This window comes from Schistocerca serialis, chromosome 1 (genome assembly GCF_023864345.2).
Source record: "Schistocerca serialis cubense isolate TAMUIC-IGC-003099 chromosome 1, iqSchSeri2.2, whole genome shotgun sequence".
NCBI classification, from domain to species: Eukaryota; Metazoa; Arthropoda; class Insecta; order Orthoptera; family Acrididae; genus Schistocerca; species Schistocerca serialis.
Genome location: NC_064638.1, coordinates 931,823,229 through 931,955,322, shown reverse-complemented (window position 1 = coordinate 931,955,322; position 132,094 = coordinate 931,823,229). Strand labels below are relative to the sequence as shown.

General features: G+C 39.7%; 2 protein-coding genes across 2 annotated transcripts; one reads left to right on the top strand and one right to left on the bottom strand.

The window, feature by feature from the left end:
- Positions 1 to 28,892: 28,892 nt before the first annotated feature.
- On the top strand, positions 28,893 to 29,408 carry LOC126449829 (tigger transposable element-derived protein 6-like). Its single transcript, XM_050091023.1, has one exon. The coding sequence runs from the start codon at positions 28,893 to 28,895 to the stop codon at positions 29,406 to 29,408; it is 516 nt and encodes a 171-aa protein (XP_049946980.1).
- Positions 29,409 to 46,087: 16,679 nt separating this feature from the next.
- Positions 46,088 to 131,545, bottom strand: LOC126449663 (mitochondrial sodium/calcium exchanger protein-like). The gene is made up of 4 exons (XM_050091022.1): positions 131,449 to 131,545; positions 95,295 to 95,427; positions 91,152 to 91,273; positions 46,088 to 46,270 (listed from the first exon to the last, which is right to left on the bottom strand). Exons 1-4 carry the CDS (start codon positions 131,461 to 131,463, stop codon positions 46,088 to 46,090), a joined length of 453 nt encoding a protein of 150 aa, XP_049946979.1. The 5' UTR covers positions 131,464 to 131,545.
- Between the last annotated feature and the right edge of the window lie 549 nt (positions 131,546 to 132,094).

Below are 132,094 nucleotides of genomic sequence, written 5' to 3'. Positions count from 1 at the left end.
AGAGTATCTTGCCATATCGTTACTATGTAAAATTTCATTGTCTACTATGTTATTCCAATAATTACACACTTTTTTGATGAAAGAATGCAATATTTAAGGACCATCGACAGCAGTTGAAACTAGAAATGCTATGGGTTTTGGAACAGCATAAATGGAGACATTACAATTTCTTTTGTACCAAGTATACTATACTTTTACTCAGTATCTCACTTAATATACAACTGTTTCAGAATTCTCTTCCAATTGTGTCTGTACAACAAGTTAGTGAGGAGAGACTTCATAGACTCTAGTGTGTGGTGCCCATGAAATCGACACCAACATCAATGCATCCATCTTTGAACTAAGCTAAGATTATCTTTGCTCTGTTCCACCATGTCCAGTTCTTTGTGAGCCTTGCTTGTGTTTTGGTGAATAAATGAACTACTGTGAAATGGGGGTTGTTTGGTGTAACTAACCCGAAGATCTCCCTCACTGGTGACCCCTAGTTGTAACGTCTTCCGTTTTCGCCATTTTACTGTGTCTGCGACCTCCATGTCGGTTATTTTCACATCTATTACATCGACACAGCATTCAAACAATGACTTCGACCCAGCACCTAACGTTGGATTTTGTAATCGACATGCATCGTGTTGCGGGCGATGTACACCCACCAGGACTGCAACACGATTATGCCGTTTTCGAGCCTGCAACAATAAGTGAGGTTAGGAGTGTGCATGACTCCGGCTATCAAACACCTTTGTTCCCACCACATGCACCCTCCCTCATCGGCTGTGCAGTTACCTCTTACGGATCTCCGTGCAGTGCGGGACGAATGCCGATTTCTGCAAATACTTCGTTGGACAACCTACCACCACCAGGACAATGATTTGCCATGCCGCAATCTGTGCACTACCACGCAGATACCTGCTATGTGGCCGGAACTGTTTTGTTCACAGGTCAACCTCCTCAGCATCTGACCACGCCCGTGCCTGCCTCAGTTCAGCATCAACACATGCCTTCCTGCTTCGATACCTCGGCCTGCAACAGGAACAATAACTTGTTAGCTGTGCCTGACCTCCACCTCCATCCCACTGCTACGCCTCAGTGTTTTGTGCCACGACATTCACCTTATCCACACGCTGGAGTGGAGTAACTATGAACAGTGAACATTCACACATTCCGTCCCACATTCGACATCATTTCCCACATTGTGCTTCTGGACAGCCCACACCACAGCAGCCTCCTTGCAAAACAAGTAGCCCCGGCTCTGATCATACATTGAGCTTTCCGTGGACTAACATGCGTTCTCAAACTTTGAACTTTCTCTCACCTGTCATCCCCGTGCCAGCTCCAGTCGAGCTTCTGCTACCATTCTCGGCACATCTCAGTGCCTCATCCGTGTCAGTCTTCCGCGACACGTCAATCTGAACACACACGCAATGTGTTGAACTTCCGCAACCGCAATTGACAAATTACAATGTCTCACATGCGTCGGCCTTCCGCATCGCAATGGATCGCACTTAACCACAATGTGTCACCTTCATGCTGCCATCCGAACAGCTGCCGTTGCCACATCCCCTGGAGGTACACTCTCCTGGAATACTACAGCAACAACAGCTCGTTTCAGGCAGTGCCCCGACGAACTCAACTCAACCTGTTCTTCCGTACTGACGCTGCCGCCGTTTAATCCCGACAGAGCTACAACCTGGTTCAAAATTGCGGACAAATGTTCGACCATTACAAACTTGACGAGTCAACGAGGTTTCTGTGCCTCATCACCCACCTGCACGACCAGGAGGACTTGATTGCTGACCTGGTTGATGCCCCGGACTCATCTACCCGTTACACTCTAACCAAAAAGACAGTTCTACGTCAGCCTGCATGCTCAACTGAGGCAGCAATACGGCAAGTGCTCCACGTCAAGCAACTAGGCAACGACAAACCTTTCCAGCTCTGGAGATGGCTACGTACCCTGGTTAGTGCCAATCTACTCTCTGACACAGCTCTCCTCGCCATCTGCTCAGATAAACTATCTCCTCACATCCGTTTTGCTCTGGCTCAGAGGTCTCCCGAACCTGTCGAGCATAAAATGACAATTGCTGACAACCTACACGATGTATCACTGCTCTATTTTGCCAGCCACTGCCTACCTGACAAGTCTCAGGTTCAGGATCATCGTCCTGCGGCCGGACATGGCCAGGGCCACACTGTGCCGACCGTTCCGCTCGCTCTGGGAAGCAGTAAACAAGCTACTGGGACGTCACCGGCTCCGTACATGGTCACGCCCCCTTCTGCAACTGAGCCTGCTGTGGCCACCAAACCTTGGCCACCGCCACTGGCAACAAACATTCCACAGGAAATGCAACCAGACTACCCGTACTGTTACTTCCACACAGTTTGGTGAGGCGGCATGGAACTGCAGACCACCCTGCTACTTCCCAAACGCCAATCGCAGATGGGTCCGGATGCCACCTCCTGCACACAACATGACAGGCAGCCCCCAGTGCTCCATTCTGTCTGGGAACGACCGGGTAATTGTGGACGACTTTACATTAAAGACATTTCATCGGGATACCTTTCCGTAGTGGACACAGGCGCCGATGTTTCACTGCTGCCTATGTCCTTAGTGTCGTCAAACATCCGCCCTCATCATACTTCACTACAGGCCGTGAATTCACCTAAATTACACTGCTCGGGTTCAACTTCCCACGTTGTTTCACTCTCCACAAACTGAAAACTCGAGTGGAATTTTTTAGTGTGCGAAATTGACGAACCTATACCAGGCACTGACTTCTTGCGACACCACAAACTTACTTTCACCAGACCTAGTGCGAAACACCGTGTTTCATCACCCGTCCAAGACTCTCTTCCTCTGTGCTTCCCCCCATGACACATTGGTCTGGCTCGTCTCATCTGTAAATGCTTGTCTCTGTTGATGACGTTACAAGAAACAACTCACAAGTCCCTTGTTGAGCTAGAAAACGTCGCTCGCCTACGCAAGGAAAACTTCGAGCTCTCCCTCCAGCTCCATGAAACACAGCTCCAGCTCTTCGATGCAGCAAAGGAATTACAGACACTACAGCAAGGACAGAGCAAGGTCAGTAAGTGCACCGAATCTGCTTGCAGTCCCAGCAATCGAGCCTCCGTGTGTTTACCTCCCGCTACCCCTTGCAACTGTGCTATCAAGACTGCCATAACATGTACTGACAGCTCCGCAGTGCCCCACCCTCCTAACAAGGCAGCGTTTGACATTCGGCAGGACACAAGAGCACATGCGCGATGAGCGTCACGTGTTCCCGAACTGACACCTGCTACCCCACCCCTCGCGGACAGCACCTCAAACTATGCAACTTCGGCTCCTGTCCGCCGCAGTGTGACCGCCACTGATAACACAAACAGTGCCAAGCATTTCGCCAGCGACCATGCTGCCACAGGCCTTGCCCTACGACAATGGACTCACTAACGGCTCACGAGTTCTACCGAGCTCACCTGACTATGGTGCCACTGCTTCGGGCTGGCGGCCATCTTGTCGTGTTCACTCCTGGGTCACTTTGCTACCTCGGCTCCCATCAGATCTGCCAAGTGGCTCCAAACAACACGACCACGCCTCACCTGCCCCGCCCACCACACATTGTAAACAAACCGCCTCAGGTGCCGCCGGCAACATTTCCATCGTCACCAATGGCACGGTTCACAAGCTTCACCTCTCGGCAGGTCCCCTGATCTCCAGTAAACCACGTCGACTTTGTCCTGAGCGCCTCTCCGACCTAAAAAATCAGATTTCTGAACTACTAAGCTCCGGCGTCATTGAACCCTCTGCCAGTAGCTGGTCTACGTCCATACATATGACACCCAAGAAAGACGGGTCCTGGCGCATGTGCGGAGACTACCGTCGACTAAACGCATGAACAATTATGGGCACCTACCCCATACCATGATTGCTGACTTTACCAGTTCCCTCACGGGTGCGACCACGTTCTCTGTCATTGATTGCCAACGGGCCTACCATCAAATCTCCATGGCACCTGAAGACATCGAGAAGACAGCAATCACCACCCCGATTGGGATATTTCAGTTTCGGTTCATGCCCTTCGGTCTGAAAAACGCAATGCAGACCTGGCAATGTTTCATCAACAAAGTGCTATTCGACCTTAAATTTTGCTTTGCATATCTTGATGACATTCTTATGTTCAGCTCCTCCGTCGAGGATAACATTCGACATGTGCAAACTGTTATGAACACTCTCACTGCAGCAGGAATCGAGACCAACCAGGACAAATTGCAGCTACATCAACCCGGTGTCACTTTTCTTGGTTTTTGGGTCTCTGCTGATGGCATTTCACCACGCCCTGAGAAAGTACAAACAATACTAAACCTACCCAGACCTTCGTCATTCAAAGAGTTCCGGTGCTTTCTGGGGACGGTTAATTATTATCGCCAACATCTACCATGGGCTGCGGAGATTCAGGCTCCACTGACGGATGCCTTGGCAGGCACCAACACTTCTGGATCTCAGCCCATTCCATGGACCCCTGCTATGACTGACTCTTTTACTGTCCTTAAAAATCTTCTTGCCGAGGCCTGCACCATCGCACATCCTTATCCCAATGCTCAGCTTTTCATCACCACAGACGCTAGCTATACTGCTATCGGCGCTGTCCTTAGCCAGACAATCAATGGCCAAACTTCGCCTCTGCAGTTCTTCTCACGCAAGCTCACCAATGGACAGTGGAAATATTCCGCATTTGACAGGGAGTTGCTCGTGGTCTACGAAGCGATCAAGCACTTTAAGACTGACGTTGAGGGACGCCCTTTCTATGTTTCATCAGACCACAAACCCCTGGCTGCAGCCATTACAAACCCGCCAGCTGACCTGCCTCCTCACTGCTTCAGATACATGGAATTCATATCTCAGTTCACCACCGATGTCAGACACATAAAGGGTGCTGACAATATAGTTGCTGATTTCCTTTCATGAGTCGACGCTGTCCATTCACTGTTAGACCTCTCTGAACTGCCTAACCTCCAACCCATCAATGAGGAAACACAAAACCTGATTTCAGACTCTACCTCTTCACTACACTTCGTCCGCACCACCTTCCCTGGCATTTATGGTGAGATCTGGTGCGACAACAGCACGGGCTCGTCACGCCCCCTCATCCCAACCATGCTCCGTCGAGCTGTCTTCAATGCACTGCATAATTTAGCCCACCCCGGTGTTCATGCATCCGCCCGCCCGTAGTGGAGCGCTTTGTGTGGAGAAATGTCAACAATGGGCATGCTCCTGCATCACGTGCCAACGCTGCAAAGTACACAAGCACACTTCATCCTCCCTTGGCGCCTCTTCGATCCCTCCTGGGAGTTTCCAGCATAATCATATTGACATTGCTGGCCCTCTCCCACCCCCCCTCTAACAGCTTTTGTTATATTCTCTCATCTACCGACCGAACAACTCACTGGGTCAAGGCTGTCCCCCTGCCCAATATTACGGCAGAAACTGTTGCTCGAGCTTTCGTTGAGTCATGGGTATAGCATTTCGGATGGCCAGCTATCATCAAGACTGACCAGGGCAGACAATTTGAGTCAGCCCTGTTCAACGAGATTTGTAACATTTGCGGCATCCGGCACATCCATACCACAGCATATCACCCACAAAGTGACAGGCTAGTTGAGCACTGGCACCGCACTTTGAAGGTGGCTCTTCAATGCCACGACTCTCTATGGATGGAGGCCATTTCCCTTGTGCTACTCGGCATTCATGCGATCTACAAGGAAGACCTCAAAGGCACAATAGCGGAGTTCGTATACGGCTAGAACATTGTTCTCCCTGGCAAACTTGTGAGCCCTTCTGCTTCTCTCCCTCAGTCTGACTTACCTTCCTTTGTAGACTGCATCAGAGACTTCATCAACCTCCATATCCCTCTGCCCACCAGCCACTCTCGCCCTAAGGTTCACATCCCGAAATCTCTGAACAATTGCGAGTATGTCATGCTCCGAGATGACACTGTCCGTGCTCCCCTCCAAACTCTATATACCGACCCGTACCGAGTTCTCCGGCGCTCAGCCAACACCTATGACATCCGGATGAAAGATTCAGCTGTTATGGTCTCTCTCAACAGACTTAGGCCTGCTCATGTCGAGCCTTCTTCTACCCCCCTGCAGGCCACAACCACGCCACTCACTGTCGTGTCTCACGACGCTCCGACCACTCCCTCCACGTTGGACTTACACACTCGGTTGAATAACTTCCAGCTCCAATCGTCAAGCTCTCCTCTGACTACGCCCTCTACTCTGGTCTCACACACTCCATCGAGTGACCACATGCTCCTTGCATCGAGCTTACCTACGATCATGCCCTCGCCGCCGGGCCCTTCACCGATCCCTTCGACCTCTCCACCATTGCCTGCCTCGCCCTGTCGAGGTTTCTCACACACCCCCCCCATCTTGAATGTGCCCTCACTTGAGGTGTTTGTGCCTGTCCCCTCAGACATAATCCATGACATCTCAATAATACTGCATGATTATACACTGTTCATCATGTGTTTCTCTTCATATTGTGCTCATGACACAACCTCTGACATTCCCTGCCACCTGGTGAAATGTGTATCCCTCCCACCCGACTTCGACCTGGACATGCTTCGTGTGTTCAGCATGCCCACCACAGACATCGTCATCATTGCTCCGTTCCACCAGCAAACCACCGGCCTACCTGTTGCCGCACGACAAGCACGCCCAGTACGGTGCCCGGCTTGCTTCAGCATCTTCCAGGTTCGGTGGCCGAACCTTCCTTCACGACATCTACCCACACAGCTCCCTGACAACGCTGTCGAGCTGACCATGGTCCGGCTCCCACAGACCACTCCTCACTCCTGCCGATGCCATAGTCACCCCCCCTCCCCCCGGTCTCTCAAGTGTACTTCGTACTGTGGGGGGGGGGGACCCTATGTGGTGCCGTTCTTTGTGAGTCTTGCTTGTGTTTGGGTGATACTGCGACATGGTGGCTGTTTGGTGTAACAAACCCGAACATTTCCCTCAAGTGTGTTGTGGCAAAAGAAGCAAATTCTAACATGATAACCAGACAAATATGTTGGTTTTACTAAAAATTCACCACTCATGATGCTTCTATAAAAGTTACAAATGGTTAACAAGCCAGGCGAAAATAAATCACTGCATTTTTGGCAGAATTCTTTTTAGAGACTAACCAAAGCAGAGGTGATAACAGATCTTCACCATGCAAGGGTGAGCGTGGTGGGGCCACACTTAATATTTACAAAAAATGTGGGTGTAGCTTTGAGTTTAGAATGACATTTCCCCTCCAGTGCTCAGCATTTCTCATACAATGCTTGCCCATAACCCCTACCACTATCACTCTCCCCATGCGTGGCCGGCTGTCTACGCATCTACTGGCCATGGCATCCTGTGCAGACTATGCTGCCATGTTATAGCTGCCAGGTTCATAGTGCTCATTTTATGTACTTTGTAACTGTGAATTATTTTTAGTGTTTTCCTGACACTAACAATCCCTCTTTTTTATTTATACTGCTTGACAATTATTAAGGAACAGAGACATTGCTGTACTGGAATAATCACAGGCAATGATGGAATTCATGAAACACAGTACATCTGTAATAGTGGCGGAGTGGTATATTTATAACAAAGAATGGTAAAGAGTTCACCACATGGGAAAGCAGGGTAACAGACATAAGTAATGTTCATGTTTGACACAGATTAGACTCCCAACATAAAGGTTGATATCAGACTCTCGATAAGAGTATGTGCACCTTGGACAATAATGTAAATTTTGCACCTCCTGTTCATGCTGTCTACTAAATTGCAGAGGAGTCCATGGGGGGATATTACCCACTCCTTTCTCAAGATGGTTTTCAGTACTTGCACAGTTTGGAGACAGGGTACTGATTGAAAAACATGTCTACCAAGAGCATCCCAGGCACACTCTGTAGGCGTTAGGTCTGGGGAACACACAGGCAATTCCATATGTTCAATATCTTCACTTTCCAGTGTGCCCAGTACCTCAGTGAGCCTGTGTGGGCAGGCGCTGTCATCCATAAACAGAAAGTTGGGACCTACTGCACTCCAAAATAGATGGATGTGATTGAGAATAATCTCTCTGCAATACCTCTGAGCTACAGCAGTCTCTCACACACAGATATGAAGCAATGTGTGGCTAATGTGCATAATGACTGCCCACACCAAAACGTTTAGGCCATACCAATGATGTTCAGGAACATGCTACAGTGAGTAATTTGTTTCACTCTCTCTGCACATTAACTGGTGGCCAGAATCACTTGCCATAATGAAGCAGGATTTGTCGGAGAACATCACTCTGGACACTTGTTGCTGACACTGACCAATGTGCTTCCTACACCAACAAACTGTCTTGACAATGGTGTGATTGAAGTGGGATGCATTTAATAGGCTTCCAAGCATACAAACCAGCCAATTGAATTGGGATGAAATGGTTCTGGCAGTGACAAATGTACTGGTAATGGTTGTAAGGCCTGATGTGATCTGCCTGGGAGTGAGATGTCTGTTCCTCTTGCAGTATTGTGGTTCACCTACAAGCAGTAACATGGTTTCACAAAGCATTTCCCTCCTCAGCTGCCTTTTTTTTGAGAGATGATACTTTTGGACGCACTTATTACTGTGGCAGCAGGCACGACACTTTGACCAGGTTTGAGCTGTCCAACTGCTTGTCCACATTTGTAAGCACTCAAATGCTGTCTTACAGACATTTCGCTGTATCCCATGGAATGTTGCAATAATCAATTCCACAAAAACTGTACTGCATGAAGTGTCGAATGGATACAGATAGTTTGTGTGCAGGCTTCACTGAATTTGACACCCCCCCCCCCCCCCCCCAATCTACTTTTCCTTTCACTGTCATTGGTTGGGTGTTCTGTAGCAACTGTCAAGCAGTGTATTTTCAGTTGTGTAATTACTAAGTCAGACAGTTTCTCAGGTTCATACTTTGTGTTAATTATTTACAAGTCAGCTACATCATTATATCCAACATTTTGTATGAAACATTCTAGTTATTTCTTTCATTTCATTACTATGAATTCACAATAAGATTACCATCCACAAATTACAAATCACAAATACATCAGACTTACAGCACCCAATTTAGTAATTCATCAACATAAAATAAAAGTTATTGGTGCAACTGGTAAGCTATTAAAGAGTGTGAGACAAGAAGTACTATTAACTGTGGAAGTGGCAGGACAGCAGTTGGAGTGCAATTTCTTGGTAATTCAAAATCTCAGCATTGATGTAATATTTGGGACTGATTCCTTGTGCAATTAGCAAGTAGGGGGTTCAACATTCTGTGTTGGATTCACTATGTGGCAATAATGCTTACCCCAGCTGTCTGTCTCATTTTTCATGTTTCCTGGGGCAGTCAGACTCTTCTCCTATTCTATATGTAGTTTGCACGTCAATCAGAGACATTCTGTTTTCAACTTCCTTGTCATTTGGTACAATGGTATTCTTTAGTATAGAAATATTTGTTAGTTATAAGTAATGGAGTCATAAAAGGATGGAAGAAAGTAAAGTGGTGCCATGGTTAAAGAGTTTCAAACAAAGAGATAAGGTAAACAGAAAATAAAAGGTATCAGCATATGTGGAGTTTAATTAATATGTGAAATTAGCATAATTTGGTGCATCAGCAGAAACAATGTGCAGTATAAACCATCTTAAATATTAGGTCTTAATATTAATTGTGGTATAATAGAAGTGTTTGTGTTCAGTGTCATCAGTATTTTGAGATAACTATCTGCCCATATAAGTGTGTCATGGTACAGCCTTTTCTAACTTTAAGGAATTACAACTTCAAATGTAATTGCCTGGATTAATGTGTGTGGAAAGAATAAGCAAGATTTGTATGTATAGCACCCTTCAGGATATAATCTTAAGCAGTTTAATGGAATGTCAAGCAAATAATAGTTTTTCTGAGTGATAATTTTGTCTGATCACTAAAGAGAGTTAAGTTTGCCTTAGCATAAGGATCTGTCACTGTGGAGTGTTTTTCTGTAGAATAAATATCGTGTTAGGTAAACAGAGCAGGTGTTTCTTTATTAGTTAATGAAGCAATAATGAAATAATAAAATAATGAATAGTGTTAGAGTCTTAATGGCTAGGGAGCCTGTCTCTGCAGTAGGGATAATTTTGGAGAATGCACTCCACTAGTTAACCAAGAGAGAAAAGTAAGTAAAACAATGGAGCTCACAGACACAATTCAGTAATGAAAAAGATAACTGTATACAGACAAATGTGGTGTAATTGTATTGATGACTTCATTGTGAACTAAGCAACACTGGGTATTGCGTACATTGTGCAATTATGACACTGCAGCTGGGAATGAGAGCTTAACAGAAAGAGCAATATTTACAAGTCATATAATGCTACATCATTGGATCTATATGTTATCCGAAAAACTTCTATTTGTGTTCTGAGGAATTAAAAGCTTGAGGTGGTAATACTGGAATGAAGAACAATAACTTTGCTGATTAACTGATAACTGTGGTGCTAGGCTGATGTGAATATTCTGACAGGTCAACTACTTGGTAACATTTTGTGGGGATCTAATTTTCTGGTCGAATGAGAGTAGTGCTCAGAAAAGAGTAGAGAAGTGGGGCAATGATGTGGTACAACTTCCATCCCCCTACTTTTGATCTAAGTAGTAATTAAGCTATGTAATGGTGACTCTGTTCTTTTTTCATAATGTAATGATTAGTAAATCTATGCTACTGCATATCTTTAGTTTTTACTAGAGGTAATGTACATATTTTAGACACTAAGGTCATATTTTGCAAATGGTAATGAAACAAAAATCTTTCAAGTTTAACCAGTTTCAGACAGTTATGTCTTAGAGTAATGTATTGTAGTGTAATGTGCACTTGACATTAAATTTTTACTAGTCCACACCCTTCGTGCTATAGTCAGTTTTAGTGCTAATTATTGTAATTTTATGAGATCTATGTAATGCATTTATTTATGAAATAATGACTAAATTAATTGTTTTTTTCTTAGACTTACTTAGAAGTAAAAGTAAGTGTACTAAAGTAGGGTATTTTGTTTGATTTTTGGTGGAGGAGAACCACCTCCAAGGCAACTGACAGCAGCACATGGCCTTGCTAACTGGCACTTGGACCTGTTGAAGGCATGGACAGCTTAGTGAGAAAGTGTATTAAAGACCATTAAAAGTGTGAAAGTGTTTGTGGAAAATTCTAAACACTGAGCAAGTGAAATTTTCTGTCTATTGCAGCCCATGAGGGTTTATTATTTTAAGCAAGACAGGACATGTGTAAAATGATATGCATCTTTAAATGTAATCTTAACTTACACAAAAAGGAGATCACTTATGATGAAAATGCAAAGTTTTGTTAAAAGTACAAGTTTTGGATATTTTGTGGCATTGTACAATGCACTGTATGTAAATATTTTGTGCAGGGATTTTCATATGGCCAGTTCATGTAAGTATAAATTTGAAAAGACATATGTACTGTAGTTTTGACAAGATTTCTTATGTAATATTTGTTTGTGTGTATATTTCAAATCCAATTTATGGGGTCACTTGTGGTCATTGAATTGCTCAGTTAGCTGTTTGCCATATCTGTCTGGTCAATTCAATAAGGGGGTGACATGACGAAGCAAGCTGGGATATTTTTACTTCTCCTCTTGTTTTGCCATCTGCCTCCCTAAATTCATTTTTTCGATTTTAACTGATTACCATTAACATGAATTTTCATAAAAGGGGAAAATTGGCCGTTAGTTTTAAAGAATGTAACACCAGATCTAATTCTGTGCTTAGTTTTATGTATGTAACTGATTTTCTAATAAATTTTGACTATTACTAGTTAGTATAGTAATAGACAAATAATAGTTTCATAACTTAAATTCTATTTTTGACATGTAAACAAATATAAATTCTGTACTAATTATTAACTTTTGGAGGAACAACTAATAGTAATCTTAAAGTATCTATTTGGCTCTCTTCGAAAACATGTTAGCAAAACCAGCCCTTAATTAATTCCAAAGTAATTAACAGTTTTGTCCAAAGTATTGTTTGCATACTTATATTTGTTAATTTCATGATGTAAACAAATAATTTCGACTAACTCTTGTAGTAGAACAAAGTATTAAAAAGATGGAACCTTTCGATGTATTCACTTAATTTAATGAGTTAAGTTTTAATTGTAGTTTCGGTAGATTTAACTTTGAACAATGTGTAGCTTCAGCACCTATTATTGTGAGGATATATAAGGGTCCAATTTTTGTTCCCGAGACAGTCAGTCCACGGCCGAGTTCCAGCTGAGGAATCTGTGTTGGTTAGAATGACAACAATGCATCAACTTAACAGTGTAATAAGTGTTACACAATTAGGCCATATATTAAAACAGTGACAGTGTCTGCTCCATACATTCCTTTCTATTCTTCAAGAACTGTGAACTTTGTGGTTAGGCTTTTACTGCTCATAGAGGTTCAACAGTAAACTGTTGTAGCTGTGTGGATTTTCGCCTGCTAACTATTAATGAGGCTTATGAAAAGTTAGAACAGTAGTGCACTGGCCATATATAACTGTTTATTATTGAGAGGTTGTGAAAAGTGAAAGTAAAAGACTGTGAAACACAACTGTGCATCTGTCAGCTACATCATTTACAGTAGATAGTACTGCACGTCACCTCCTATTTTTTCAGCCAGTACATCGGCACTGAGGACAACAAATGAAGAAATAAAACCAGGTGAGAAGCATTACACACTTTCTGCCACCAGGTGAAACTATGGTCCTGTAAACAGTCAGAATGCCAAATGCTCCCTGTTTTGATGTCAGTATGCTGTTTGTCACTTGACAACGCATGTTGATTTATTTTGTGTGTGTGTGTGTGTGTGTGTGTGTGTGTGTGTGTGTGTGGTTTGAGGTTTTTGGGCGCTAAACAGTGTGGTCATCAGCGCCCAAACGCATAGAAACAGGAACACATGCGGTGAAGGGATGAAGACGGACAGTGAACAAGGAGAACAGCTAAAAGACACAGGCCTGACGCAGTTCCAAATCCTCACATAGAGAGGCAAAACAAGAGGAGAAGAAACACTCTAAAAAAGGAAAGGAAACACAAGGAAAAGAGAACAGAAATCGAAGTGAAACAAGTAGGTAATTGTGACTGGCAGACCTCTTGCCTAAAACCTGGGTGAGCCAGTCACCCAGCAGCACATTAAAATCTTATCCCTAAAATCTGAGGCAACAAATTGGACAGGACACAAAACCATAAGACCTTAAACACAGTCGTTGTGTCGTCTTGCAAAATAGAGGGCAAATCCGGTGGCAAGGAAACCACCGCCCTCTGGTCAGAGAATAAAGGACAGTCAAGTAAAATGTGGCGGACAGTAATCTGGACGCCACAAGCACTGCAGATTGGGGGCTCCTCCCACCGGAGCAAAAAACCATGTGTTAAGGGACTGTGCCCGATGCGGAGGTGAGTGAGGAGAACCTCATCCTGCCTACATGACTGGTAGTGCGTACGCCATGGCCACGTGGTGGCCTTGATCAAACGCAGCTTATTTTCACCGACTGCTTGCCACTCCTCTTCCCATTGACGCATAACACGAAAACGCAAAAGGGAGGTAACAGCATGGAGGGGGACGGCACATTCAACAATGTGAGAGAGGGAACAGGCATCTTTGGCAGCCACATCTGCCAGTTCGTTTCCCCTAATACCCACGTGCCCCGGCACCCAGCAGAAAAAACCTCCTTCCCCTGCCGTTGCAGGTGGACTAGGGCATCATGGATGTTCCGGACGACCGTTTCCACTGGGTACAAGTGTTGCATGGTCTGAAGGGCAGTCAGGGAGTCAGAACAGATGAGAAACTTAAGACTGGGAACACATCTCATCTTGCTCCAATGCCCGCAAGATCGCAAACAAGTCGGCATCAAAGATGGTAAACGCCGCAGGAAACCATAACTTGACGACTCGATCAGGGAAAACAACAGCACAACCAACAGAGTCCCCCTGTTTAGAGCCATCCATAAATACTGGTACATGGTCGGGATGCTGGTTTAAAATATCGTAAAATAAGGAGGTAAAAACAAATGCAGGAGTGCAGCTCCTCCGGTACTCTGACAAGCCTAAAAGGACACTGGGCCTCTGGAGCAACCAGGGAGGCAGGTGGGTAAAACCCTGGAGTTGGGGTGCCACACGCTCCACACCAAGGGACTCAAGCAAATGCTTAGCACGAATCCCAAATGGTCTCGTTGCCCTGGGACGACTGGAAAAGATATGTTCCATAGGCGGTCGGGCAACAGTAGGGTACGCAGGGGAGGTAGGACAGGCAAGGAATTGACACACCCGTTGCACATGAGGAGTTTCTGCCGGATGGCGAGCAGCGGTTCCCCTGCCTCAGCACACAGGCTGGGGATGGGACTGGTACGGAAGGCACCAGTGGCCAGCCTGATACCCTCATGGTGTACTGCATCAAGAATCTTCAGATATGAAGGCCTCACTGACCCATACACGGTGCATCCATAGTCAAGACGCGACCGGACGAAAGCCCTATAAAACTGCAGCAGACGCGCCCGATCTGCTCCCTAGGACCGATGGCTCAGACACTTCAAAATATTCAGTGCCTTCAGGGCCCGCACCTTGAGGTCTTTAAGGTGAGGCAACCACAACAACTTGGAATCAAAAGTGAGGCCCAGGAACCTCACAGTGTCTCTAAAAGGAAGAATGGTGTCCCTCAGACGCAATTCAGGGGAGGTAAAAGTACATCGAGAACGATTAAAATGAACACACACACATTTGTCTGCGGAAAAGGTAAAACCCGTCTTCGCAGTCCATGCCTCTAATCGCTTTATCGTAAGCTGCAGCTGCCAACTAGCAGTGACAAGACTGGAGGAAGAACAGAAAACAGCAAAATCGTCCACAAACAAGGAGCACTGGGCAGGACTCCAGATAGTGGACGTGATACTGTTAATGGCAACGGCAAAGAGGGTGACACTTAAAACGCTTCCCTGAGGAACACTATTCTCCTGCACGTACAAATCAGATAGCACATTACCAACTCGAAATCGAAAGAGGCGGCGGGAAAGAAAGGACCGAATGAAGATGGGAAGATGGCCACGAAAGCCCCACTGATGGAGTTGATTGAGGATAAGGCGGTGCCAAGTAGTGTCATACGCCTTATTAATGTCAAAGAATACACCTAGAAAATGCTGGTTACATAGGAGGGCCTGCTGGATGGCCGCCTCAAGCAGGGTCAAGTTGTCTATAGTTGAACGACATCTCCAAAAGCCACACTGAGAGTGGCTAAGGAGCTGCCTGGTCTCGAGCAGCCAAACCAGGCGACGGTTGGCCATGCATTCCAATGTCTCCCTGACACAGCTCATCAAAGCAATACTCCGATAACTACTGGGATGCATTCCGTCCTTTCCCGGTTTGAGGAGGAGAATCAAAATCGCATCCCTCCATGAGTCAGGGAACGTGCCGGATGACCATATCATATTAAAACAATTCAGGAGAACTTCCTTGGATGGCAGCAACAAGTGCTGCAGCATGCTGTACAGGATTTGATCATCACCTGGCGCAGTATCATGAGCCACAGACAGCACCGAATCCCGTTCCCACATTGTGAAGGGGCAGTTGTAGGGTTCAGAATTAGGAGACCGGAAGTCCAAGTGATCCCTCTCATTGGCAGTGTGGTAGCGGCAGAAATCTGGATCACAGTTAATAGTGGCAGTAGATTCCGCAAAATGCATGGCCATTGTCTGGGTAATGTCTCTCGGCGCCGTGAGTAGACAACCTGGATGCAGCAATGCCGTGACAGGTAGTTGGCTGCATTTCCCGGAAATCCTCCTGATGGCTTCCCATACTTTCGTAGAACTAGTGGAGCAGGAGATGGAGTTCAAGAACGATTGCCATGACCATAGTTTGCTCTCTTTAATCACTTGCCGCGCCTTGGCCCTTGCCACCCGAAAGGCCGCAAGATTGTCAGCTGAGGGACGGCACTTGAAGCAGCGCAGAACTGCACGGCGGGTTCGGATGGCTGAGCGGCACTCAGTGGTCCACCAAGGGACAGGACGCCTCTTTGGATGACTTGAGGACTGTGGGATCGACGATTCAGCAGCATGGGAGATCACGGCTGTAACATGGTCGACCCATTTCCAAAACAGCTAAATGGCTGAAAAGTGTCCAGTCAGCTCTGCATAGGTGCCACCTGGGCGGCACTGGTAATGCCACAGCCTCATCCAGGAGGCGAATCCAAAGGGGGAAGTGGTCACTAGAATGGAGGTCAGCGGTAACCTCCCACAGAGCAGAATCCATGAGTGCTGGAGAGCAAAAGGAAAGGTCAATAGCTGACGATGACCCAGAAGCAGTACAGAAATGAGTGGGAGCACCAGAGTTGAGGATGCACAGTTCTTCAGACGCCATGAGGTTTTCCAGAATGCGACCCCTGGGGCAAGTAGTCGTAGAGCCCTATAAGACATTATGAGCATTGAAATCCCCCAGAAGGAGAAATGGGCGGGGGAGTTGGCTAATAAGGTCTGTGAGAGCCTCAGAGTCTATTGCATCCTGAGGTGGTAAGTAAACGGAACAGATTGTGAGCTTCCGCCCCACAAGAAGGTCAACTGCAACTGCTTGCAAGTCCGTAACGAGAGGGAGCTCAGATGAGTGGTGCATCTCACGGACAAAAACCACAACACCACCCTTTGCCCTTTCCCCCATCACATCATCTTTTCGATACACGGTATAGCCCTGTAAAGAAGGAGCATCAGTGGCCTGAAAATGTGTCTCTTGGAGACATAAGCACAAGGGGCGCTCTCGTACAAGGAGTTGTAATTCGGCCACATGCATCCAGAACCCATTGAGGTTCCACTGTAATATGGGAGCCAGTGATCCGGGTGTCTGAATTTTCACCCTGCCTCTGTGCTTTGGAGGAGAGCCCGTACTGGCCGGAGATTTATTCCTGGGGCGAGAATATCTCCCCTGGTCGACATCGATGTCCATCAGCTCCGATGGCGACCCAAGGGAGATGTCAGACAGTACGATGGCATCGTCATTGGACTGACACTGACTAGTCTCCTCAGGTGGCAAAACCTTCACCTTCGGCGTCTTCGTCTTGGGGGGCTTAGAATGCAGAACCTTGTCAACAGTTGGAGCTTTACTCGCCTGGGCAGAAGGCGCCATATGGGGAGGGGCAGGAAGTACCCCAATGTCAGCAACCACGGCCTTGTCCGACGTTGTGGGGAGAGCTGCAGGTTGCAAAACAACTTCAGCAGCACAAGTGCACTGGCAAACGCAGGTATTAGTGCTGACACTAGCAACCTCCGTTTGTGTAGCAACAGTGGCCAACTGTACTGGTTTCTGCAGAGTGGAAGCGAAATATGTTGTAAACACAGGAGGCTGCATGGCCTTAAAGAGCTTCTTGGCCTCACCGTAGGGGATGCACTTAGATGTTTTGATCTCCTGTATCTTCCGTTCCTCGAGATAGATGGGGCAGACCCGGCTCCAGACAGGGTGACTCCCAGAGCAATTCACGCACTTCATAGGTGATGAACAATCGGCTCCTTCATGGGCAGGCTGATCACATTTACCACAAGTGGCTATCCCATTGCACCCCAACGTAGTATGCTCAAAGCGCTGACATTTGAAACAGCGCATTGGGTTGGGAAAATATGGCCGTACTGGCAAACGTAAGAAACCCGCTTTAACATGCTCTGGGAGTCTCGGGCAATTGAATGCGAGAATAAACGAGTCGGATTTGACTAGGTCCCCATCGACTCATTTCATAATATACTGCACGTCGACAATACCTTCATCAGCCCACTCAGATTTCAACTCGTCCTTGGGGATATCCACCAAGTCCCTACATGTCACAACACCCTTACTATAGTTCAAAGTGGAGTGGAGCTCGGTCTCGATAGCGTACTCTCTGAGACAGGTTGCTTTCCGAAGAGAAGTGACTTGATGGGAACTAGAAGTGTCAACTAACAGAGTCCCATTGCGCAGTCGCTTCACAGATTTCAGTGTTCCTGCAATTCCCTCAAGACCCTTGTGGATGTAAAAGGGAGAAACCCACTCAAAACTACCTTCCTTCCGTTTGACAATCAAAAACACATTCTGGTTATCAGCATGTGCTCTGTTACAACAGTCTGATAAATCTCTAGTAATACCAGGCACTGGAGGACTCGCAGCACGAAGTCGCTTTTTCGATGGGGTGTGTTTTCCTACCAGTGGCCCACCCAATCCACTGGTAGGGGGAAATGTAGAGGTCGAAGGGTCCATTATGGTCCCACGAGCAGCTAGGGAAATAAAGGTCCGCTCAGACAGAGTCCCACGTGCCTGAGTAAGCCTTATACAACTGGGGTGCGGCAGGTGCCCCAGAGGTTGCCTGCTTGCGACTGTTCCACCCCAACAGCCATGCATCTTATAGGCGCGCAGCACACCGTAAGATTGAGGGGTTTTTATAGAGGTTTATCTTCCTCACAATCCAGGCGGTCAAGCCAAGATTACCATTCCCTGCAGCACACAACATTCCACCGCCGTGCCATGCGGTGGTCGCTGAACCATGTCCGGGGGTTACGGTGACAGGAGACTGGCGGCGCTGACCAGTCCCCAGCTCAGGACCCCGAGGTCACCAAGCCCGTACTCAGCAAATGAATGCTGAGCCCCTGGGGGGGATTTATTTTGTGAAATGACTATTGGTGCAAGGAACTAAGAAGGCTCAAGTTTTCCATATGAAACGCAAAGGCTGTTGAGAAGAAAGAGCATTGACTTTGCTTTGTCAGAACAGCAGCAACAGCTGCACTCATTGCGGAATATCACCAACAGAGACAACCATGAAAAGACCCCATGTCAATAAATGGGTTACAGAACATGATCAAGAAATTTGAAAAACAGGTAAATTAGGTGGTCAGCAGGGAAAGGGAGGCAGCCCATTCCCATAGCAGTTGTTAATGAAGTTGCTGTAGCTATAGTCAATGGTCCAGCACATGCCTTGAATTCAGCAGCCAGTGTTTAAGCTGTGTCATGGAAACTACCTCTCTTCTGGTCAACAGTTCAAAAGATTTTGCAGTGCATTGTACACTGGTATTCCTACAATGTTCAGAATGTGCACCAAATGAAGCCCCAAGATAGACTACAGTGCTGTGATTTCACTGTTCACTTTTAGGCATGCACGGTAATGGATGACATGTAACCAGAGACACATTTTACTCTGTGTGCTGCTGTGAATGCACAGACCTGTCGCATATGGGATTCCACTCCGACACATGTTGTGCAGTAACGCCCACTGCACTCACCTTATGTGACTGTGTGGTGTGGTTTCTCAGGTTCCTTCATTTTCAGTCCTTGATGACACCTCATGGGTCTGTTAGGTTTATAATGATGTCTGCATTTTATAAGAGCTCCTTGTGCAAGACATGATTCCAGCTTTGGAAGAACAAAACTTTGCCCACATCAATATTTTCATGCAACATGGGATGACACCACATGTCACTTTCCAGGTGAAAGGTTTGCTTTGAGAAACATTTGGTAATGACTGGATCATCCATAGGCAACTTTAAAATGTGTGGCCCTCCAGATCCTCCAACCTAAATCTATGTGACTTCACCTAAATCTATGTGACTTCTGTCTGATGTGCATATCAGGGATGTATCTGAACTCTTCCTGATCTGAAGGATAGTATACAACAAGATAGCACTCTGATGAACTGGAAATGCTGTGAACAACTGTTGACCATGCCATATTATGGATTCAGCATGTTTTCAATTTGGGAGAAGATACTGAACACATGTTCAAACTTGTTATCATATCCTTAAAAATGTGTTAGAATCACTGTTATCATTGGTTTGACCATTCCTCCCATTTCCCTGCATTCACACCACATTCTGACTCCTTACAGTGCCCTATTTTCACCTGATGGCAGAAAGTGGAACTATCATTTTTTCAGCACACCCAGCAAGCAGTCTGATAAATGAACATACCTAGGATGTTTCAGCACAGCAGCTGACTGTCATTGCAATATGACAGTAAAAATTATTTTCAGCCTGACTTCCCATTCCCACAATGTCAATGTTCCATGTCCATGCAAAATTTTCTGTTTCAAGACAGCAAATATATTAAATCTTTGTTTTAGTAGTACCGTTTAAAAGTAAATCCTGTTTCAAAAAAAGCATAAAAATTCTTCCACTAAAATTTGTCCACATATATTCCACAAACTTCTGACAGTAAAAATTCAAAATACAGTAAATGTTCTTGTATTGTCAAAAGATTTCCCATCACCAACAGTAATAACTGTTACTTCTTTCAATATCTCAGAAAAGTTTTTGGTTTCAGCATATGTATTTCAAAATAATGTGGTGATCTTCAATTGCCAGTGACTCTGGAACAAGGAGTGCTTCATCTTCTGACTCAGTGAGCTTTGGGAAACATTTTGACTTTTATTGTTTCTGCTGTGTGATTTCTCATGTGATCATGTGTAAATGATGTGTGTTCAGCTGTAAGTGTTGGTTATTTCTGTCCATGGAATTCATCGCATCGATAGAAAACTCACACTGGTGACCCCGAGTTGCATGAATATGTTTTGATTTGTACGTTTCTTATTACCGGTTTCACACCTGCTCAAACAATGCCTCAGCCTCCAACTTTCCTGACAGTTCAGGAAGTCAATACTGCAGAATCAATTTTCAGTTGCGAAGTGCAACATTTTTCCATGGGTGCTACCAACACAATGAGAATGCTCATTCCTCCAGTGTTTACTCAGCCAGAACAGACAACTGTAACCTTATTTGTCATACCACACCAGGTGCAGCACACACCTGCGTTGACACCTGCTACTGGATTCTCTGTTCACCAGGAAATTTCTTCCACACAACATTCTCGTTCCCTCTCTCCAAAGTTTATACTTCACTGTACTACAGACCAGCTGGCTGTACAGTTTTGAGGTCTACATGCATGGCTTCCCTTTCCCCAGTGTAGTCCACCATTACACATGTCACACACCTTCTCACTGATCGCATCCGGCAATGCCCATTTCTGCACCAACCAATGGGGAACTTGAGTCAATCATGCCAGGATATACTTGCATCTACTTGACCTACCACACTGTACAGCCCTCGGGCAATGTACCAGCCGAGGTTATGCCCGCCACTTGGCTTGCAATCGCTATTTCACGCATTGCTTTGGGAATCCATCTGCATTGGTTCTCAATGCTCCCACTTCAGATTTCACTCATGATCATGTGCTGCTCCTTCCTACACAGACCACAGATGACAGATCTCTGGCAGCCCACCTCTGGCACTGCTGCTTTCATTTCACCCTTCTTGCTTCACGATTTTTCCACGTCAGCCATGCTGTATTCATAATGTGGCCACATAGGCCCTTTCTCCAAATGGCTTGTGAGTGCTCGGCATCATATTGTACTACAGAAGTGCACAGCCTTCATCAGAACATCATACCTGTCACAACTGCACAGTCAACAACAGTGGATGCTACTTCTCTGAACCCTTGCACGGTCTGAGCCCTTCTGACTCTGCTGCAGGCTCTGCATCCAGATCATTTTCCAAAGCTGCCACTAATACAAATGGAAAACCCCATACTATGGTTTACCTTGGTGGACAACTTGTTGGATGTACACAGTATCATAGATGACAGCACTGGTTTTGTTTGCATGATTACCCTGATCTTATTAGTGACTTGTTGCTAATCCCACTCAAATGCAAGAAATACACTTTTTACCATTCACTCCTCCTCGAACGTCTTTCATGTACACCAGCAGATGCAATCCATGGGACATTATAATGGGAGGTTAGGTGACAGAACCCCTTCACATCTGTGGCAATGCCTACATTTTCAGGTCACAACAGAGGTCATGCCAGATTTAATGCTCTGGTCATTGTGCTTAGTTAAACTGCTCCAGGAACTACAATTACAATTGCTTCCTCATACCTCACCATCACGCAATGATAAACTACGATTGGCTGACCAGTTGTATGCTATTATTTTACATTGCTACCTACTTCCCTCACACAGGTAGAGGTCAGTCATGGGCTCACCTTGGGCAGTGCAATGAACCACAGTCACCTAGCGGCCAGCAACAGGAACCACCAGCTGCTTATAACTGAACTTCACCAACTAGAGCTGAGCTAGTGCAGGCCCTCCCTCCACTCCCCTCTTCCACTGCTGCAGTAAGCATAGCAGTCCCAGCTGCTCCCCACACAGTCCCTACCCAGTATATCCTCTATGCTGGCTCCACGTAACTTTTGGGGACACTGCCCGCAACTGCCAACCACCTGCACATTCCCAAATGCTTCAGGTGGGCCACAGTAGGTGCCATGGCCCACAAGGGTGGTGAAGGGCACCTACAGACGTTGCATTCTCTTCAATCCTCTATTCCATGAGGCCATCTGTATGCCTTGAACTTATGCTCACATTGTCATTTCCTTGTCCACTCTGGAACGGACATTAGTGTTGTCATACACTCATTCATTGTAGTGGATGTGACACTAACCAAACTTTTCTTTCAAGCAGCAAATAAATCAACACTTTGCATTGATGGCATGGTTGTGTTACCTATTGAACTCATCCCTGGTGACCCTTTCACGTGGTCCTTTCTAGTGGCCAACATCAAAGATCCAATACTTGGAATTGATTTCCTGATTCATTTTGGCCTGTTGTATGCTTTATTGTATGTTTAGTCACTCCCTCAGCTCCTCCCTCTCACACAGCCTTCTGCCAAGACTGATGCAGCTCTCATTGAGTGCTCTTCTCTGGCGAACTGCCTCACCTCTTCCATCGCTCAACTCCAGTCCAAGGCTTCTGCGGTCGACAACCTATGCTCTCACAACACAGTACTGAACTGCACCATCTCAATGGCTAAGCAGACCCTCACTGATACATGATGCCTCACTTACCAACTGTCTACACCACTGTATCTTGACACCAGTGACGCACCTCTAAGGACTCTGGTGCCCCCGCACCAACAGCATCTCAGGTTGTGTGCTCCTAACTCCTGCTCATGACATCCCCTTGTCGTGTTCATCAGTTCAAATGAATACTACTACGAATGGGATGACACATAACATTGTCACAATAGACAGTCCTCCAGTGCATCATAAAAGACACCACCTCACTCCACACGAACTATGCCTTGCTAAGACTGCGGTTAATGAACTTCTGCGGACAAGTATTGTTTGCTCATTAGACAGTAATTGGTCATCCCTTGTACACTTAGTCCCCAAGAAGCATGGCACAGAGTGCCTCTGTGGTGACTATCAATGTCTCAATGTGCATACTGTAATAGACACTTATCCTGACCCACACAAAATGAAGACTTCACTTTAACTACTTAGCAGAACATATGTTTTCACTGTTTTGGACTGCTGCAAGGCATATTTACAAATACCTATGGAAAAGAATTATATACCAAAACCAGCTTTGATTGCCCCCTTTGGCATTTACAAATTTTGTTACATGCCTTGCAGCCTCAAAAACGTGGCTCAAACTTGGCAACGTTTCATAGACTCACTTCTCTTTAACTGATCTTACTGTTATGCATACCTAGATGACATTGCCATTTTCTGCTCCTCGGACAAAGAACATGAGCTTCACCTGGTCATGGTACAGGGCTTTTTGGCATGTAATGAAGTTGAGATTAATCATGATAAATCTTAACTTTGACACATTCTGTTACCTTTCATGGTGCACCATCTCCTGTGAGTATATACATCCTCCAGAAGATCAGGTCGACTGCATTCGTGATCTACCACTCCCACTGACTTCATGAACAGTGCTGATTTTTGCAGTCCATCAAGTTTTAGAGATGTAATCTGCCAATGGCAGCTGCTATTCATTCCCATCTTACTGATACATTAGCTGGCAAACAGATTTTCAGTATTCCTAGGTACAGTGGTCTCGCAATACGATGAAAGGTTTTGAGAATCTCAAAACAGCTTCAGAACATGCCATCACTCTCACACACATCTTCCCAGATGCTTGCATCTCTATTGTGGCAGATGGAAGTGATTTCGCAATAAGTGCAGTTCTTCAACAGCACATTGGTGACATAACTCAGCCACTCAGTTTTTTTTTCTGCTTTTTCTTTTCAAAAAGCTACCTACAGCTCAATATAAGTGGTTGTCTTTAGACCAGGAATTTCTTGTTGTGTATGAGGCTGTCAAACATTTCCACACAGACATTGAAGAAAGGTACATGACAATTTTCACGGATCATCATCCCCTTGTGGACACTATTTGCAATCCTGTCATTGATCTTCCACCACACAGACTTTGGCTGATGGCTCTTGTTTGTCAGTACATGATAGACATCCAATATTTCTGTGTCTCGGAAAATGAGGTAGCTGATTATCTGTCCCATGTCAATGCTGTTACATCTCCTATTGATTTCGATGAACTGCCCTGCTTACAGGACAATGGTATCAAACTCCAGAACCTCGTCAGATATCTTCCACTTCCCTACAGATAGTTTCTTGCAACCTACTGGGCTCAGTCAGACATTATGGTGTGATATAGGTATCGCTTGGCTTATTGTTGCAGCTGTGTTACGTTGCCATATTTTTGCTGCTTTGCATAATCTTTCACAGCCTGACACTAAGGCTGCTGTGCATTTCATCACACAATATTTTGTGTGGCCAACCTTGAAGATGGACTGCCATGTATTGGCTCCCGCACATGTGCAGTGTCAGCACTGAAAAGTCGGCATGAGTGATGGTCATTGATTAAGGGTGCTGTGAAAGCTCTGGGCGGTGGTGGTACACCAGTCAATGAGGGATCAATCATGTAAAACAATCTGCCTGCTAAAATTGCTGCTGTGTCATTGTTTGTGTGATCAAGTGTGGTCAGGGCTGTCCAGATTGCAGCAGGCAAGCACTGAGCCAGTTCAGGAATAACAGCTGTTCATGCATTATGTTGGGCTTGGCAACGGTGCGGAGATGTTGGAAAAGCTGTGAGGGCTGCATGTCAATGTATTCCTCAGACAAAAACAGTGTGCTCATATGCTATATGTGCATCTCAGATGATGCTAATCATGATATCAAATGGTCTTTCAGTGAGAAAAAACTCTTGGGCTGTGGTTTGATATGGTTTCACATGCCTCTGCAAAGACTGTGGGCTCAAGTTGCATGACCATCAATGCAAACTTTGCAGCAGAGTCACTGGTAATGGAGGAACCCATAAATATTGCTTCAAGAGGCATCGGACAGTGAAGGGGGGCGAGGGGGGGGGGGGCGCTAGCCTGGCCTGTCTGGTGTACTGAGGAGCGGCCCGCATCTAAGCTTGGTGCTCCCTACGAGTTCTGCATGGTGACTGATAAAAGCTTGAAACCCAGCAGTTTATATTTGCAGTTCAGGGGTCCGAGGGGGGTGGGGGGTATAGGGGGTGGGGAGGGGTTGACCAGCTGGAGAGATAATCAAAGGATGCAGCATGTCAATATTGTTGGCGTTTCACTGTGGCATCACATCTGTAACAACTCCTCTGGGTATAGAAGTGCTGGAGCGCAGGCCACACTATGCACTTGAGTCAATGCAGCAGAGCACTGGCTTGTGCTTAACGTCAGCAGTGGCATGATGCAGATTAGGGGGGGACATGAGGGAGAAAGGAGGAATGGTGATGGGCTGCAGTGCACAGCCTGGGCTGGGGTGCTTTATGGGAACAGAAACTTTGTTTGCACTGGCTAACAGTACACCACATGCATCAGCTAGCAAGGAACAGTGGAGGCTGCATGAATCGTGCCAGTAGGGGGCTAGGTTACATTAGGTTAGGTTAGGTTTTTCACTGAATTCAGAAGGGCCTGCAATCCTTGCTAATGTTAATGTGGCAGTGATCAAGAAGCAATATCCAGAATCCAGAATAACAGTCTTGAAAGAGGGGCTGCAGATGACCGGTTACAACTAAGAAGGGTAGGCTCACTGGTTTAGCCTGCAATGCTCATGCTGTGTAGTCTTTCAAGGCTGACTTACTGGTATTTAGTGTTCTGCCCTCTGATCCACCTATCTACTTTGTGACAGGCCATGAAGTTTTCTGTCATGTGATTAAACATTACATGTCACAAAGTGGCTGCATTCAGAATCACTTGCTCAGCGTCCATGGGAAGAGTGTTAGCCATGGAGAAAAGCTTCTGCTTACAGTTTTTGTGTGGTAAAACCCACCTACCACAAGGAGGCAGCCAGTGATCAACTATGCTGTCACGTTGCTCACTATGAATGTAATGGTTGGTGAATGCCCACGCATCTTACTGATGCATTTGTATCACCTACCAGGGGAAAAAAAGTGACAGGCACAAATGTTAAGGGGAGCATCACCAATCTCTAATACATTTCCAGCAGTAGACGTGGTCACTGACAAAAATTTATTGGTCATGAACTAAATTGAATAAACTGCAGAAAGGTAGAAAATTAAAGATTGAAACCTGAATAAACTGAAAGACCCAGAAGCTGTTGAGCAGAAAAGAATATACCAGAAAATGGATGGGTAGCTTTGAGATGTGAAATAATGATGGCAGCAAAGGATCAACTAGGTAGAAATGCAAGACCCAGTAGAATCCCTGAATAACACATGAGATACTGATTTTCACTGACAAAAGGAGAAAATATAAAAGTACAGCAATTGAAGCAAGCAGAAGGGAAAACAGACATCTAAAAAAAAGAGTCTGACAGTAAGTGAAAAATGAGTCAGAAGGAATGGTTGGAGAACAAATGCTAGGCTGCAAAATCCTTTAATGACTGGGTGAAAGATAGGTGCCACCTTTAGGAAAATAAGGGGACCTTCAGAGAAAAAAAGAGGTATCATATTAAGGGAAAGCTTAAAGGTGAAAGGAACATAAAAAAGAACTATACAAGATTATTTACTTGATATATTATTCTGAAATACCTGGTACGCCAAGATTACTTACATATCTTTTTATTGATTAATGGCTTCAACAGATCTGTACTGTAATCATCTGATCTGAAGGTTTAATAAACAAACATTCCAAGTCAAGGTGGCTAATACATGTATGATGTCATTTAAACACTGTATACATTACTGAAACATAAGATCATACCCCGAAACACATTAGCAGAGGTTTTTATAAACTTAAAGGTCAAATAGTGATGTGTCATTTTACAGCAAAAGGTAGCAAGGAACATCAGTGCTTCAAACATAAAATACCACAAATATAATACATACATCATGTTGTGCTGATGCCCTAGCACACTCGTTCAGTTAACAATATGATGGCAGCTGGCTAGTACAATATTTGCACAGTTAAATCTGTCCACAGTCATTTACATTGTTGTACTCAACAATCAATATATATTTACATAAGTATAAGGGGAGTGTTTGTGTTGTTGCCCAGGATGAGATTACAGGAATATTTTGTCAGGATTTGTAAGTGGTGGGTCCTTGAGGTATGGCAATACGCGAACACCGAGAAGTAAGTTTAAACAGTTTTATTAACAAAGGCGGATTATAAAACATGCATGCTATGCACACCCATCATCACTGTGTCTGACATCCCAATTACAGTCGTATCGAAAGGCTCGATGGTGAGCTAAGAAAAGAGACATGTTCGCGCCTGAGGCTGTGCTAGTTAATACTGCGCACTGCGGATAGTGGCCAGTGGCGTAATCCTGCATCGCAGTACAGCCAGATGTGCGTCTACTGACCAAGCAAATTGTCAGCATTCTAGATAGGCCAGCTGGTGAGCGCATGTTACATACCGTATGGGTGCGTGCATCCCATAGACCCTTACATAAGTCTCGAACTACATGTGCCACAAAACTAATTCCTTTTTCACTCCAGTCTCATTAAAATTACTTCTGAAGGAATTAGTTAACATTTTTAAAATTAAAAACTTACAATATATTACATTTTGAAAATATTCAGTGTCCTCTTTTATAATGTAGATTTATGATAAAATATAGTTCAGATTACTTACCTACACACCACGTATGCATTGACAGTGACTGAAAGAAACAGATTACCATACAAATTTACTGTAAAAGAATATAACAAATGTTTTTTATCTACACACTGTATATGTATCAGTGGCAAATGACATGAATAGATCATCGTGGTAACTGTATACAAAACAATATAGATCAGTCATTGGATCAGACTGAATTCAAGATATTGTGGAGGCATGTTAAGTCACAGACAGGCATGACCAAAAGATACTTACACAAAGCTTTTGGCTGCAGCCTTCATTAGTAAAAGAGAAACAGAGAGACACACACACACTATTCATACACACAAGCAAGTACACCTCATACACACATTACTGCCAAATCTGACAGCTCAGGCTTGAGGGCTTGCTTGTGCATATACAGTGAAACCTTTTTATAATGTTCCTCTATATAATGTTTTCCTCTATGTTACACCCGTTTTTTTTGGTCCTGACTGAAAGCCCATATAAACAATGTTAAATTTTCCTCTTTACTGCATTTCCTCTACATTACAATTTCCTCCATGTAACACTCATATTTTTGGAACCCTGGTCAATTATTTACCTCTTTATAATGTTTAAGTGACTGGATGTAGATGCATCATTTTCCATTGTGTGGATTCACAGTTTGCACCGGCTCGGAAAGCCCATGAGCAGCGTGTTTCATATGTCAGCGGCAGAACCCGGTCATGTGACATATGACAGACATTCTGCTTGCGATCTTTTTGGCATAATTTCAGTCGATGCTTTGTATTCGTAGCATGTTGTGTGAGCTGAGCAGCAAACAGTTCGTGTGTCTAGAGAAAGTGTGTCTTTGGTATAATGTTTTTTTAAGCTTTCATTAGTGGACATGAGCGAAAAGCGGAAGAACATTTCTCTGGAAGAGAAGGTTTCCACTATTAAAAAAGTGGAGACATTGCCTGGTGTGGCCCCCTCAACACTATTATGAAAAACAGATCATCGATAATGGAAGGGTTTGAGGATTGTGGAAATTCGAAATGTATGCATTTGAAACCATTGACTTACGACGAAATGGAGGAAGTTTTATTAACTTGGTTTCAGCAAGCACATCTCAGAGAATTTGATGCCAAAATGGGGAGTGCTGCAAGAAAAGTGCTGCTGTTTGTGGATATATGTGCGGCACATCCACCAGACGTATCCTTTCTGAGAAATGTGAAAGTAATTTTCCTGCCACCCAACTGCACCAGCCATCTGAAACCTTTGGACTTGGGAATAATACACGCCCTTAAGGTTAAATATAGGACAGCCCTTGTAAAAGAGGCCTTGATTTTGATGGACCAAAGAAAACCGGGAAGCCAGCCGAGCTCACAACTGAAGCTGAATATTTTACAGGCAATGAATTTAATTATGCACTCGTGGAGGGAAGTCAGTGCTGAAAATATTGAAAACTGTTTCACAAAAGCGGGATTCTGTGAGAATGAGGTGGCAGCTCCTGTGGAAGATGTTGCAAGTGATTTGTAACAGTTTCAGGAATTAATGGGCGGTGATTCTGTCACTTTTGAGGACTTTGTGTCTGTGGATGACAGCGTGGCAACCACAGGAGTACAAAGTATTGAGGAGCTGACTGCAGAGAGAAGCTTGGAGAGTAAGAGTGGTAGAGAAAGTGACAGTGACAAGGAAGATAACCCTGCGCCCTCATATACTAAGGCAGCTGAAGCCTTTGAAACATTCAGGAGACATATGATGGCCCATAGACTTGAGGACAGAACAGTAGTTCAACTTGCTCATTTGGAGCAAGAAATGATTGCTGTAGAGTCTAGGAGAAATGGAAAACAAACATGCTTGCTTGAATATTTAAAAAAATCAAAGGTATGTGATTTTCAGATTGCATAGGTTCCTAAGGTTTTGCGTAAATTTAAGTTCCATTTCATAATTTAATTATTAAAGTAATTTTTTGTAACTAATTCTTTTTTAATCTGTACCATTTACTGTGTTTTTATGTAATATGTTCAGTATATCATAAACAAAATTTGGGTCATATTCTATAATTGGGTCAACTGAAGAAGGGGATACCACCTGTCAGCTTTGGACAATGATGTCATATCTTAAGAATCTGTTATAACTTTTTACAGTACAAACTGATTTTTTTACTTTCACCCATTCACCTACCAGGCCCTATGTTTTAATTACAAAACACTAATCATTTGATACATTGATCATTTGCAATGAATATCACATTACAGTGTTGTGAAAATTTAAAACCCACAATTCAACAAGAACTGACATTTTAATCAGACAGAATGGGCATGTTATAAGCGAGACGGAACAGTTCAAGTTCCTAGGTGTACGGATAGATAGTAAGCTGTTGTGGAAAGCCCATGTTCAGGATCTTGTTCAGAAACTAAATGCCGCTTTATTTACCATTAGAACAGTATCTGAAATAAGTGACATTTCAACACGAAAAGTATTATACTTCGCATATTTTCATACGCTTATGTCATATGGCATTATTTTTTGGGGTAATTCTTCTGATTAAAAAAGGGTATTTTTGGCTCAAAAACGGGCTGTTCGAGCTATGTATGGTGTAAGTTCGAAAACCTCTTGTCGACCCCTATTCAATAGTCTGGGAATTTTGACATTGCCCTCGCAGTATGTATTTTCTTTAATGTCGTTTGTTGTTAGCAATATTAGCTTATTCCCAAGAGTTAGCAGCTTTCACTCAGTTAATACTAAGCAGAAATCAAATCTGCATGTGGAATGCACTTCCTTGACTCTTGTGCAGATAGGAGTGCAGTATTCTGCTGCATCCATTTTCAATAAGCTACCACAAGAACTCAAAAATCTTAGCAGTAGCCCAAACACTTTTAAGTCTAAACTGAAGAGTTTCCTCATGGCTCACTCCTTCTATTCTGTCGAGGAGCTCCTGGAAGAGCTAAAAAATTAAGCAAATTCCAGTGTTACATTCTTGATTTTCTTTATTTAAACTAACGACTTGTCACCTGAATATCTTTCTTATATTTCATTTTATCTGTTTCTACAATCGTGTTATAATTTCATGTATTGACTCGTTCCATGACCATGGAGACTTCTCCTAAATGTGGTCCCACGGAACAATAAATAAATAAAAAAAAAATAATAATAAATAAAATGTCATCTATGGCACCACTTGTCAAAGCTGATTAGTGGTATCCCGATCTTCAGTAATGCCCTATAATTATTATTTGGAAGCCTTCCTCTTTATAGTGTTTTCCTCTATACAGTGTTCAGAATTTGTGGACCCTTGAAAAACGTTATATAGAGGTTTCACTGTAAATGGTGTGTCTGTCTCTGAGTTTCTCTTTTACTGATGACAGCTGTGGCTGAAAGCCTTGTGTAAGTGTCTTTAGTGTGTCTGTATGCAACTTAATGTGTCTTCTTTATGGTGCAGAGAGGTCTAACTTTTCCTACATTGTTAATATTCACACGTGTCTTTTTTTCTTTGTTTTTTCTTTTTTTTTCTTTTTTTAGATATTGTGGAACTCAGGGCATAAATTTGGTATGGCTCCTGATGTTCAATCAAGATTACATCCATAACCAGAATCCATGAAAGAAATGTACAATACGACAATGAACACGACCCTTCTTACATAATCATTCTATGACAAACTGTTAGGTATACATAAAAGAAATCGTCACAACACATAAAAAAAAAAAAGATACATGCAAATGATATGGCATTCAAGGTCTATGCACGAGCTCGCCATTTATGAAATATTGATTAAGTCAGAATAATGTAGCGTACAAGCCACCAGGATGACATAACAACAACCGTAATACATTTGTGTTCTGTACATCCACACAGTCAATAAAAAAATTAATAAAATCTTGTACAGTTCAAAGTTAAAATGTGATTTGGTGCTCAAGGTTTACGTTTGATACAGGTGTTGTGGTTTAGCTAATAACAGGCCCAACAGTAGACACATCAAGAAGTCAGGCAAGAAATAGTACTGAATTACAAATATTCCTTAAGAATACATAAATAAACTAAGAAATGCAAATGATACAGTGTTTGATGTTTACATAAGAGCACAATCATCCACATCAAGAAGTCAAACTTGCTATACTGATGAATTACAGTGTTTACATTATTACTTTATAATACACGACATAAAATGACTTTTAAAAGTGGTATATGCAGATGCTGCAGTGATTGACGTCTAATGAGCATGTGCCACCATGAAGATATTGATAAGGTTAGAACAATGCAGTGCATAAGGTGCAAGGCTTACATAAAGTGTTTGTCATAATTTTTTGTGTAGTACATGCTCATTCATGAAAAGATTGGCATGTACTGTGGAACCTGAGGTTTAAGTACACTATAGAGCTCAAAGTTTATGTTAATTATAGTATTCCAGTTTTAATTTAAGTAGGCACAAGGTACATCCAAAAATCAGATGTGGTAACAAATTACAATATTGCTTATATAATAACTTCTTGATACATGATTGAAAAGAGCTATATGTAAATGATGTGGTACTTGATGTTTATGATTATTATGCTACCCAGATTATAGTTCAAAGCAGACCCAATATTAGATAAATCATGGTAGACAGACATGTTTTAGTAAAGAATTTAAAAAAATTATGTAACTTCATTCACAACACATAAAATGAAATAGAAATACTACGGGAAAGTGATGTGGTGCTTGGAGTCTTCATAAGAGCATGACCACTCAAGAGCATCCCAACAAAGTCAAAATAATTCAGTGCATGACTGATAGTCCCACATAACAGCAAACATAATCCATTCATGTATAGTACATGCTCTCATTCTACGAAAAGACTGAAAAGATTTAATGTAGGTGATGTGGTGCTAATGTTCATGCTAATTACGGGACTCGATGAGATGCAGTTCAGTGTAGATCTAACAGTAAACACATCACAGTGGACAAATGTGCTATTTTAAGGAATTAAATGATTTTTTATGTAATTAAATTCACAACATATAAAACGAAATAGCAATCATAGTAAATGTTGCAGTGCTTGGGGTCTACACAAGAGGATCTCAACGGAGTCAAATTAATTTGGTGCATGAGGTGCTAGGCCCACATAAGAGCAAACACAATCTATTTGTGTATAGTACATGCTCTCATTCCATGAACAGACTAACAAGTGTTGTAATGCTCAAAGTTACAAAATGATTTTGTGCTTGAGGTGTATATTTGTTAAAGTACTCAAGCTTTAAGCCAAACAGCCAAACAATCAATACATCAAGAAGTCAGGTGTGATATGGTAATAAATTAAAATATTCCTAAACAATACATGAAATAAACTAAAAAGGTCCCATATGTAAATGATGCAGTGCTTGAGATCTACATAAAAGTATGCCTATCCACATCAAGAAGTAACTTGTTATATATTAATGAATAAAATAATGCTTATAAAACCATTTCCATATCATATAAAACAAAATAAAACAGTAATTAATCAAATAATGCTTATATAATTGCTTCCATATTGTATAAAATAAAATATAATAGGCCTCAAATACTGCATCATTTGCACACATGTTTTTTTTTTTTTTAAGTTTATTTTGTATGCTGTGATGATTTCTTTTATGTAAACCTAATAGTCTGTCAGAGAATGATTATGTAAGAAGGTCTTGTTCATTGTCATATCATACATATATGTCATGGATTTTGTTTACGAGTGTAATGAGTAGACATCAAACACTGTATGGAATTTAAACCATGAGCTCCACAATCTCTTGTATTCAGTCTGATCCAATAACTGTGGTCTATAATGTTTTGTATACAGTTACCATTGTTATCTATCTCTGTCAACTGATGTCAACACATATACTGTGCATAGATAAATAATCTGTACTATATCTTTTTATTGTTAATTTCTATAGTGATCTATTTTTGTCAGTTGCTGTCAATGCATGTACAATGTATAGATAAATAATCTGAATTATATTTTTATCAAAAATTTACATTTCAAAAAATGACACTGAATATTTTCAAACATAATTTATATATTGTAAATTTTTAATTTTAAAAATGGTAGCTAATTCGGACAGAAGTAATTTTAATGAGACTGAAGCGAAGAAAGAATCAGTATTGTGGCACATATAGTTTGAGATTTATGCAAGTACATATTGATTGTCGAATACCACACTTATCTGTGCAAATATCATATTAGCCCAGTCACCATTGTGGTGTTAAGAGAATAAGTGCACTAGGATGACAAAATAACATGATCCTTTATATATATATATATATTTTTGTGATATTTTATGATTGACATGCCAATGATACTTTCTATTACAAAATGACACAACCTCACTACATGACTTTCAAGTTTGTAAATACTATGAACTTTTGATGTCTTACAAGGTATGTTCTAATGCTTCAGTAACATATACAGTTTCTAAATAAGATCACATATGTATTAGTCACTTTGACTTGGAATGTTTGTTTATTAAACTTTTAGAGCAAAAAGTGACAGCACAGTTCTGTTGAAACTGGTAACCAATAAAAAGAATTAAAAGCAGTCTTGGTGTATTACAGAATAATATAACAATTCAGATTGCCCAAAGCAGTTGACACAATGTCAAAAATATATATAATTTACTTGAATACAATATTATAAAAGGAGAAGAGGAAGTAAATGAAAATGAAATGGGATATATGATAATGCAGAAGAATTTGGCAGATCATTGAAAGAACTAAGCTGAAACAAGTCCATTTTTGCAGATGACATTCCCTGACAAGTATTGATGTCCTTGGGAGAGACAGTCGCAACAAAACTGTTCTACATGGTGAGCAAGACATACACAGTCCAGTTGCATTAATGTGACCACCTTTCAAAAGTTTGAATAACCACCTTTTGCAGCACAGACCACTGTGAGATGTGCATGGAGAGAGTCAGAGAGGTTCTGGAAGGTACTGAGAGGGGTGTGGAGATGTACCAACTCCAATGCTGTGGATAGCTATGCTAGGTTTCTCAGTTGTGGATCTGTGATGCTAACAGCCCTATCGAGGTGGTCCCACACATTTTTGATTGGGTTTAAATCCAGAGAGTGTGATGGCCAGGGGGAATACAGTAAACTTTTGTCGGTGCTCTTCAAACCGTGTACTTACACTGCGAGCTGTGTGTAATGTCTGATTGCCCTGCTGGTAGATGCCATCGTGCCAAGGAAAAACAAACTACATGTAGAGGTGGACATAGCCCCCAAAGATACACTCCTGGAAATGGAAAAAAGAACACATTGACACCGGTGTGTCAGACCCACCATACTTGCTCCGGACACTGCGAGAGGGCTGTACAAGCAATGATCACACGCACGGCACAGCGGACACACCAGGAACCGCGGTGTTGGCCGTCGAATGGCACTAGTTGCGCAGCATTTGTGCACCGCTGCCGTCAGTGTCAGCCAGTTTGCCGTGGCATACGGAGCTCCATCGCAGTCTTTAACACTGGTAGCATGCCGCGACAGTGTGGACGTGAACCGTATGTGCAGTTGACGGACTTTGAGCGAGGGCGTATAGTGGGCATGCGGGAGGCCGGGTGGACGTACCGCCGAATTGCTCAACACGTGGGGCGTGAGGTCTCCACAGTACATCGATGTTGTCGCCAGTGGTCGGCGGAAGGTGCACGTGCCCGTCGACCTGGGACCGGACCGCAGCGACGCACGGATGCACGCCAAGACCGTAGGATCCTACGCAGTGCTGTAGGGGACCGCACCGCCACTTCCCAGCAAATTAGGGACACTGTTGCTCCTGGGGTATCGGCGAGGACCATTCGCAACCGTCTCCATGAAGCTGGGCTACGGTCCCGCACACCGTTAGGCCGTCTTCCGCTCACGCCCCAACATCGTGCAGCCCGCCTCAAGTGGTGTCGCGACAGGCGTGAATGGAGGGACGAATGGAGACGTGTCGTCTTCAGCGATGAGAGTCGCTTCTGCCTTGGTGCCAATGATGGTTGTATGCGTGTTTGGCGCCGTGCAGGTGAGCGCCACAATCAGGACTGCATACGACCGAGGCACACAGGGCCAACACCCGGCATCATGGAGTGGGGAGCGATCTCCTACACTGGCCGTACACCACTGGTGATCGTCGAGGGGACACTGAATAGTGCACGGTACATCCAAACCGTCATCGAACCCATCGTTCTACCATTCCTAGACCGGCAAGGGAACTTGCTGTTCCAACAGGACAATGCACGTCCGCATGTATCCCGTGCCACCCAACGTGCTCTAGAAGGTGTAAGTCAACTACCCTGGCCAGCAAGATCTCCGGATCTGTCCCCCATTGAGCATGTTTGGGACTGGATGAAGCGTCGTCTCACGCGGTCTGCACGTCCAGCACGAACGCTGTTCCAACTGAGGCGCCAGATGGAAATGGCATGGCAATCCGTTCCACAGGACTACATCCAGCATCTCTACGATCGTCTCCATGGGAGAATAGCAGCCTGCATTGCTGCGAAAGGTGTATATACACTGTACTAGTGCCGACATTGTGCATGCTCTGTTGCCTGTGTCTATGTGCCTGTGGTTCTGTCAGTGTGATCATGTGATGTATCTGACCCCAGGAATGTGTCAATAAAGTTTCCCCTTCCTGGGACAATGAATTCGCGGTGTTCTTATTTCAATTTCCAGGAGTGTAGATGCATACTTGTGTTCATCAATTGTGCCTCCCACAATGCCACAAAAACATTCCCCAGACCATAATGGTCCTTCCTCCGGCCTGGATGCTTCTGACAATTGTAGGTAGGACGTTTGCTTTCAGACATTTCCCACTGATGGAGCATAAAAAGTGATTCACCTGAAAAGACCACCTGTTGCCACTCAGTGGACATCCAGTTGTGGTATTGGCATGCAAATTCCAGCCTTTGTTGCCTAGGAACAGCAGTCAGCATGGGTGCATGAGGCAGGTGCCTGCTGCAAAGACCCATATGCAGCAATGTTCGCTGAACAGTCATTGAGGAGACAATGTCTGTAGCCCCTTGGTTGATCTGGGCACTCAATTGCTCAACAGTTGCCCATCTATTTGCCCGTACACATCCCCATAGGTGTTTTTCACCCCTGTCATCTATGGACCTTTGTGCTAGTTTAGAATAGTACAATTTTGCCATCCATGCTATACTTTTGTAGCACACAAACATTTTACAAAATTAACCACTTCAGAAATGCTTCCACCCTTGACCTGAAAGCTAATGATCATGCCCTTTTGGACATCAGATAAATCTCTCCATTTCTGCATTGCAACAAAGACTGCGCTCTATTTCATGCCCCACTTACATGCTTTATATACCCTCCATTACCAGTGCTGCCATCTGCCATTTGTGAGTGGTTATCACATGCTGATGTCAAACGTAGTTGGTGGTAACATAAATGAAACTGGACCATGTATGATATAGACAAAATAGTCTCAGATTTCCAGAAGAAGAACAGTTTCAGTTCCAAGACAGGCAGATACTGACGGGTGTGAACATTCCTGAACTATCAGTTTAATAACTCATATTGCAAAATATTTTATGAATTATTTATAGACAAATAGGAAAACTGACAGAGGTTGACCTCAGAGAAAATCACTTTGGGTTTCAGATAAACATTGGAACATGTGAGGCAATACTGATCCTATGACTTCTAGCAGAAGATACATAAAATAAAGGCAAAATTTTGCTTGTAGCATTTGCAGATTTAGAGAATACTTTTGACAATGTTGACTGGACAACACACTTTGAAATTCTGAAGGCACCGGGAATTACATGAAGTGAAAGGTTATTCAAAAAATTTTATGGAAAGAGTCTATGGTTGTAATAGGGAAGCAGTAGCTGGGAAGAGAGTGAACAGAGTTGCAGCTTATCCTCGACATTATTCAGTATACACTGAACAAGCTGTAAAGACATTGACTTCAAATAGCAAGAAAATCGTTTCTGAAAATGATAAATTTGTTAATATTTAACATAAATTTAGTGTTAGGAAGTCTTGTCTTAAGGTATTTTTCTCAATTGCAGCCTCATAACGAAAGTGAAAGACAAGAAAAGAATAGAAGTGTTTGAACTGAGGTCCTATAAAGAAGTGCTAAAGATTAGATGGGTAGATCAAGCAATTAATGAAGAGATACTGAAATGAATTGAAGAAAAAATAAATTTATGGCACAACTGTCAAAAAGAAGGGATCAGTTGACAGGGAACATCCTGAGGCTCCCAGGAATTATCAGTTTGGTAACAAAGAAAGTGAGAGGGATACAAGTTGTAGAAGACGACCAAGGCTCTAATACAGTAGGCAACGTTCATTTCTGAGGAAGAGGATGTGGAACAAAAATGGAAAAAAATTCAGAAACATCGTCCAGTACGCCTTAGATAAGTTCGTACCGACTAAGGTCCAAAGCGAGGGGAAAGATCCACCGTGGTATAACAATCATGTACGAAAGGTACTACGGAAACAAAGAAAGCTTCATCATAGGTTTAAGAGTAGTCGAATCATAGCTGATAAGGAAAAGCTGAACGAAGCGAAAAAGAGCGTAAAGAGAGCAATGAGAGAAGCATTCAACGAATTCGAACATAAAACATTGGCAAACAATCTAAACAAGAACCCTAAAAAGTTTTGGTCATATGTAAAATCGGTAAGCGGATCTAAATCCCCTATTCAGTCACTCGTTGACCACGATGGCACCGAAACAGAGGACGACCGAAGAAAGGCAGAAATACTGAATTCAGTGTTCCGAAACTGTTTCACTGCGGAAAATCGTAACACGGTCCCTGACTTCAGCCGTCGCACGGACGCCAAAATGGAAAATATTGAAATAAACGATATCGGAATTGAAAAACAACTGCTATCACTTAGTAGCGGAAAAGCATCCGGACCAGACGAGATACCCTTAAGATTCTACAGTGATTATGCTAAAGAACTTGCCCCCTTTCTATCAGCAATTTATCGTAGATCGCTGGAAGAACGTAAAGTACCTAGCGACTGGAAGAAAGCGCAGGTCATTCCCATTTTCAAGAAGGGTCATAAATCAGATGCGAATAATTATAGGCCTATTTCGCTTACGTCAATCTGTTGTAGAATAATGGAACATGTTTTGTGTTCTCGTATTATGACGTTCTTAGATAATACAAATCTCCTTCATCATAACCAACATGGATTCCGCAAACAGAGATCATGTGAAACTCAGCTCGCCCTATTTGCCCAAGAAATTCACAGTGCCGTAGACACTGGCGAGCAGATTGATGCCGTATTCCTGGACTTCAGGAAGGCATTTGATACGGTTCCGCACTTACGTTTAGTGAAAAAAATACGAGCTTACGGAATATCGGACCAGGTTTGTGATTGGATTCAGGATTTCCTAGAAGAAAGAACACAACATGTCATTCTTAACGGTTCAAAATCTGCAGATGTAGAGGTAATTTCGGGAGTACCGCAGGGAAGCGTGATAGGACCTTTATTGTTTACAATATACATAAATGACTTAGTTGACAACATCGGTAGCTCCGTGAGGCTATTTGCAGATGACACGGTTGTCTACAAGAAAGTAGCAACATCAGAAGACTCGTACGTACTCCAGGAGGACCTGCAGAGGATTAATGCATGGTGCGACAGCTGGCAGCTTTCCCTAAACGTAGATAAATGTAATATAATGCGCATACATAGGGGCAGAAATCCATTCCAGTACGATTATGCCATAGGTGGTAAATCATTGGAAGTGGTAACGACCGTAAAATACTTAGGAGTTACTATCCAGAGTGATCTGAAGTGGAATGATCACATAAAACAAATAGTGGGAAAAGCAGGCGCCAGGTTGAGATTCATAGGAAGAATTCTAAGAAAATGTGACTCATCGACGAAAGAAGTAGCTTACAAAACGCTTGTTCGTCCGATTCTTGAGTATTGCTCATCAGTATGGGACCCTTACCAGGTAGGATTAATAGAAGAGATAGACATGATCCAGCGAAAAGCAGCGCGATTCGTCATGGGGACATTTAGTCAGCGCGAGAGCGTTACGGAGATGCTGAACAAGCTCCAGTGGCGGACACTTCAAGAAAGGCGTTACGCAATACGGAGAGGTTTATTATCGAAATTACGAGAGAGCACATTCCGGGAAGAGATGGGCAACATATTACTACCGCCCACATATATCTCGCGTAATGATCACAACGAAAAGATCCGAGAAATTAGAGCAAATACGGAGACTTACAAGCAGTCGTTCTTCCCACGCACAATTCGTGAATGGAACAGGGAAGGGGGGATCAGATAGTGGTACAATAAGTACCCTCCGCCACACACCGTAAGGTGGCTCGCGGAGTATAGATGTAGATGTAGATGTAGATGTAGGCAGATTCAAATGGATGTAGGTTGTAGTAGTTATGCAGAGGTGAAGACATTTCACAAAATAAATGGGTATGGAGAGCAGCATCAAACCAATTTTCAGGCTGAAGACCAGAACAATAACAACAGACAAAAAATGTCCAATGACACTCTCAGTAAAGATAATGAATTGCAGCTGAATGCAGCATGGAAGCTGTTCATTTTGAGTTTAAAGTAGGTGTTGTGGCAGATGTGGGACAAAAGTACTTCTGTATACGGTGCAAAGTCAGTACCAAAGCTATATAAGCATGAGATCAGCTGCCACGGGACGCTCAGTTACCACTTGATGGTGTCCAATAGCACTCAACCAAATGTTCATGGATTTATAATTACTTGATGTAGCTGAAAGCCTGAGATGATGTTATTCATTCACATCTTCCAAAGATCAAGTGTCCATACATAATGAAAGTTGTGCTGGACAAAATTATTGTTCAACTGAATTTTTAATTTCGATTATTTCTCATCAAACTGTGATCCTAAGCAAGTAGGACAAATAGATAAGTTAGAGGATATTCATAGAAGAGTAGCTCATTTGGTTATGGATGCAATTAGTAAATACATAGTTTGGCAGTGTTTCTCAACAAACTCTAATGGTATACACTACAAGACAAGTGTTATGTATTGTGCACATGTGTGTTGCTAAAGTTCAAACAACATATATACTGAAAAAACTCAGGGAACACATTACTTTCTTCCACATATATCTCAAAAAATGAAAAGGATGCTATCAAATAAAGCAGTGCCTATGAATCTGGGAGTGTATCTTTAGATGAAAACCTAGCTCTTACATGTTTTTCCATGTAGTACTGTAGCAGATCAAGCCTATAGAGACAACTGTTTTTTCTATGTACCATGTACGACAGCTAGGAATTGATAGCAGCACACAAAAAAACTTTCATCATATGCAGCTGGTGGGAAAGACCTGTAGGTGTATGTGCAAGAAATTATTATTTCATATCAAATTCTTGTCGGGTTTCCAGCCAGATCAAACTGTCATCTGAGAACAATATTTCAGAAGTCCACCTGGCCGCCATCATCAGGTGAGAAAAGCTACGCTGCTCTCACCGGTAACTTATTCCACTTGCAAATGACTGCACCTTTATATGCATCGGAAGTACAACAGCGCATGTGCTAGATGAAGTGCGCACGTGCTCCATCATTCCTGCTGTCCCCTGGTGCAAAGAGAGTTGCCGTGCCTCTGGTGGTGAATACTGCTGAAAACAATATATCATTACAAGTGATTATTCATAGCCAGCTAATTCAGATACCATTGTTTCTTCATGTCTGATAAAACAGGATTCCACATTTTACTTAGCGGGTATTCATTATCGCGATTAATGATGTTATCTGCTAGTCTGATTTCAACAGATTCTTTTAAAATACAATCCCAGTACCGAGGAGCATTTGCAACTACTTGCACCTCATTGTATAGCATCCTGTGTCCTTCTGTAAGGCAATGCTCAGCCACCACAGATTTATCTGGTTATAATAATCATGTATGGCAATAATGTTCAATACACCTGTGATTGACAGTATGAATAGTTTGGCCAATGTAAATTTTTCTGTATTCACACAGTATTTTATAAACACCAGACTTCCTCAAACCTAAATCATCTTTGACAGTGCCAAGAAGTGCTCGAATCGTAGCTGGCAGATGAAAAACACATCTGATCTCATATTTCTTCAAAAGTCTACCTATCTTGGCAGACACATTCCCAGCATACAGAAGAAAAGCCACAGACTTTTGAAGAAATATGAGTTCAGATGTATTTTTCATCCACCAGCAAAGATTTGAGCACTTCTTGGCTCTGTCAAAGATGATTTAGGTTTGAGGAAGTCTGGCATTTACAAAATACCATATGAGTGCGGGAAAATTTACATTGGGCAAACTATTTGTACCGTCAATGACAGATGTATTGAACATCATCGACATACGCGATTATTATGACCAGATAAATCTGCGGTGGCTGAGCATTGCCCAACAGAGGGACACAGAATGCTATACAATGAGGCACAAGTAGTTACAAATGCTTCTCAGTAGTGGGATTGTGTTTTAAAAGAATCTGTTGAAATCAGACTAGTGGATAATATCATTAATCGTGATAATGGATACCCAGTAAGTAAAACATGGAATCCTGTTTTATCAGATATAAAGAAACAACAGCGTCTGAATCGGCCAGCTATGAATAATCATTTGTAATTATATATCGTTTTCAACAGTATCACCAACTCTCTTTGCACCAGGAGGCAGCAGGAATGATTGAGTGTGTGCACACTTTATCTAGCGCATGCGCTGTTGTACTTCCGATGCATATAAAGGTGCAGTCATTTGCGAGTGGAATAAGTTACCGGTGAGAGCAGCATAGCTTTTCTCACCTGATGATGGCGGCAGGTGGATGGCTGAAATACTGTGCTCAGATGACAGTTTGATCTGGCTGGAAACCTGACAAGAATCTGATATACTAATATGCTTCAAAAGTCTACATAGTCACAATGATTATTTCAGTTTACAAAAGACAATGTGCTGACTTCAAAGACTTTGGTACATGGGTGAAAATCTTCACTGGCAAACAGTGTGGTTAATGGAGAAGATAAGAGCAGTTGTGCAAGAAGTATGGCATTCATTTTCAATGGAAAGTGCTTTTAGTGGCAGAATGACTTTGCAGGAGGAACAGAATTCACTCACTGTGGAAACAGATATGTGGACATATGATAGAACCACACATTAATTCTCATGTATAACACATACAGAACAGCTTACAAATTTGAGATGAGTCACAGTGATGAGAAGCATGAAATAATCTAGAACTCTTAAGTCAAAGAGTAACTAGGATAAGAGATTGGAACTGCAGTTATATGGAATGTTCATGTATGACTGTATACTCATGCTTGCAGGGGCAGAATGAGACACTACATGAATAACCCCCCCCCCCCCCCCAAATCCCTCCCCCTCTTGCCTCAGTGCTGATGGTATAACAGGCAACAGATTAAACTTCACATGTCGTCCAGCAGGTGTCATGTTACTGGAGTCAGTGTTTCCAGTTGGGTGTGAGGTACCAATCTTTGGTGTTGTTTTCTTCATCAAGGCACCTGGTGTCCATTGTGTGTCATGGTGACTGTGGTGTACTTGAACATTTCCCTGTACTTGTTCTAATTTTTTGCTTCTATGAATCCTCCAGTGTCCAGTTCATCAACAAATGCAAGCTTGAGCCAATCCTGTGTTACAGTCACAGACAGGCCATTAATCCTGATTCAGAAAGTGTTGATGTCTCTCATAATCACTGGATTCATATCATCATATGGTGACTGTAATGGCTTGCATACTGTGTCATTACATATGAGATTGTATGTGCAGTTGTCAAGATTTGTGAACACAAATACGTGTCTTCCAAATTGACTTCTGGGCACTTGTTGGTTTATGTTGATGTATGTGCTCCCATAATGTGGTAGCAAAGTCTGATGCATGACTGAATCATCCATCTGCCATGCTGCCACACTGTATTATCTGCTGTGCTGTGCAAGATAAGGCATCAACAGTAAGCTCAAATGGAGCCTGTGCCACTGGGTGTGTCTAATGTGCAGCCTCTGCAGTTGCTGCTTTTGTCCACCTTGCTTGTCCAATGCACCCTGTCATTTGGCTTTGGTGCATTCTCAAGAAATTTGATCAGGAGAGCAGTTCCAATGCAGGATTGCATATGAATCATTGATAAAAATTTACAACACCTAGAAAACAGTGTAGATCTCTGATTGTAACCAGGTGAAGGTACTTGCTAATGGATTCTACTTTACCCTATAGCAGTTGAATATCATGTGTGTCTACCATGTAACCAAGAAATGGCACCTCCCTCACTCTGAAAGTACACTTTGAAGGATTAATTACCAAAGCTTATGCACGTAAATGATTAAATAACTGTGCCAGATGCTGTAAATGTTCTTCTTTACACATAGACATCACCAGTATGTTGTCTATGAAGAAATAAATAATGTGGCAATTTCATCCTTAAAACATTGGAAGGATTGCACAGGCCAAAGGGCACCCTACAGAACTCGAATAGGCTTAACTGTGTTGTAACCATTGTTTTAGGAATATCGTCCATAGCAACAGGGATCTGATAGTACACCTGGACTAGATCAATGGTGGGAAACATAGTCTTACCATGAATGTTGGAAGAGAAGTCTTCTATGTGTGGCACCAGGTACTGATCTAGGACAGTACTTGCGTTGAGTTGATGGTAATCATCACATGGACATGGTAATCATCACATGGACATGGTAATCATCACATGGACACTGTCCATTCTTCTTATTAGGTGCCACATGGATTGGGGCTGCCCAGCTGTTATTAAAAACTTTTCAAGTGCCTTTTGACAGCATGCTGCAGAAGTTCTGCTTCACAACTTTGACTTCTCTGGCATCTATTGTTTAGGTTAAGCATGCATTAGTGGGCCCAGTGTGGTCAAAATGTGTACACCAATGCGTGTTCAAGCTGTGGGAGATTAGATGACTCCTGCATGATTTCAGGAAATTCTTTCAGCAGTCATGTGTTTGGCGTACTTCCTGTGACCAAATGTACCTTCATGATGCTAGTGTCATTGCAAGCACATTCTCTTGTTGCAGCGTCAGTGTTGATATGTTTGTCGCAAGATGCATCTGTCCTCTGTCTGCACCTTGCAGACCATCAGAATGTTTTGAGTGTCCAAGGTTAATCAGGACAACTAAATATTGTGCAGTACATCATCACTCACAGTGTTCACCAATGTGCACGAATGGCATAAAAGTAATGACAGGATGTGATTACTGAGCTCCTCAGTCTGCAAAAACTTCTCTAGTCACTTTGCCTCTGATTTTGAGAGGCACGTCACCCGCATATTCTTGATTGACATGTACTGTTTGGAGTCCATTTTGTCTCATCTGCTGTTATCTGTGCAAGGATGAACTGACTTTCAAGCTGCACAAACCACAACACAGGGTTGCACTGCCAGAATGGCAGTGACTTAACCCTATCAACTGTGCTGCTCACAACTGGTTTTATAGTAACTGGTGAATTGCCCATTTTCTTGTGAGATAAATGCAGCATGGGTAGCACAGATGTGACAGATGTTCACATTAGGCTATGATGTGGCAAGGAACACTGTAACCGGGGCAGTCGTGCTGTAGTGCTATCAGTTCAGGGTCACCAGTTAAGTGGCCATCAATAGAAACAAACATTTATTTCCACATATAACATGTACAGAACAGCCTACAAGTATGAGAATGTAAGAGTTGTGGTGGTGAGAGTCATGGAATAATCTAGAACTCTCAAGAGTAACTAGGATAATAAACTAGAATTGCAGTGACATGGAATGTTTATACACCAGTGTACAGTTGTTCCATGCTATCATTAACATCAGTACTTTACATGCTGTATTGCTCTTTATGTAATTAACACTCAGAATTGACAGTCTTTGAGTTACACTAAACTGACATACACATTTCATACATTTCAAAACTAGTTATAAATACAGAAATAAATTATTTGTCTGGAATGGTTCTTTTATGTGTCATTTGATATGTGTTGCATAATCTGGTTAACTTTTATTATCATTCAACATATAGACTTTTTAAATATCATTATTTTTGTGAAAGTATTCTTTTAACTATCAATTTCTGTCTCCACAAAGAGCATTTGTACATATCAGATACTATAAAGTTTTCTAAGTGTCTAATCTAATAATACTTTATCCTCAAATGGCAAAGCATTTAAATATTTTTAGAAAATTTTACTTTATTTCCAGTATACTTATTCATCATCAAAATCATCACAAATTATTCTATCAGTTTTCAATGGGAACAAATAAGACAAAACTTTAAAAGTATGTAAAACTACTAGAATTACCTCCCAAACAATTTCCCCATGCAAGAACTGTCATTCCAAGTGTCCCTTCAGAAATATGACATACAAGACCAGCTGCCCGAAGCAATGAGACAGTCTCTGTTGCTATAAGGTAAATTGTTACTACAGAACCAAAGAACCCTAAAAATGCAAATACCTGAAAAGTAAATACACAAAGTGTCACCAAGAGATAAATTTGCTTAAAGTAGTTTTTGTTTTTTGTTTATTCATTTACAATATGCTCCATTACAATTACAATATTTGTAATACTACTGGTGTGTATTGTGTGTGTGTGTGTGTGTGTGTGTGTGTGTGTGTGTGTGTGTGTGGAGTGTAATGTTTGTGTCATGTGATGATGATAATGACAGAAGGGAGAGGGTGAAACCTGGTAAGTAGCCACATGCCCTTTCTTCATGAGACACTGCAGAGGAGTTTGGCATTTGAATCAGAATTTTGGCACAAGGTCTGGTAATCAGGAACTTTACATCACCACCTCTGCTCACCTGCCTTGTCATATACTGGCAGTGAAAAATTTTTCCACAACCAGGATCTGAACCAGCTTACCACTGGGTTGAGTCCCCTCATGCAAGCATGCATTAACAACCTCAGTCACAGAGGGGCATCTCACTTAAAGTTGATAGAAACTGTAATTAGCTGTGGCACATTATTCACATGTGGTTTAATAATTCACAAATTACATATTACGGAATATTTAAAAGTCATATTAATGTGGTAACTGTACCAAGTGTCTCTCATAAGAGTCACCAAGCACATTTGCTCTGTGTTATAACATATATTTGCAATTTTGTTTTTGAAATATGTAGCTGGAATCAGCCCAAACAAATACTTCTCATCACTTCTTTCATACGATGTCCAATGTCAGTGGGAAACATCAGTTTGTTTCCACTAATATATAAAATGAGTTTTAGGCAGAATTTTATGAGCCCATTTGATAGACCAGTTCCAAATTAGTCTCATGTGTATTTGTTTTATCAGTATGTATTAACAGGGACAGTAAAACATACAGAATAATCAGTATGTGAAACAAATACTAACAAAGAGATAGAGGGGCTGGCCAGTACTTACCTCAGCTCAGTACAGCCGATAGAAACACATAAAACAGAACTGAAAATTTACATTCCTAGCTTTCGGAACTTTGTTCCTTCATCAGGGAGGAGAGAGGGGAAAAAAGGGAAGAAGGGAAAGTGGATTCAGTTACTCACAACCCAGGTTATGAAGCAACAGGGAAAGGTAAACAGAGAGGGTAGCAAGGATGGAGGCTTGGCTTCCCTCTGACAACCATGCCTCCATCCTTGCTACCCTCCCTGTTTACCTTTCCCTGTTGCTTCATAACCTGGGTTGTGAGTAACTGAATCCACTTTCCCTTCTTCCCTTTTTTCCCCTCTCTCCTCCCTGATGAAGGAACAAAGTTCCGAAAGCTAGGAATGTAAATTTTCAGTTCTGTTTTATGTGTATCTATCGGCTGTACTGAGCTGAGGTAAGTACTGGCCAGCCCCTCTATCTCTTTGTTAGTATTTGTTTCACATCTTATATGAGATTTTCCATTAATCATTTAGAATAATCAGTATTTCAGCAATGACTGAGGAGCTGCTGCATGGGGTTAGTAGTCAGTGTGAGCCAGGACAGTTCAGGAGTATTTGTTATTTTTTGTGTTTTACAGTCCCTGTTAATACAAATGGTTTAAAGAAATATCAAAATTGGAACCACTCTCTCAAATGGACATGTAAAATTCTACTTTAAAAATAATTTTGTTATTGATGGGAAACAAACCAATGATTCCTCTTGAAGCTGGGTGACATATGAAAGACAGATCTGATGCAGCCCACCACCAGTTCCTCTCCTGTGCCAACCTCTTCATCTCAGAGTAGCAGTTGCAACCTACACCCTCAATTATTTGCTGAGTGTATTACAATCTCTGTTTTCTTCTACAGTTTTTACCTTCTACAGCTTCCTCCAATATCACAGAAGCTATTTCCTGATGTCTTAATGGATGTCCTACCATCCTGTCAGTTCTCCTTGATAGTGTTTTCTATATATTCCTTTCCTCACCAATTCTCTGGAAAACCTCCTCATTACTTCATGTAATTTTCAACATTTTCTGTAACACCACATCTCAAATTCTTTGATTCTCTGCTTTTCTGGTTTTCCCATAGTCCATGTTTCACTATGATACAATGCTCTGCTCCAAACATACATTCTCAGAAATTTCTTCCTCAAATTAAGCCCCAAGACTTCCCTTGACCAGGAATGCCCTTTTTTGCCAGTGCTAGTCTGCTTTTGATTTACTACTTGCTCTGACTATCATGTGTTATTTTGCTACCTAGGTATCAGAATTCATTAACTTCATCTACTTCATTATCACTATTCTGGTGTTAAGTTTCTCACTGTTCTCATTTCTGCTACTTCTCATTACTATGGTCTTTCTTTGATTTACTCTCAATCCATATTCTGTACTCATTAGACTGTCCATTTCATTCAGCAAATGCTGTAATTCTTTTTCCACTGAGGATAGCAATGTCATCATCCAATCTTATCATTGATATCCATTCATTTTGAATTTTAATTCCACTGTTGCACCTTTATTTTATTTCCATAATTGCTTATTCTATGTACAGAGTGAACAGTAGGGGTGAAAGACTACATCCCTGTCTTACACCCTTTTTAATCCACACAAATCATTTTTTGTCTCCTACTCTTATTATTCCCTCGTGGTTCCTGTACATGTTGTATACTACCTGTCTTTCCCTACAGCTTACTCCTATTTTTCTGAGAATTTTGAACATCTTGGACCATTTTACATTGTTGAACACTTTTTCCAGGTTGACAAATCCTATGACCATGTCTTGATTTTTCTTCAGTCTTGCTTCCATTATCAACCGCAACATCAGAATAGCCTCGCTGATGCCTTTACCCAAACTGATTGTCATCTAACACATGTTCATTTATCCTTTCCATTCTTCTGTATATTATTCTGGTTAGCAATTTTCGTGCTTGAGCTGTTAAGCTGATTGTGTGGTAATTCTTGCACTTGTTGGCTGTTGCAGTCTTCGGAACTGTGTGGATGACATTTTTCTGGAAGTCTGATGGTATATCACTAGACTCATATATTCTACTCACGAATGTTAATAGTCATTTTGTTGCCACTTACCCCAAATATTTTAGAAATTCTGGTGGAATGTTGTCTATCCCTTCTTCCTTATTTGGTTGTAAGTCTTCCAAAGTTCTTTTATATTCTGATTCTAATACTCTTCTATATTGACTCCTGTTTCTTCTTCTATCACATCACCAGACAAATCTTCCACCTCATAGTGGCCTTCGATGTACTCCTTCCACCTATCTGCTCTCTCCTCTGAATTTAACAGTGGAATATCTATTTCACTCTTAATGTTATCACTTTTCCTTTTAATTTTACCAAAGGTTCTTTTGACTTTTCTATATACTGAGTCAGTTCTTCCAGCAATCATTTCATTTTCGATTTCTTCACATTTTTTCTGCAGCCATTTTGCCTTAGCTTCCCTGCACTTCCAATTTATTGTAATCCTAAGTGGCTTGTAATTCTGTAGTCCTGAATTTCCCTGAACATTTTTGTACTTTCTTTTCTCATTGATCAACTGAAGTATTTCTTGTCACCCATGGTTTCTCCAGAGTTACCTTCTTTGTAGCTACATTTTCCTCCACAACTTCTGTGATTACCCTTTTCAGACATGTCCATTCCTCTTGAACTGAACTTCAAACTGAGCTGTTTCTTATCACAGCATCTACAGCCTCAGAGAACTTCATTCCTTAGTACTTCCATATCACACTTCTTTGTGCATTTATTTTTCCTGACTAATGTCTTAAACTTTGGCCTACTCTTCATCATTACTAAATTGGGATTTGAGTGTATATCTGCTGTTGGGTATGCCTTACAATCCAATATCAGATTTTGGAATCTCTGTCTAACCATAGTGTAATCTAATTGATATCTTCTTGTACCTACTGGCCTTTAGCAAGTATACAGGTACCTCCTCATCTTGTGATTCTTGAATAGTGTGTTCACTATTACTAGGTGATTTTTACTGCAGAACTCAATTAGTCTTTCTCCTCTTTCATTCCTAGTACCAAGCCCATATCCGCCCATAACCTTTTCTTCTACTCCTTCCGTAAACAGCATTCCAAACTCCCATGACTATTAGGTTGTTAGGTTGTTTACGCACTAAATTGCCCATTCAATATCCTCATGTGTTTCCTTTTTCTCTTCATCTTTGGCTTGCGATATTGGAATGTATATCTGAACTATTGTTGTAGGTGTTAGTTTGTTGTGGGATTTTGATGACAGCAGTCCTGTCACTGAACTATTCACAGTAACTCACTCTGTGCCCTACCTTCCTATTCATAATTCCTGTTATACTATTTGATGCTGCTGTTGATATTACCCAATACCCATCTGACCAGAAGTCCTTGTCTTCATTCCTTTTCACTTCACTGACCCCCACTATATCTGGATTGAGCCTCGGCATTTCCATTTTCAGATTTTCTAGTTTGCCAACCACGTTCAGGCTTCTGACATTCCATGTCCCGACTTGTAAAAGATTGCCCTTTCATTGGTTATTCAATCTTTTTCTCATGGTCACCTCTCCCTATGCAGTCCCTTCACAGAGATCTGATTGGGTGACTACTCCAGAATCTTTTGCTGATGGAGAGATCACCATGACACTTTTCAATTACAGGCCACATGTTCTGTGGTGCACAGTGTGTGTCTTTAATGGAGTGTTTTCCATTGCTCCAGCATCCTCATCCTGTTGATCATTGCTGGTTCTTCCACATTTCAGGGGCAGTTTCCCACTCCAAGGGTAAGAAGTGCCGTGAACCTCAGTCCATTCCTCTGCCCTCTTTGACAAGCCCGTTGGCTGACTGAGGCCACTGTTCTTATCCTGGAAGCCTTCGGCCACCGTTGACGATGATTTTTATTTAAAATTTAAGCAGTGGTGGGGTTCAAACCCAGGACTGAGGATGTTTTGATAAATAATCAAATATGGCTACAAACTGCAAAAACAAAGTTGAAGATATCTGCCAAACCACCAGTAACATGCACCAGATGACTCTTACAAAAGTGACCATGTATAACACAGCTCTTAAGAAGTAAACAACAGTATGCATTGTATGAGTGTACACAGTTACTCATAAAAGGATATTAATCAGTGATATCTGCCAAACCACCAGTAACATGCACCAGATGACTCTTACAAAAGTGACCATGTATAACACAGCTCTTAAGAAGTAAACAACAGTATGCATTGTATGAGTGTACACAGTTACTCATAAAAGGATATTAATCAATGTCTTCTGAAAAACCACAGAGTACAACTGCAACTTTGTCAAGTTATCCATTAGTATGAGCCTACTTAAAGTAAATAGAACAATATTACTGATGGAGTAACTGTTTTTTATTGCAACTGACACATTTTTATCACTGTGACCTCTGCTGTGTTAACTTGACCATTTTTGACCTAGTGATAGAACATTTACTTGCCTCATTTTCAGTCAACATCTGTTCACTTAATTTGCGCTTTGTGGCCATATTTTGCTCACTATTATGTAGAATGTAACAGCTGGTCAGTATCTATTACTGATCTTCATAGTTAAATAAGGCCAGCTGCCCTCCACTTACAATTTTGTGTTTTTGCTTTATTTTAATCTAGAATAACATTGAATGCCTTTAATTCAAACAGTATTAGATATTATCCATACTGAAAATTATTTGAAGGATGTACAACCAGAAATAATTTCAGTTTTCGTAAAAACTGTTTTCATTGTCTGCCAGCACTTGTTATTTGAAAGGAAAATGGTCAAATATTTTTATGAGTAAATACTTTGCTCCTTTCTGTGCCAGAATAATGTTAAGTTCTGTGCAGCAGTGGTCGTTTTTGTTCTTGGTGTCTGTTTATGAATGCTACTACTACTCTCAAATTGGAACTAGTTCTTCTTCATAATAGAGCAAATCATATACACTCCTGGAAATTGAAATAAGAACACCGTGAATTCATTGTCCCAGGAAGGGGAAACTTTATTGACACATTCCTGGGGTCAGATACATCACATGATCACACTGACAGAACCACAGGCACATAGACACAGGCAACAGAGCATGCACAATGTCGGCACTAGTACAGTGTATATCCACCTTTCGCAGCAATGCAGGCTGCTATTCTCCCATGGAGACGATCGTAGAGATGCTGGATGTAGTCCTGTGGAACGGCTTGCCATGCCATTTCCACCTGGCGCCTCAGTTGGACCAGCGTTCGTGCTGGACGTGCAGACCGCGTGAGACGACGCTTCATCCAGTCCCAAACATGCTCAATGGGGGACGGATCCGGAGATCTTGCTGGCCAGGGTAGTTGACTTACACCTTCTAGAGCACGTTGGGTGGCACGGGATACATGCGGACGAGCATTGTCCTGTTGGAACAGCAAGTTCCCTTGCCGGTCTAGGAATGGTAGAACGATGGGTTCGATGACGGTTTGGATGTACCGTGCACTATTCAGTGTCCCCTCGATGATCACCAGTGGTGTATGGCCAGTGTAGGAGATCGCTCCCCACACCATGATGCCGGGTGTTGGCCCTGTGTGCCTCGGTCGTATGCAGTCCTGATTGTGGCGCTCACCTGCACGGCGCCAAACACGCATACGACCATCATTGGCACCAAGGCAGAAGCGACTCTCATCGCTGAAGACGACACGTCTCCATTCGTCCCTCCATTCACGCCTGTCGCGACACCACTGGAGGCGGGCTGCACGATGTTGGGGTGTGAGCGGAAGACGGCCTAACGGTGTGCGGGACCGTAGCCCAGCTTCAAGGAGACGGTTGCGAATGGTCCTCGCCGATACCCCAGGAGCAACAGTGTCCCTAATTTGCTGGGAAGTGGCGGTGCGGTCCCCTACGGCACTGCGTAGGATCCTATGGTCTTGGCGTGCATCCGTGCGTCGCTGCGGTCCGGTCCCAGGTCGACGGGCACGTGCACCTTCCGCCGACCACTGGCGACAACATCGATGTACTGTGGAGACCTCACGCCCCACGTGTTGAGCAATTCGGCGGTACGTCCACCCGGCCTCCCGCATGCCCACTATACGCCCTCGCTCAAAGTCCGTCAACTGCACGTACGGTTCATGTCCACGCTGTCGCGGCATGCTACCAGTGTTAAAGACTGCGATGGAGCTCCGTATGCCACGGCAAACTGGCTGACACTGACGGCGGCGGTGCACAAATGCTGCGCAGCTAGCGCCATTCGACGACCAACACCGCGGTTCCTGGTGTGTCCGCTGTGCCGTGCGTGTGATCATTGCTTGTACAGCCCTCTCGCAGTGTCCGGAGCAAGTATGGTGGGTCTGACACACCGGTGTCAATGTGTTCTTTTTTCCATTTCCAGGAGTGTACTAACGAAGCTTAGTAGGGACTAGTTGTGGGTGTACCCTTGTCTGGATATTCTATCATACATACATACATTAATCCTTGTTCCATAGATCATGAATATGACATTTCATGATCATGTGGAATTTGTCACTTTAAGATAAGTTTTCTTTACACAAAATAATTAATTAATTAATTTTTTTACTATGTCATATCTAAGAATTCATCCATTGAGTAGAAGGAGTTGTCATTCAGAGATTCTTTTTAATTTCCTTTTAAATGTTGGTTGGCTATCTGTCAGACTTTTAATATTATTTGGCAAATGACCAAAGATTTTCGTGGCAGCATAATTCACCACTTTCTGTGCCAAAGTGAGATTTAATCCAGAATTGTGAAGAACAGAGGAACAGAAATTCAGAAATGAGCCTTTCCACTATAAATCATCTTTGCCTGGCTTCAGTCATATCTGGAACTGAGAGTACAGATGAATAAGCATCTAGGTGTGTTACACTCTGAGGTGGACATAGAACATGATTAAGACAACCAGAAAGCCCAGTTCTGCCCACTTTGTGCTTAGATGTTCATCTCACCAAGTTGATCTATGAGAAGGATTTTCTGGTGTAATTTGTGTACTTCAGTTGATACTGTACTATGGTATTACCTTCTGGGGAAATACAACAAAGGTAATATAATTATTTATTCTACAGAAATGTTCAGTAAGAATATCGTGTAAAGTTGATGTCCAAACATCTTACAAATGCCTCTTCAGGGAACTCGGGACTCTTAACATTTATGAACCAGTACTTTTACTCTCTAAAGATATTGCTGGTTATTAAGAAAGATAAGTTCAGAATTAATTGCAAAAACCAAAATTGCAATATTGAAGGTAAATATAATTTGAGTATAGACTAAGGATGAACGTCTATGTTTCAGAAAGCAGTTTTATATTCCGGTGCAAGGATTCTTAACAGGCTTCTGACAGATAAAAGGTGAGAAACCAAAGGTTCACAAACATTCAAAACTAAACTAAAATGGGTTTAGCTACTCCTGTCATCATTTATCAAAATATTTGGGCTTAAGAATGTGAACTGGCATCTCATCTCGTACCAAAGGAGGGTGGAGACTTCTAAAAGGGAGAAAGAAAATTAGCAAAGACAGGGTTAATAGCAAGAGAGGATCTGACATGTGAACACCTAAAGATTATGAATAATGTCAAATCCTATTTTCCCCTTGGGAATGTGTGAACCAAGGATGGTAAAATATAAATCAGGACTGCAGCTGATAAGATGTCAGTTATAAACAAGACATAACTAAGTACCATAAATTAAAAACTACATGAGGAAAACTGTAAACATAGCACTGTTTGCTCTGGTTTATTACCAAACTAGTGTAATATCCTTTATTTCCTCACAAACTATTTTGGACTATTATTAATTTTGTAATTGGTCTTGTTCTTGTGTCTTCTCCTATTGTTCTCACTTCATTGCTCTTATTGATAGTTATTACTTCACTTTGGTTACTACCATCACTGCCAATTATCTCTCTGTGCTGTAGTTATTGCTGGCTACTTGACATTCTATAATGGGCCAGCTGGCAGTATATCTTATAGCTATTAGTGGTCATTCCTAGTCCACACATAATGAAGAATTGATTTCTCTTCTCTATCATTTAAGATAATACACAATACTCCTGATGCAATATGGCTGTAGTGCACATATCCTTGGAGTCTGTCCAAATCCTGGTATGGATATATGAGGACTGATCAACAAAGACTGAGACTGATTATTTTTCTGTGAAAAATTTATAACTCCATTTCCACATTTACATGACCTTTTTCTAGGTACTCCCCTCTTACTTGAATGCGCTTTTTATAACATCTTTGTCATAAGTGATGGGAATTATAAAAAGAGAGAGAGAGAGAGAGAGAAAGAAAAAAAGTTAGCCAGGGTGGAAGATCAGAGCTATAAGGTAGATGCAATACACAGGTTATGTTGAATTGTACCAGACAGAAACTATGTGACTTGATTTGTGATGTGCAGCCACACATTGTCATGATGAAGTTGTTACCCAGCCCAATAATGTTCTGGTCATTTCCTTACAACGTGCTTCCTCAGTTTAGCCAGTGCAACATGTAGTATGTCGCTGTAATAATAGTGTGAGGGGGAAGGGCATGCTAGCAAATCATTTTATGTCAGTCAAAAAATTTGGCCACCATCACTTTCCCTGCAGATGAAACAACTTTTGTGTTTCTTGGTGTTGGAGAAACTGTCAATTTCCACACCGTGCTGGTTCATTTTCCTTCAGGATCATAATGATGCAGCCACACTCTCCACTGGAGGTAATCAATTCCAGAAATGCATCCATCAGCAAAGAGACACAACACCTCACGGCTTCTCTGCATTCACACAGAGCTTTGTTTGAGAGTCAATAAAGGTGGCATCCAGCAGGCACAAACACAGTTCATATGGAGATGATCATGCATAATCATAAAGACAGTGCCATACAGAATTCTCAACACTCCAATGGGGCTACATAATGTTATCTGCCAATCCTCGTGGACGATCACACAACAGCTACTTTAATCACAGCAGAAGCCAAAACACCAGGCCCAAGTTACTTAATACAGGCACGTCAGCCTTCTTTGAAGCCCCTGACCCATTTAAACACTATTGTGCAAGGTAGTACATCTTCACTGCATGCCTGCTGCAGCTTCATTTAAGTTGCAGCAGCTGTGTAGTTTAATCTAACACAGAATTTTATTTGCTGTACTGCTTCTCTCATGGCACTTCCATCGTTTGATATACCAAATGCAAACAGCATCTACAAAACAGAGCATTACTACCAACTTACCAATACAAGAGTGCTTCTGCCTATGGACATTCTGCATAAAAACCTGCTCTTTTCAAATATTCAGGGTACAGATTGGAAACTATCATGGAAGCGACAGGGAAAAAAAAAAAGAAATAAAGAAAAAAAAAAAAAGAAAAAAACAGTTTCATTCATGCTGATCAGACCTCACATCTTATGTCTGACAGGCCAGACAAGTATGGCTTTTGTGTGGACATACATGTGCAGTTGCATGTCAGACCCAAAGTGAAACACTATATCAACACTTGGGGGTCATCCTTCCCACATCACTCATAGCTCATGTACAGTGACTCTAGCTGGATGATGGACAATTGAGAAGGAACTGGAGATCATGCTGCAACATGAAGCCACTCAGCCATCAACAAGCCCTTGATTCTCCTCTTTCTCCTCTGTGATCTTCAGAAAGAAGAAAGATGGGACAGAAGATCCTGTATCGATTACTGATGTCTCAACAAAATCACAAAAACAGGTGCATACTTGTGGCTATGAATTGATGACACATTTTACTGTGTGAGGAGAGCAAAGTGTCTGCCCAGTAAGGGTATACAAACTGGCTACTTCCAGATTGAGGATAGTGAGGTTGACCAGAAAAACATATTTCATTGACACCTAATAGCCTTTATGACTTTGAAATTGTACTATGGGGTCTGCACAATGCACTAGCCACCTTTTGGTCCATAAGGGATAACCATCTCCAACATCTTTAATGGATGATGTGTCTTCACTAGCTGCATGGCATTGATGTTTTTTCAAAAACATCTGAAGAGCATCTAAACTGCTTTACAACAATGGTGAGGTGTGTCTCCAAAGCAAGTACTCCTATGAAACTAAGTGCCTCTTTGTCATCCAAGAAATGAAATTATTGGGACACGTAGTCAACTGAAAAAGAGTCCATCCTTAGTGGAAAAAAATAAGAATGCTAATAGATTTTTCAAATCCTGGGCAAGTTCATCACATAAGGGGCTTCCTCATAATGTGTAAAGAACTGAAAAAGGGTCCATCCTTACCCAAGAAAAGTAAGATCCATAATATCAACAATGTAGAAAAAGACAGATTGCTACTCACTGTAAAGAAGACATGTCAAGTAGCACACAGGCACTCACATGTAGCTTTCAGCCATCACTAAAGAGAGAGACACACACAACATTCACACACACACAAGCAAGCATACCCTACATACACACAACTGCCAAACTCCAGCATCTCAGTCAGAAACTGTGACTAAATCTTATATGTTCCTTCAACAATTCCTATGACATGTATCCCATATCATAATTTCATGGATAAATAAATAAAATAAAATTTTACATCACATTTCTGCTGCAAGTTTCTGTAAAATAAATACTTTTTTATGACAGCTGCACTGTTCCAGAAGAATTTACCATAGAACAGTTACTGTCTGTAGGTCAATGCAGTGTACCAAGTCTTTTATTTATGTAGGCTAAAATACATGTAGGTCAAACACTGAATATAGTATGACAACATATTTAATGTTTTCTCACTGCAAATTTAGTCTTATTCATGGCATGTCATTGGTTAATATAACCTTGTTTTCTACTGTCGAGATATGATTCCAGCATTGCAAGAGGATGAACTTTAATGACATGACATTTTTGTTTACTAAGTTGAACTATGTGATCCAAACAACTGAATTTCTTGGCAAAATCACAGAAAATGTCAGTAGGTTAATTCTTCTTGTGAACTTATTTTGTCATAAGATACTTAATCAAAAAATCTGAGCACAGAAGAACAAAGTACTGTATTTATAAATATTTTATAAATAAGTCCTACAACCACATATTTGAGCCTGTCAGTAAATGCACCTTGATTCAGAAGCACAAGAGTACTTCAGAGTTTGAGTACTTTTGTGTATAAGACATACTTTTACCTCTTTTGATGAAATATAAAGAATTTTACCACATTGTATTGTATTGTATTGTATTGTATTGTATTTTGTGGTCCAGTAAATCTTACATGTACAGTACAGCACATCAGATATTGGACAGGTCTTGTAGTGCCCCTCTAATTACTGATGCCTTTTGTATTAAAAAAAGCTGTATGTTCCTGTCATAAGATAGTTTGACATAAGATGTTAGTCACCCTTTCTTTTGGCTTAATGTGCAGTTTTTCTATCCCACTGCAAAGAAAAACTAGAATCATAATGTTCCAAGAACATTTAAAGGGAAGAATCAGATTTATCATCTACTGCAGTAAAATTCTTATCTTTTGTTCATCCTGTAAATTTTCTCTCTCTCTGACCAGCGTGATTGAATCAGCATTTATGATTAAGTGAAATTATATATTTTCTTTCTCAGTTAAATGTGATTGATGGGGATGTTTTACTGTTGTCATTTGATTGTAATCTTCAGATAAATGCTTTATTATAGGACTCCCAACTATCTCATGAAGATGGTGAAATTTAGAAATAAGTAATCAGCTACTGTTGCACTACATACTTCTACTCTTCTTGAGAATGGCATTGTGTGGCTCAAACAAACACTATACATCCACAACTCTAAGGACTCTCAATCTGAACCATCAAGATGAAATCAATATTGAAATCTCCACATTCATTTCTACAACCTCTTATCAGAGAGCTCTAATTTCTCGACAGAAATTGCTCTATATATGTTCCCAAGTTTATTCCTGAAAGACTGTGCTCAAACAGCCATTCAATGGAGTATTTATTAGATCTATTGTCTGGGATCTTATTTGGTTTTTTGTGTGATGGACGCCCTCATTTTTCTCATTTTACACCTACAGAATGTGATACTAATTTGTACTCATATATATGCATATATCCAATTTATATTTCTTCCAAATTATGTTCTGTTATGCTTAGTACATTTGTATAAATATCTTTAGATTTCTCAGTTTCTTCTAGTTATATGAGAAGCTCAAATTGCTTATTTAGCAAGCTTCTTACATATTGTTCCACAAAATTTCAGGTGACCTGCCGGATGTTTGCAACTTCCTGCCACAATATTTTGGTGCAGTCTTCTGGCCATCTTCAGGTGATACTGGCTTAAACTCCCTCAACTCTGGTATTTAAGGCCCCTCCGGCACATGTGTGGTGGATTCACTTGGCATTGCACGTGCGCTACTTGAGCAAGTTCAATTCTGCTGCGCCACTGCCCGCTGTGGTGAAAACTCATTGCATTGATATCAATTTGATTGTCTTCCCGCAGTTCCATCACAGAATTACACCAGCTATGGAGAACATGTAGTTTGTAGTTTTTTGATGACTGGATTCCATGATGTATTCCATTGGTAACTGCTGTTACGATTAATAAGTGACTCATAGACAGACAGCCATCTTTCCACGGATTCATTAATAATAGAACTCCAAAAGTTAGACATATGGGCCACAATTTTTGTCTCATTGTAATTCATGGCATGACCAATGGAAATACTGTGTTCGGTGATGGCAGACCGCAGGAAGGTAATCGAATTGGATGTGGCGAATTTCACCAAGGAGGGCGCGCAGTGCAGCAGAATCAAATGCGCTCAAGTAGTGCACATGCAGCGCCAAGCGAATCCATCACACATGTGCCAGAGGGGCCTTAAATACCAGATCTCAGGGAGTTTTTGCCAGTATCACCTGAAGATGGCCAGAAGACTCTGTGCCAAAATATTGTGGCAGGAAGTTGCAAACATCCGGCAGTTCACTCAAAATTTTGTGGAACAATATGTATGCCAGGAAAGTTTTAAATCTCACTTCTTACATATTGATGGAAAAGTTAAAATCATTTACGGTTACTTTCATTTCTGCTACCTAAGAAGTCATTTTGATTTTAAACCATGGAGTGTGTCTATTGTTATTTGACAGCACTGTCTTTCAGAAACATTTACCTTTCTGCTCAATATCTATACTCCCTTATTCTGAAAGGTTGCATTTGCTCTCAATATATACGTTTATTAATCTTTTATGTCAGTGTATATCATGTTTTACTGTCTGATTAGAACTTGATCATTACATGCTATCTTCTACTTTTCTTGACAATGTGCCATTATAGACGTCTCTTCTTCAAATTAATATTAATGTCTGGTCACTATTCCATGGACCATATAAGAATCAACCTACTGACCAATATTACGGTGATAAAAGACTCATAATTTCGGGTACCAGACATCAAACCAAATACCACTAAATTTTTGTTGTGTTGTAGAGAATGTTTTCAATTATTGGATAAAATTCAAGGTGTCTTTTTGTCACATAACCTCTTCTGTTTGATAATCTTTTCTCTGACAGCTATCTTTTTGTTATCATCATCTTGAGGTAGTATTATGGGGTCTGCTGTTCTCGATGCTGTTGCTGATGACGACAGCTCTGCTGATGATTGTGGTGATTCTGCTGCTATTGGTTTATCTGACACTGCTGCTGAGAACATCTGAGCCTTTGCTGCTGCTACTGGTGTTTGTTGTAGCTCTACTGCAGATAATGATGGTTCCACTGTTACAGACAACTCTTGTTTTGGCGGAATTGGGATTGGAGACACTTCCATTACAGATGACTCATTAATAAATTTAAGTATTTCGGCACTAATAATCTTTTTCCATTTTACGTTCATGTGGAGACCATGTCTTGTGAAGTGCTCTCTGTGAACACTGTTTATCTCTACGAAGGTCGTATTCTGGAAACCTCGACATATTTTCTCAAATAGCCTGTTTGCTGTAACAATCTCGATGTTTACGCATGAGTTTTCCATCAGATCGTGTCTCCTGGGGATGTTAACAATGTAGAAATGCACTCGAGGCATCCTTTTGATTGTTTCCTTTAGGATTCTCGTTGCACGCCAAGTTTCATTACAGTAAACATCATTTGCGCATCCTATTATGATGCAGCTGTTACCCGTCGTTAATATGTTGTCACTGTTTTTCAGAATGTCGCGTAATGGCACGCCTGGTTTGATGATGCCTGTTACATTAAGGTCTGGGTGATTTCTTCTCATAATTTCCGTAACTCCTCTCCCATGACTATGTGCAAAAATATATGTCTGTTGCTTGTATCCTTGCTTATGCATAACGTGGTTGTTTACTCTTTTTTCTTTACGAATATTTACCTTGTGTTTTTCTCCATTTAATCCACTTGTATATTTTTGTGTGGATAGTTTGTTCATATTTTTACCCATAGATGCACTATTAACACTTTCTTTTCTTGCGTTTAATTCACTTGTGTCTTTTTGAGTGATCAGTTCGTTCATATTTCTAGTTACAGTCATACTGTTTACACTTTGTACATTTGGTTGTGCAGACCTACGAATTTTATGGCTAGCATTAATGAGATCTTGTTGCCTTGATGATTCAGACAGTTCCCTTATGGTTAGTACTAAATTTTCCATTGTTTTTATATATTTTTTTATAATGTCAAGTTCTTTTTGAAGTTCGTCTTGCACGCTGTCTTCTATTCCCGCGTAGCACTTTTCACTCGCGATCTCGTGGCCGTTACACTCTATGTCACATTTACACTGTATTTGTAAATCATCTTGAGCATAGCAGTGTGAATGGCACCATTTATGTTTAAACACGCATATTCTAATTTCATATTTCATTAATTCTGGTTCGTCACAAACAATACACTTGATTGAAATTAAGTCCTCAAAAACTGCAGAGCGGTTTAAAGTTACGTGTACACTTGCCGCCATATTCAAAGATGCCCCCAGCATCGAGAACAGCAGACCCCATAATACTACCTCAAGGCAATGAAAATGCATGTGAGGAAAATATACAAAGGTCATTAGCCGCAGCAGCTAACAAAGAAGGGCAGTCACCAAGTCGGGGAGCACAGGAGCCACCAGCAACAGCAACCACACAGAAGAGATACCTGAGGCCTGGGAGATCAACATCAGAAGCAGCTTCCAATCAAGACAGATGCCTGAGGACTAGGAGACCTGCTACACTAAGTGAGGATTTTTTATGGTACCGAGTAAGCAGAAAGAGAACATGGAAAAAGATGTAAGTAAAACTGTCCAGTTTAAATACCAGTGTGACAATAATGAGAGGAATATAAACACCGGACAAAGATACAATCCAGGTTTAATGAGACAAACTGAAAAAAATCACTGCATAGTACCAGAAGCAAAGGGAGCAAGTGAAGTGCTTAGTATATTACAGGAAGGGGAACTATTACATTTAAAGCCAACTGTTAGTGAACCAACTCAGTGCATTTTAAAGGAAGATAATCAGAGTGACCAGTTAAAAATACCACTAAGGCTCATGCACCTAAACATACAGTACCTTAGAAATAAGCTTAATATATTACAGGTTTTTGTAAATGAACAGTCACCTCATATAGTAGTGCTAACTGAGCATGGATTAAAATCTGATGAAATTATTTACTGTAAACAAGAGGGCTACTCCTTAGCAAATAGTTATTGTAGACAGCAACATAGGGTGGTGGTGTGGCAGTTTACATTAGTGAGAATCTTGAGTACAAGAAATTAAACTATCTAGACCAGTACAACAAAGAAGGCTTGATTGAAGTGACAGGCATCAAAGTCCACACCAAAGAGTGTAGAGAGGTTATGAGAAAACATAAAGTTATTGGGATTTATCATCCACCAAAGGCTGATGTAGTTAGCTTCATAGACATATTTAGTAGAGTAGTGGGACGTTGTGGTCCCAGTGACCTAACTATACTTGGTGATCTGAATATTGAGGCAAAATCTTCCAGTTTGTGTAATATGAGGTTAATAGATACTCTTAACCCATATAATCTTGTAAATGTAGTAAATAGTGATACCAGGGTAACAAAGTCCACATCTAGCAGATTTGATTACGTTATACTATGTAAACATATTAAAGACAGTGTTACGTGCTGGAATATGGATTTTCACTACTCTGACCACAAATGCCAGCTTGTAGAGTATGTAAACACAAGCATCCCAAAAATGACAAAAGTTACCGCAAATAAAAGAAGCCTAAAAGAGGGTAACATCCTTGCCCTAAGAAATAAATTAGCTATAGAGGACTGGGATCTGGTTTACCAGACTGAAGGATCTGAAAACAAATGGGCCAAATTCTATGATACTATGCTAAGACACTTTGACAGATGCTGCCCTGTTAAAAAAATAGAAAGAGTGTTCACCCATAACCAAAGTGCAAAAACCAACAGACTGATACTTCCAGCAAATATAATAAAACTCAGTCAAAACATCCAGGACCTGGATGTGTTACACAAGTCAACAAACCTGCAGGTTTTTAAGGCCAAGCACAATGAAGCTAAGAAAATCTTTAAGAAAGAGCTTTCAAATCTAAGAAAACAGATATACAGCAGTGAAATAGCTCAGTCAGACAATATAGCCAAGACCTCATGGAGAATTGTAAATCAATTTCGCAAAGCCACACCGAAGCCAGAAACTGAAATTGTAAATATAAGACATGAAGGAAACACAATTAAAGATCCTAATAAAGTCTGCAATGTTTTCAATAAATACTTTATATCTGCAGCTGTTAGTCCAGTTAATAACACAACTGTGAGTAGTGAGGTAAAGCTCTGCTCCTTTGAAGAGCCACCTTTTGAATTCAAACAAGTAAGTGAAAAAGAAATAGGCAGGATAATAAATAACCTAAAGAATAAGTACTCATCTGGATGGGATGGTTTGAGTAGTATTGTGATTAAAAAATGTAATAAGGAATTAGTTAAAATAATCACCCACCTGGTAAACTGCAGTATTAGAGAACATACATTTCCAAATATATTGAAATGGAGCACAGTTAAACCAGTGCATAAAAAAGGATCCAAGGAAGAGGTTTCAAATTTCAGGCCCTTATCATTAATACCTGTCTTCAGCAAAGTATTTGAAGTTGTGCTGCTGAAACAACTTAGTGACTATTTCTTGAAAAATAAGTTCCTAACAGACACACAACATGGATTCCGAAAGGATCATAGTACTATCACAGCAATTACGGAATTTCTTCACAAAACGTATGGTGCCCTTGATCAAGGAATGCAAACAGCTGGCATATTTCTAGACCTCGCTAAAGCCTTTGACTCGGTAAACCATGAGTTACTTTTAAGTAAACTTGAGTCATACATGTAAATGCTGCATCCATGCAATTGCTGGCTACATATTTATTTAACCGCAAGCAGTGTACAAAGCTGACTTACAAAATCAATAATCAGATCATTAATTTCCAGTCCAAATATGAGACAGTCGCGCAAGGTGTACCCCAGGGCTCAATTTTGGACCCTTTCCCTTTCCTAGTGTACATAAATGATATAGAGCAACCTTTCAACTCCCAATTGGTAACCTATGCAGACGATACCTCACTGTTATTTCTTGGTAAACAAAATGATGAGTTAACGTTGGTAGCAACTGAGGGCCTACGTCAAATAACTACTTATTTCCAAGATCAAGGTTTGAAAGTAAATATCAGTAAATCTCAGTTATTGCCATTTAAACATACAAACTCACATCAAACCTCTATCAGTAACATAGGTGGAATGGAAGTAGTGGACACAGAAGGCTGCAGATTTCTAGGTATTCACCTAGATGAAAATCTAAGATGGGTAAACCATATCAAATTTTTATGCAATAAAATCAGCAGTTCATTACATCTAATCAGCCAGTTATCAAAAGTAGTCCCACATCAGACATTAAAAACAATTTATTATGGAACCATTTTTGCACAGATTAATTACGGGATAGAGATATGGGGTTGTGCTGCCGACATACATATGAGCAGAATATTAACCCTACAGAAAAGAGCAATCAGAATTATCCATGGATTAGGGTATAGAGATTCATGCAGGGAAATCTTTGTTCATCATAAATACCTCACAGTCTACTCACTGTATCTTTACAAATTAATTATATTTTTTGTGACACATCAAAACAAAGCAACAAAGTGCTCTGATATGCATGCCTATAATACAAGAAATAAAGACTGCTACTACAGACAAAGAACAAAATTAAAAACAACAGACCATAGTCCATGCATTAGTGGTCAAATATGGTACAACAGATTACCGAGCTCTATAAGGTGCCACAAAGGGAACTTATTCAAAGTTAAACTGAAATATTTCTTGATTGACAAGTGTTTATATTCTTTAAGGCCTTTACAAATGTCTGCTTGTGTCTGTGTATGTGTAGATGGATATGAGTGTGTGTGCGAGTGTTTACCTGTCCTTTTTTCCCCCTACGGTAAGTCTTTCCGCTCCCGGGATTGGAATGACTCCTTACCCTCTCCCTTAAAACCCACATCCTTTCATCTTTCCCTCTCCTTCCCTCTTTCCTGATGAGGCAACAGTTTGTTGCGAAAGCTTGAATTTTGTGTGTATGTTTGTGTTTGTTTGTGTGTCTATCGACGTGCCAGCGCTTTCGTTTAGTAAGTCACGTCATCTTTGTTTTTAGGTATATTTTTCCCATGTGGAATGTTTCCCTCTATTACTATATATATATGTGTGTGTGTGTGTGTGTGTGTGTGTGTAAAATCTGAATATTTGTAATAGGTACGATGTAACACCCAATATTGTGCCTTATTAGGTACAATGGTACATTTGTATCATTTATATGTAATCACATATGTATATATGACTGTACTAAACTTGTAAAAAAATGCTATGACGTTTGCAAAAGACACCAGTTGGTGTCTCCATGCAAAAAAAATACAATAAATAAATAAATAAATTTTCATGGTATTTTATATAATTATTTATTTACTTTAACTGGTTCATTACTTTATTACCATTTTGTTTTTACTTTTTCAGCTTCATCCTCACTGCCTCTCTCTATCAGCCTCCCATTTTCTCTAGTTCTTGATTATGCTATTCATTTCTCTTCTCCTTAATCTACTTTTTATTCCTCATAATATCTGGACTGAAGCTGGCACTGTGTTCTACCAGTGTGCTATCTTGGAGTTAATACTCTTTCTGATGTGCCCTCCCCCTTCATATTTTCTTTTCCTCCTCCTCACAAAAGTTGGATTCCCCTCAACCTGGTTTTTGATGGACATGCAATTTATTTTCAACATTCCCTAAACTATTTCTCCCTGTTAGTTCTGAAAGCTAAGATAGTGTATGTATTATTATGTATCTTTGGCAGCTTTGAAATTTTACCTGTTGAACATTAAGTAATGGCCAGTAATTATGCCTGATATGAGATATGTCCACACAGTAAGTTCCATTTGGTTATATAAAACAAACTTGTACAGATACAGCAAAAATATTTATTGTACAAAAATCTACAACTGTTAAACTACTTTTCTACATAGCTTCCAAAATTTTGTAGGCACTTGTCATAGTGTGGCACAAGTGTCTGGATGCCTTCTTCATATAAGGTTGCCACCTGTGCATTCAACCATGTGGTAACATGTTCTTTCAGCTTGTCATCATCACTGAAGTGTTGATCACCAAGAACAGATTTTAGGTGTAAGAAGAGATGAAAGTCACTAGGAGTGAGGTCTGGGCTGTACGGAGGATGATCAAATGCGTCCCAGTGAAATTCCTGTAAGAGCTGTTTGGTCACATTCGCCATGTGAGGTCAGGCATTATTGTGGAAAAAGCAACACCTTTTGACACTAATCCTCGGTGCTTGTTCTGTATTGCATGGAATAATTTCTTAATGGTCTCACTGTAACCATGTGCATTGATTGTTTGGCCTCGTAGTAAGAAATCAATTACCAAACTGCCTTTTCTGTCCAAAAAAACGGTGTGCATGACTTTTTGAGGTGCCAATATTTGCTTAGGCATTACCTTTTTTTTTTTTTTCTACATCTATACTCCGCGAGCCACCTTACGGTGTGTGGCGGAGGGTACTTATTGTACCACTATCTGATCCCCCCTTCCCTGTTCCATTCACGAATTGTGCGTGGGAAGAACGACTGCTTGTAAGTCTCCGTATTTGCTCTAATTTCTCGGATCTTTTCGTTGTGATCATTACGCGAGATATTTGTGGGCGGTAGTAATATGTTGCCCATCTCTTCCCGGAATGTGCTCTCTCATAATTTCGATAATAAACCTCTCCGTATTGCGTAACGCCTTTCTTGAAGTGTCCGCCACTGGAGCTTGTTCAGCATCTCCGTAACGCTCTCGCGCTGACTAAATGTCCCCATGACGAATCGCGCTGCTTTTCGCTGGATCATGTCTATCTCTTCTATTAATCCAACCTGGTAAGGGTCCCATACTGATGAGCAATACTCAAGAATCGGACGAACAAGCGTTTTGTAAGCTACTTCTTTCGTCGATGAGTCACATTTTCTTAGAATTCTTCCTATGAATCTCAACCTGGTGCCTGCTTTTCCCACTATTTGTTTTATGTGATCATTCCACTTCAGATCGCTCCGGATAGTAACTCCTAAGTATTTTACGGTCGTTACCGCTTCCAATGATTTACCACCTATGGCATAATCGTACTGGAATGGATTTCTGCCCCTATGTATGCGCATTATATTACATTTATCTACGTTTATGGAAAGCTGCCAGCTGTCGCACCATGCATTAATCCTCTGCAGGTCCTCCTGGAGTACGTACGAGTCTTCTGATGTTGCTACTTTCTTGTAGATAACCGTGTCATCTGCAAATAGCCTCACGGAGCTACCGATGTTGTCAACTAAGTCATTTATGTATATTGTAAACAATAAAGGTCCTATCACGCTTCCCTGCGGTACTCCCGAAATTACCTCTACATCTGCAGATTTTGAACCGTTAAGAATGACATGTTGTGTTCTTTCTTCTAGGAAATCCTGAATCCAATCACAAACCTGGTCCGATATTCCGTAAGCTCGTATTTTTTTCACTAAACGTAAGTGCGGAACCGTATCAAATGCCTTCCTGAAGTCCAGGAATACGGCATCAATCTGCTCGCCAGTGTCTACGGCACTGTGAATTTCTTGGGCAAATAGGGCGAGCTGAGTTTCACATGATCTCTGTTTGCGGAATCCATGTTGGTTATAATGAAGGAGATTTGTATTATCTAAGAACGTCATAATACGAGAACACAAAACATGTTCCATTATTCTACAACAGATTGACGTAAGCGAAATAGGCCTATAATTATTCGCATCTGATTTATGACCCTTCTTGAAAATGGGAACGACCTGCGCTTTCTTCCAGTCGCTAGGTACTTTACGTTCTTCCAGCGATCTACGATAAATTGCTGATAGAAAGGGGGCAAGTTCTTTAGCATAATCACTGTAGAATCTTAAGGGTATCTCGTCTGGTCCGGATGCTTTTCCGCTACTAAGTGATAGCAGTTGTTTTTCAATTCCGATATCGTTTATTTCAATATTTTCCATTTTGGCATCCGTGCAACGGCTGAAGTCAGGGACCGTGTTACGATTTTCCGCAGTGAAACAGTTTCGGAACACTAAATTCAGTATTTCTGCCTTTCTTCGGTCGTCCTCTGTTTCGGTGCCATCGTGGTCAACGAGTGACTGAATAGGGGATTTAGATCCACTTACCGATTTTACATATGACCAAAACTTTTTAGGGTTCTTGTTTAGATTGTTTGCCAATGTTTTATGTTCGAATTCGTTGAATGCTTCTCTCATTGCTCTCTTTACGCTCTTTTTCGCTTCGTTCAGCTTTTCCTTATCAGCTATGATTCGACTACTCTTAAACCTATGATGAAGCTTTCTTTGTTTCCGTAGTACCTTTCGTACATGATTGTTATACCACGGTGGATCTTTCCCCTCGCTTTGGACCTTAGTCGGTACGAACTTATCTAAGGCGTACTGGACGATGTTTCTGAATTTTTTCCATTTTTGTTCCACATCCTCTTCCTCAGAAATGAACGTTTGATGGTGGTCACTCAGATATTCTGCGATTTGTGCCCTATCACTCTTGTTAAGCAAATATATTTTCCTTCCTTTCTTGGCATTTCTTATTACACTTGTAGTCATTGATGCAACCACTGACTTATGATCACTGATACCCTCTTCTACATTCACGGAGTCGAAAAGTTCCGGTCTATTTGTTGCTATGAGGTCTAAAACGTTAGCTTCACGAGTTGGTTCTCTAACTATCTGCTCGAAGTAATTCTCGGACAAGGCAGTCAGGATAATGTCACAAGAGTCTCTGTCCCTGGCTCCAGTTCTGATTGTGTGACTATCCCATTCTATGCCTGGTAGATTGAAGTCTCCCCCTATTACAATAGTATGATCACGAAACTTCTTCACGACGTTCTGCAGGTTCTCTCTGAGGCGCTCAACTACTACGGTTGCTGATGCAGGTGGTCTATAGAAGCATCCGACTATCATATCTGACCCACCTTTGATACTTAACTTAACCCAGATTATTTCACATTCGCATTCGCTAATAACTTCACTGGATATTATTGAATTCTTTACTGCTATAAATACTCCTCCACCATTGGCGTTTATCCTATCCTTGCAGTATATATTCCATTCTGTGTCTAGGATTTCGTTACTGTTCACTTCCGGTTTTAACCAACTTTCCGTTCCTAATACTATATGCGCACTATTTCCTTCAATAAGAGATACTAATTCAGGAACCTTGCCCTGGATACTCCTGCAGTTTACCAATATTACGTTAACTTTTCCTGTTTTTGGTCTCTGAGGACGGACGTTCTTTATCAACGATGATAATGTCCTCTCTGGTAAGCCGTCAGGTATTTTATCGTTTCGCCCAAGGGGGGGTCCCTCTAACCTAAAAAACCCCCGTGTGCACGCCACACGTACTCTGCTACCCTAGTAGCTGCTTCCGGTGTGTAGTGCACGCCTGACCTGTCTAGGGGGGCCCTACAGTTCTCCACCCAATAACGGAGGTCGATGAATTTGCAACCATTATAGTCGCAGAGTCGTCTGAGCCTCTGGTTTAGACCCTCCACACGGCTCCAAACCAGAGGACCGCGATCGACTCTGGGCACTATGCTGCAGATATTAAGCTCAGCTTGCACTCCGCGTGCGATGCTGGTTGTCTTCACCAAATCAGCCAGCCGCCGGAAGGAACCAAGGATGGCCTCAGAACCCAAGCGGCAGGCGTCATTCGTTCCGACATGTGCTACTATCTGCAGCCGGTCACACCCAGTGCGTTCAATAGCTGCCGGAAGGGCCTCCTCCACATTACGGACGAGACCCCCCGGCAAGCACACCGAGTGCACACTGGCATTCTTCCCCGACCTACCCGCTATTTTCCTGAGGGGCTCCATAACCCGCCTAACGTTGGAGCTCCCTATAACTAATAGGTCCGCCCTCTGTGACTGTCGGGACCTTGCCGGAGAATCGGCCACTGGCCCAACAGGCGAGGCATCCTGTGGTGGCTCGGAAACGATGTCATCACCACTAGGAAGCACCCCGTACCTGTTGGAAAGGGGTAAGGCAGCTGCCACGCGGCCAGATCCCACCTTTGCCTTTCGGCCAGGCACGCGCGAGCCCACCACTGTCCGCCATTCACCCTGGAGTGATGGCTGACCGGTAAGATGCTCACTGCCGGAAGACGCAGCGACATCAGGGGTTCCATGCGATTCCAAGGCCACCGAAGTAGGCATAGGTCTCACCACAGTTAACCCAACGCCACTACGAGCCAACGCCTGCGCCTCGAGCTCGATGAGCCTAACAGACAAAGCCTCCACCTGCCCCTGAAGAGTGGCCAATTCTCCTTGCGTCCGCTCACAACAACCACAGTCCCTACACATGACTATGTTTACCCTACTCTATACGGTGACAAATTCCCAAGATAATCTTCTGATGAGCTACTCTGATAATCAAGAAACACTCACTGAAATACGAGACGCGAAAACTACGCTAGGTTTTCCCAGAAAAACTATTTAAAAGCTAAGCGCAGCAAATAAGTACAAAAACGCTTTATACAAACAGTACTCACTGCTGCTGGTGCTCTCGCTCTGGCTGTCACAAGACAACTGCTGATTCAAGTGACTAGTGGCTAACGGCCGCGAAACAAACAAAAGACGGTTTTAGGGCGCTTTCTGTTCTAAACGATCAAGAAAACACTAAGAAATCTAACACGAAAACTACGTAAAGTTTTATCAAGAACTGTTAGTTACTATGCAGAGCAGATAAACACAAATAGAATCCCTTCCTTAGTGGATGATCGTAAACAAAATGCAAAATAAACGCTTTATACAAACAGTACTTCATTGGGGATGAAGTGTGCCTTCATGCCACTGATTGCAGTTTTGTTTCAGTGGTGTCTTATGATACCTAAGTTTCATCCCCGATGACTATCTGAAAAAGAAAACCATCGCCTTCTTCATTGTAGCATGTCAAAAACTGAAGTGCACTGAGCAGCCGTTGTTTTTTATGTTGTTCAGTAAGAATTTTGGGTACCCAATGTGAGCAAAGTTTTCAGTTTTTCAGTAACAATTTCATGAATTAGTGATCATGAGATTTGTGGAGCTTCCATAGCAAGGGTGCTAAGAGTAAACTTACAGTTGTGCTTAATCTTCTCTTCAGTTCTGTGAACCAGTTCATCAATAGCCACAGATGAGCATCCACTTTGTTCTTCATCGTGCACTTGATCACGTGCTTCATTGAACGGTCTGACCCATATTCTAAACTTCGAATCACTCATAGCATTTTGTCCATAAACCTCGCAGATTTGCTGGTGAATTTCCTTTAGTTTAATTTTCTTTGCATTTAGAAAACAAATCACAGATCTGATTTCACACATGGCAGCATTTTCAATTATGGATGACATTATAAAGAAGCACTACAAAGCACACGTCGACAGCAGTGATCTGAAAATGGCATACATGTCTTCTCCTTGAGTCAGAGTAACTGCTGAGCATGTTCTGAACTGCAATTGTACTGCTGCCATGGATAGAAATAGAAATGGAACTTATTTTTCGGATGACCTTCATATTAATAATTTCTTATTCTCAAAATTTTAGGGCTAATTATTTATTCAATCCATAAATACATAAATACAGACCCAGAACCTGAAACATTTGAGAAATAACTCCCAATTTAAACTGTTAATTTTATGAAAGAGGAATTATAACTGCATACTGAAGGCGAATAAAAATTAGTCATCAAGTATATGAATATATTGGTACATTTTTTCTGGATTTTCCATTGTTTGATTATATTGTGACACAGGTTTACCAGTTTTATTTTTGACAAAATAATTCACTCTATGAAAATTCATAACAGAAGTCCATTGATTTCATAGCCTTACGAATGACTTGTTTTTATTTTTTGTTTTTCTTGCTGAAAACATAATAACCGTGAGGCAAAAGATACAAGCAAGGTGTTTTTACTCACTACAGCGAATGTTCTGAGGTAAAAAGTGTTCTGTATGCTCCATGTAAGATATTGGGGTGTATGCCAATTTGCTCTTGTAGAACAACACAGATACACAAATAGAAAATTAAATTTTTCTATGAATGGCCAATGCACCACACATGAGGATAAGCCAAAATATTTGGGAGTGCAGATCATGCTCTCAGCATAAGGCTCACATTAGAAGACACAAAATATAAAGTGTTATCCTACTGATTGTGCCTGGAACAACATGGTGCTCTAGATCAAGCATGTTAATGACTTCAGTACTAACCCTTGTCTACAGCTTGGTTGAATACTCTTCAACAGTCTGGATGAGAAGTTCACACACAGGTAAATTGGAAATCCTGTTGAAGGATGTGATGCAGATAATCTCTGGAATACTCACAGCCATCCCATGCACCTGGCTTCCCATTATAGAAAAGACAGAGGTGATGATAGTAAGCCACAAGTGCATCCAATAAAATCCTAGACAACACAGAACTCCCTATACACCAAGAACTAGCACCTACAAACAGACTGAAATCTGGGTCACCTTTATGGAAAATCAGCAAAGAACTGCAAGGCTTTGACTCAAACACAGGTTAGAAAGAACTATAGAGGACATAAGAGCCAACATTTTTAGGATGACTCCAACAAGAAGACTGAAGGATTCGGCCTCGCAAGGAAAATATGGACAACTATCAACCATGTTAGAATGAGTGTTGGTGGAGCAACTGACAAACAAAATGAGGCCTATTACAGTGTTCTGAATATGACTGCCATGAAATCCAATCAATGGACCACTTGCTTATGTGTGAAGTGCATGGCTATGTGGGTGACATACACAGAATATCACACTCAGCCATAGAGTGGCTTAAAGAATATTTGTGATATTGTATACAATTAAAAGAAGACATGTAAAGAATATTGTAATTCAGCACAGAACTATAATAATAATTTAGTTGATACATTGTGCTAAGCATTTAATATGATGACTGCCAAAACATCTCCTACCACTACAACAATGAAAGTTTCTGTCAAGGGTATCCAGGCCATAAACATCACCTGAAACATATCAATGACCTATGTAAATGCTGAATTATTGTGTTAAGCTTTGGGAGCAGGTCCAGAATAATATAATGAGTGAATGTGTGGACAGTCTCTGTTTAATGCAGTGCAGCTGCTACACTTCACTCACTGCTTATCAGTGGAAGGTACTAGTTATTAAGACTGCAGGTCAAATCTTTTTGTAAAATATCCACAGACTTTTTTAGTTTGCGACATGTAAAGTGTGTTTGTCTCATTTGTAAAAGATATACTGTGACTATAAATTTGTAAATTGTATTCTTTATGAGAAAACCTTCGTCATTACTATGTATTATGGAACAGAGAACATTTGAAAAGCTACATTTAATATGAAGTCATAGAGAGATTTTTCATTGCACAATGTTAACAGACTATTACAGACTTTGGGGAAAGACTTTTGCACAAAAGAAAAACACAGACATAGTGCAAAAATGTGTTAAGAAGATGGAGACTCACTGATGTTAAAAAGATGTGCTCTTTACTATTATTGTGGTTTAGCTAAAGTGTGAGTGGTTTACTGAAGAGGGCTTAGACTACACATCACACAATTGCAATAGCTCAGATAGTTAATTTCAAAGTAACTGATGGAAGCAGATGTTGATTTGATATGTATGTCACATTGACTTAAGTTCAAGTCTTGTCAGTTGTGCAATAGTTAGAAACAGTGATATGAACTGAAAGTCAATATAGTTTTGTTCTCTTGAGAACTTTCTTTGAGAGTCAGTAATAAATGTTCTACGCAGAAAGGAAACTTATCCTATCACTTCATTGTCACTAATGCAGAACTTTTTCAATGTACCAAGGAAACTTCACTCCATCATTTACTTAACAATAATATGAATACTGTTCAGTACATCTATTAAACCCAATGATATTTGTTGTGATAATGTAAAAGGATGGGCGATGAACCATGAGTGAAAGAGAAAGTGCTGGAAAAAACAAATACTGTTATTGAAGTACAATTATTCAGAACCCATAAAAGTGAGCTAAAAGGGGACTGCAAATCACTGTTTATATCTACTAGTTTGTTTTCAAAAGAATATTTGTTTTTTCAGTGTCCAAGATAGCTCTGTTTAATGGATGGTTCAAATGGCTCTGAGCACTATGGGACTTAACTTCTGAGGTCATCAGCCCCCTAGAACTTAGAACTACTTAAACCTAACTAACCTAATGACATCACACAAATTCATGCCTGAGGCAGGATTCGAACCTGTGACTGTAGTGGTCACTCGGTTCCAGACTGTAGCGCCTAGAACCGATCTGCCACCGTGGCCGGCTTTAATAGATGATAAAAAGTTGACTCATTTCCCAAAGTGTTACACTTAACTGCTATAACTAATGTTATGAATCAGTGTCAGAATATGTGAATTAGGCAAAACAATGGATTAGCATCCCATCAGCTGATTCATGTAATAGGTACGTTATTACATTATTATTCTGTTTGTGATTCTTGTCTAATGTCACACTGTGTTTGACTGATTTGATTGTTTATTTGGTCCTGTTGACTGCACATTGTACAAATAATGAACTAGTAATATAAGACAAGTCATGTGAAGTAATACAAGACAAGTCATGTGAAATAATATAGTATTATAGAAACTTTTTGTATATCACATATATACTACCTAATGTATTTTCTAAGAACAAATGGTTGCAGATAATATTTCATCCTGCACTTTAATAGTACCAGTTTAACAGAATGATTAAAGTATTAAAATGAATAAAAGTACACATTTTTATCGTAATGATATAGATAAATAAATAAATAAATAAATACATTTACATTTTATCATCAGTCAAAACTGATCTACACTCATGCTCATAAATTAAGGATAACTGCAGAATGTGGTGCCACACAACATGGCACTACACAAAACTGGTGCTAATCGCATAGGCACACAGGGAACACACTCAATACAGATCTGTAAGTCCATGGCATTGGTGATAAGTTGAGAAAACCATCCCAAAACACATGTGCTACGAAACACCACTGTTTCCTGCACATGTTCCCCGACATCAATATGAGATATGATCACCATGCATATGTACACAGGCTGCACAATGTGTTGACATACTCTGGATTAGGTGGTTGAGTGGTTGCTGGGGTATAACCTTCCATTCTTGCACCAGTGCCTGTCGGAGCTACTGAAGTGTCGTAGGGGTTTGAAGATGTGCAGTGATACGTCGACTGAGAGCATCCTCCATGTGCTTCATGGGGTTTAGGTCTGGAGAACAGGCACACCATGCCATTCGCCTGATACCTTCTATTTCAAGGTACTCCTCCATGATGGCAGCTCAGTGGGGCTGTGCGTTATCATGCACTAGGAGGAAGGTGTGACCCACTGCACAAGGAGAGGCTTCCAAATTGTATCCTAGATGTTGTCAAGCCCACTTACAGGTTTCTGGCTGATGCTGAACTTCTAAAAGTGTGTGTTCATGGCAAAATACAGAAAACAAATGAGTCTCTAAATTCATTCATATGGAATGAAGGTATTAGAGAGAATGGGCTTTAATACAGCAAATTTCGCTCAAGACATCATGGGAATAATAGATTTATAGCACCTCTCTGCAGCTGAATAGTCAGTTGAAGACCTGGTAAAGGAAATAAGACCAGAAACAAGAAACTAGAAGAGAACTCTTGATGGGAAAGAGTACCCTGAGTACAGATCTGGAGCCTTCTGAACAAATGACATAAGAATATGCACTAGGTTGAACTTAAAATTCTATTGACTGAGAATTATGTTTTTTTTTTTTTTTCCTCATAATCTATTAAGGCTAGACTTATTTCTATAAAGTAATTAATGTTGTCTCAAGAGTAAATTTTTAAATTCTGAGTGTAAGTTCTTGGCATTTTGCATGAATTTTATATTATATTTATGGATTATAATAATTAAAAAAAATATTAAAATTCCCTTATTCGATATATTCAAAAAACCTCCATAGAGAAGCTTACTATTTGCAAAGGGATTAAACAGAGAAAATTTTGTAGAAATCTCTTGGATAGTTTCTGAGAAAAATGTACATAGATTATTTTTTTAAAAAAAATTTCTAAATTTCATAAAAGAGTTAAATATATATAATCCAAGGAATTTAGCAGTAAATTTTCTAATTTCATGTAAAGCATGGTACAAAATTTCATTGTCAGATCTTCAAAATTGTGGATTTGGTGCATCTTTTAAATAGTGTATGCTTTTCACGAACATCTACCCTTAAGGGTACTTCTGAGGTGCAGCCACAACAATACCAACAACAACAATATGTTTACAGTCAGAAGGTGCCTCAAATAAATGTGGTGACTTTCATTGGTACCGTAATTTGTAGTTACATAGCCATTCTGGGGGAACTGTCATTTATTTGCTGTGTAGTACAGCATTCTGTGACTGTCATCAGAAAAAAGTAATGACAAGGAACATGAGTGTTAATTTACATTCAAATTGCAGTTGTCTCATGGAGTGTATATTTTTCAACATTCTCAGTGAAATATTTTGGTGTTCCTGCCATTTTTTTGACTCTGTGCTAACTGGACATTTTTCATTTTAATATGGTAACTCTGAACCTGGACATTTCAATGCAAGTGCCATTCTTCTTACAGAACATGCAAAGGACACAGGAGCTTATGTTGGCAAAATATCCCTCTCCAAAGCTAGCCCAGCCCAGGTGATATGAATGCCACCTCTGTCATTCCCAATTCTCAATAGGACATTGAAGCAATGCCTGAACTACACTGTAAGGTTGGAACAGTACTTTGTTGTCCACAACATCACAGGTGACATGCAACAGAAAGCCTTTATACTTTCATGTTGCATGCTTTGAAGAAGTTATAAACAGGGTGTTCAGGAGGCATGGCCAATATTCAGGGACATGACAGCAATGATCATTTGAAGCAAAAAACTTCATATGGACATATGAATGTTTTCTGAGATAATAGATATTTAGTTTACATTGTTATTTACTTCCTGTGTTATTAAAAATATTGTCAGGTGAAAAATATCTATCATTAACACATTCACCTCCAAGCATTGCCATACACATCACAGTACAGCTATTGTACAGTCCACAATTAATATTTGAATGTCAACTTCATTGCATTTGCACACTCTTTGACAGCACAATTTGAGGTGGTTGACTGACTCCTTCTGCACATTCCCTAATCAGAATAGCAATGACCATGATGCAACCAATAATTTCATCTCATGTATTCGCCTTTCAGTGGTACACCTCAGACTTTACCCAACCACATAAACAAAAATCTAATAGTGTAAGATCTGGTGATATTGGGGGCCACTATATTGCATTACTACCACCAATCCAGCAATTAGAGTAAGTGTAGTTGAGATGTTTGCTCAAACATATATTAAATGTGTTCCATTTTGGAAACCACTAGGAACAGGGCATATGTCCAATGAAGTTTTTCACTTCAAATGACCATTCCTTTCATATCCCTGAACACTAATCACTCCTACAGGACACCACATGTAGACATATACAGAAGATTAACCTGGAGATAGATTCTGGTGAGTTAAAATATGTTCAGCTGAAAGACAATCTAGCTGATTACTATGCTTCACAAAACACATGTAGTGGCTACTTGACATGCATTTTTCTGCTGCACTAAGAAAAGTGGAAGAAGTTATCATGGATGGATAGCCTGATTACATGGATTGAGACATGTTTGTAAATTCCATTGCCTCAGTGACAAGTGCAAGCAAACAAATGTGAATTCATTAGTGTAGACATGACTTGATTTGATTTGATTTTTTATTCAGCCAGTTTTATCATGCAGCACAAATTGTACAGTTGATATTGGACAGGTCAAAGATAACTTACAATAATACATAGTATTAGCAAAATAGTAGACAAATTAAAAATAGGTACCTATAACATTTAATTTTGTTATGTATTCAGAAATTCTCTGACAGAATAGAAACAGTGCTTTATTAGAAATGCCTTTTGTTAAGCTTTAAATATTGGATGAGTAGCACTTTTTATTTCCTCTGGTATCTTATTATGTAGTATTACATCAATGTTAATTATGCTCTTCTGATAGGTGGTTGTTCTGTGATATTTTTTATGTATATTTGATTTCCCTTTGGTACTATAGTTGTGTACACTTTTCTTCGTAGCAGTTTGCCTGTTTTCAGGAGGTAGTCCCTAGTGAACAAGATAGTTCTATAAATGAATTAACTTGGAACATTTAGAAAACCAAGCTCAGTAAAATGTAATGTACAGATCTCCATCTTTTTAAGGCCACAAATGATTCTTAGAGCTCTTTTTTGCAGTCCAAAAACCTTTAAACTGTAAGTTGAGTATCCCCAGAAAATGATCCCATATCGGACTAGTGAGTGGAACTACACACTGTATGCCTGCATTACTGTTGTTTTGCTTGCTGTAGCGTTTAAAATTCTTTGGCCATAGCGCACAGATGATAGTTTTCTAGACAAGTTATTTATATGTGTGTACCACTTTAAGCCTTGCTGAACCCATAGACCCAAAAATTTTGTGACACATTTTCTAGGGGATCATTTTTTAATTGCACTTGGATAGACATTTGATTAGTTGGAGGAATTAAATAAAAATCGACACACACAGTTTTTTCAGTATTTATAATGATTTGTGTGTGTGTGTGTGTGTGTGTGTGTGTGTGTGTGTGTGTGTGTGTGAACCACTCAGAAAGTCTTTTCATAGAACTTTCTGCTGTGGACTGCAAAGTTTCTGGACTGGATCCAGTGAGCAATATGCTGGTGTCATCAGCAAACGGGATAGTTTTTGTGGGACTCATATATTCAACTAAGCCATCCACATAAATCAAGAGGAGTAGTGGACCTAAGATTGAGACCTGTGGTACACCATATTTTATTGGTAATGTGCTAGAAAGAATTTGTTGAATTCATACTGAAGTGATACTTTCTGCCTGCAATTTTTTTAGGTATGAACACAACCAGCTATGTGCTACACCTCTTCCTCCTTGTCTTTTTAATTTTTCGAGCAAAATGTTATGGTCCAAAACGTCAAAGGCTTTTGATAGATCTAGAAAAATACCAGCAGCTAATTTATGTTGATTGAGGGATTTTAAAATGCAGTCTAAACATTCGAAAATTGCTGTCTGTGTAGATTTAGACTTTCTAAAACCATGTTGTTGTACTGTAAGAGGTGCATATTTCTTTATGAAACTTAAAAGCCTGCCATAGAAGAGTTTTTCTAGAATTTTTGAGGTGCAACTTAATTGTGACACGTGTTGGTAGTTTGATATTTTTTCAGAAGAACCTTTTTTGGCAGTGGTGAAACTTTTGCTATTTTAAAAATATCTGGAGATCCATCAGTTTTCAAAGAGAGATTGAAAATTTTTGGCAAGGGGGTTTGCTATGTGGTGAACACATGCTTTCAATCAGGAACTTCATCAAGACCACTTGACATTTTGTTGCTAAATGATTTAATTTTACCAATAATTTCATTGGGGTTTGTTTCATAAACATACATAGAGGCACTCGAGATCGCTGACTTGCTGGAGAAACTTGGGACTGGTCCCTGACAGTGTACTTGAATGAGGTCTTCAGCTAGTGAAGTGAAGTATTCTTTGAATTTTTCCACAACTGAATTTGGGTCTGTGACTTTGAGCCTTCTAGTGTTAATGATACATTCTTTTTCTTTGGCACTGAACTATAAGTTTCTTTCTTTACAACTTTCCACGTGGATCTCATTTTGTTAGATGAGTTTCTTATCAAATTGTCATTCCACATAATTTTTGTCTCTTTGACTACTCTACCAAAGATTCTTTTGCAGGCTTTTGAATAATCTGCTAATTCTTGGGTTACTCTATATTTCTTACAACAGTACTGCAGAAATCTGTTTCTCTCACTGGAAATTTTTATGCCTTTAGTTACCCATTGCTTATTATTGTTAGGTTTTACTACTTTTTGAAATGCTACATTAAAATAGGGAAGAAAGATGTTCTGAAAACTCATTTACATGCTATCAACATTGTGCTGAGTGGCGATGCTTTTCCAGTTTTCCTTTGCCAGTAAGAGATTAAAAATTCTAATGTTATCTTCAGAAAAGGTTCTTTTTTCAACTACTTTTTTGGAACTGCTACTACTTGTTGGCATTTCTGTACACAGCAGCTGTGCCTCATGATCATGATAACCCATGCTCAGTACTCTGCTTGTGAATCCGTAATTTGTTCCTGAGATGAATAGTTGGTCAACAATGGAATTTGTGCATTCTGTTAATCTTGTTGGGCAGCGTATTGTGGGCATCATGATGAATGTGTTGGTTATATTTATTAAAGCATCTCTGGTGCTGCTGCCTTTTGAAAAATCAATATTGAAATCCCCACAAAGCACTATCTTCATATTTAGTGTAGTGATCCTGTTCAGCAGAACCTCTAGTTTATTCATGAAAACTGGCAGGTTTCCACTTGGTGCCCAAAATGTGTTTAAAATGGGGGTTATGCATTTACTCTGGAGAAGGACTGCAGTTCAAAGTGAAAACAGAACTGGACCATCTAAATACAGAAAAACATTTTGAATCATGTGCCACAGAGTTAAAAACTGAGGAGAAGAGTGAAAAACTAGTTGTCATAACAATATATAGATCACCACTGGGTGACAAAAACATATTCTTCAAAAAATAGAAGCAGCAGTAAACACTTTTTATACTAATGAAGTGAAATTATTGTTATGTGGGGATTTTAATACTAACCTGTTAATTGAAAGTGATGAAAAAAGACAGCTTTTGAGTATACTAAGCAGCTTCCACATGAAACCAGTCTTTACAGATGCCACCAGAATAACAGGACTGTCATCTTCTCTTTTAGACAATATTTTCACAAATACGGATAATGGTACCACTGAGGCACTAGACGTAAACTTAGGTCTTTCATATCACAATGCACTATTAGCATACATAAATTCCTCTGTGCCCAAGGCAGTAAAATATAAGTGGAAATACAAAAGGCACTTCTATACAGAAGAAGTGAATACTTTCTTCCAGTTGTTAGTTAATGAAACCTGGGAAGATGTCTTTGCACAAACAACAATTGAGGAATCCTTCAATGCTTTTTTTAGTACATTCATGTCCCTATTTGAGATGTGTTTTCCAAAAAAGCTCACAAAGATCAATGTCATGTCTAAGAAAACAAGCCAGTGGATAACACCTGCTATTAGAGTATCTAGTCAAACACTAAAACATATGAGTCAACTCAAAAAAGACAACAAAGATGAACACTTCACAGATTTTGTTAAGACATATAAGAAAATTTACAGGTAGGTGATAAAAAAAGCCAAGACAATGCACAATGACAGTGTAATTGTTGGGTCAGCAAACAAATCGAAAGCTATATGGAATGTAGTGAAAAAAAAAAAAAAAAAAGGCCCAAGCAAAAATGTTAGAAATCTAGATGACTTTGTTTTAAAAGATGATCAAGGTGCACTACTCAGAAATCTCACTTTAGCAAATTACGGTAATGACTACTTCATAAATAGTCCAATCAATCTGAGTAAAAATTGTTCTAGGATTAGTAGAATTCAATTAGTAGAATTCAATATTGCTACCTCCCATGAACAAATTGGAACTTAATCGAATAATAAAAACAATGAAGAATAAAATGTCCTCAGGGATTGACGAGTTACCTTGTTCAGTCATGACGAGATGTGCTAGTGTCATATCAGAACCACTCTCACACATCATAAACATATCATTGTCAGAAGGAGTCTTTCCACAACGATTAAAAATTACAAAAAAAAAAAAAAAAACTTTATATAAAAAGGGCAATATACATGAAGTGGGAAACTATAGACCAATAGCTTTATTATCGGTATTTTCAAAAGTAATAGAGACAGTAATGAAAAACAGAATTACAAATTACCTCGAGAAATTCAATATATTGTCTGTAAACCAACATGGCTTTCGCAAAGGAATGAGTACAGAGTCAGCCATCACCCAATTCATTGAAAATACTGTAACGGGGCTAGATAGGAACAGCAGTACAATAGGAATAAACTTGGACTTATCAAAGGCATTTGATACTGTCCAACATGATATCCTGCTAGACAAATTAGAATATGTCGGTATGCGAGGAGCAGCAAAAAAGTGGTTTCAGTCATATCTCCATAATAGGAAACAGGTAGTAGAAATTGCAGCAACAAACAGTAAAAACCAAAGTATTGTTTACAGATTGGATATTCAGACTGTGCCTATTGGGGTACCGCAGGGGAGTGTTCTAGGACCTCTCCTATTTCTTCTTTACACAAATGATATCAAGATTCCAGTAAATGGTACTCACATAACCCTGTTTGCAGATGACACGAACATTGTAGTAACTGACATAGACCGGTTATTGCCAACATCTGCAACCAGTCATAGAATATTTGCAAAATTGGTTTGAAATGAACAAACTAACCATAAATATCTCTAAAACTAATTATATCCATTACAGGAAAACAAAGTCTCACTCTGATCTGGATCTCAGAATACAAAATAAAGAAATTGTGAGAGTTGCTACCACAAAATTCTTAGGTGTACATATAGACGAAAATTTTGACTGGAAATCCCACATCCTGTATCTCTCTCATAAGTTAAACTCTGCTTGCTTTGCATTACGTGTTATTAGCTTTGTATGTAGCAACAGTTCAAGGTTAACTCTTTCACAGCAATTATTTCAACAGCTAAATATTCTATCCCTTCTGTGCCTCTATTTACAAAAAAGCATAATTAATGTAAAAATAAATATTGACAATTTCCAATCCAACTTGGATCTACATACTTACAACCCAAGAAAGTGCAATGACATTCATATTAAAAGAGTTAAGAGAGAAACAAACAAATGCACAAGGAAGTAGATTGTATAACCAACTACCAGTAAAGATAAAAGAAATAAAAAAAATTGTCTTCATTTAAAGAAGCAGTACTCAAATTTTTAATGATCAACTGCTATTATAGTGTAAACGAATACCTGGGATAGCTTCATACAAAACAATTAGATTTATGTACTCTGTGCCAATAGCAATATTTATCCTACTGTTGCTATGATCCAAATAAATAATATGTACAAAAGTGATAGAATTATTATGTGTTATATCTAAATATCAACTGTGTATTCCATGTAAAAAGTCTTTCTCATACATTAATCAAAGTTGTACATGTTATTTCAATGCGGTCTGTTGTTGTGTAGTCTACTATGTGCACATTTGTATTGTGTAGAGTATTGTTCACCCTTTATGTATATATATACTATGTATTTTTTGACGAAATCCATGCAGTATACATTGTGTCTGGATGAATAAACTACTACTACTACTACTACTACTACTACTACTCTATAGGGTAGACTGGGGCAATTCTGACACCTAAGAGATTTTTAATTTTTAAATTTTTACTGATTTAGTTACGTTTCTTATTGAGGCACCTAAAGTTTAATTGGGGATTTCTGCCTTCATTAAAAATACAGTTTTGTTAAACTAATTACATTTATAAAGTGAAAAACACGTATATAGCAATGTCTACTGGATGTTGGTATTTCCCCAGTTGCCGGGGCAATTTCGATACCACTTTGGGGTAATGCCGACATTAGTGAGAAATAATGACATGAATGTATATCAAAAAAATGTATATTGTTACAAAGTTGTATATGATACTTATAATAGTAGCCTATGTCATGACTATAGATAAAGAAATATGTCAGATAAGTCTGAAAAGAAAACAAATCATTTTAAGGAGTAGAGCAAAAGTCACAAATGTAGTTTTCAGGAGAATTATAGCCGCTACAGTCTGTGTGTGCCCACTTCCCACAAAATACACATTGATACCACAATTCAGTTTTAATGCCATATTCCCCGCAGACTAAACACATTTCACTGTCTTTGGAAAATAAATCTATTCTGTCACCCATTTCATCGTCGTCATATAATGTTGACTCATCTATTTCTTCTTCAGAAGATGTTTCTTCAAAAGAAATCTGTCTGCTGCACCTTTTCTTCTTTTTTTTGCCTTTGGATGTGGCCTTGCATTTGGTAGTGCTTGATTTTATTTTGGCTTTACCCTCGACTTGACCTGACTTCTTCAAAAGCTTAAGTTTAAGTTTTGGAACAATCTTTGGGTCATAAATTACCTTTTCTAATCTGTGCTTAGCTGTCATATCTTTAATGACTCTTTTCTTCTGTGCGTCCTCCAATACAGTTTTCATGGGTGTGGACGTCATAATAATGGAACGTTGCTTCCTGTCAAGTTTTTGTTTGACACCATGGTGAGGTTGTTGTTGCTGTTGTTGCATAGGCGACAAAGCTTCTAAGGCTTCTCTGAAGTGAGTTGTATCCTGAGAGGTTTTTGGAGAATGTGTTGTTCCAGGACCCAACCTTGAGGAGAAAGCTACTGGATTAGCATAAGGTCCAGTCAAATTCAAGTTGGTGGTTTTCCAGCAACGCTGTGCATTTTCAGCCCTTGCCTGATTTGTGTTTGCAGGCTCGTCAGTGACTGTGTTGTTCCTATCGTGAACGCCATCGCCATTCATTGGTTTGTCAACAATTTCTAGGTCAATGATGACCAGAGTTTGGATTCTGTATTGAGAGATAAAATCTGAACTTTTCTGGTGTGTATGGGAAGATCCCTGCTGCACCAAATCCTGATACGCCCTTCTCCATGATTGTAACGTTCATGTAAGCTTCATTGAAGATCGAAGCAATATCATAAACTGATATCTTTATGAAGCGATTATCCCTTAAGAACATGTCATATTGAATGTTGAATGCCGTCTTGAGAGGACCATAAAAAGCCAAATCTAAAGGCAGCAATTTGTGTGACGTATGTGGTGGTATAGAAACATTGTGAATATAATTAGCTCTACAAAACTCATAGCTATCAGGAGAGATGTGGCTTCCATGATTGTCCGTAATTAATAACACGGGGTCTTCCTTGGCAGGTTTGGCGTTCTCTTTAAAGTGCTTAAGCCAATCATTGAAAAGATCTTCATTTGACCATCTGTTATGTGAACATCTGTATATGGCCCCAGCTGGCCCTCCTTTTTCCAGCTGAGGAGACATCCACTTCCAGGGATAGATGAACATCGGTGGGATGTAAATCCCAGAAGCACTTACAGCACAAGACCACCGTAATATTCCTCCCTCATTCCCAACTCATCGCAGAGCCTACCTGATGTTGGCCTTTAGGGGCTAAAACCTTTCCTGGCTTTTGAACTATTGATATCCCAGTTTCATCCATATTGAATACTTTTGTTGCCTTAAATTGATGTTTTTGATATACTTATCCAAGTTTGAAAAGAATAAATCAACTTTAGATTTATTAAAAGCCTGAATTCGGTTAAGGCTTGTTGCAGAAGGCTGCCTTAGGCTTAAGGATGGTTCATTTTGCAGAAACCGGCCACCCAGTCCTCACCCGCCATTTTTGTTCCTTTGTTAAAGCTGTGCTTAATATTTAAGTTTTCTGCAAGGTCGTATACAAGTCGGCGTAAGCCTCTTAATGTGGTACCATAGAACTGGTTTGACAATTGCTTTATATGGTCAGCTAGAATAGCTTCCTGTTCGGGTGTAAAATAGGCTTTTCTTCCCAGTGCTGGTTTGACTTCTGATTTTGCTTTTAAGCGATCATGTAGCGTAATTCTGGAAATTCCTAATTCCGCGGTGATGCTCTTTACTGTTCTACCACCTTCAACTAGCTCTAATGCCTCTTTTAGAGTTTGTTCATCCCATTTACCCCTCTCAGTCATCCGTTTTCTTGATCACACCATCTGGAATACAATAAAAACAAACTTTTAGGCATTAACAATCCCCTATAAAATATTAGAACAGATGGGGAAATACCAACACCCTGTCGATATTGCCTCGTAGTGAGATGTTCGCATTACCCTGGAGGGACAAGATGGCGGATACCTAACCCTACAGACCACTACACACTTTGAAATGTTACAACTACTATACCAAAATGTTCATTAACATATGTAACTGTATATGTTGTATTTTAGTGACACAAATGATTGGAGTATTACCTTAACTTGTTCAGAAGTCCTTCTTTATACCGAAAACTATAAAATTTTGAAATAAAATACCACAAAACTACTGGCATGCGTATAAGACAGAAACACACTGAGTGCCAGTTGTGGTGTCGTTCGCAAGGGCGCAGCACTATGCAGCAGCGCTCCACTATCAAAATACAACTAAAACCTATCGTGTAGGTATTGCCCCAGGTGTCAGCGATGCCCTGGTCTACCTTATATGTTAATAACTATGAAATTTAGCTCTGGCAGTTTAGTAATAGAAAGTTCAAAGTCTTTTTCAATTGAGTCAATATAACTTTTACTGACATCACAGAACTTTATTTGGTCTTTCACAAAGATAGCAGAGCCACCATGTTTGGAAAACTCTCGGCTAAAATGATTTGCTAATCTATATCCTGAGATTGAGGTTAATTTTACTTTGTCATTTCGTAGCCAACATTCAGTAATGCAAATTATGTCTACATTTAGTGCATACTGGAGTAGTGCTTCCAACATGGAAATTTTATTTGTGAGTGACTGAACGTTATGGTGTAGTATAGTAAAATCTGGGTATTTAGTAACTTTAGTTGAAACAGTTTCTGATTTTTTATCTAATGAGACTTCTAATACAGCACTTATTCTAAAAATTATCAGTACCCTTCTTGTATGTGGCTTCTGTTTTCTAGTGGCAATCAACAGGTGGATTAACTTCTGGAGCTTGTATAAGTTTTGCTTCATCCACATCTGTCCTCTTCGGTTTAAACCATTTCGTAATTTTTGTTTGGCTGATGACTTGATTCTTTGTTTCTCTCCTAATCTGTTTAAACCACTTGGTAACTTGCGCTTGGCCGATGGTACAGCTTGTAACTCATCTAAAGCACTTCTTAATCTCCATTTGTTTGTCACTTATACTTTTTTCTTCACTTTTCTTCGAAATGCGAGTACATATTTTTTTGGCTAGTAATTTCCTTCCTGGCATATTTAAATGAAGTCTGTGGACTATATGGAACCTTCACTCCAATCTGTTTATATCTACAATATCAACATTCTTAAAGTTAGTGCATTTTCAGTGATACACTAGTTTGCAACATTAATTTCGGGGTTCACACACGACCAGGATGGTAAATCATAACGATGTGGGATGTTCACAATGAGTACATTTGTGTGGGTTAAATTATTTAAACATTTCCTCATTTCTGTAATAACCTTATATATCTCACTTCTATAGACGTCGTTTGATCCTCCTATTAACATGGCTAAATCGTCTTTATTGAAACTAGCTACGTCCATTGATGATGTTATATCCGTTATTTCACTCAATGGAGCCCCTGGCTTTATGAAACTAGATGCCTCGAAACTACATGTTCTCATCAACATTGCAGAAATTTCACGGCCGTGAGTATCACCTAACACACAGATTGTTTTGTGTTTCACATGTTTTGTAACCGGAGGATTTAAGGTTCTCCTTCTCACGTGACTAGTGATTTTTTTAATTTTTAATTTTTTTTTTTATTCTAGATGTTCTCCAGTTTGTAGTTTCGCTCGAGATACATTTTTTAACGTAGTTTCCTTTGTTGCATTGAAGTCTGTGGTTGTGTAGGTGTGCGCACTTATTTTAGTAGTTTTTAGAATATCTCCTGACACAGTATTTTCACTGTTTGACCTACTTACAATGAGAAACTGTTTGTCTACTTTGTTTTCCAACTTTACAACCCTTTCCAATGTGTTCACTGAATCCATGGCAGAAAGCAGTTCAAAAGAGTTTTTTTTTTTTTTTTTCCATTCTTACAACTGGCACAAGATTTCCTTTTCCTACAGAAATTTACTTTTTTTCGTCGAGACACATGATACACTTTCACCTTGGCCGCCATCTTGCAATGTACATACACTGGAAGAGTATCTGAAATTTTTTTTAAAAGTTGAACTGTCCATTGTTAGACACGTGTTTAGCACTCACACATGCTTTTGAATAATCAATTGTGACATCTGTGGTATTCCAAGAGGCCTCAATCATACTTCAAACCAGTATACAATGTCTGAGCCCAGAGCACTCTCACTGCTCCATTTCATATGGCAAATTGGTCACAGCCACCTGCCTCCAACACTGCAGTAAAACAAGTTCTCACTAAATTATGTTCTTGTCTTAATTATTTTATAACTTGCCTGCATGAGAATTGTTATTTTTGAAGAGCCAAGTATCATTCTTGCAAAAAGAAAGGCCAAGAGGCTGAAATGTGTAGTTCTGCATATCAAATGAAAGTAAATGGCACATGTCTCAATGATGATGGTTTGGACAGTGAGCAAGATTTGACAGGTTCAGTTTATGCCAGATTTCAGATCAATGAATTTTACCATGTCCTACAAAAACTTTAAGTTTAGATATGACAGTCAATGGTACACCTGTCACTTTACAGACTGATACAGGTTCATTGTCAATGATTCTCACTTTACAAACTTGTCACCAGTTAGGCTCATCACTGTGCAGACAGTTCCACAGTAAGTTGACCACTTACAGTAATGATTGCATAGTAGTATGTGGACAATTATGTACTAATGTATATCTTAAGTATACCAAACTCTCAGCAACATTGTTAGTGGTCAGACTGCAGGATTGTGGTATTATTCTTGCTCTTGACCTATTCTCAAAGTTGGGACTGGAGCTGTATGACTCAGACAATTAGGTGCAGGCTACAGTACCCCATACACACCTTGCAGACCTTTTATGCAAGTCCTCAACTATCTTTGATGACAAAACATGTACCCTTTACCTAATAGGGCAAACTTCACTTTCAGGACAAAGTCCGATGGGAAAGCTGCACCCCACCAGATACTGCTCTCTACTGTCAAGCTGGTCAACCATGGTGATCCACAAAATGTTGGCCATTAACACAAATTTGAGCTACAGGACAAGATGTTTGACACTGTATTTCAACATGGCAAGCAGTGATGGGTGCCATCTCAAATACCCAAGCTGCTTAAATGTCCATGTCTGAAGTTCAGATTGACAATCAGGTGCATGCTAGGAAGCATTTCAATCAAATATGTCTGTGACATGGTTTGGTACTGAATGATAAAAACGCTGCCATGTTTTCTTTTTCAGTTCCACTTTATTCAGGTCTTTATATGGACCAGCTACAGCACCTGCAGCTAGAATCTTCCAGACCTCAGGGCTACACCTCCATGGCTGAAGTCAGGATTGCTGACTTCAACACTGTCCCAATGTAGACTGGTGTTGCTGACCTAGAACCAACTGATCTCATCAACCCACCTGCCGAAGCAGTTCACCACGCCATAGAGATGGCTGCACTATCTCTCCTCTGGGTGGGGGGTGGATGCTGTATCAACATCATAGACACTCTTGCAATACAACAAGATCTCTCAGGTTGCTTACCCACTTGGCATTAACAGGTGCCAATGCCATCACACTATTTCCTTATACTTGTCACATGTACAAAAATAGAGTGGTACAAGTAACCTTGCACACAGTTGGTATTTAGGAAGCAACATGGCTCAACAACAACAAGCTGAATTGTGACTCCAGTGAAGTGGAGTGATTAGCAGTTACTTCTGAGTTTTACACTTGGTTGTTCATGAGTTGCCTTGTTGTGGTCACTGAGATATCTTCAAGTGACGTTCCAGATTTCCATTCTGGTTTATGAATATTTACAGGCTGGACTGCACCCAGCAAGATGACTAGCCTGGACTGGACTTTGAACCGAAATGTATTCGTCATACAGTGTGGACTTTGTTTCTAAGTGATCTTTAGTAAATTTGTCTAATTTTTTGTGGAGTCTTCTCATATGACTCAAACTGTATATATTGTGCCTGGAATAAACATGTTGGCTTTTATTAATACTGTCATTTGTTGTTATGTAGCAACCTTGGAGAAACCAACATAAAGCACTCTGTGACTGCCATCACAACAGGTACGTGTACATTTATTATATTTGTTACTCAGTCCCCAAGAGGTGCTATTTATGCTACACAGTACACTTAATTGTTTATTGCTAATGACCATTTTTGTACCAAATTCACTAGTCATTAACTTAGTGTGAGGCTAAGTAACACTTTCACCTGTCTAAGCCTGAAGCCTTAATTAACATAGTTCATGCTTATCAGCTGAGTAACACTAAAGTGAGAGGGTAACATCAGATTATTTTAATGTTTTAGAATTTCAGTGCTCATTGCAGAAGGAATAATGACTGGGTGGTATTAGACATTCAGTTCAATCACAATACACAACCAACAACATTGTCACAATTCAGAGAGAGCTGTATGCCACTTTCTTAATTCCCATCATACTCTATTAACTATATCCCAGACTGTTATGTTTTGTTGACTGTTTAAATGGAACCATCTGTTAATAACTTTCTTCAGTGTTAACCTTAAGGATGATATAATGTGAACTGTACCAATAGTTATGGATATTGTCTCTAGTATTTGTCTAAATGTTTCTTTTCAGTTTCTATTGAAACATATGATAAAGCCTTTATAGCATCTCTTTACTTACATTGAAATATGGTGGTGGCTTTTCAATTTCTGAGGTAAAATAAACATAAGCTGAGAGGGCTGATGCTATTATTGTCACTGGAAGTACCACAGGAATTCCAAAACTCAGGTCTTTACTGGCAACTGTGAAATGAAAAATAGTACATTATCATCCAATAAATCAGGTAATTTAAGTCTGACTTCATGTCTACTGTATGACATAATACAAACAAAAAATACTGTAGCTATAATTTATAAAATCAACCTCATCGAACTGCTAAGTTAAATAGAGGTACTTATACCAAGTAACTAAGTTTACTTGGAATAATTGTGTAATATTCAAAAAACTGGGATCACAGTAAAAGGCAGAGAACCCAATAATGCCCCGACAATCTACAAAATAAAACTGAAATTAGCTTCAATCTGATTTTTACATGTTATTCTGTGAATTAATTTTTGGACAGTGATATTTCAGTCTCTGGTACTGCATAAGAAATAAAAAGTAAGAATAAATCTCACAGATAATAATAGGAAAGGGGGAAAATGGTTCAAATGGCACTGAACACTATGGGACTTAACTTCTGAGGTCATCAGTCCCCTAGAACTTAGAACTACATAAACCTAACTAACATAAGGACATCACACACATCCATGCCCGAGGTAGGATTCGAACCTGCGACCATAGCACTCGCGGGGTTCCAGTCTGTAGCGTCTAGAACCGCTCGGCCACCCCAGCCGGCGCAAAGGGGAAGTTAACACACTGAATGTTAAAAAACATACCAAAACTGATGAACAAGAGATAAATAAAAGATATAAATTAGCATTGCTATGTTGGTACACCAGAACAGTATCTTAATGAAGAAATTTTCTCAAAAATTATTTCATGTTTCATGTCTCACAATTGCTTTTCATTTCTAAAGGCTGATTATCATGTATTATTACCGGTAAACAAAGAAATTAGTTCTTGGAATTGTGCTTCGTTTAAAAATACTTTAATATTGACAGCTATGAAAGAAGTAGAAAGGTGAGGCTCATGTACGAATCGTGCATTCAGCTAATTTAATGACATCTGTACCTGCAGCAATGGTTGACATACCTTTACTAACATGCTCTATCCTTCAGTTTTAAGCAGATTACTGTCCTGTTAGATAATTTGTTTATTTATTATATGCTGTGATATTATTTGTTTTCATTTATTAGCTTGACGGAAGTTAATATTTTGTTTGCCATTACTGTTGTTTGTTATATCTTGAACAATCTCAGACATGTTCAACATTCTTCTCTTTGATGCGTCATGTGCCTATTTTGAGAAAGAAAAACTTAATAGTGGCCCTCTTATCTCTCTTAACAAGGTGATTGAAGGAACTGTTGCAGTTTTGAATGCAAACAAAAGTACTATTGTGGAGACTGTCAAGGAAATGATGAGAAAGAAAGAAAAGGAAGCTAGAAAATCCTTGGAGGTGGAAACTTGAGAGAAAAAAGTGGTATGGATAAGCAGGTCACCAACACACATTCATCTGTCAAGGATTTGAAACATAGTCATCTTTGTGACTTTTATCACAGAAGGGAATATTTACAATGTAGGAAAAAATAGATTGCTATTTACCATAAAGATAACACACTAAGTTGTGGACAGGCACACTTAGATATAAACTTTTGGCCACAGCCTTCATCAGAAAACAAGAAACACACACTATTCATTCACACATGTAAGCACAGCTCATGCTCACATGACACCAACTCTGGCAGCTAAGGCAAGAATACATTCTTGCATAAACTGAGGAGTTGGCAGTTGTGTGTGAGGTGTGCTTGCTTGTGTGAGAATGAGTGTGTGTTTCTCTTTCTCCAACAAAGGCTGTGGCCAAAAGTTTATGTGTAAATGCCTATTAATTATGTCTGTCTGAAACTTAACATGTTATCTTTCTGGTAAGTAGGAATTTATATTTTTCTGTGCTGTTACTTGTTGGATTTTGCAGAAAGGAATATTTGAAACTCATAAAATTATTGATTACTATTGTATGTCATTGTTTACAATTCTGCACATAATGGACATTTTGTTGATCCTAAGTTATGGATAGAGTGAAGATTTAGATTTGTGGAAATGTTTAGTATGTGGATAAACCAGAGAAATGAACATTGACAAATTTTTGTTTTTGATTAACTGTGGGTCAGTTCTAATTACATTATCAAGTAGGGCTGGACAGGTAACACAACAAAAGGAACAATGTCCATGAATTCGAGCATGGGAGACAGACTTATTCTTCTACATAAGGACATCTTGCAATGTTTTATCCCGAACATCTCCTTTTTAAATCAAGGAAGACAGGAGATTATCACAAAGAAACAAACTATGATACATTTACTAAATATTTCAAAGAGTGGCTAACACAATACTGATACTGACATTTCAGGCATATGTAATAATAAAGAAAGTTAGGTCAGTTGAGTTTTTCCAGGCTGGTTTAGATGATTCTTCAATTTCTTATGCAGGCAAGTTTTATTTCAGTAAGACTTTAATACCATTGCACTATTCTTAACTCGTTAAATGCTTTAACATCCATATCTACATCCACATCCACATCTGCAGCTATACCCTGAAAACCACTGTGAAAAGCATGGCAGAGAGTGTGTCCCACTGTAACAGTTATTAGAGCTTTTTTCTTTCCATTTATGTGTGGACCACAGGAAGAATAATTGTTTAAATGCCTCCACACATGCTGCAATTAATCTAATCTTGTCCTCACAATCCCTATAGCAGCAATACGTAGGGGGTTGTAGTATATTCCTGGAGACATCATTTAAAGGTGAGGTGGTTCTTGAAACTTTGTAAGTAAACTTTCTTGGGATTGTTTTCATCTATCTTCAAGGGTCTGCCTGCTCAGTTTCTTCAGTATCTCTGTGGCATTCTCCCATGATCAAACACACCTGTGACCACCGTGCTGCCCTACTCCATACATGTTCAGTATCCTCTGTTAGTCCTACTTGGTATAAGTCCCACACACTTTAATCTCAAGCAGGTGCACCTTTGTATAAAGTGCACCAATCGCAAGTAACACTGTATTGTACCATTCCATTGTTGCTTTACAACTGTGAGCCCACACAAATTCCTTCATTATTGCTTCAGCTAAACCAGTGCTAAGTTGTGCTGTCATATTTCCAAGTGAGCAGCAGTAACATAAAATAAAAAGCGTGATAAGTGAGGAAAAATGTATGATGTCAAATAGTGGCTTAATCTCACAATGAGGCAGATGTGTTCAAGATAATTTGCAATCTAGTAAGTGGTTGGCTGTAATCTAATGCAGTTGTGCTGTTTGCTGTTTCATGCTTCAAGTGTACTGTTACTGTGGGTAAGACTTGTACATAGCATCAGAGAGACATAATGAAAGTTTATTTTATTATTTTTAATTAAACAGTAATTTAGCTCATATAATGTAAGTTTATTGTTTAATGCCACTACTTCCATTTTAGTATTTTTGGAACTTCCACTTTGTAGGTCACTGAAAGATTTTCTAGTCAGCTTCACATTTTTCACAGTTCCTTTGCCTTTCTGCCACATCCAAACTTTCTCAAAGCCACACAACTGTTTGTTGATTCTGCATGCCGAACAATGAAATCTGCATCAGAGTAATGCCTGCATCCTGTTGAAAAATTTGATTCTGAACCATGTTGTTCCACACCATGAACCATTACACACTTTACTGCACAGTTTGAAAACGGGATCTCCGAAATCAAAAAACAACTGATAAAAAAACTGCCAAAACAAACACTTCCTGCTGTCATACAACAATGTTCAAGGTACGTGCATATGTTTGAGGTTAAAGTGATAGGTATGGCAGAAAGTAGAGTTACAGCTTAATGAACGCTTGACATTCTATTTCATAAAGAAAAGAAAAACTCATCATATTCCATGAATGCAAGATGACCCCCTACTCCTGGACACAAAATTTCAGGAAAAAACCTCATTTTGAATTTGGGGATATACAGTGATTTTAATACATTTCAACTTTCCTAATAAGCATGACTGACTGATAAACACGGGATAAGCTGTTCAACAGGACAGTTATGATTTCAGTCAAAGATAAAGATTAATTTTTAAGGTATTCTGTGACTGTAGTTCCAATGGCTGTGAAGCATGAACACAAAATGTAAAAAAGATTATACTCACTGCCAGAAACATAGCTTCCATAAACAGGCAATGTAACACAGTTTAATGTATGAATTGGTTTGATCCATCCAAGGTTTTCATCATTGTCATCCACAGAAGGGATTATCAATTTCAGTGCAATGAAAAATGGGCTCTGTAACACATCAGACATTGGACAGTATATTATCTTTGATAAGCACAAGAATTATGTAAAACATATCACAGATGTGCAACAAAAACAATAGACTGCAAAGATTAAGAGCATGCCTTAATCATAGTTATTGTCAGAATTGTATAGTACATAACTTCTTACACCAAAAACCACGTACAGACTGCTATAAACATGTACACCAATAGCCGTCATGATAACTGAATAAATGGCATTTTTCTATGAATACGGATGTGAACACATTTGCTAATGGTTCCCTAATCAAAGAACTCGACACATAACATCAACTGGAAATACCACCAATTCACCACCTAGTTCCAAGCCACAACCAGTAGAGTTAGCATCAAATCCTGCATAGAACAGTTCTAACACAAATCCCAAAGGGATCGTCCTCTTATTCCGCAAAACCATACACTCCAAGTATTCTAGAAATTCCTCAGTTGCAGCATGGGCCCACAATTCTTCCTGAAAAATAGCACTTACCCCAGACTTCTCTCAAAATGACACTTGAATATTCATATCCTGAAAGCAGACTGCAATATCAACATCCTCCTTGTGGAGAGAGGCACAACTACTGTGGTGCTTGATCATGAGGTGTGTGTGGAACAGGCTATTGTCAGTTGCTGGACAAAACAACATACAAAATGGTTCCTTATCACCCCATTCCTCTCATCCAGTCTAAGCTACAGAAACTCCTTGGCTCCTCACAAGGACTCAAAACTGCTTCAATAGAACTGCTCACCCCTCCTGATCCATACATACCCACCTTATGCTTACTTCCCAAATTACAAAAAGCAAAATTCAACTCCCCCCTCCCCCCACCCTTAAAAAAGTATCTGGCTTAAAATATCTCACAAGCAACATCTCATTCCTAGTTGATTTGCATGAAAGATACTGAGCACTTCTTGGAATGTCTCAAATCCACTCCCTCCCTCATCTCATATGGACTCCTTGTCACTACTGATGTAACATTGCCTTATGTTAATATCTTACCTACACATGGCCTCTCAGAACTAAAACACAATCTCTCCTAACAGCCATCTGAAAGTCTTCCTATAACTTTGTTTATTGTCAGCCTACCCAACTTCATCCTTACCATAACTACTTCACCTTAGTGGGCCAGACCTACAAATAAATTAAGGGGACTGCTATGAGAAGCAGGATGGCACCATCCTAGGGCAACCTTTTCATGGGCTGCTTGGAAGAGGCAGTCCTCAAGGTCCTGAAACACGGAGTTCTGGCTTGGTAAATATTCAACAATGACATCTTTGTGCTCTGGACTCATGGTGAAAAAGAACTATTCCACTTCTTGCAACAGCTGAACTCCTTATCCCAAATCAAATTTACCTTGTCCTTTTTCACATCCAAAGTTATCTTCCTTGATGATCTTCAATGCATAGAAACTCACATTCAAACCTGAATGCACATAACTCAAGCAATAAGCAATATACTACACTTTGATGGCTGCCATACCTTCCACATCAAATTCTCTCTCAATTACAGTGTAGGAATCCACAGCAAACATATCTGTTCCACCAGCAAATCCCTCAACACCTGTGCCCACAACCTTTCCCAGGTATTCCTCTCTTGCAACTACCCCACAGACCTTATTCACAAACCAATCTTGTGAGTACCATTCTTCTCTCACACTATGACTAATATAGCTCCCACATTCAAATAATTCAGAAGCACCCACCTTGTTGCCCTGCACCACCTAGGCTTTGAATGTTTCAACACATTACTCCACCAAGGTTATAACTTTCTCAATTGAGGCCTTCCTCTGACATCCTTCTAACACCACCCACTGCTGCCTTTCACTGATCTTCAAGCCTCTGTAACATCTTAGTCAAGCAATGACATTCCCAAACCATAATTCCTACTCCAGGGTTCTTGCACATGCTATCATTCCAACTGTAAAACTTGCTCCATGTACCCTTTCTCTCTCACCTACTCCAAGTGAACTACAATATAAAAGCCAGAGCTGCTTGTAATAACATTCACGTTGTTCATCAATCAACTTATGTTCACAGTGTAACATTTTATAGATGAATGACCACCTCTAAATTTACTAAATGCATGACTGGGCATAGAAGCACTGCCCACCTTTGGAATACACAGTAACCAGTTGCTCCATATTCTATACGGCATGTTTAAAAGGATCTAAGTATCTGCAACACTACATGGGCTATATAGATCCCTGTACCCAATTCTAGTTACCCTAAATTCCAGAGATGCTCTTCAGCACATCCTTCCATTATTTGCATCCATCACCAGTACTAAAATTTTCCTGCTGAAGACACATAATGGCCAGCAATTCTGTCTCTTAATTTATTACTAATAATTCTCTCATACATTAGTTAGGCACTTTAAAAACAAAAAATGGCAATAAATATCCATTTTTAATATTTAATTATTATAAAGTAATGAATTTGTGTTATGGACACTTCTATGTAACCTACTCATTCACACTCTCCACCAATGACAACTCTTGTCGTATCAGGTACTCCAGACTATCTTAGCACTTGTTCATGTTACCTATGTCTACAGCGACACTGACATTGATAATTATTTCAAAAGAATTATGTGGTAACCGACTGAGTTACCACTTGTCTTGTACCAGTGCTGCCACCATGGCTACCCCAACATTTTTCAAGGGGCCGAAGTGAGCCATTGCTATCTAGCTCATATGCACAAGGCTCTGTGCAGCTGGCCACCAGGTGTCAACATGATTAAACATCAGAAGTCAGCACCATATTAGGACCTGTGCACACTGCTGACCATCAGTGCCACTTCAGCATACTAGTCAACAAACTCCGTGCTTGTTCTTGTGTGTACATGGAATTACTAGACAAGTGATGACATGGGTGGTTGGGACTTTCCATGTGTGTTTCTCATTGATTTAATAATGATAACTGATGCATCCTTGGAGGTGGTGTGCTTCATAATTTACTGCACCAGCAGCTGGAAAGCCAGTGCCATTTCAAATTGCAACAGTTATGTTGGACAGGGTGTTTGGACAGGCTGTTCACTGCACTGCTGCAAAGTCATAACAACTGTCAGGCCATCCCCTTTCCCCACCAAAGATGAGTCTGTCAAGAATTGGGTGGCATACATGAAACATTTAAGACAACACTTCACTGCCTTTAAGGTAATGAATGTCAATACCATTAAGGCACATTCCTGTTGTGGATTATGACTCACGTATACCACTCATTCAGAAAGTTGGTCCCACTTCAGGATCCCATTTCCCTCTCATTTGATGGAGTTTTACCTATGCAGGAAGCAACCTCATCATTTATATTGTACTTGGACTTCAGAGTTTCAAGGTCTCAGCTGAAAGCACCCTTTAATTACCCCTCAATAAAAGGCATCTTACACTTATACTATTGTCAGGGATGCTATAATTGTGCTGGCTGAAGATAAAGAGGTCTGCCAATGGACACTACAATTTGAAGACCCCATGTCAGAAGAAGTCCTTCCTATTGATCAATCTGAAGTTTGTCATGCAGCACACAACCAGCTCGATTCCTGGGCAGACATAGCGATTGTCAACTTGGATCATGGCAGACACTTGGGTTCAGGCACATTATTGGAGGCAGTATTTGTGGCTGTGCAGCATGTCCATGGTGCACACACTGCACAAACATGTCCATGGTGAGCTGATTCCCACAAGCCCCTTGCTTTATGTCCTTCTTGTTTTGCCCAACATGATCTGGCTGACTGCCCCAAGCATTCATCTTCATGCCATCACTGTTGGAGAAAAGGACACATTGTGGTGATGTGTCACACACTGTCCTCTTGCACCACACCCTCGAGCCACCGACAGATGGAAAATAATATCATGATCCCTGCAAGTGACATGCTTGTGACAATTTGTAACAAGTTGTTCATCAATATGCATCTCAATGGGAAGCCACTTCAGTTGCAAGTAGATACAGATGCCTCAGCATTTCTTATTAATTATCGCAAGAATCTGCACTTTGGTACACCACCTTTGTCTCCCACTACCCATTGTCTTGTAAGCTACAAAAGACAATAGATCCCCACTCTTTGACAATTTATGGCTGACGTGGCATAAAAGGTGGTGGCCCACCCCCTAACCTTTCTTGTGATGAATAGTACTTCCATGGGAAACTTGTTTGGCTTTGATGTTTTCGTGATGTTTGGGTTCACAGGAGCTGGTTCAGTTAAATAGGTTTCCAATCAAATGCTGTACCAGGACCTTGATGAACCTTTCAAGTTTTTTTAGGTCAGGCTGGTGCCACTGGTGCACTTTGCAATGAGGTAAAGATGGAACTCAACAGGGTAATAGATTTGAAGGCGATTGGATCTATTTCATTCTGACAGTGGTCTATGCTGCGAGTGATAATCAAGAAACTGTTTGGTGAGCTCCATCTCTGTGGATAGTTTGAGGTGACAGCCAATGCACAAGCTGTGATCTTCGAGTATCCCATCCGAGGTCCAGATAAAAGGGTCAAAAAACTAACACTAGGGCAGTATTTTTCAAAGGTGGATATATCAGACATATTTTCAGCTCCTGTTTGATGAGGTGTCTCAGCAGTTGTGACATTCACCTACTTTATTTCTTTGTTGATGGTTCTCAGTGTCGATGTACTGCATTTTGATACTGGCTGAAAAATGGAGGTGTAAATTCAACAGTGACTACTATAAATGATGTAGGCAACAGTTGCACAGTTGCTTTTCACAGCTCTTTACTGTCACTGCTCACAACTCAACAATGGTAGACCGTTATATGGCTAGTTCTCTATTGGTTAACTTTTGATAAGTCTCATTAATAGTTTGTAGGCAAACATCAGCACACTGCTGCAATAGTTTGCTGTTGAACACCTGTGAGCAGTAAAAACACAAACACACAGTTCTTGCAGAATAATATGGTACATGTGACACTATTGAACAGACACTGTCATTGGTTTAACACACGGTCTATTTGTGTTACACTTATTTCATGTTTAAATTGATGCATTGTTGTTGACCTAACCAATTCAGGTTCCTCATCCAAAAATTGGCTGTGGACTGACTGTATTGGGACCAAAAATCAGCCCTTTATATATCCTCACAATAATATGTACTGAAACTATACATTGTTCAATGTTTAATTTACAGAAATTACAATTAAAACATAATTCATTCAATTAACTGAATATATCGAAAAATTTCTCCTCTTTTAACAGTTCTTTCTATCACAAAGGTTAGGCCAAATTATTTGTTTAAATAATGAAATTAACAGATATAGTTACACAACCAATGCTTTTGACAAATCTGGTAATTATTTTGGAATTAAATAAGGGCTGGGTTTGCTAACATGTTTTCAAATAGAGCCAAATAAATACTTTGAGAATCATAGTACTTCTTCTTCCAAAAGTTTATAATTATTACAGAATTTATATTTGTTTATAAGTCAAAAATGTAATTTGATTCACGAAACAATTAGTGATTTCACCCTGTAACAAAAGATATTAACTAGGAGTGGTCAAAATAAGTAAGGAAATTAATAACCTACACAAAACTAAGCACAAAAGTAGAGCTGTTGCTATATTCTTTGAGACTGATGGCCAACCTTTCTCTTTTTATGGAAATGCAGATTATACTCATGTATGTTAATGATAATTAGTCAAAATAGGAAAAAATGAATTTAAGGAGGAAGATGTCAAAACAAGAGGGGAAATAAAGAAGTCCCAGCTTGTTTTATCACACAGTTACTTGATATTAAGACCCCCTATGGTCCATATAAGCATAAACAGTTGGTTTTTGGGGTAGCAAGTGCAGCAGCTGTCTTTCAGTGTTTCTTGGAACAACTCACACATGTTCCTTGTACCAACTATTGGATGATATTGTGGTCCCCCTCCACTGAATGTCATCTGTGGAACCTTTGGCTTGTATTTCAGACTCAACAGGACACAGATCTCAAGTGCAATCTAGATAAATCACACGTATTTCAGCCCTGTACTGAATATCTCAGACACATCACTTCCCATCAGGACTCCAGCAGATGAACATCCACATCACTGCCAATGACACTCTTCCTCAACCCACTAACCTGAAGAAGCTCCAGGCTTTTCTGGGCAAAATAGCTCATTATTATAAACGTATCATGCAAGCCACTAACACTGCATGTCCCCTTAATCAGTTAATGAAATAATGTTGTGTCATTTGTTTGGCTGGCTGCATGTGACCAATCATTAATGACTCTAAAGGACAATCTCCATTCACACCCATGCCTTGCCATGTTTCAGCCAGATAAGCAATTTGTCTTGGCTACTGATGCATCCCGGTTTGGGTTTGGGGCTATGCTGGCCCATCATAACTAATAGCATTCACCTCCAAGATGCTCAACACAGCACAGAAGAATTATTCCAAAATGAATTTCATGTGTTTCTATATGGTGTGAAGTTTCACCTTCTCATGGACCACAAACCATTATTCTCTCTTTAGCCTCACAATGCACCTACTAGACAAAACAGTCCACATACTGCAATGGTGGACCCTGTTCCTCAGTCATTGCCATTATGAAATTCACTTGCACCCGATGAGTCAGCACTTCAATGCAGATGCTCAGACGCTCTCTCATGTTTCCCTATAGGTCTCAACTCAGATTTTGACTGGAAGAAAATTCTTTGCTTTTATCTCAGTAAGGAATCTCAGCAGGACAGGGATGGCTTTCCTATTATGAGGCTATGCTATCAGCACAGATCCTGTTCTCCACCAGATGCATAAACATATCCACCAGTGGTGGCCAGAATGACCTCCTGACTGAGCATCAGACACTGTCTGTGACATCTTGCTCTGCACTATAGACTTATTCCCACTGATAGTGTGATCTTGTTGATGATAGTACATGCCATGCCACTGGTGTTCATTCTAGCTTTCCTGCAGCAGGACATCTTTTATTTATTTATCCTTCAGCTGTTGCTTCATGGCCACTGGGGAAAGTCACAGATGGAGATGCTATAATTGCTGTGTCTACTGGCCTTGTGTCAACCAGGAAATTGAACTCTTAACTGCTGCATGTCCTAAGTGTGCAGATCACCAGGCCACTCTGTGGCAATGTTACTCACCTTCACCAGCACCCACTCAGCCATGAGAACATGTCCACCTGGATTTCATGAGCCCCTCCTTGGACATTTTCTGGCTGCTCATCATTCATGCATGCTCCTGGTTGCCGTACTTCATCAGCTGCCACTCCACAATGATGGAGTCTATTGTGCATGCCTTTGCTTCAATCCTCTCCGCTGAAGGCCATCCCAGCATCTAGGTGATGGATAACAGGCCACTGTTCACCTCTCAGACCTTCCAAGATTTCTGTGTACGGTGTGGCATCCACCTCATCAGGATGCCCCTACACCTGCGCTCCAATGGGGAGGCAGAAGCCTCATACAGACCTTTAAAACACAGATGGAGAAGTGCATCAAGGATGTCCCCATTGAAGAGACACTCATGTGTTTCCTTAGTTCTTACAGTCCCACTCCTAATGGTGAGAAGATCCTGGTAGAGTTGCTACATGAGTGCTAACTGTGCACAGCTGCTGCTGACTCTTCACCCATCTTGTGTGCCTCAGCTGTTATGCTATGCACCAGGGACACTTGTCCGGGCTCATGCCTTTGGTAGCCATGAGCGATGGATTCTGGCAGTCATTCATAGACAGTGGATCTTGCGTGTCTTCACACTGCAGATAGGTGAGAGGATGGCGGCCTGCAACTGCATCCAATTATGCCTGCAAATGGGGGACCAGCCTCTACTGCCCCATCCCATATGATATAATGACTTTTCTGTAGACTAGAAATCTACTCTGTAGGAATCAGCATGGGTTTCGAAAAAGACGATCGTGCGAAACCTAGCTAGCGCTATTCGTCCACGAGACTCACAGGGCCATAGACACGGGTTCCCAACTAGATACCGTATTTCTTGACTTCTGCAAGGCATTTGATACAGTTCCTCACAGTTGTTTAATGAACAAAGTAAGAGCATATGGACTATCAGACCAGTTGTGTGATTGGAGTGAAGAGTTCCTAGATAACAGAATGCACCATGTCATTCTCAATGGAGAGAAGTCTTCCGAAGTAAGAGTGATTTCAGGTGTGCTGCAGGGGAGTGTCATAGGACCATTGCTATTCACAATATATATAAATGACCTTGTGGATAACATCGGAAGTTCACTGAGGCTTTTTGCAGATGATGCTGTAGTATATCGAGAGGTCGTAACAATGGAAAATTGTAGTGAAATGCAGGAGGATCTGCAACGAATTAACACATGGTGCAGGGAATGGCAATTGAATCTCAATGTAGACAAGTGTAATGTGCTGCAAATATATAGAAAGAAAAATCCTTTATCATTTAGCTACAGTATAGCAGGTCAGCAACCAGAAGCAGTTAATTTCATAAATTATCCGGGAGTAGGCATTAGGAGTGATTTAAAATGGAATGATCATATAAAGTTGATCGTCAGTAAAGCAGATGCCAGACTGAGATTCATTGGAAGAATCCTAAGGAAATGCAATCCGAAAACAAAGGAAGTAGGTCACAGTACACTTGTTCGGCCACTGCTTGAATATTGCTCACCAGTGTGGGATCCATACCAGATAGGGTTGATAGAAGAGATAGAGAAGATCCAACAGAGAGCACCGCGCTTCATTACAGGATCATTTAGTAACAGTGAAAGCATTACGGATATGATAGCTAAACTCCAGTGGAAGACTTTGCAGGAGAGATGCTCAGTAGCTCGGTTTGGGTTTTTGTTCAAGTTTCGAGAACATACCTTCACCGAGGAGTCAAGCAGTATTTTGCTCCCTCCTATGTATATCTCACGAAGAGACCATGAGGATAAAATCAGAGAGATTAGAGCCCACACAGAGGCATACCAACAATCATTCTTTCCATGAACAATACGAGACTGGAATAGAAGGGAGAACCTATAGAGATAGTCAAAGTACCCTCCACCACACACCGTCAGGTGGCTTGCGGAGTATGGATGTAGATGCAAATGGAGTATGAGAAAGGTATGAGAAGGTGTAGCAAAAGCTTACATGTAATTGTGTCTGCTGTTAATCTACTTTCATCACCATAGTCTCTATTGTAGTGATACAAAGGATGGATATTTGTGGATTCCACAAAGAAAACCAATTCCTGAAATTGTTTACATAGATTTTCATGAGATATTTAAAGTCTTTTTGTGTTCTTGAATTTGAGATTCATCTGTCTCCAACATGAAGTAAGCCACTCCTGACAATTTACACTGCCCTTCTTTGTGTTTTGAAACATATAATTTTTATTTAAAAACTGCAGTTTCCCTATATACCATCAAGAAATTAAATTCTGCAATTTGATTTAATAGTAAACAATCCTGTGTGACTAACTGCTTAATATTAACAATGTAGAAAAATACAGATTGCTACTTACTGTAAAGAAGACATATTAAGTTGCAGACAGGCAGAATTAAAAGACACTTACATAAGATTTCAGCCACACCTTTCATCAGTAAAACAGAAACCCAGGCCATTCACACACACAAGCAAGCACACCTCATGCACACATGAGCACAAACTCCAGTATTGAAAAAAGAGACTTTCTTGTTGTTGGTGACTCCATACTAAAAAATATTACAACTCCAGGCTGTGCAATCGATGTTTGTCCCAGAATCCAATTGCATCAGATCAGCAGACACTTTCAAAATATTCTAAATTCAAAACAAAGTGAAACTGAAAGTGGAAATGAAGAAAAGGACAAATACAAAGGTGTCTTCATTCATGACGGAACAAATTCCATCCAGAACAACAGTGAATAATAACTTAAATATGGAACTTGATCCTCTCAGCAAAAAGTGTGTTTGCATATTCAAAAATTTTCATTGGTGCAATTTTACACATAAGGTCAGTGAGTGATACATACATAGATAAGATAAACAGTGGAATCAGGGAACAGTTAAACAAGTTGGGTGCAATTTTTGTAGACTCAAATAAATTTGTAAGTGGTAAGTGTCAGGGAAAGGATGGGATACACTTGAGTATGTTACGTTCAATGAGTCTCAGCAAAATGATTGTAGACATCCGCAGAATCATTAAAAGCTAGGGAAACTGAAAACTTCCAAAAGGGGTGAGAAAACAAATGTGGTGATCCAAAATGGAAACTGTAAATATAATGGAACAAGTGAGGTTCTTCAAAGTATAAACAAACTGAAAAATTCTATCTTGATGCATCTAAATGCGAGGGTCATCCACAAAGTAAGTTCAGTTTCTATATCTATCCAATCTATCCACAGCAGCACAACAATCGCAGTTCGGAGCAACATGGCAGTTACTCTGACTCAAAGAAAAGACATGTACACCATTTTCGGATCACTGCTGCTGACATGTGGTTTGTAGTGTTTCTTTATAATGTCAGCCATAATTGAAAATGCTGAAATGTGTGAAATCAGATCTGTGATTTGTTTTATAAATTGAAAGAAAGTTAAACCAAAGGAAATTCATCGGCAAATCTGCGAGGTTTACAGACGAAATGCTTTGAGTGATTCAATGGTTAGAAGATGGGTCAGATTGTTCAATGGTACGTGATCAAGTCCACAATGAAGAATGAAGTGGATGCCCATTTGTGGTTACTGATGAACTGGTTCACATGACTGAACAGAAGATTAAGCACAACTGTAAGTTTACACTTAGTGCCCTTGCTATGAAAGTTTTGCAAATCTCATGATCACTAATTCATGAAAATTGTTAATGAAAATTCTTACTGAACAACACAAAAAACAGCAGATGTGCAGTGCACTTCAGTTTTTGACATGCTACAATGAAGAAGGTGATGGTTTTCTTTCTCAGATAGTCACAGGGGATGAAGCTTGGGTATAGTATGACACCCCTGAAACAAAAAGGCAATTAATGGAATGGAGGCACACTTCATCCCTAATGAAGTGTAAGCGTAAGCAAATCTTGACACCTCAAAAAGTCATGTGCACCATTTTTTGGGCCAGAAAAGGCATTTTGCTGATTGATTTCTTACCACAAGGCCAAACAATCAATGCACATGGTTACTGCGACCATTAAGAAATTGACCTGCACAGTACAGAACAAGCGCCAAGGATTACTGTCAAAAGGTGTTGTTTCTTTTCCACAATAATGCCCGACTTCACATGGTGAATGTGTCCAAACAGCTCTTATGGGAATTTCACTGGGACGCGTTTGATCATCCTCCGTACAGCTTGGACTTTGCTCCTAGTGACTTTAACCTCTTCTTACACCTAAAATCTGTCCTTGGTGGACAACACTTCAATGATGATGATGAGCTGAAATAACATGTTACCACTTGGTTGAATACTCAAGCGGCAACCTTCAATGAAGAAGGCATACAAAAACGTGTGCCACAATATGACAAGTGCCAAAAAATTTCGGAAGCTATGTGGAAAAGTAGTTATCAGATTTCTAAATATTTTTTCTGTATCTGTACATGTTTGTTTTATGTAACCAAATGGAACTTACTTTGTGGTCATACCTCATACACATGGTTTAGCAGAAAACATCCAAATCTAGGTTACTCTAAAATTGATGAACTGCAAGTTATACTTTCTGGACTGGCAAACATAAAGAAAATCTGTTTAAATGAACACTGGCTCACAAAAGAATGGATAGACATTCTAAACAAAATAAGTAATTTCAAACTTGCCAGCAGTTTTTGTAGAAAAAACAAATCTCGTAGTGGCTCCTGTATCTTACTGCAATCCTCCTTAAACTTTAAAGTGAAAGAAGATTTTAGTTATCTAAATGAAGAATGTATTTTTGAAAGCTGTTGTGTAGAGCTGTGTGATTTAAATACTGTGATAATATCAATTTACAGAATTGCTGGGAGTTCTGCTACTAAATTGTTCTTAGAAAAAATTCAATATCTCTTAGGTAAACTCAAAAAAGAAAGCAAGAGAAAGATTGTGATTGCAGGAGACTCCAACCTAAATACATTAACTGAAAACAGTGACATTGAAAAATTTTGCAATTTAATCCAAAAATTTGGTTTCAAGTTAAACTTCACTATGTGCTCTAGAGAAAATTTCCACTCAGCAACTTGGATAGATAATATTATTACAAATTACCAGTTTGATGATACGAGGAAGTTTTGCCTATATCTAGGGATATCTGATCACTCAGCTTTCTTTATAGAGCTTCCCAAAACAGAGAAACTAAAATCTGAATCTTATATAAGAAGGAATTTTAGCAAAGAAAATTTAGAGTTGTTTTGTGATAAGTTAAGTATTATAAGCTGGCCTTTAGACCACTGTGATTCAAGCACCAAAAATTTTGATAAATTTCTAAATTGTTTTTGGGTGTATTCAGTGAAACATTTCTTCCAAAATCTTATCAAAAGAGAGTAAGGAATAAACGAAATTAGATAACACCAGGCATAAAAATTTCAAGGGCCAGAAAAAGACAGCTGCACAATGAGTACAAAGTAAATGTAAACCCTAATTTTGTAACTTATGTTAAGCGCTATAGGACTATATTCAGAAAAGTGATACTGGCAGCAAAAAAACTGGCAAATAGTATATTCATAAACAAACAAAGAAATAAAACAAAGGCATTCTGGTCTGTTGTGAAATCAGAGTTGGGAGTCAATGTTAAAAGTCAAGAAATTTCTCAAATTAGGTTTCAGGGTGACATTATTGTAAATCATGTTAAAATTTCAAACTGCTTCAATGATTTCTTTGCCACTACAGCAAAATCTGATGTAGATGTGACAGCCCATCAGGAAATATGATTTTCAGGCATAGAGATGACATACAAAACATTTTTTTAAAAAGTTCAGAAAAATCACTCAGAAAGATGTGGAAGACACAATATTATCATTAAAAAACAGAAATTCAGCTGGATTGGATGGAATACCTTCCATGGTAATAAAGGCAGTATGCCATATTATTTCATACCCACTGACTATTATTGTAAAACAGTCCTTTGAACATGGGTCTTTCCCACATGTCCTAAAATATGCAGAGATTAAGCCTTTATTTAAAAAGGGACCACCAGAAGATATTGGAAACTATCGGCCTATCTCTCTCCTTCCTGTTTCTTCTAAAATATTTGAAAAACTTATGGCAAAACAACTAGAAAATTTCCTTACAGTAAATGACATTATTTGTAAAAATCAGTTTAGTTTTCAAAGAGGGAAAAGCATCATAAATGCCGTCAGAGAATTTACAGAAAAAATATGTACATCACTAGACCAGGGTACAAAAGTCTCTGTGATTCAATGAAAGCCTTTGACTTGGTGAACTACTCATTATTACATCACAAACTGAAGGGCTATGAGATTGAAATACTGCAATACAGTGGTTCATCTCTTATCTGACAGAAAGGAAACAAAGAGTTATTTTAACATCAAATTCAGTTAACTACCACTCCAAAGGGAAAACAATTACCCAAAAAGTTCCACAGGGTTCAATACTGGATCCTTGCCTGTTCTTGTTGCATGTAGATGATTTCCCATTAAATACGAAAATGATACAACAGAAAAGATTCCAGATACACTCCTGGAAATGGAAAAAAGAACACATTGACACCGGTGTGTCAGACCCACCATACTTGCTCCGGACACTGCGAGAGGACTGTATAAGCAATGATTACACGCACGGCACAGCGGACACACCAGGAACCGCGGTGTTGGCCGTCGAATGGCGCTAGCTGCGCAACATTTGTGGACCGCCGCCGTCAGTGTCAGCCAGTTTGCCGTGGCATACGGAGCTCCATTGCAGTCTTTAACACTGGTAGCATGCCGCGACAGCGTGGACGTGAACCGTATGTGCAGTTGACGGACTTTGAGCGAGGGCGTATAGTGGGCATGCGGGAGGCCGGGTGGACGTACCGCCTAATTGCTCAACACGTGGGGCGTGAGGTCTCCACAGTACATCGATGTTGTCGCCAGTGGTCGGCGGAAGGTGCACGTGCCCGTCGACCTGGGACCAGACCGCAGCGACGCACGGATGCACGCCAAGACCGTAGGATCCTACGCAGTGCCGTAGGGGACCGCACCGCCACTTCCCAGCAAATTAGGGACACTGTTGCTCCTGAGGTATCGGCGAGGACCATTCGCAACCGTCTCCATGAAGCTGGGCTACGGTCCCGCACACCGTTAGGCCGTCTTCCGCTCACGCCCCAACATCGTGCAGCTCGCCTTCAGTGGTGTCGCGACAGGCGTGAATGGAGGGATGAATGGAGACGTGTCGTCTTCAGCGATGAGAGTCGCTTCTGCCTTGGTGCCAGTGATGGTCGTATGCGTGTTTGGCGCCGTGCAGGAGAGCGCCACAATCAGGACTATATACGACCGAGGCACACAGGGCCAACACCCGACATCATGGTGTGGGGAGCGATCTCCTACACTGGCCGTACACCACTGGTGATCGTCGAGGGGACACTGAATAGTGCACGGTACATCCAAACCGTCATCGAACCCATCGTTCTACCATTCCTAGACCGGCAAGGGAACTTGCTGTTCCAACAGGACAATGCACGTCCGCATGTATCCCGTGCCACCCAACGTGCTCTAGAAGGTGTAAGTCAACTACCCTGGCCAGCAAGATCTCCGGATCTGTCCCCCATTGAGCATGTTTGGGACTGGATGAAGCGTCGTCTCACGCGGTCTGCACGTCCAGCACGAACGCTGGTCCAACTGAGGCGCCAGATGGAAATGGCATGGCAAGCCGTTCCACAGGACTACATCAAGAATCTCTACGATCGTCTCCATGGGAGAATAGCAGCCTGCATTGCTGCGAAAGGTGGATATACACTGTACTAGTGTCGACATTGTGCATGCTCTGTTGCCTGTGTCTATGTGCCTGTGGGTCTGTCAGTGTGATCATGTGATGTATCTGACCCCAGGAATGTGTCAATAAAGTTTCCCCTTCCTGGGACAATGAATTCACGGTGTTCTTATTTCAATTTCCAGGAGTGTAGTATAGAAAACGTTCAGGGGAAACTGGAATCGTGATTCCATAAAAATGGATTAAAGCTCAATGTCACTAAGACCCAGATAATGCAATTTGTCTCTAAATTGTCAGCAATATGTCCTGTTCAAATAGCCCACAATAATCAACAGATGACAGAAGTGAGTCATTTGAAATTCTTGAGCCTAAACCTTGATAAAAGTTTAAACTGGAATACCATATAGACTTCCTGGTAAATAAATTAAATTCCCTAGCTTTTGCAATGTTTATTTTATCTGCTGTCACTCATATGGATACAAGAAAGACAGTCTACCATAGTTATTTTGAATCTGTTATTTTGTATGGGATAATTTACTGGGGAAACTCTAAAAGCACTACAAGGCTACTAATTCTTCAGAAGAAAATCATTAGAAACATGTGTGCTGCCCACAAAAATGAGTCATGTCACCCATGTTCAAGAAATTAAAAATAATAACAATTACTTCATTGTACATTTTTGAAATTTTGATTTTTATATATAGTAATCAACACAATCTTGAAAACCTCCATTTTAAGCATAGCTGTGGTACTATAACGTTCCCTGGCAACACACACACTATTAATAAACTAAAATTTAATTGTACTATATACGCCGCTATGAAGTAATTTGTATATACTGTAATTATTTAACAAAAAATATTATTTAATTTTGTATAAAGGACATTCGTTATTATTGTAATATTTTCTGTAGTAATATTCTCGATGTATTTATGATTGTAATATTTCTATACTCATAATGTAATTACGAAATGTGTCAATATCTGTGATAACAAAAATGTAAAATACAGCCGCAGATTGCAAAGAGACAATAACGGTTGAGAGTCGTATAAATAGGAATACATAGTGTGCATTCTTTGTCTTCTTCCTCGAGAGCTGAGAGAGAGGAACCTGTGACGTAGCATTTTATGAATGGGTAGACTTCATTTGTCTGTATCTAGATTTAGCTGCCATTAGAGGAGAAATTACAAACTAATGTAAGTTGAATTATTGTTGTGGTCTAAATACAGTATAATTTATCAAAAGTGTGTATTACTAATGTAAATTAGCTTGCCCATGTCATCTATAATATTTCTTTAAAGAATTTTCAGCATTTTTAGCAATTATCGCTATCACTGGTGTTGCTGGGCTGTGCCGTGACCGAACGATTTGCAGCGGCGGCACATTTAAAAAATTGTTCCGCTAAGAAAAATTAACCAAACCCGTAAATCAGGAGCAGATAAAAATTAGCAGTGAATTAAGAAAATGTTTTTCTTTTACAGTGATCCTGAGGCTGACGGAATTTATTACTAGTTTCACATTTGTGCATTCATAGGCGGATAGTTAACGTTGAAATTTAACAATTTGTTGGTTCTCTTCAAATAACTTAAATGTATAGTGAAGTGTGTTTTATCAATGATAATTAAACGTCGGCTTGGCAATATTTAACCATTTTCTGCTAATAGAGACAGTCTTGTGTTCCATAGCTAATGCCGGGAAAGAATTCAGTAAATATTTTAAAAAAAAACCACTGCATTTAGAAAATGTGTGCCAAGGCCAAATTATGTAAAAGATATAATTCTCAACTAAATATTCTTAATCAGTTAATATGAATTTATCAGCATGAGAGGGTTGACTAAGTTCACGTAATTTTAAATGGACTTAATTCTGTATAAATGAATTTTTATTACCACACGTAAATAAGAGGTTCTACAACAAAGTTCGTACGTACAGAAAGAAAGAAAGGCAAATTAACTAAAAATAACAAAAAACAAATTTAAAAAAGGGTAACATTTGAAAACAAAATCATTTCATTATTTATATATATATATATATATATATATATATATATATATATATATATATATATATATATATATAATTAAATTGGCACCCAATAATGCGGGGCACGATATATATATATATATATATATATATATATATATATATATATATATATATATATATACAAATGTCTGCTTGTGTCTGTGTATGTATGGATGGATATGTGTGTGTGTGCGAGTGTATACCTGTCCTTTTTTCCCCCTAAGGTAAGTCTTTCCGCTCCCGGGATTGGAATGACTCCTTACCCTCTCCCTTAAAACCCATATCCTTTTGTCTTTCCTTCTCCTTCCCTCTTTCCTGACGAGGCAACCATTGGTTGCGAAAGCTAGAATTTTGTGTGTATGTTTGTGTTTGTTTGTGTGTCTATCGACCTGCCAGCGCTTTTGTTTGGTAAGTTTCATCATCTTTCTTTTTAGATATATATATATATATATATATATATATATATATATATATATATATATATATATATATATATAAAATAGAGGGAAACATTCCACGTAGGAAATATATATCTAAAAACAAAGATGATGTGACTTACCAAATGAAAGTGCTGGCAGGTCGACAGACACACAAACAAACACAAACATACACACAAAATTCAAGCTTTCGCAACAAACTGTTGCCTCATCAGGAAAGAGGGAAGGAGAGGGAAAGACGAAAGGATGTGGGTTTTACGGGAGAGGGTAAGGAGTCATTCCAATCCCGGGAGCGGAAAGACTTACCTTAGGGGGAAAAAAGGACGGGTATACACTCGCACACACACACACACACAATGATATATATATATATATATATATATATATATATATATATATATATATATATCATTAAATTGGCACCCAATAACGCGGGGCACGAATATGCAGTGGCCACAAAATACCCATGAGATAACTAGGGAATTATTGTAGTCGAACTTTGTTGGAGGACAATTAATAATTTTTTCATGTATTGTATGTATTGCCTAACCAATATTGTGTGGTAATACCTGTATGTGATTTTTTGCATGAAAACACTATATACCCAGAGGCAAGTTGAAGAAGAGAGCTCATTATATCGAAAAATTAATTACCTACCACAATACCAGGGGGCAGCTGCACCCAAGATAGATCACCAAAAGGTAAAACTACAGTGTAGTTGTCCTGTGGGTAGTAAAGTAGCCTCAGTGCAGTGTTCTCAGATCATTAGTGGTGTGCTTGTTGTTAGTGTTCTTTTTTAAAATAACAGGACATTTGAGTAGTTAGTCATCATAGTATATAATAAGTGTGTTTCAACAAATGACCATTTCTTGTGTGATTATGTCAGTGAAACCTGAGTGTTAGGATATTTAGTTCAGATTTTGTTTCTTTTGTTGACTATGGTTAGATTGCGTAGTCAGAAAGATATAAACATGGATAATGAACAACAGTTAGCAAGCAGTGATACCGAGTTAGAAAGTGAGGCACAAAGTAATGTTAGTGGCGTAGTTCAGGAAGTACAATGTGAGAATCTGGGGGCAGATGGGCAAGAAATGTTGCCACTGCCAGCCAGTGATTCAGTTGAAAGTAGAAATACTGTGCCACCTACAAACACTAGACATGGACCAGAGAGTGGTGAGGTGTCAGAAATGCAATCATTAAGAGTTATGTTCGAGCGCATGCTCAATTTCCAAGCTTCGTTTGTGCATGAACAAGCAAAGCGTGACCAGAGATTGGTAGCTAAATTTGCACGTATGCAAGCAGAACGCGAAAGAGAACATGATGCTAAACAAGCAGAGCGTGATCGACACCAGCATGAGAGAGACTTGCAGTTAATGCAATCTTTGGAAGCTATGCAAAGTGAGATTGTTAGTTTGAGACAAAACTATGAAACCATACCCAAAGCGGTGCAAGAACTGATCGAAAGAGTAGATAATATCCAAGTGGCTAACGCCAGTATCGTAGATGAAATTAGTGTACTGGCTAACAGGATGGAACAATTAGAAATTGACACAAGTCAAGTAATTGAGCAGAAAATGTCCGAACAAGTGCACAAAATTGAAAACCAATTTATAAAAAAAATAGACGAGAAGGTACACGCCGCGATTGAGGCCAAAGACTTGGGCTCCAATGCGGAAGTGCAGGACCTAAAAAAGGTGGTGCACACTGACATTCCGCTGTGGCAGCGGAATGTCAACCGTCGTCTTGCGGAGCTGGAAAATGGCTTGCTGCACGGCGACGCACAGGCGTGTGTCCCGCCAGCCAGGTCCAACAATGATAGGCACATAAATACAGCACTGAAAAATTGCAACTGCGAGACAGAACAGGCAACCAATGTTAGCAAAACAAACAAATGTCACTCCAAAATAGTGATTGAAGAAAGCCTGATTAGAAACCGACAGTTTCAGATCTTTACAACGGAGAAGAAATCTGTTCACCTGGTAGTATTTATCAAGGGATTTAGAAACGTTTTGCCTAGCATTTGGAGTCATACACAGAAAATACAGTTCGTTATGTCTTATATACAAGGAGATCCTGCATTATGGGCAACCGAAGCAGCTGACAGTTGCGACACATATGAGCAATTTGAAAAGGCATTCTTGGCCAAATATTGGTCAACATGTATTCAGGAGAGATTACGGAAAGAGGTATATAATCCAGAGCCGTATTTTCCATGATTAGGCAATTTGTGAAAATATTTTGAGAAATACATTAATAAGACCCATTACTGGGATGAGCAGATTTCATCCAGGGATTTGATCACTTTTGAAATCACACTTGCCGATACACATAAAGGAAAAACTTATACACGTACCGGAGAACGACATGGAACATTTCTTGTCTGTTCTGGACTCAATTGACCTGATTCAGGAGGATGTTGAGGCAGCCTCTGAACAGGCTAGAAGTAACGGAAACGGTTACAGATATGGTCGAAATAACACGCCTCCACCAAATAATGGAGACGGCGGAGGTAACAATAGGAGACAAGATTATGTACAAAACGGGAATAGAGGTAGAGACCGGAACGGCAATAGTCCGCCGGTGAATAATGACCGGAAAAGGAGGTCCGATGACCGATATGAAACAGGCCCACCAAGCAATAGTAGATGGAAAAATGCCAGGGGGCCGTGGAACACTAATACCTATAACGATGCAAACCGAACTTGGCCACAGAACCAGAGGCCCAGTCCGGACCGGCAAAACAGTGAAAGATGTGACAATAACCGACCGCCACCACAAAATGCGCCAATTGCGCAACTGTGGCGGCCGACGCAACACAACTTACACATAGTGGAGGTTAGCGACACAGAGCAGCCACACCCATCCGTCAGTAATAATCCAACAAACTAGATTCAACCGAGACACACTCTCCATCGTGGGCTGAGGTTTGGAGTGAGAGCAGCTCGACACAGAACAAAACATCGGGAATCTGTATCCTCAGGTATAATGACGGGGTACAGATGGGACATGAATTAATAACTGAACCACCCACGTGCATAAAGGAGCACAAAGACAAAGTACAAGCGATAATAAAGATCAAAATTAACAATATTGATGTGGAAGCAATCGTAGATACAGGTGCTACTGTCAGTGTCATGAGTATGGACTTATTCAGAGTACTGGGGAAAGAAAAACGTATGCTGACTTTTCCTGTGAACAATTGCAAAGTCACTGGAGCCATCAGTGCACAGCGACAAATAATTAAACTACAAGTGCGGGTAGAGATGTATATAGCAGGAGAAGCCATAGCGTGCTCATTCCTGGTAGTAAAGGGTTTAAAGGTAGCTTGCATTTTGGGGGTAGATTTTTTGAGAGAAAGGGACGCAGTAATCGACCTTTCTCAGGGAAAATTAAGTTTGATGAACGCGGGTAGGAGGATAGAATTGTCCATGCTCAGATATGAAGAGGTACCTGTGCCTAATTGTAATGCTATTAACATAAAATGTAGGAATCAGTGGATACTACATTTAGACAATCATTCTCTAGGACAAAATCTCTATTATCCAGACGTACAAAGTGATCAATTAAAAGCAAATGTGGATGCACTTGTGAACCAAGTATCACAGTCCGAAAATTTGAACTCATCGCAACAGCAGGATTTGGTACAGTTATTATCTAACTATGCAAATGTATTTCCAGGACGAACAGGAATTGTTAAGGGATATCAATATAATATCGAGGCGAAGCCTCACAAAACCTATTGTCGAGCCTCATACTCCATTCCCTAGTCCAAGAAGGAAATAGTAGCTATCTCTTAGCAGATCCTCACTCAGGGAGAGTACGGGGACTGTATCCGCATAAGGATTTCAAAATATTCCTACAGTAAATGACTAATAGTCCTATGTGTTATGTGTAAAAAAGGTACACCATTATTTTGAAAATGAATGAACATTAATGATGTGTGATCTGTAGAGATAATGTACTAGTGTAGAAGTATTTAGTTATAAGAATATGATTAACTTTCTCTTTTGTTTATGAATATTTGTGTTATGTCTTCTTTTAATTACTGTTAGCTTAAACATGCTCTAAATGTCTGCACAGATAACCTGATTAGTGCAATTATTTATAGTGTTAAATTGTGACAGAGATCAGTCAGGAGGAACATTTTAGTAGTGATTAGTTTGTGTACTGTATAATATTCTATATGTGTGTCAAACTTGAAATATTTCTTGGTACAATCTTTTATATATATATATATATATATATATATATATATATATATATATATATATATATATATATATATATATATATATATATATATATATATATATATATATATGTATGACTTACCAAACGAAAGCGCTGGCAGGTCAAAAGACACACAAACATACACACAAAATTCAAGCTTTCGCAACAAACTGTTGCCTCATCAGGAAAGAGAGAGGGAGAGGGAAAGACGAAAGGATGTGGGTTTTAAGGGAGAGGGTAAGGAGTCATTCCAATCCCAGGAGCGGCTTTATATATATATATATATATATAAAAATAGAGGGAAACATTCCACTTGGGAAAAATTATATATAAATACAAAGTTGTCTGTATGTGTGGATGGATATGTGTGTGTGTGCGAGTGTATACCTGTCCTTTTCTCCCCCTAAGGTAAGTCTTTCCGCTCCCGGGATTGGAATGACTCCTTACCCTCTCCCTTAAAACCCACTTCCTTTCGTCTTTCCCTCTCCTTCCCTCTTTCCTGATGAGGCAACAGTTTGTTGCGAAAGCTTGAATTTTGTGTGTCTATCGACCTGCCAGTGTTTTGTTATATATATATACATATTGAATTTCATTCTAAAATCACGCGAATAGCTAAGGAAACTATTCCCTTGAAAAAGATATTCAAACACCCTTGGTGGGATTCAGACTGTGAAAATGCATTGGAAAGGAGAAAAAAGGCATTTCAAGAATATAACAGTAAAAAATCACAAGAAAGTCTACATTTATTTAACGAGGTTAGAAAACAGGTTTCAAAATCTATTAGGCAAGCAAAAAGGAAGTACACAAAGGCACAACTGGATGCCATAGAAGAAAATTTCCAAAACTATAATACAAGAGACTTCTACAGAACTTTCACAGATAAAATACGAGGATATATCCCTCAAAATTTATGTTTCAGAAAACCAGATGGTAAATTAGCCCTAACAAACCAGGAAAACTGTCAAGTATTGTCTCAATATTTTTCTAACCTACTAAATTGCCCAGAACCTAGTTTAAGGTTTCCCAAAGAAATCAGTGCCAACGCTCAACCGGATTCATTACCACCAACACAGGAAGAAATCAAATGTCACATTAAAAACTTAAAAAATAATAGAACATCTGGCGAAGATGGCATTGTTGCAGAGCTATTAAAAAACCTAGGACCAAAGACGTTGCAAGAGCTAACAAAAATAATAACAAAAATATGGGAAACAGAAAAATTACCAGAGGATTGGAAATGTGCCCTTATTCACCCGTTACATAAAAAAGGAGACAGAACAAATGTCAATAACTACAGGGGAATCTCACTTTTACAAGTCACCTACAAAATTCTCTCAACATGCCTGCTGAAAAGAACACAAGAGCAGCTGGAACGCCAAATTGGTGATTATCAAGCAGGCTTCCGCCCCCGTCGCTCATGCATAGAACAAATATTTAATTTAAAGACAATATTAAAACACAAAGCAATTAGAAATGCCCCCATAATTTGTACATTTGTAGATTTTAAGAAAGCCTATGACTCAATTGACCGGCAATCTTTGTTTAACATTTTAGAGGAACTTGGACTTGACTCCAAAACACTAAGGCTTATCAAAGAATCACTGACAGACACTGTATCTAAAGTTAAATTCAGGGGAGAAATCTCTGAACCTTTTCTCATAAAAACTGGAGTACGTCAAGGTGACGGGCTATCTCCACTTCTGTTTAATATAGTCCTGGATAAAGTCATTAAGGAATGGGAAAAAGAATTAAAAAATCAATCCTACTGGAAACCAATCCATCTTGGTAGAACCAAAGACAACGTGGAGATATCTTGTTTAGCATTCGCGGACGACTTGGCCATACTTACAGATGATGAAGAAATCGCCACCAAACAAATAGAGATCCTTAAGGAATGCGCGGATAAAGTAGATTTACAAATTTCGTTTCAAAAGACAGAATTTTTCTGTACGAAATTCCATATACACAGTTTGAACACAAAATATGGAAAAATAAATAAAGTAAAACATTTTAAATACCTAGGTGAAATTTTGGAGCCAACCGGAGGAGAGAAAGTTGCACAGAAGATCAGACAACAGAAAATGAAGAGAGCATATGGTATGACACATGAAATATACAATAAAAAATGCATCTCCTCGAACACACAAATCAGACACTACTGCGCAGTAATTAAGCCAGCAGCACTATATGCTAGTGAAACGCTCACACTCCACACAAAATGTGATTTAGAAAAAATACTAAAAGAAGAACCCAAAATTATGATAAAGATTTTAGGTCCAAAATTAACAGAAGAAGGATACCGGATACAATCAAGAAGAACCACAGAAACTATATCAAACCTGGCAGCAGACATAAGAAGGCGAAGATTAAAATTTTATGGACAAGTCACTAGACTTCCCCCCACACGACTCACCAACAGAATTCTCACTTACATAGAAAAAGTCAAATCAACAACACCATGGATTAGCCAAGTAAAATTAGATTTACAAAAAGCAAATATTGAACTTAAAGATGTCAAAGATAGAAAAACTTTTAGAAATAAGGTGGAAAAGTGGATTGTATTGTCGGAGAAGGAAGCACTAAAGAGACCAGGAACAAAATGGACAGAAGTAAGAAAAAGAAAACATGGAGAACAAATGAAAGAAGTATGGAAGAAACGACGTCAGAAAGCTTTGCGTGATCCTTCTGGGTCCATTCGCGATAAGTATATATATATATATATATATATATATATATATATATATATATATATATATATATATATATATATATATATATATAAAACAAAGATGAGGTGACTTACCGAACAAAAGCGCTGGCAGGTCGATAGACACACAAACAAACACAAACATACACACTAAATTCAAGCTTTCGCAACACACTGTTGCCTCATCAGGAAAGAGGGAAGGAGAGGGGAAGACGAAAGGAAGTGGGTTTTAAGGGAGAGGGTAAGGAGTCATTCCAATCCCGGGAGCGGAAAGACTTACCTTTGTGGGAAAAAAGGACAGGTATGCACTCGCACACACGCACATATCCATCCACACATACAGACACAAGCAGACATAAGGTCTGCTTGTGTCTGTATGTGTGGATGGATATGTGTGTGTGTGCGAGTGTATACCTGTCCTTTTTTCCCCCAAAGGTAAGTCTTTCCGCTCCCGGGATTGGAATGACTCCTTACCCTCTCCCTTAAAACCCACTTCCTTTCGTCTTCCCCTCTCCTTCCCTCTTTCCTGATGAGGCAACAGTGTGTTGCGAAAGCTTGAATTTAGTGTGTATGTTTGTGTTTGTTTGTGTGTCTATCGACCTGCCAGCGCTTTTGTTCAGTAAGTCACCTCATCTTTGTTTTTATATATAATTTTTCCCACGTGGAATGATTCCTTCTATTATATATATATATATATATATATATATATATATATATGTGTGTGTGTGTGTGTGTGTGTGTGTGTGTGTAGCTGTCAGATTGACAGATTCAAACCCAGGATAATATCAATAATGTGAGACCCTGAGAACTTTATTTTCAAACCAGTGTTATCAAAGAGAATAATGCACCCAGTAGTGACCCGAGGGCACCATGGGAGGCAAACTTATTGCAAATTTAAGTAACGCAAAGTTACGGACAAAGAAGCTTCAATTGAAGCATGTGCAGATCCAATCTGTTAAAAGAGCTAGCCTGATACAGTCCAAGTCAATTTTAGCCTACAGAGACTACACTGTAGTTACGTAGGACCTTGCAAGCAAAGTGAGACATGATTTCAAAGGAGTTATTGAACAATATGCCTGAATCCGGCTGGAATGCACAAATAAAATCTACTCAAACATAAATACAGATGATTTTTGGGCAAACTAATACGAAATTTTAATATTTGTTACCATGTACGCAATTATCACACACCTTGGTAAAGAGCGAACAAAGAAGTTACGAATGTGCTGTTACAAAAAAAATTGCACAACGGACATTGTAACTGAAAAAACTTAAACAAAAGTGCAGTATTGTGTGGCAGAGACAGACATTGACTGTTAAACCTTCAGCAATACGTCACGAGGTTGTTTTGAACAAGCAATAAGAAACTGTGTCATCGCCGTGTGTGCAAAAGCACGACACGAACAGTGAGCTGATAACAGACGGTGGACCAAGTTAGTGTCAAACTATAACTCTTTGTGTGTCAAGGGACGCCAGAAAAGCGCATTGACTACAGAGATACATTTTGTCCTAAGGTGAAAACTTGCGTGTGACTAATGACAAGTCATGACATGGTGAAAAAATATTGTGTGCCCATAAAACGTGTTACTGTGACAACAAAATATTGTGCAAACCAGACTAGTGAAGGCCTACTGAATAATAACTGCCAATAACTGTGTGCGTTCTTTCCCACAGCAGGAGAAATGCCCATAAGGATAGTACACTGTTTGTGAACTTGTTGCATGTTTGCTGAAGCACGGCAAGAAGATGTCTCACGGGCGAGCTGATATACAACGTGCATCCAGCTACTTCAGCCATGCAGCGACCGCAGCAGCCTGTAGCAGACCAGACAGCCACACGCCTCTCCGCGCCGTAGCTGTCAACACCGGGGGCAGTGACCTACACGGAGCCGACGTGCCGCGCCGAACGCCGCTCAACAATCACTCCGCACAGCTTACCAACTACAGCATTATTGACATATTCCAAAATATTTACACAAACTCATAACATGTCAATGAACTCGATTTTTGATAAACAGTGAACATTTATTATGTATACCTCTAAATTGACAAGAGAAAATGAACACTAACAAGATTTGTAACACGTAGGTAGTGGGAACATTATGAAAAGTGACGTTGTGCTATTTGATTTCAAAAAACTAAGTGATATATCACAAGTGACCTTGCAGTATATCACAAAAATAATAATTACGAGTTGTTAATTACACACAACAAACTTTCGTTGAACTGTACGTAACTGTGATATTATGTAACCGTTGATGACAAACTGCTAAATCAATTCAAAAGAATGACTGTTAAAGAGACAAGATTAATCATGAACTAACTGGGATGGCTGGGCTCTGGCACAGTTTTGCCCAGGTTTCCTGTCTGCCTTCGCCCAAGTGGGGAAGCCATGAACGTATATAACCCTGAGACTAATTAAAAGAGCCATTCCATAAAAAAATACAGAATTGTAAAGAAAGTTACTGGCACCATTGTGTCAAAGTATAGAAACTCTTTGCCAAATGCTGCCAGGGGGCAATATAACGTTCCCTGGCAACACACACACTATTAATAAACTAAAATTTAATTGTACTATATACGCCGCTATGAAGTAATTTGGATATACTGTAATTATTTAACAAAAAATATTATTTAATTTTGTATAAAGGACATTCGTTATTATTGTAATATTTTCTGTAGTAATATTCTCGATGTATTTATGATTGTAATATTTCTATACTCATAATGTAATTACGAAATGTGTCAATATCTGTGATAAGAAAAATGTAAAATACAGCTACAGATTGCAAAGAGACAATAACGGTTGAGAGTCGTATAAATAGGAATACATAGTGGGCATTCTTTGTCTTCTTCCTCGAGAGCTGAGAGAGAGGAACCTGTGACGTAGCATTTTATGAATGGGTAGACTTCATTTGTCTGTATCTAGATTTAGCTGCCATTAGAGGAGAAATTACAAACTAATGTAAGTTGAATTATTGTTGTGGTCTAAATACAGTATAATTTATCAAAAGTGTGTATTACTAATGTAAATTAGCTTGCCCATGTCATCTATAATATTTCTTTAAAGAATTTTCAGCATTTTTAGCAATTATCGCTATCGCTGGTGTTGCTGGGCTGTGCCGTGACCGAACGATTTGCAGCGGTGGCACATTTTAAAAGTTGTTCTGCTAAGAAAAATTAACCAAACCCGTAAATCGGGAGCAGATAAAAATTAGCAGTGAATTAAGAAAATGTTTTTCTTTTACAGCGATCCTGAGACTGACGGAATTTATTACTAGTTTCACATTTGTGCATTCATAGGCAGATAGTTAACGCTGAAATTTAACAATTTGTTGGTTCTCTTCAAATAACTTAATTGTATAGTGAAGTGTGTTTTATCAATGATAATTAAATGTCGGCTTGGCAATATTTAACCATTCTCTACTAATAGAGACAGTCTTGTGTTCCATAGCTAATGCCGGGAAAGAATTCAGTAAATATTTAAAAAAAAAAAACACTGCATTTAGAAAATGTGAGCCAAGGCCGAATTATGTAAAAGATATAATTCTCAACTAAATATTCTTAATCAGTTAATATGAATTTATCAACATGAGAGGGTTGACTAAGTTCACGTAATTTTAAGTGTACTTAATTCTGTATAAATGAATTTTTATTACCACACGTAAATAAGAGGTTCTACAACAAAGTTCGCACGTACAGAAAGAAAGAAAGGCAAATTAACTAAAAATAACAAAAAACAAATTTAAAAATGGGTAACATTTGAAAACAAAATCATTTCATTATATATTTATTTATTTATTTTTTATTTCATTAAAGTACTCGTCACAAGGAAAACTTCAAATTTCCTTCGCATCACTGAACGTTTTATGCTCAGACATCAGTGTACATGGGGCTAGAAATACATAACAAATTAAAAGGAAGAAACATATTAACAATGGACCTTGGTTCGCTGAAAAGGTGACTCCAAAATATTTTAATAGAGAAATGTAGTATACCATCTAAGAATTCATGGAAGACAGTCTGGCACTTTGAACAATAAAAATCTATAGCTAATATTGCAGTGTTACAACAAAGGAAATTGGTAAACTGTTAATTTATACTAAATATTGTAGTGTTGTATTTATTGACATTATTCTTAAAATAGTGTAAAAAGAATTTCTGTAAATCATTATACATTGTATTTTTGGTAAACTTGTTGTGTCTCCTGTACAACAGGTAATATGATCTGTACTATGTATGTAATGAGACTAATAAATCACATTTTACGTTTTACATATTTTGGATTGGAAAGCAATTATCACATGAGATGCAAGCAGCAATCTGGAGGAGGCAAGGAAGGGGAAAGGATAGTAGTGTACAGCTGTGGAGTGCTGTCTGGTAGAGTGTATAGGGACTAGAATGCTGACAAGCAGAAGGTTGTAGGACATGGAGGTGGGGAAAGAAGGAGGAAAAACGAGGAAAGTGGGGAAATACAGGCAGATGCATAGGCAGAGGGCAGCAAATACGCAGGGTGGGAGATGAGAATGGGAAGGAGATGATAGGTCAGAGGGGGTGGAAACTGTTGAGTGGAGGATGTGGGGACAGTATGTTACTGTAGGTTGACACTGGAATGATTATGAGAGTGGAGAATGTGTCGTAAGGACAACTCCCATGTGGGCAGTTCAGGAAAGCTGGTGATGGAGGGAACGATCCATATGGCTCAGGCAATGAAGCTGCCATTGAAATCAAGTGTGTTATGTTCAGCTGCACATTGTGCCACAGGGTGTCTACTTTGCTCTTCATCATAGTTTGGTGGTGTCTGTTCATCCTGGTGGATGGCTGGCTTGAAGTCATACCAATGTAAAACAGCTGTGTAATGATTACAGCAGAGCTGGTAAATGTCATGGCTGCTTCCACAGGTTTCCTGGCCCCTGATGGGGCCTGTCTGCAACTTTATGTCTCTTCCTTACAGTAAATAGCAATCTGTCTTCTCCTACATTGTTGATATTCCTACCTGGAGTTTCCATTGTTTGACTGCCTAATATTGTCATACCTCATTAGGTCCAGAAATTTCATGCTGTGTCTAACTATAGTTGTCAATCATTAATTCTTAAAACAAAAGCTATTCTATTTTTACATTTTATGATTCCATAGCTTTACTTTTATTTATGTGAAGAGTTAGTTCCTTGTTGTTGCAGGCTGATAATTTACTCTGATCAGATTGAATAGATCCACAATTTTTTTTTTTCAGATAACACTCCATCATAGATAATTATGCTCTCTGCAAAAGTCTGAGATTACACTAATATTAGCCTCTAAATCATTAAAATATAATATGAACTTCACTGCTACAATTAAACTTCACTGTGGCAAACCTGCCATTACTTCTTTGCTGCTAGATAACTCACCATCCAGAATAACAAGTGTTCCACTCATGAAGAAGTCTTCATTCACAAACGTCATTATAAAGCCTTAAAGAAAGTTTGATTAAAGTGGCCAGTGTTTTAGGAATCTGTATTGATTGCTATGGAAAATGAAATTTTATTTCCAGCAGGACATACTACGTGAACTAAAAGTATGCTCCATAACCAAAAAGCTAGTATTTTCAGTTTTTTCCTGATTTCTGTAGCTCTTTGTTTACAGATGAAAAAGCTGAATGTAAATTAAAAATGATGAATCCATCTATTCCAGTGCTTTGGTCACAAATTATATTACACAAGGCAATGAGACTGGTTAGACCAATTGTTGACAACATGTTGTGTACTAATTAAAAAATTAATGAAGAATATAATCAAAGACTGAGAGCAGTATATTCCTATACAAGGACGTGCAATAACAAAAATAGTTGTGGACTTATAAGAGATATTAAAAATGAATCAATTCAAACTGCAGTGACCTTGGCTTCCTTAGATATCATTAATCTGTATACTAACACCTCAGTAAGTAAAATGTTGGAGGTTATAAGAACATGTTAACACATAGGAAGATTAATCGAGGCATAATAGTAGACTCATGGAAATTTTAGAACTTGTGTTGTCATTCACTTATTTTAAACTAGCTGGAGTAACCAGCTTCACTCAAGGAGTTGATATGAGATTGTGTGGCAGATGGAATAAAAGGATGACTTTTAAAGTATAAGAAGTAAAAAAAAATTATTGAGAACATATTGTAACTATTTACAACACTTGTTAAAGTATAAGAGGTAAATTTTTTTATTGAAGACATATTCTACAACACTTTTTTATAAACAACATTTTAGAGAGAGAGAGAGAAACATTCCATGTGGGAAAAATATATCTAAAAACAAAGATTCTGTAACTTACCAAACAAAAGCGTTGGTACGTTGATAGAGACAATAACAAACACAAACACTCACACACAAATTTCAATCTTTCGCAACCCACGGTTGCTTCATGAGGAAAGAGGGAAGGAGAGGGAAAGACGAAAGGATGTGGGTTTTAAGGAAGAGGGTAAGGAGTCATTCCAATCCTGGGAGTGGAAAGACTTACCTTGGGGGGAAAAAGGGACAGGTATACACTCGCACAAATACACATATCCATCCGCACACGTACAGACGCAAGCAGACTCAACTGATTACAAAAAAAAGGTTTTTTTGTTCCAGTCTTATGGATAAGTCAGGGCCTTACTTAAAATAGTTACATATTGTCTACACAACTTTTTCTAAATTTAGTTGAGAGAACAGAGTTACATATGTGGACTATACATAAAAGAAATTGTTATTGCCATACTTAGATTAAGGAATCTACAGTTTGTAACACAATATTCATATCTCACATTCAAATATTTAGTTTGTGACACAGTCTAAGATCTAAGATAACATATATTTTTAGATAGATGGCCTTCCATCATACGAGTGTACTAAATCTAAAAACTCATCTATTGAATATACAGGATTGTTTAGGAGCCATAATTTTAATTTCGTTTTTAGTTTTGTAATGTGCAATTTGGAGATATTAGGATGGAAGCAATTCAGGAGTTTTATGCCTGCATAGTGAGGGCTTTTCTCATAAAGTGTTGTTCTATGAGAGATGATGTGGGGTCTCTCTCCACCTCTAGTGTTGTGATCATGTATTTCTTTATAAAGTGTTTTGTTACTGTTTTCTGCTATAATGATTATCTTCACCACATACAGGTTATGAACAGTTAGTATTTTAAATTCTTTAAACAAATTCCTGCAGGACTCCCTGGCACCCATAATTCTAAGTGCCTTCTTTTGTAAGATAAGTACACTTTTCATATTACCTTTACTGCTGGATTCCCATACCTCTATCCCATAGCTTAGATGGGATTCAAATAGTGCAAAATATATTTGCCTCAGAGTGGTGATGTTACAAAAAGGTGTCAGTTTTCTTAGGACATATATGGTAGTACATAGCTTTTTGCAAGTGTCATTCACATGATCAAACCAGTTTAACTCTGCGTCATGTGTCAGGCCAAGAAATTTGGTCGAGTATTATTTTTTAATGTATTCGTCACCCATTAAAATTTGGTTTTCATGAGTTTTTTGCCTCCCAAGATCAAAATCAATATAGACAGATTTACTTGTGTTTAATTTTAGTTTGTTTTTATTAAAATACTGCAGAATTAAGCCTGCTGCAGTATTGGATTCCACTTCGAGCTGCGAATAGCTTGGATTGCAGCATATTAATGTGGTATCATCTGCATATAAGATAGCTGTTGCATTGTTTGTTATGGACTGAATATCATTAACACAAATAATAAAAAGAAGTGGTCCTAATATTGACCCCTGTGGAATACCAAAATTTATGTCAGTGGTGTTTGATTTGTTTGCTCCCTCTGTAGTGCTAATAGACACACACTGCTTCCTATTTGTCAAGTAGGACCTCATTAGATTATGTGCTGTGCATCGAATGCCATAGTTCCACAATTTGTCCAGCAATATGGCCGTATCAACACAGTCAAATGCTTTTTGTAAGTCCAGAAAGATGCCACATACATGTTCTTTGTTATCTATTGCTTGAGTGACACCTTCGACTAAGTTGGATGCTGCTGTAATAGTGGATGACCCCTTGACAAACCCATACTGCCCCTTAGAAACCAATTTTTTACATACCAGGAAGTTCCATATTCTTATGTATATTAGTTTCTCAAAGATTTTGGATATTACTGGAAGAACAGAAATGGATCAAAAGTTTTCTACTAGATTCCTGTTTCTTGTTTTAAAAATAGGCACAACTCGAGCAATTTTCAACTCATCTGGAAATAGACCATCTTCCATATGAGAGTTGATAACTGTTGATAAAGGTGATGCAATTTTATGTATACATTTCTTAAGAGTGTCCAGACTAAGACCATCATATCCTGCTGCATGGGAATTCTTTAAGCTAGTCACTATTTTAATAATTTCTTCTTTACTTGTTGGCATCAAAAATATACTTCCTGAGACTGGTGTTCCTCTGAATTTGTATTTATGATTTTTAAGCTGATTGTTTATGCTGGAGCCAACAGAAGCAAAGTAATTGTTAAATAGATCTGCTATCTCATTCTGATCAGTTTCTATTGTGCTGTTTATCAGCAAGTGATTTTCAGTTGTATGTTTCCCAGATTTACCTATTTCTCTATTTACTAGTGACCATGATGTTTTGGAGATATTATTTGAACTCTGAATAAAAATTTCAAAATGTTTCTGTTTTTCCGAAATTAGGAGGTCTACATAGTATTTATGATACTTTTTGAACTCTTCTTTTAATTTTTTATTGCTCGAGTCATTTAACATAGCATACTCATACCATCTTAGTTTTTCTCTAGCCTCAGTGACTGAACTTGATATCCAGTTTCGGGTTACAGCATGTGACTGAATTCTCTTTTTTATTAATGGGCAGGCTTGGTTAAGAATGTAGAATAGTTTACTTGAGAATTTGCCATAAGTATGAAGTGTCGTTAGAACACTGTTCCAATCCACATTCCTTAGCATATTATTCAAATGAGTATATATCTACAAATTTTTCAAATTAACGGCTTGAGAGCAAGTTATGTATACCTGACTGTGACAGAAGAAGGAGTTTTTGAGGTAGATGCTGCAATTCTGCAGAGGTGTTTCCAGTGGTGGTAATCAAATTTTTGCACTCATGAAAGAGAATCCTGGTTTTACTCTACTGAATTTTTGCATGTTAGAAACTGGAGGGTGTTATCCATTCTTTTATTATGATGTGTTTGTGTTTGTTATATTCTTTTCTCACTTTGTAGTGGAATGCTTTATTTGTTAGGTTGTACTGTTTACTTGTCTTTGTCTGTGCTTCTCGTAGGGTGATGTTTTCACGGCTGGCTTGAGTTTGCAGCCTTTTTTATAAGATTGTGTCACAATTTTTGATTGGTAAATCCCTTCATTTCATTGTTCTTCATTTTCTCTGCCTCTCATGCTGCTCATTCTTGTTCAATAGGAACTTAAACATGCTTCACACTCTTCGTCTGTTTTGTTTTTACACTGTTCTGTTTGTTTTTGCTGTTTTGCGTCAGAACTGACAGGATCTTTTTCTCTTTTACATTTGGGCATTGTCTAAACTATAAATGAAATCAACTCTTCACTAACAAATACACTAAGTACACTTTACATACCTTATTTTCAATTTATATTCAGTTACTATATCATTTTGACTACACACACTTCACTGTCTGTTTTTATTCACTCACTGCACTACTTTTTCACAATTCTTGATTCTTCAGTCTGTTCATTTCATTGTCATTTAGTTTCTCTGCTTCTCGTGGTGCTCATTCTCTTAATTGGGAACTTAAAACGTACTTCGCACTCTTTGTCTGTTTTGTTTGTTTATTATTCTTTTCATTTTCACCATTTTGCTTCAGAGCTGGCAAGATTTCCTCCTCTTTTATACTTGAGCATTGTCTAAAATATAAATAAAATTATCTTTTTAGTAACAAATATACTAAGTACACTTCACATACTTTTCATTCTTTATTTTTGATTTATATTCAGTCACTGTCACTATGGCTACTCACACTTCACTGTCTGTTTTTATTCACTCACTACACTACTTTTTTTGGGTCCTTCCTTTGAACCCACAACTCGTCTTGCTTTATGTACCCCTACCAACGGGTAGCCCCACCAGTGGCGAATTCCATAACATACCAAAAAGGCTTCAAATGGTTCACAAAGTTCCAGAACATTCTATAATATCTGAGAGCGTTCTGTAATGTTCCAGAATGATCTGGGTTGTTCCAGGATGTTCCCAAATATTTTGGAATCTTTCCAAATATTCCAGGCTATTTCCCAACATTCTAGAACACCCCGGATCATTGTGGAACATTCCAGAACATTCTGCAATGTTGTCAAATGCTCTCAAATAGTCTCATATGTTCTGGAATTTTCTCAGATACTTTCAAATGTTCTGGAATGTTCTAGAAATTTCTAGAGGGTGAAACTTCCCAGCCCTTATATCTTCAAACACACACCCTTCAGGTAAAAAGGGGAACCTTCTTCGTGGATGGGGAATAGAGGGCTGCCACACCATGTAACTCCTTTGATCATACCAAGACTCATTTTTGAGTTTTAGCAGCATGCACATTGTACACTTACTGCTGCTTTTATAATATACATTAATTTAATGATAAGATTTTGTATCAAAAGGATGGATTTGCTATGGGCAACAGTTTGTCAGCCCCTTTAGCTGAGATTTTCATAAATGCATAATAATAATGGAAAATCCTGGATGGAGCAATATGTAAAAGAAGGGGAAGGCAACCATTCACCTATAGCAGCTCTACGGTGGCACACAGTAATATAATGCAGAAAACAGCAGTCACACTAACTTTTGAGCACTAGCTCATTTTCCACCAATAATATAAACATTGACACACACAACCACACAGGCACCCAAACACATACTTCCATGGCCACAGCTTTATAAATTAACTAGAAAATGAGTTTTTTCAACAAAATACTAATGTATGCAAAAACTTATCTATTATGGATAGTATGTAGACAACATCATACTACTGTATAGAGTCAACAAAAAAGAAACTCGTGAGGGAGCAGGAAGAGTGTGTGTGAGGCAGGAAAAAATTAAGTTCACAGTGGAATTAGAAGGAGAGGGAAATATAAGCTTTTTAGATCCCAGGTTAAGTAAAAAAGATGGAAGACCGCAGCTAAGCATATTTAGCAAGCCAATAGCTACTATTATGATCCTAAATTCAAAATCCTGTCACCCTAAAATGTTTAAATGAGCTTATTTTACAGCTGTGATCAACAGGATGTTAAAATTGTGATTTGATCATAAAGGTGAAGCATAAGTATTGACCATTATTAAACAAGCAGCCAGGGTGAATCGATATAATGATTTAACAATCTTATACAACAAGCTAAGATCAAAAATACATGACACGGAGAAGACAGAATGTACTGATGATAAGATGTTTGTTACTATGTCACAAAATGGTGCAATTTCTGATATAATTGTGCAAGCTTTCATAAAAAGTAAAGTTAGCATTGGATTTCATTCAAAAGACATGATTGGTGCCAGGTTATGCCACAAAGTTGACAACAACAGGAACAAATATCTGGAATCCAGTGTCTACGAGGTCAACTGCTAAAATTATGAAAGGTTTTATGTTGGTCAGACTGGCAGGAATTTTCAGACTCAATTCAAGGAACACAAATACAACCAAACTTAGAGTGCATTTGGTACTCATTTGGATAAGGAAAAACATGTAGCAGAAAATATGCAGGCTAATTTGAAAGTGTTACATGTGGCACCAAAAGAACAATTATTGAACCTACTCGACCAAATGGAGATTGTGTACAAAGAAAATGGCAACCAGGGTTACTACTTAACAAACACAATGTGTTTAACTTGAATGCCTACTTTGATGTATTCAGAAACTTACTAGTTTGAATAGCATCACCCACGACAGAAGCTTGGAGTGTGGCCATGCACACTAGGCATCTGGAGCTTGAAGGCTGGGGCTTGCTTCCACAAGCAACTCCACAGAAAAACAAAGCAGCTTACAGAAAGGCCATGAGCAGCACCAGCTGGATTCTACTCTGAATGCTCATTCAGCTATCAATAATTTCAATTAAAATAATTATCATTCCATTGACCATCTTAACATCAGTGCTTTGTCACACTGAAAGGTCTTCTGTAAATAATTTCTATCCAAAATAAAATTTTCACTCTGAAGCAACATGTGCACTGACATGGAGCTTCCTGGCAGGTTAAAACTTTGTATTTCTTTATTGGTCCTGTAAATCATGTTTAGGTACATATTTTGCACAAACGATGTAGGACAAGTCAGGTTGGTACAGTATATACAACATCATATACATTGTTATTTTGAAAGGATAAATAATTAAAAATTATTCAATACATGTTGAATAATGATGACAAATTTAATATAATAAAATAAAATGATAGCCTTATTAAGAATATTTTAGCAATTACACTACACTTTTCTGGTACTCTAAAAACCCAGAAACAGAACGGAAACAGTGGTCAAGCAAGCACTCTTTCAGTTTCACTTTAAACTTTTGTAA

Bases quoted from the DNA above. Each gene is read 5' to 3' on its own strand.
- LOC126449829 (XM_050091023.1), top strand. From the start codon at position 28,893: ATGGAAGGGTTTGAGGATTGTGGAAATTCGAAATGTATGCATTTGAAA.
- LOC126449663 (XM_050091022.1), bottom strand. The intron at 91,274-95,294 runs GTGAGTATAATC...TTCATTTCACAG, and splicing joins TGGAAGCTATGTTTCTGGCA to TTGCCAGTAAAGACCTGAGT. The intron at 46,271-91,151 runs GTAAGTAAAGAG...TTTACTTTTCAG, and splicing joins AGCCACCACCATATTTCAAT to GTATTTGCATTTTTAGGGTT.